A 144,179-nucleotide genomic window follows, 5' to 3' on the forward strand; every position below is an offset into this window, starting at 1 on the left:
CGGCGCCCCCCGCCCCTAAGAGCGCACGGGCGGGGCGCGCCAGGAGATACGGGGGTAAAAACGTCGAGGGGGGGGGGGGGGGGGCATAAACCAAGTTAAACAACTAAAAAAAAACCAAAGCGGGGACGGGGAGAAAGGCGGGAGGAGGGCGAGGCGCCCCGGTGCCCGCGGGCGGGTGCCCCGGCCGGAGCCGGAGCGGTGCCGGTGGGGCGGGGGCGGCCCCCCTGACCCCCCGCGGCGCCGCCGGGCAGGCCGGTGCCGGGGGCGGGGAGGCCGGGGCGCGGCGGCGGCGCCCCGCCGGCCCCCATTGGCGGGCGCGGCGGCGGCGGCGGGGCCGGGCCGGGCCGGGCCGGGTCCGGGGCGGAGGGGCCGGCCCTGCCCCCGCGGCCGGCGGCGGCCCAAGGTTTAAAGTGAGAACTTTCTGCGGGCGGGCCGAGCCGCACAGCCCGCCGCCGCGCCGCTCCTGCCCCGCGCCGCAGCCGCCGCCGCCGCCGCCTCCCCCGGGCGGGCCGTACAATCCTCGGCAGTGTCCTGAGACTGTACGCCCGCCTCGGGGGCGACCCGGCCGCACCGGACCCCGACCCCCGGCCGCCCGCTCGCCGCTGCCGCCCGGGGAGCCCCCGCGTCCCGCGGGCAGGTGCTGAGCCCGCCCCGGCCCGAGAGGCGGCGCAGGAGCCGGCGAGCCGCCGCGATGACAGCTGACAAGGAGAAGAAAAGGTGAGGGGTCCGCGGGCTGCTGGGGCCGCTTCGTCCTCCTCCGGCTCGCCCCTTCCCCCGCGGCAGCGCCCTCCCGCCTGGGGCCGCGGCGGGACTCCCCGCGGGCAGGGGCGGAGGGCGGCACTGCCGGCGGGACGGCGCGGCCTCGCCTCCCACCCCGCGGAGGGTCCGGACCCGGAGCCTTTGCGGAGACCAGCAGCGGCTGCCCTGGGCGGTAGTTCGCCCGGCTCAGGCGGGGGAGCCGCGCCGGGCTCCTCCGCCGGGGGAAGAGCGGCGCCCCTCCCGCCCCAGCCGCCGCCGAGCCGAGGCGGGGAGCGCCTGCCCGGGGAGCTGCCCCCGCCGGGCGGCACCGCGGCGAGCGGCGCTCGGGGGGCCGCCGCTGCGGGAAGCGGCCCCTGCCCCGGCCGGCACGTCCCGAGCGCCCGCCGCCACCCGGAGCGAAGGCGGCCGCCCGGCCGCGGCTGTGCCCGGCGGGGGCTGCGGGCGGGCAGGTGCACCTGGCGGGCGCGGCGGCGGCGGCGCCTCCGGGCAGCCCGCGGGCGCGGGTCCGCCGCTCTTGCGGGAGGGCTTAGTGCGCGTCCCGGCAGGGCTTGTTCGCTTAGTATCGGTTGGGACCTAGTTACGGGCAAATGAATTGTCAGTTGAGGAGGGGGCTTTTAAAGGTAGCACCCTTAGCAGCGCGTGATTCATAGTGAAAACCGTGGGGCTGTCGCTGACAGGCGACGTAAACGCGCGCGAGTGGAGTCAGAGTACCGCGTTCCCGCAGATCCTCGCTCCGGCCCGACTTGCCACTCGCGCCGTTGGTGAAGGTCCTCAGCTGTGGCGGGTTTTCCTAGAGGGCTGAGGGCTGGAGGAGCCCTGGCCGGGCGCTGGGCTGGGCCACTTACTGCGCTCTGAAGAGGATGTCAAGCTAGGCGGTTCCATACTGCCTAACGAACCTTCCAAAGGGAGTAAAAGTAACTCCGCAGGTTTTCCTATCAAAGAGTGTATTTTCCTGGTGGCTCTTGAGGTTGAACGTCAAAATAAAACACACGATCCCTAACACATAAGTTACAGGTGGCGATTAAGAAAAGAAGTATCTGGTCGTGGCTCCAAGCCGATAAACAGTTCCTGGGGATGAGTGAGGGCGCTGACATGGTGAAGGCGAAGCGAGTGAATAAAGGTCCACGAAGCCTCCTAGCAGGGTGTTCATTCACCCTGTTTTATACGGCAGGCAGTCACAAGGCTGAGTCTATTATTGGCTCAGGTTGCTGTTCTGACTATAGATTGTGTTCATAAACGATGTGATTTACAGACTAAGAATTTTATCTTGTTATTTGTCATGTGTACTTTCCAGTTGATGATGCAGTAAACTTTAAACACTGGTTTTTGGTTTGTGTAATAGCTCCTTTTTTATTGAGTCACTCTGTGACGATGTAATTGGGGAAGTATTGTAGTATAAACCATACATTTACCATATAGCTAGCCGCAGTTTATCAAACGCTAACGTATTAAGGTTAAACAATTGCCGCAAGTGTATTGTCTTCTAGGTATTCATCTTCTGTGCAGGGTATAAAATACGGGTACATTTTGTGTCCTCTTGTGTTGAAGAAGAGAGTAAAAAATTATAGTACAGTACAATGTAGTTATAAAAATGTGTTATCGTAGTTTATAGGAATGAGAAGAATGAAATAGCGTACATATTGAAAATACACTGCGTTCATTGTATCACCTCTTTTTAATGAGGCACTCAAGCTCTTCAGTTTTAACCTCTTACTTTCAAACACAGTGAGGGATTGAGCGCTGTCTAATCTTGCAGGACAGCACACTGAAGTGCTTTGTGGAAATATTCTCCAGATACAACATAGAAACTTCACAGGACTAAAGTTTGAATGCTAATCCTGACTCTGTCACTGATTTTACATAAATCTTGTGACATTCCAGTGACAATTTTCTGTCTCTCTCAGAAGTAGGCTAATTGTTATCTGGCTCATGGGATTGTTGTGTAAATTAATGTTTGTGGAAGAACTGGGAGAGTATCAGATGAGGGATTTAAGATAGCTTGCTTGTGCCTCCCTGTCTGTGCGCGTATGTATGTATGTATGGATGTCCCTACTGGGGACGCACCCTACGTAGCCTTCTGAAGCAAGATTTTTTTTTTTTTTTTTTAATTTTCCAATACTATTGTAGAACAGATTTATTGACTTGAGTTCAACACTTGTTGTATTATTTGCTTGAGCTCTATCCAGATGTGCAACTAGGAACTCTAACCTGACTCGCTAATAGCATTTATAAATCAATTTTGGGGAGAAAAGGTGGTGGGGGTAATATGGTTTACCAGATTTGCAGGCAGCTCTGGAACATATGTTTAGAGGAGCAGTTCTCTTACTGTTAAACAGAAGCTCTATGGAGGATAATCTTTGATTCTTTTAATGGTCCATTTAAGTTGAAGAGCATCCTCAGGTTCTCATTTGAAGCTCTGTCTGTCAATAGAAAAGAACCGTTGCTTCCTTTGGAACAAACGTTCTAACACTTTCAGTAGGCTGATTTCCCACATTTAAAGTTAGTCCAAGATACTGAGTTGAGATTAATATGATTATTATTTTAACTTAATAAAAAAAAAAAATCATTATCTACACAGTCTTAAACACAAAGTCTGATGTTTCCTAGAACGCTCGTAATTAGAAACTGGGAAAGGAGGAGTAAAAGGGTAAAACACATTTTAGCAAAGTAATAAAAGCTAAGGAAAAGACATCTGTGATCATTGTGCAGTACAATGACAACTAGTAGATAGATCCCGATTTAATTAGGGCAGAATTGCAGAATATCTTGGTGTGGTTTTGAATTATTTGAGGGACGTAGTTATTTTAATAGGAACGTATGGTATGTTAAATGGACTGTTTTGGATGGACAACAGCGTATATTTGAGAATAGTTTGAAACCTGGCTCAGGACAAATCAGGTATCACTGAGTAGGATGCGTCATTTGGCTTCACCTTTTCAGTTGTGGTGTTTGGGGATTTCTGTGTTTGTTTTCTGGTAGTATGAAAAATAACCCAATTTTGCAGCTTAGGGGGATTCTATACTAGTGGTCCCCGTATAATTACACAGTACTGTTTTGTCACCCTAAGGATGTAATGTTATATAAATCTGTTTAACTTCTTCTGGTGCAGATAGTAAACAAACGGGATTCCTCCCAGTTATTGACTAGGTAACTGACTGCTTTCAATTACTCTTTCACTTTGGGCTTTATTAGATGTTGAGCCCCTCTAATGAGACACTTTGTGCCTCAATTTCCACTGACCTTTACTTCAGGGGAGTGATTCTGCCAAGCTGAGGTCGCTCTTGGTGGCTCCTCCTCAGGATGAGGGAACTGTCCTGATGACACCACTCTCCAGCGCTCAGGTAGTCACTTGCTCTTAATGGATGTAATTTGGATGCCAGGAAATGTGAGCGATTGGATGTGCCAAGGTGTTTAACTGCAGATTTAAGGAAAAGTACTTTCTCGGTTTTGTTCTACCCGGTATGCTTTCTGTTTTAAGGTATGTCGCCATTGTCAGATACACTACCTCTTGCCTGTTATTCTGTGACGGTGATGAATTAGATGATCTTGTCCATCCACTTGCCAATGTAGGTTGTTTCTTCTATTCTTGTAAACATCACTTTATGTACTTCAGCTGATGGAGCTTTGAACGCTTTTCTTCGCAGGCTATTGCATAGATTACTTCACTTCATAGAAAAATTGTTGAAGTTTTGTTATTGCTCAGCATCTCCCCACGCATAGCCCGCTTATTTAATTTCCTTCAGTTTGCTTCTGTGTTAATGTCTCCCCTTACAATTTTTCTTATTTGATGTTATCAAAAGGAAATGTAATCTCCTGAATTCATGATGAACAATCTGTTGAAATTGGCTGGTTAGTACATGTTTATGGTATGTTAACATTAAGCAGCTTGGACTTGGGTTTCAGCACCAAAAATGCAGGCACTTCATAGCTTGTAGGTCTTCTTGAATGACTCTGGCCACTCGTACTCACGGTATTTTGCTTTTGCCCCTTCTGGTTTCTGCATTCACTGCCCTTTTTGTATTTCTACAGATGTAGAAAGAGTTTTTCTACCAGAGGGCAACCCAAGGGCACGTGAATGAGGAACGACAGGCTGCACGAGTGCCTCGATGTCTCCCTTTGCCTGCGGTGGCACGTAGCAGAGGTTGGGCTGAGCTCTGACTTGGCGTCCTGGCCTACCTGGGAAAGCTTGACTTCTGCTGCCCAACTGCTGTGGCTTCACCTCTACAGAGCCGAAGCATTTGAGCTTAATGAGGGCTGAATGGCTTTCACTGTGGGAGCGGTGTGCAATGCCAGTGCTTCCCGGTGTGTGCCATCCTCCGGGAATTACCTGGGCTTCTGAGGATTTCTGCTTTGTGGGGATGCCACAAGGGCTGGCTCTGCTCATGTTTAGCACTTAGCCCAAGAGCAAGTTAAAAATCTAACACCCCTTACTACACAGCACCTTTCTGTGTCATGTCCTTTTCCCTTCATCTTCTGATGTCGGTTGTCTTCCGTCATGTTTATGCTGTGTGGGTCATTGGGAATATCTTGCATATTGGAGGTACTCTGCTAACAGGAGTTTTGGGATTATTTTTGCAAATTTAGAGAGACCCATTATGAGTATCAAAAATGGATCTCTCTGCCTTTCTATAATGTTTTTTATTATGGTGGATTCATAAACATTACGTATTTTTATTTTCAGGTTCCAAGTAGGAGCTGCTGTTAGGTGGGGGGGGGGGGCAGAACTCTTCAAGTATTGAACTTCTTGCTATTATTTTCGAATGGATAACCTTTTTAAAGCTGAGAATTAGGTTAAACATTAGAGTAAGGAAATGAGCAATACAAAGGCAGGCTGTATTTAAAAATACTTTGGATATATGGAATGGTTTTATTCCTCTAAAGCTATTTGTGAAATGCTATTCTTTTAATTACTCCAATATTCATAGTGTCATGTATATCTTAATAGTGATAAATACCTTTACTCCTGGTAGCTGGCACAAGGTTGACAGAACACTTCTCTTAAATTAAGCGAAAGTTCAAGTATGGTTTTTATGCAGCTGGCATTTTTTTTCCCCTCATTTATCATTCTTGTGCTCCATTTGCTTAAAAGGCTATATAATAACGTAGTTATCTGCTGAGGATAAAATCTTGACTGCTTATATAAGAAAAAATAACTGCTTCCGTAAATTTAGACTCTTTTCTGAAGTATGTAAAATGGGAAACTATTTTACTGTGCATTTGGAAAGTAGATTAATGAAGTACAGTAGGCTAACTGGCTGATAAATAACTAGTGTTCCAAAGTAACTCTCATTTAATTATGCTCTTTACTTCTTGAGCTCAAATCTAATTACGGTTTTGGTTCTTTCCTCTGTGACTTTATTTAGGTCTAGAAAATTTAGCTGAAACAAAATCTACCGTAATAAATTTTGATTAAATGGGTGTATTTATGTCTTAAAACAGTTAAACTTGTAATTTAATTTACTTGACTGTTATTACAAAGAGTTTGGAGTTGGATAACATATCCATTATGTTTTTCTGTCCATTGCATTACATGACACAGCAAATATTCAATATTCCATTCTACATAAACTCATCAAATATTTTGCCAGACAAGAAGCTAAGTTGCTTTAGTTGAATTTTTAGGTCTGATCTTCAGTCACAGAGGTGCCCTGGTCTTGACCCTTCCTCTGTGTGTGAATATGTAGTATCAGCAGTTTTCTTTGATTAGGGGAATGTTTAGGGTGTCGCCTCCAAAAACATTGTTTGAAAAATTCAGAAACTTTACAAATGCTTTATGTTAGCCTGTGGGTGTGCGACTAATACTGGCTTATTGCAGCTTTATGAACAAGTTCTGTGCATCTGGGCAGGAGGAAAAAACACTTTCTTATTTTGTTTCTGCTCTCAAGTGGGACAAAACCAGGATAATACAGCTCCTTAGCATTTTTCATTCCTAATGCAAATATGTTGAACCGTCCCCCAAGTTACAAATGCTTCCTCATTCTGCTGTGTATATATTCATATAGTGATCTGTTTTCAAGCAAGCATTAAGTCGCATATGTTTTAATCTCAAGTATTTGTGGAGTATCTGTAGAACCAAACTGACTATTTTCCAAAAAGATCTCAACAACTTACTGGTGTTTCTAACAAGATACAGGAGAAGTAAACACATCTCTAAAAATGTATCTTGCCTGTGCTTGGCTACCCCTCCAGCCCCTACTTCTTGAGGCCTGTCCCTAAATCCCAGTTGTGACCTACATGAATGAAAACCCCAGGCTAGTATGCGGACAGGCTGTAAAGCAGGATTGTGATGGAGAGAACAACCGGGCTGTGGCCATTTATGGGATTTGGCTGGGATTTGTTTGTTTGTTTTTTTACTATATTGTCAGTAAGCTTAAGATTTATTGCCCTGCCGTGATCTTAAGATAACTCTCAGTCTCCTCAGCTAGTTTTCCCAACTAGGTGTAGTGGCGATTAGGTCACTGTTTGTGCTATAAACGCAGTGCTCATTTTATAGCGTACCAAGATGAAGGAAAGGTTAACAGAATGATGATTCCCCCACAAATATCTGCTTCAGTCCTTCAGATCTGTAAAATGAAGGATGTATTTATGAAATAGGTGGTGGGCAGATGATGCTGTTTCTTATTGATCTGGGCTGGTGTCAAAGCTACCATAAGTTTCTTTGAATTGGAAAAAAAAAAAAAGACTTTCTGATGGGCGTTCTCATGCTGGTGCGGCTGTTAGCTCTTTCCTGCTGTGGGGAAGGTTGCACCAATGGCCAATATATCCCATGAGACGCCGTTTCTCACCTTCCATGCTGCCATGCCCATGACCAGTTTAACGTCTTATCTGTCTTGTTGCTTTTGGCATGGGGCTGTCCCTGGAAGCTGGAGTCGTAGTGGTGGGAGACGTGGGGTGATGGTGCACTCCCAGCCTTGGGTCCCGTGCTCTAGTGGGTTGCCCTACTGTTTTTTTCTACAGAAAAGCCATGAGTGCCAAGTCCTACAGTGCACTCTGTGTCTGCCTCAATTTTTTTTCCAAAAATCACTTATTCCCTGTTGCTTTCACCTCCTTCTCTGCAGCCCTGGCAGAACAGAAAGCTGGAGCACTGCAGCATCCCTTTATATTTGGGTATGAATTGCTGCCTGTGTTCAACTCCTTTTACAAATAACATTTTGGAGCTAGAAGAGTGTGAGCAGTCTGACCCTCTCTTTTTGTTTCAGGAAATTGTGTTATCTAAGGAGAAGCTAAAATTAGAAGGGATATGGGGAGGGTTGTGTGTTTTGGTTTTTTTTTTTTTTAAACTGAACAACTCTCCTAATGGATGAATCATGTGGGTGTAACTTATGGCAAGCAGTGTGTCTGAAGATATATGTGTAATAAGATTACCAGGATCATTTAGAAGCTATTTTGAACTACTGAAACGTGAACCTAATCTATTGTAAATATTTGTTACTCATTATCTAATATATCAAAATACATTTGGTTAGAGTTAGGCAAATGAAGGTAAGATATAAGGTGCAAGTTTTTAACAATGGGTTACTAAGCATTGTAAGAGCTGCAGATGCAGTTGGTGGAGCAAATATTTTCTGTAAAAATAAATATTTTCTTGGAAAATAATTTTCCAGTGTACAGGGGGAAAAGCGCTAGCGTTAGACTAAAATGAAGGGATGGGATTGACAAATTGTCAAAACATTTGGAGAGTGCTTAAACATTTTAGATTTGGCTTCATTTTAATAAATTTTCTGAATCCCTGTGTTGCGCTACGTTTTTAATCTAAAACTGGATGTTTTAAATTTCATTTGAATGAGACCTCAGTAATTTTTGGCCTCTTTTTAATTTAAAGTTTTTTTTTTTTTTCCTTCTGTTTCTGGTGTTTGACTCAGTTGGGGTTTTTTCCAGATTTTCTTTGCTTTACTGAAAGCCGCAAGACACATACATGAATCTGGTTTGGTGGCTTGACCTGAATCAAGTTCCTGTCTTCCTTTCAGGAAGACTCTTTAAGTTTTCTGCTAAACCAAAATATTAGGTATTCCTTTTATACTACTCATTAACCCTCATCACTTGAGGCCTTGAACTTAAAACAGTCCCGTCTTTCAAAAACTGCAATTGTTTAAACAAGTTACCCGGTCTGATGAAAATATTGAGTCGTCTTTGGATAGGGTTAGGCAGGAAGTGTGACTCGGCGATGACAAAGGTCTTCTCTAGCTTTGGTTATGTGAACAGCTTTTTAAATACAGTAGTATAACTGACAACATAGCAATAAAGGCCCTCCCCACCCCCTGGCCCACATTACTGGCTCCTGATATGACAGACAAGAGAGCCAAAATGTGGGAGAGATGAAAACAGCATGTTGCAGAATTTCTAACTTGGTTGTTCTCGAAGGACTGATAATTTCAGAGTCATGTTCTTGAAAACCTGCCTACGTACGGTGAGAGATAGAAATGTTTGCCTTTCCCAGGAAAGCTATTGCTTTAAGTAACAGATATAATAATATCTTGAAATATAGTGATCCCAGGTGATATCCACCTTTGGCCTAGTACGTGCATTTTCTTTAGGTGCTCAGCTTCTGAGTCCCTTGGTATGTATTATTTAATACACAGAAGGTGATTTGCTGAATGACTTCAGTTTAAGAAGCCAATACAATGGCCTGAATAAGTTGCAGGAAATCTAAAAAATGTGCCCTATTGCTCTTCTTTTCTTAAAAGGGAAAGCTGTTGCTAATTTATAGTGTCAGAGGCCTTATGAACTTTTTAAAATCTTAGCACTGGGGAAAACCATTAAGAGCTGAAAAGTTTGGTGCAAGTCGTGTAATAGTGTTCACGTGCTTGTAAGATAAATATTTGCTTAGGTAGTAAGCTGAAGGAAGTATGAAGTGGGGTGGTTATTAGGCAGTTTTTATAAAGGTAGTGGAAGTAGGTGTTAAAGAACATTCCTTGTGTTTTGTTTCATCCATTAGCATATCTAAGGTCTTCACTGCCATAAAAAGGTACTTAAACTCTTGGTATCACAGTTGTCGTTTGCACTTGCATTTGTATGATAAACTACAAAGCAACCCTATTCAGTCATTGTGTTTGGGACATTCTCGTGGCTGGTGTTGGTCTTCGAGCCCTGTCCATTCATTCACAATTGTATCACCCTCTCTGCCAGTAAATTCTTGGTGTTATTGGGTACTTGCTGTCACAATACTTCAAAGATCTTTGTGACGTTAACAAATGCTAAAAAAAACCCCCCACCCCTCTCTGTATTCCTACTTTTGTAAATGGGGAATGTTTCTAGGAATGTGCCGAAACTTTCAGCTGTCATACTATTTGTATCCAAAACTTGTTGCAAATACCAGAATATCTTTTGAGATTGTATGCATTGTTGTGCCTGGTTAGATTTTTATATGCCATTATGATGAAATATCATACTCGTCAGCTGATGGCAATGACAGTGTCTTCAGACTCTTAGATAATTATGGAGAGTATTGGCTTAAAGCTGATATGAAGCTTGCTTAGAAGAAAAATGTTTTTTGAATGATCCATGAAATGGGAGCATCATACATACATGTGTGAGAAGAAATTCAACATTAAGTGGTTTTATTGTGCCATGACTCCTTGGCAGTATTTCTCTGGAATACAAACCCAGTGAACCAAGTATACCTATACTCCACTCCAGGATTTTTCCTAAGGACTCAGTTGCCTCCAGTGTGTTTCATAACCTGTGAGAGAAGATTGGAAATTGGTGGAAATGCTTCTGGTATTTCTCCTGTAGAGCTTTTGCCAGGTGATTCTTCTGGGAAGGCTGTGTTTGCTCGGTTCTTGGGAAGGGGAAAGTCTTTGGGAAGGGGTGAGCCTTTGGGAATGGCCTCTGCATGTTGCCCTCACCAGGAGGAAAGAGTTATCTTTGGAGGAGCAGCGGGGCTTTGCTTACCGTTTGCTGTCCCTGGGTTTTCCCATCCCTTCTTAAAGGGAACCTCTGTGACAAAGGAAATCCATGATGAATGTAGCTTTTGGTTTACTACTTCCACTGTATCCCCATATTGACCCAGGTGACCTGTTTCCCCTTGTCCTTTAAGCTGACTCATGTACATTGGGGAATGCAGGCAGTTGGAATTTGCCAACCTTTGCACATGAGATGGGTGACCTTCACTTGCAGAGGAGGAAGCCGATACCCCGTCTAGCCAAGATGATGATGCCTGGTCTTAACAAAACAGCATTACTTAAATTTTTAAGAAAAAATAGACATTTGGGGGGGTTGACCCCCTTTATTGCTTAATGCAGCACTTTTACACGCGTGATTTGGAGGAAGAGTTCTTGTTTGACTGATGGAACGTAGCTTGGTTCAGCTGCGGGTGGGCTGTTTATGTGTGACAGCTGTGAGATTATCAGTTACTGTTAATAACTCCAGTTCTTGGTATTTCCCCTGAAAATGATTTGAAGGATGTGTTTATTGCCATTACTAATCAGAGGACATTTTTATGGGAACATCCTTTCTGTGCCTAAGTTGTCTTAATGCTGCTACTGGCTTTTACATAACAGCAAAGCTGTATTTATGTTCTCAGTGATTCACAAAAGGGGACTATCCCGTTTGCTTAGGCATGTGCTGGCTTGAAAATGAAATAGAAGTAAGTGCAGATATCTTGAGGGAAACTTAATGCTGGTGTTTCGAAACACCCATTATTTCCCTTTTAAGAAAAACAACCCCCCCAACCCTACTTTTGTTTGTTAACCGTGCGGCTGGCCCGAATGAAACCTCTTTGGCATGGGGACCTGGGCCAAAGCGCAGCGAAGCTGAATAAAACCATTTCTTGGATTCTATCTCTTGAGCTTGTTTGCCACTCCCAGTAGAGCTGGCTGTAAAAGCCGCGTCTGGTTGCTGACTGGGCTGCTGAACAGCAGCTTCAGCAAGCGATTCTGCCTCTGCAGCTGCATCTCCCATCGCCTTTCTCCTCCACACCCTCTCTGAAGACCTTGCTTGCCCAGCCCCAGCTCTTTGTCCTCCTGGGGACTGGGGACGTTGGGTTGGTAACGTAGCCTGGATGGTGTGGCTGATCTCCGTCATTATCCTCGCTCCCCAGTCTGGAAAACTGGGATGGTAGTATATCCTTCCTTCCACCCTTTGTGTGTCTTATTTATTTAGACTGTAAACGTTTTAAAGTAGGGACTTTCTATTTCTATGCCTAACACAATGCTGTAGCGAGGTTGGCAAGAAGGTTGTGTGATAAACCTAACTTGAAAATGCTTAAATAGGGGGTTGTCAAATGGAAGGAGTTTGGGTCTCTCTTGCTTTTCTTACATCGCCTGGTTAATTGCTTTCTTTACTGCACCATTCCGTATTATCCCTCAATATGTAGGTTACACCCACGTGCTGATGGGTGACCTACGCCTTTGTTTGCTTCACCTTTGAATTTGGCCCCCGTCGTATAAGATCCACGTGCAATTTAGACACCCCAAGCAACTGAGGAGATGGGGTGGTGGTGGCAGGGGATTGCAACGCCCTGAAAGTGTCTGGGAGACTATAAAGCGCCCCTTTACTCTTTCAGATTTCATCACAAAGCAGGCAAGTGAGCAACCCATGGGGCAACAAGAACGAAAAGGAGGATTTGACCGTCACACCAAAACCAGTCTTTTCTGCAAATAGGTTGTTCAGCAGGGTTTCAGCCAGCAATCATTTGCGCTTGGTTTCTTTGAACTGAGAGCTGTAAGAAAGGAAAACAGTGCTGAATTACAAGGTTAACCTGACGTGAGTTTAGAGGTTAGCGTACGCAAGCTCCTTCACATAGACTGCGTAGACCGAAGCCTGTGGGTCTTCATTCATGTTGAAGTTTCTCCTGCATATGGGTGGCAGAGCAGGCCTGAAGAGGGAGCAGGCATGTTCTTCAGTGTAAAGAAAAGACATTGAGAAAAGCCTAACATCTTATACGGGCTTTTATTGGCAGCTTTGCATACTGTATATGTGCAGGCTCTGAAGAAGATAATGCAAGAGGCCATGTTATCTGTATAGCACCGCTCCTTTCTCTTTGCCTGCCAAATCCTAGGACAACATCCCCCACCCCCCAAACCGAAACGCCACCGTAAACACAGTGTAACTAAATTCTAGCTTCTCTAAAGGCAAGCATGAAGCAATGAACTACAGTGACCAGCACTATTGCTTTCTGACTTTTTTTTTCAAATGTATTTTAAAGGAGGTGGATGACAGCAAATGGTGCGTGTTCAAAAAGTAGTGACTTCTCAATGCTTTTCCAACCTGGGGAATAAAATGAGTGGGGAGCAAAGTCTGCATTGCAGGTCATGGTAAGGATTTCAGATGCAGTGATGGCTAATGTGGAGCAGAGGTCCGCCTAAAGACAGAGCTGAAAGAGGAAGGGTGTCTGCAGCCTGACCTGTTAAAAGCTTTAAGAACAAATCATCCCAACATGAAGTCATTACAGAGTGGAGGGAGTTGATGTGATGAATACAGTGCAAGCATAAAATGATTTCACATTCTATTGCATTTTGAGTAGGTTACAGCCATGGAATGAGCCTACCGAGTCATTTGTACATTGAACTGTGTGCTCCTGTTGGTCGGGTTTCTTAGTTTCTATTTGTACCTTACTTAACAGATTGGGTGCTCTGGCTTTTGTACCAAAATAACTCCAGCTCCAAAATCTTTGAAGTCTGATAATATGTCTAGAACTTTTACCAAAACGGGGTTCAGTTCCTGCCTGAGACCTCTGGGTACTGCTTTGAGAAAATACCTTTGATAAAAATATAATATAAACTGTGTGTAATGTGAACCTTTATCCCTCTTAAAAGGGAATTTCATGATCGTTCCACTTGGGTTCTACTTCTGTTAGCTGGTGGATTAAACAAATGAAATGGTCAAACACTCAGTAAGGTATGAGGAAAGCAGAGCAAGCATCTGTTCTTATACTGTTATTTGTGTAGGAAGTAAGTTTTGAATTACGAAGTTGTAAGAAGGAAATATTTGGTGGGCAAATCTATTTCAGTACACTCTGTTTTTGAAAGTATTTAGTTTGCTCACATACCAGGAGTTGTTGTAGGACATACAGTGAAGCTGTGGAATGAGAAATTAGTGAACTGAAGGAAAATATACCAATGCATGCAGCATGGGCAACAAACCGAAGGAGCTGGAAGCCATTGTCCAGCAGGAAAACTAAGATAATAGTGGTCATCACGGAAACGTGGTGGGATGACTCGCACAACGGGAGTGCTGCACCGGAAGGCTACGAACTCTTCAGAAGGGATAGGCAAGGAAGGCGAGGCAGTGGGGTAGCCCTGTATGTCAAGGAGTGTTTTGATTGTTAAGGATGGTGACGATAGGGTTGAGTGTCTGTGGGTAAGAATCAGGGGGAAGGCCAACAAGGGAGATATCATGGGGGGAGTGTGTTATAGACCACCAAACTAGGATGAAGAGGCAGATAAAATATTCTAAAAGCAGCTGGGAGAAGCCTCACAATCACTAGCCCTTGTTCTTGTGGGGGACTTCAACTTACCAGATGTCTGCTGGAAATACAATACAGCAGAGAGGAAACAGTCTAGGAGGTTCCTGGAGTGTGTGGAAGATAACTTTCTGGTGGGTGAGCCAACGAGGGAAGGTGCCCTGCTGGACCTGTTGTTTGTGAACGGAGAAGGGCTTGTGGGTGATGCGATGGTGGGAGCCTGTCTTGGGCACAATGATCATGAAACCACAGAGTTTTCGATTCTCAGAGAAGTAAGGAAAGGGGTCAGCAGAACTACTAACTTAGACTTCCAGAGGGCAGACTTTGGCCTGTTTAGGAGCCTGGTTGAGTCCATTGGGAGGCAGTCCTGAAGTGCAAAGGAGTCCAGGAAGGCTGGACGCTCTTCCAAAAGGAAATCTTAAAGGCACAGGAGCAGGCCATCCCCATGTGCCGGAAGACTAGCCGGCTGGGAAGGAGACCGGCCTGGCTGAACAGAGAGCTTTGGCTGGAACTCAGGTTAAAAAAGAGGGTTTATGACCTTTGGAAGAAGGGGCAGGCCACTCAGGAAGACTACAAGGATGTTGTGAGGTTTTGCAGGGAGAAAATTAGAAGAGCCAAAGCCCAACTAGACCCTAACCTGGCAACGGCCATAAAAGACAACAAAAAATGTTTCTATAAATACATTAGCAAAAAAAGGAGGGCTAAGGAGAATCTTCATCCCTTACTGGATGCAAGGGGAAACGTAGTGACAAAGGATGAGGAAAAGGGTGAGGTACTTAATGCTTTCTTTGCCTCAGTCTTTAATAGTAAGACCAGTTGTTCTCTGGGTACCCAGCCCCCTGAGCTGGAAGATAGGGACAGGGAGGAGAATGAAGCCCCCACAATCCAAGGGGAAATGGTTAGCGACCTGCTACACCACTTAGACACCCACAAGTCTATGGGACTGGATGGGATCCCCCCAAGGGTACTGAGGGAGCTGGCAGAAGTGCTCACCAAGCCACTTTCTGTCATCTAGCAGCAGTTATGGCTAAACCAGGGAGGTCCCAGTTGACTGGAGGTTAGCAAATGTGACACCCCTCTTCAAGAAGGGCCGGAAGGAGGATCTGGGGAACTAGAGGCCTGTCAGCCTGACCTTGGTGCCAGGGAAGATTATGGAGCAGGTCATCCTGAGTGCCATCACATGGCATGTACAGGACAACCAGGCAATCAGTCCCAGTCAGCATGGGTTTATGAAGGGCAGGTCCTGCCTGAATAACCTGATCTCCTTCTATGATGAGGTGACCCACTTAGTGGACAAGGGAAAGGCTGTGGATGTAGTCTACCTAGACTTTAGTGAAGCCTTTGACACCATTTCCCACAGCATTCTCCTGGAGAAACTGACTAATTATAGCTTGGACGGGTGCCGCCTTCTCAGGGTAACAAACTGGCTGGATGGTCGGGCCCAAAGGTTTGTGGTGAATGGAGTTAAATCCAGTTGGTGGCTGGTCACAGTGGTGTTCCCCAGGACTTGGTACTGGGGCTGGTGTTGTTTAATAACTTGATCGATCATCTGGGCAAGGGGATCGAGTGCACCCTCAGTAATTTTGAAGATTACACCAAGTTGGATGGGTGTGTTAATCTGCTTGAGGGTACGAAGGCTCTGCAGAGGGATTTGGACAGGCTGGATCGATGGGCTGAGACCAACTGTATGAGATTCAACAAGGTCCTACACTTGGGTCGCAACAACCCCATGCAACGCTACAGGCTTGGGGACAAGTGGCTGGAAAGCTGTCCTGCAGAAAAGGACCTGGGGCTGTTGGTTGACAGCTGGCTGAAGATGAGCCAGCAGTGTGCCCAGGTGGCCAAGAAGGCCAACGGCATCCTGGCCTGTGTCAGAAACACTGTGGCCATCAGGAGTAGGGAGGTGATCGTGCCCCTGTACTCAGCACTGGTGAGGCCACACCTCGAATACTGTGTTCAGTTCTGGGCCCCTCACTACAAGAAGGACATGGAGCGTGTCCAGAGAAGGAACAGAGAAGGGCGACGAAGCTGGTGAGGGGTCTAGAGCACAAGTCTGATGAGGAGCGGCTGAGGGAACTGGGGTTGTTCAGTCTGGAGAAGAGGAGGTTCAGGGGAGACCTCATCGCTCTCTGCAATTACCTGTAAAGAGGTTGTAGAGAGGTGGGTGCTGGTCTCTTCTCCCAGGTGACAAGTGATAGGGCAAGAGGGAATGGCCTCAAGTTGTGCCAGGAGAGCTTTAGATTGGATATTAGGAAAAACTTCTTCACCGAAAGGGTTGTCAAGCATTGGAACAGGCTGCCCAGGGAGGTGATTGAGTCACCATCCCTGGACGTATTTAAAAGATGTGTGGATGAAGCTCTTAGGGATATGGTTTAGTGGTGGACTTGGCAGTGTTAGGTTAAGGGTTGGATTTGATGATCTTAAAGGTCTTTTCCAACCTAAATGATTCTGTGATTCTGTGAAAATAAAGAGAAGGCCTCAACCTAGAGATATACTAGCTATCGAGAGTCAAAACATCTCCCCCTCCACCTCAGAGAAAGTAAATGCTTTCTTGCTTGTGGTTTGTTGTAGCTGACTATGAATTGTATACAGGAAGTTCAGAGAAGGATTTTGGCTGGGTGAGCTCCTGGGAAATGCAGTCGTCAAAAGAAATCTTAATAGAAGATTTAATAAGAAGATGAGACGGTGATTAGAAGAACTATCCTCTTCTAGCTGGTTTTCTTAAAGAATCAAGGCTTACACTGTTATAGTGTGTCTCTCTCCATTCCTGACAGAGCTGTAAAGATCTCAAGGATATTAAATTCCTGGGAGAGGTGTTCAGAAACAATGTTGTAATCGCTTCAGGGAAAGGCTGCAGCACAAGCGCATTCCCCTGTAGAGACCAGAGACTTCCTATGGCTGAAGAAGCCATAGGTGCCCCCTCAGGGGCAGCAACTCCAGCCAGCTCCATGCTTGCAGCTCCCTGTGCCACAGGTACTGGGGTCCAACAGGAGTCCGCAGAGCCTGGAGAAACGTGGTTTTGCTAGTGCCCTTGTTCGCACAACAGCTCGTTGCTTTTGTAGCATGGTTCACTAGTTAACCCTTGTGGTGTTTTAAAACTCACCGTGAGATACTTGCCTTGCTATTTGGTAGAAACAGATACAGAGAAAATGTTTTTCCTTACTCTGGGTGTTTGAGTGTTTCACTGTGCTTAGACCTTACTGGTTTTGGATGAAGAAACTGCTGCGCAACTATGGTTAATACTAACACTTAATACTGTGAGATGTTTTAGACTGGCCACGTTAAAACCACCAGTGTATGCTTGATTCAGGCCCCGAGAAGTGCAGCTGGACTTCTTTCTGCTGGACAGGAATTGCTGTCTTCAACTGGAGAAACAACTGCACTTCTGAAGAGCTGTAACTCTGGATCCGGCTGTAAAAAGGTCTGTTTTGGTTGGAGAGGTCCAACTGTGTGTGTGTTTGGTGTTGGTTGTCAGGTTCATGATTAATTTTAGGCATTGTTATATCGGTAGTAACAATGAAGGCATTGTCACTGCTAACATTTTCACTTTCCTGTGTTGCTGCCGTGCTCGTTTAATTATTTTTGCAAAAGTGGTAGGTTATGGGAACCTTTTCATGTGCGAATCGTGGGGAAGACGGGAATCTCTTTTTAAAAGTTGCGCAAGTTTGTCATTCCCATAAGCAATGGTAATGATGAAAACTTTTAAAATCAGTTCATTGGCACTGGCAGTCAGTATCTACTGGAGATCTATTATACTTCTCAGGATCGCTTCCTCCAGTCAAGGCGGTACTACTGTTTGGTTTTTGTTTGTATTGTGTGTTTGCTGGAAGGAGAGTGCTATTGTGTGTTTTTCGAGGGCGATTCCAAACATAAAATAGATTCTCTTGAGAATGCTTTGTCTACACTCATCACAATTAGTAATTGTTTTGTGTTGTGTAAGACTTTGCATGCTGCGCTTCTTATTTGGCAGCATGTGTGTGAACCTCAAAGTGGATTCCCACCTCCAACCTTTTATCATTGATGTTTTAAAGGTGAATCCTAGAACAAAGCATAAAACTTCTCTGAACTCATGTATTGCTAGATGATGAACTTTTGCCAGATTAAGGCCAATTTTTTCAGCCATTTTGGAAACAAAGTTTGCTGTATTTTAATGGATGTCTTCTCCAAGTAGGACCTGGATGAGGTAGCTCTCAAAAATGAAAAAAAACCCAATTACTTTCTGCATGGAAACAGATTAAAATAGTATAGTTGTCTGCGAGGTGGGTGTCATCTTTTTGCACCAAGTCTGCTTGCAGTGGTCATTCAAAAATGCCAATGAAACAGGAATCCATAACCCTTATATATCCTATTAGCAGAGTGCCTGGAGGTAGAGATGGGCAAGATGCGTGGAAAAAATGAGGCTTCTGCCAAACGTTTTCTTTGTAGGTCACTTATTGTAGTTGAAATTACAGGGGAGCGTAAGAACAAGCGGTCTATTAGCAAAGCCATGAAAACAAACTATTTGCCACTTCTAACAAATGTTGGACAAAAATATGCTCCAAATTTTAAAAATAAGCAAGGACTTGGCGAAAAATAAGACCCGGGTTTATCTTCATTTCATCAGGTACATGGCGTCCTGGAATGCAGCCCACTGGCAAAAACATGGGGAGTGTTGTCCTTTGCAGCACTGGGAATGTTCTCTGCTGAATTTGGCGCCAATGACCGAGCTTTGCTTGTTAGCTGAAGTTCACACAGACTCCTTGCCAGGCCTGCCCAGAATGCTGTCTCCTCTGACTTCCTGTGGTCTTGCATAATATTTCCTTGCTTCTTGTATAACTGCGGCTTGGTCTGGTCACTGCCTAGCTTACACGGTTGACTTTTTTTAAAAGGCCAGTCCTGCAAACGTGCGGCTGAGCCATGTCAGTGGCAGGAGGTGTCCCGGCGGTGACGCCGATGGAAGCGCCCTTCCACGGGGAAACCACTGGCAGCTGAGGCATATGGTGATGCCGACGTGTCTGAAGGCAATAAAGTTGACTGCTGCAGCCTTGTGACGAGATAAGCGCGAGGCATGACTTCGAATTGACTGTGCCTTTGAAATACGCACCACTGTTGCTCTTAATTTCTGTAGCAAATATAGGCATTAATTAAGAGGGGGGGAGGCAGCACTGCGAGCAGTGTATCGATGAATGAGCACGTTTTCAGAGCACTGTGAAATTCTCATTATTGCTAGTAGTCACTCAGTTAAAAGTCCTCACGTTTGCCTTGAAAATGTGTTCCAGGTATCCCAAGTATTAATTTTAAGACAAGGATAGCAAGTCAAGGTATTGAAGAAAATAGTCTTTTCATTCTGCTGGCTTTTTAATGCTTCAACACAAGTTGTTTCTGCAATTGTATGCTGTTAAAATATGCATTAATTTAGCATTACTGTTGAAGCAAATGTATTTATTAACGTTTACCATTTATTAGCCTGGATTATTTGTATATATGTTTTGGAAGTGAATTTCATAGCCGTTTGTGACATGTAACTCTGCATTTATACTGGTATCTTTTAAATATTTGTGTTTGCAGGTGTATTTATATATATAACACTGCGTGTAATTACAAAGCTTTGTCAGTAACTCATTTTCAGACTGACACTCACCTAACATGACACTTTCTAGGACCCCCTTTCCAAATGCAGTTTTCAAACTGTTATTCGTGTTCTGTGGCAACCCTGTTCCTGGCACGGTTTTGAAAAGCTGAAGAGCGAAGATTACAAAATAGTCACTTCAGTGTGTTTATAAACTTACTCAGTAGACTTTACCGATTTGTGTGTTACAGTTCTCAAATCTTGTATGATCTTCCAGTTAAATGCTATTTGCTGTGAAGAAACGGAAGAATCATTTTAAGGGAAAGCATTAGAACTGACGTGGTCATCACAGTCAAGCAAGATTTTGTTTAGATCGTCTCATGCGTCATCTCTTCCATGAATCCAGGTCATCCACTTGTCATAGTAACTGACATCAAAAAGTTCATGCTGCCTACACATGACTTCTTGCAACACTGTCTATTAACCTGATTAATTTAATGGAAAATACACTTTTACTGGTTAATGTGTGTTATGAGGCAGCTTTTCTGGTCATTTAAAAGTGGTTTATTACCTTGTATTCTTAGGATCACCATTTTAATCACTACAGTCTAGCTAATATAATGCTTGGAGAATTGTCAAAGTAATGCAGTGGTGATACTACTGACATCTAGCAGACCGTTGTTTAGTATTATGAATACCAACACTTCTGGGGGGTGTGTATTAAATACACTGCATTTTTGGCAGATGGATGCAAAGCCAGAGTTCCTAGTATGGCTTGACCATATAGCTCTAGCAGCATGGATGCCGAATAAACCAGGTTCACCTCAACATATTTTTGCCGATGATGGAGAAGCCACTTTATGTGCTAGCACCAAGCTTGCTTCTCACTGATGGATTTGGAGCCCTGGATAAGCCATACAAATATGAATTGCATGGTAAAAGTAGACTGATGCTGGGTCGGCCTTAAGATTAAGGAAGAAGCATAAGAATTACAAAAGGTGTGTTGGGTTGAGCATCACTTAGCCAGCTAGACAACATAGTTCACTGTCAATAAAGAGGGATTTCCCCTCTAAATTGAAGTGTTTGGAGAGAATTTTTAGGACCTGACAGTCTGTTTCTTTTAAAAAATACTTGCCCCTCCTGTAAATCATCTGAACAGTTTTAAAATATTACAGAAAAAATGTTTTGGCTTATAAAGTCACAAAGTTGGAATTTATTCAGCGTGTAGAATAAGGAGGTTTAAAAACTCTTGGTCAACATAGGTGGGCTCAACCACAGTAAAGAATTGCAAGCCTCAACTTCCAAGTAAGCGAGCTGTAGTACATGTATCGGCAATGTTAGAGAGTCACACATGCTCTCTGAATCCAAATGTAGCCAAGTGTCAGAGAGGTCCACAGTCTGATGGTCATATTCTCCCTGCTTTTCTTTTTTCTTTTTCTTTGATAATTTAGAAATGTGCAAATGGCCACTACAGAAGATGTAAGGGTTTAAACCTCAGCTGCACAGGCATACCTGCTGCGTTCAGTGGGAGTTTTGTCTGAATAAACAGCTCAGGATTGTGCACTTGTATACAGGTCTAAATATGGATCTCGGTCAAGTAAACAAGTGTGTAGCTGTACGCAGTAATCTACTTTCGAAGCTGGGGAACACCCTGTGTTACTTGTGTGGCTGAGTACATGGCCACGTCTGGAGCTTCATGTGAGCTCGTGTTAAGGACGCTGATCGCCAATCCACATGCGTCTCACCACAGGAGGGGAGCGATAGATATCTCTGGGGGTTATAGCAGCCTCCGTCACTCGGCTTTTGGTGCGGTGAGATACCACTCTCCTTTGAAGGACGTGTTAGGGCAGATAGGCACTTTCAAAATGCCTGTGCTCACGGATAAAGGCAGAAGGGAGCAGTTTGCCTAATGCTGAGTGTTTTCAGCCCTACATGCCTGCCCCTTCCTGAAGCTGAAGATCTTGCTCAGTGTTTCTCAGGCTGAACTTTTACAGGAGCAAGAATAAACTCCTTATCTAAGGAAGAGACTGTGGAAAGACTAACTGGAAACACCAGAAACAGGGTTATGCTTACAGTGCCAAAGAGCATTAGAGCGTTTTTCTTGAACTGCATTCTGCAGCTGGCAAAGCGGGTGACATCTGTAAACCTCTTCATAGGTGTTGTGCAGAGGGGAATGGGACATACTCCTGACTTTATTTAGATACACCTCATATGGGTGTCACAGTTGAGAAAGAGTTGCTGATATTTATTTTATTTTATTTTATTTTCTTCTTATCATTTTATTTTTTTAATGAACTTGCCCAGAGGCTGTAGTCTGTCAGCAGGGAAAGCCAAACTTGTGACGTCACCGCAAAATGCACCACATCTCATGCAATATTGTGACTTGTATGCTGTAATTAGGGAGCTGTGCACATGAGGGAATGCTGTAGGTGTGTAATAACAATTTTATTGTATACAATAAAATCCAGTCTTGCTAAGTACCGAGGACCTCAGGAGTTTTGGAACAGCTTCTCCTACTGTCTAAAGTAGTAACACAGTATAGTTAGCCTCTTAGAGGACAGGTCTTAATAACAACAATTACTACATTTGTATGTTTAAGTATGCTTAAAAAGCTTAAATGGATGCGGTTTGAAAAAGTGAAATGAAAGAACTGTAAAATTAACATTAAAACCCAGCATATGCTATGGTGAGGAAGTGTAGTCTTAGCCATACTACAAAAAATAGAGATCTGAAAAGCTCTCTGGTTGTCAGATCTGCCAGATCAAGCAGAACTGAATAGTAAACATTACTGTCACTTACGGTGCATTGGTTTTCGTTTGCATTTTTAAAAGCATTAGGGGATGATGCGGGAGAGGGGCAGATTAAAATTATGAAAATGCACCTTTTTGAAATGACAACAAAAAAGTCCCAGAAAGAGCAATGGCATTTTACACAGTTTTCACACTACAGTTTCTCTAAACAGCAAAAAAAAGGAGTTTCTGTTTCCTTTAATAAGTAAGGACGGGAACATTTTTGAACCAAAGGCAAAGAAAAGCTTAATGCCATGTGAGTTTTAACAGAGGACGAGAGGTACGCTTTTCTTTTTCTGTTGCTAGTGCTCCTGCAGGCTTGGTGAGGTTCTCTTTTGGGTGGAGGTAGCGTATGCAACACCAGTGCTGCCTGTGGGCTGGGAAGGGACAAGGGGACTCTGCCCTTCCTGTGGAGCCCTGTTCACCAGCATGAATTTCTCCTAATGAGACTGCTGTAGGTTACCTGCTACATGGGAGGGCTGGCAGGACAGGACCATGAGCTGTGAAGAAAGCTGATGAACCATTTCAGCTCAGAGTGTCATGCAGGCCTACCACAGCATGTAGTTTCAAAGAGTTTTGCTGAGGCTTGGATATATGCTAGACATCAGTCGTCAAAAGCACTAGAGGTTTCACTGAACTGACCTTCTTGGGGACAGTACCCAGGTGAGGGTCTACAGACAGGCGTGTGGAGGCTGGGAGAACGTTTTGGGGAAGCATCGCTCTGCTTTCTGTGTCCTTCTCTAGGCATCTGCTGATCAAAATGGGCTGATGGGAAAACGCTGGGCTACATCAATCTCTCACCTGACCCACCAGGGCTGTTCCTTTGTATTCCTCTGTAGACACGGATACCCCAAGAGGGTAGAAAAGGTTGAAGAGGCAGGGGCACAAATTACCTTAAGAGCCAAACCAGCTTTACTTTCACTCTATCCAAGTCGTCAGCAAAACCCCTTCCTACTGATTTCAGTGGCCATACATGCTTTTTGAGCAGATATCCTCATCATTGTATATCTAACATTAATATGTGTATGAATCAACTTTCAGTCTGAGGACTAATAAGGGCTTTTTATGAAATAGGTATTTTTGTTGCTTCTGCTTTGCTTGTTTTGCAGGAAAACAAACATTTGCTACTAGCAACCATAATTATTCCAAGAGTTATTCCGCCTTTTCTCCAAATGGCATGTATTTTTTTTCCACAGCAAAGCACATTTTACATACCCTTAGCACAACTCTAGCCTTGGCCTAACACTGGGGGATTACAGAGATAAGATACTAGCCATGGCTAGCATCAACTTGTCATAAACTGGAGCATCATTAGGGTGCAGAGTTATAGCTTTGGAAGGCAGAGAAAACAACATTTAGGGCTCTTTGAAATTCTTGTTTTAGGGATTGAATAAGAATCATGAACAAACAGATTTTTGTGAGGATTATGGGGACCCTGTTGTTAACTTTTGCAATAATTATTGAACTCCCTTCTTGCTTAAAAATTGCTGCTCTCATTTGTTACTGTTCAGGCAATGGAGTGAAATACTTGGTAACAAATTGCAGCATGGGGAAATAGTAACATAGTCTATTTCAAGCAACATTTGAATACTGGAAACAGGTGAAATGAAAGGTGAAGGTTAATGATTTAATAACAAGGTCCCCAGGACTGTGCCTTATGTATGGAAGGCAGTAATTTGCATTTGCTTCCTGTAGGGTGACTTTACTGAGGAACTGAGGGCATTTAGCATATGCCAATGCTGAGACTCTTCTGTGCATCTGTTGTTATTTGGCAAGTGTAATGTCTGTGATGGAGACTTGTAGGGTCTTGCAGGAGAAGGAATGAGGCACTGACAGACAGAAGAGTGCTGGTGTAGGCAGGGAACAATGAGGACAGGAGATGGGGATGTGCACTCCTAAAAGCTGGGGGTGCACCAGGGCAGCTAATGTGGGGAAATAAGGATGTTTATGTGCTAGATAGAATTGCATATACAGCAAATAGCCTTAAATATATTTTGTGGTTACCACTACTGATGTACAAAGCAAAACCATAATTACAATGCTGTTTGGCACACGATGATGTTTCGAAAACCAGAACAAGTTCTGGATATTTGTAGGGCACAGTAATGTGTGAAAAGGATAGGTTTATGGGTACCAGCTGAAGCTAAATTCTCATTCACATCTTATTGTGAAGACTTTAACCTTCAAGTGTTTGACAATGGCTTTGGCAGCACCTGCGTCCCTGCAGCAAGTGTCATGGGGGGGTGGGTGGCTGGAGACAGGGCGGCTGGTAGAGCAAGAGACTTGTGTCCTCAGGCCCTTCGACTCTTCCCTGATCCGGGTCGAGCTGTGCAGTACCATGCAACAGCACTGTTGATATCCCTTTGTTCTTCCCCAGTGCTGTACGAACAGCTTGGGGCAGAAAAATCTCCTTAAATTGAGTTCACTGATGATGACAATGTCTCATGAAACTCAATAGCTTCTCTTTGCCTTTTTGGTCATGCTGGTAGCTCTTTCTGGAACAATCTCCAGTATATTCGTTCTTTCATTTTTTTGAAGCGTTTCAAAAAGTTCAAGGAAAAGGGTTTTTTATTTTATTGGTTGACCGGAGATGGTTTTAGAAGAACAAGTCCTAACTGCAGTTGGAATGACGATTTCCTAGACAGTCCAGCACACTCATTCAACAGCCCTCCCTCTCCTACCAATGTCCCTCCTGTTTTAAGATAAATTATAGACATGGAATAGCATACAGGTCAGATGCCTGGCTTAAGAGCCGAAGGCTTCAGCTTTGGCAGAGAGGCCAAGCTCCCACCGACTGTTCGTCCCCAGGATTCCCCCAGGCTAGCCGTAGGGTATTGAACTTGCTCCTCCAGTCCAGCTTGCAGAGCTCACGATCTCAAATTACCCAAATTATTCATTGGACCTCTGCTCAAGACACACAAAAAATAAAAAAGTGAGCACCCCCAAGTCCCTTTGTAACACTTAATAATAGATCACTAATAATTTTAATACATTAGGAAAAAATACACTATTGATGACAAAATGTCTTTATAGTTTGCAGTAAAGGATTTGTTTTGTCATCCTTTCACAGCACGTTTTGAAGTGTAAGAAGCACTAACTTTTGCAGGCACGAGTAAAGAAACTGATTGAAAATGTGGAGATTTCATGCTTTTGCCTGCCCTGCTTGTGCCCTGTTCAATACTAATGGGACTGCATGGGATGTAAATGGCCACAGCACTTCTGCTGTTATATATAAACTAAATTTGGGGAACTTTTAGTGTTTGTTATGCACAGTGAACCTCTGGGAAAGCGTCAACCTTTAACCTCTGTAGTGGGTTATGACAGGGAAGAATCGCAAGAGCTTGATTTAGACCCATCTGTCAAAAGCTGGTTAAAAATATTCAACTACCACGTTCTTCCTCCTCCCCCCTCTCAGTAAAGGTCCTCCTAAAATACATTCTCTGTGACTTCATTTTTATCATTACTTTGGGAGCCCTGTAGCCAAGCCTGCTTGTAAGGAAATGATTAAATTATATTCATGTTTGTGCTTTGAAATTGCCTTGGTGGTAGTCCAAGAAGTATTTTCTTGCTCTTCCAAATTTCCATGTGCTTTAATATTAATCTATTTTCATCTGTGTGACCTGCCCCAGCAGTAATACTTGTTTGTAATTGGTCATGTAATGATTGCTGAAGGGACATAAAAACTAAACTAAATTTATCTGACGCTTTTAAAAAAACTTATTCTAAGAAAAATAAAGTTTTTATTAGAAAATGAAATGGCATTTGACAGTATCAGTGGGTAATTTGTCACAAAATTGAATAGTCATTAAAGAAATTGGTAGCAGAACTTTAATTTTGCTTTTACAAAGTAGAATATTCTTTCTTTGAAATACTTTGTCACTAGCTTTTAATTTTGCATTATATGTTAATAAATGTTTATGCTTGGGTTGTGGTGGCAATTTCAGACTGAACAACCAGTGATGACATTATTTGTTGCCTTTGAGAAAGTACCCTTTTATGTGGTCTGTATATCACGAATTAAAACTATCCCAAATATCTAGAATTAAAGATTTTTTTTTTTTATTTTTTTTTAACGATAGCACAGGCAGTCTTCAAAGCAAGCCAGAACATCTGGCTGTCAGTTCAGACTTTTAAATTCTGGTTTGCTAATACGGCTTCTTTGTTAAGTAAAAATGAAAGGATATTTCATACAAGACCAGAAGTGACTTTATTACTTAGGATAACAGCAATTACTAATGACTATTAGTTGCATTTTTAGCGCAGTCAATAATATTTTGTTGTTTTTCTTGCAAAATTGTTGGTAATCAAAGCCATTATACTATCGCTTAAATGGAAAGGCCACCATTTGCCTAGAACAGCTGTGTAGTTATATTAGCTTCTATAAATAAGTTTATTATTTTAGATGAAAGGTTTAAAGCAATCTATTTACCTCTGTTGAAGTAAGTAGAATAGCTGAAAACATGCCTAAAAAAAGGATGAAGCGCAGCATTGGAGCAACATAACATCTTTCAAGGGTTCTCTATGCATATTTAATATTTTAATCAAACACAACTTCTCTGTGGTTTTGTGGTCTTAAGAAAACTGGAAGGAAGGGAAGTGCTATTTCACTCTTAAGCTGACTGAAATGTAGTAATTTCTTTGTTTAAAATATTGATTCTCCCCAATTGCCCTGAGATGACGTTGGAGGCAGACAGGACTGAATGGGGGAAAAATATGAAAATACGAAAACTTCTGTTAACTATATGGAGAGAATAGAAGCATTAGCATGCACTCTGTTCTCCTCTAGAAACACATATTGGTTAGATACAGAGGTTTCAGTACCACGTATGCTGAAAACGTGGCCTAAGAGCTTTAATTTACCTTCATCTGTCAGTGTTAATGGACAGAGCAAGTGCTGGAGCTGCTGTAAAACAAATCTGTTTTCCTTTTGTCTGCTGTGCCAGATAATGAAATAAAAGCTAAATTATCACTGATAAAAGTAATTTGCAGAAAAGCAATGATAAAAATATAACAGCAGAGCTTGCCATTAGCAGTTTAAATGGATAATGTTTGCTAGCGCTTGTGACCTACTTCTGTCCTCTGTTTTTTTATTGTCTTCTCCCCCTTCCCATGCTGATGAGGGCCTTTTCAGTAGAGGCTTAGAGCAATAAAAGTATGGGTATGCTAAATCCTGGCAGGGGTGACCTTCTGAGGGATAAATACTATTTTTTTCCCTTTCTTTTCTCTGCTAAAATATGGCCAAGACAAAGCATGTAAACAGTTTGAAGTGCTGTTATCAGTATAATTTTATCCATCCTAACTTGAGGAATGTATCTGCTAATGACAAAAACTGAGAAAATGGTTTATCTCATTGCAGCGCTGGTAACTTTTGTAAACTTACCACAAGTAATATGATATTTACTGTGAAAGCCTTAATTCTTGGAGTCACGTATTTAGATGAGACTCATACTTTCCTTTCTGTCTGTCTTTTTGTCTGTCTAATTTTTTTTAAATTTTTTTTTTTTTTTTACTTTTAAGATAGAGAAGTTTGAAGTCATGTCCCAGTTGTTCACAAAAACTCAGAAATGGGAAGACTCCGGAGCCCTGCGTGTTTGTGTGTGTGCACAATGATTCTAATGTGTGCATATATAAATGTACAGACACAGGCATAAACATTTAAATCTTATGATTTCCCTGTAAACCAGCATTATCTCTCTTCAAATTGAGTCATCGTTTTTTAAATGCCTGGAATTCAGATTACTTTTATGACGGGAAGCCAGCGTCCACAGTAAAACATTAGCCATAGGGTACTTGAAGGATGATTGGTTTCTTAGAAGAGCTGGACATCCTCATTGGTACACTTGTAGTTCATAAAAGTATTTATTTAAAGACATTCAGTTGTGAATGACTAAATAGGGAACAACTGCTAAACTCGAGCTGGAGTACCTAGAACTATTCTATGTTTGCAGCCTGGACATTGCTGTACAGCGCTTGCCAGGTTGCAAATGTCAAGGACAGTTACCCTCTCACATTCCTAAATGGTTTGCCTCTGACCATCCTTCAAAAAAACTGTCTTTCTCCAGCACTCCTTCTCCAGCTATTGCTGCCAATTGCTGGTTTGCTGTGAGGCTGCAATGGCTGTAATCCTTGGGAAGCCTGGGCCTTGTTGGTTCAGGCAATCTGGGAAGGCGCATGAACTCCCTCTCCTTGCCCCAGAAAATAAGACAAAGGCTTGAAAGCTGGGGAAACTCTTTTCATGAGTGTGGCTGTGCAGAGTATCAGCTACAGCAGACAGTCTTGCTGCTGCTCGTCGGACAGTTCCTTATAGGCACAGGCTTATACAATGTCAAAGCTAGTACTGTTTTAATATTTTATTGCGCATTAATATCTTGATTTTTCATGTGTAACATAGGAGAAGATATCGCATGTATGAACTTTCTAAAGTACTTTTATCTGACAAAAACCTTTGTGTTAATCTTGTAAGTGATATGGGTCTGTATTGTTCTGAAGTGCTTTATTATTTATTGTAGCTGAACGCTGTTGTTATAAATTTATAATGTTATAATAGTTTGAGCTTTGCTTCTGTATTATTTCCATTCTGCGTGTCATGCTTTATTCCCTCTGCATCTTCAAAGTGTTTAGAAAAAAAAAAAAGTGTGCTGTTAAAAATATGTTTATAGCAGAACAGATAATTAAGTTCTTATTTTGCAATACTGTTCAGATAGGTGAAAGTTGCCTTCAAAGATGCATTTAGTGGCATAATAATTAGATATCAATATAATGGAATAATAGTAATGCCATATTGAAAGAAAATGTAAACGTTAGTTTACTGATGTAAACCCAAATTTATGGCAATAACCTGAAGCCATGGTGGCAGAGGTCTGCTTGCCGGTGTACAGTAACAGCTGTACTCTGGCTTTTAACAGGCAGGATGAGATGCACAAGCTAATTCTGTTCATGGTGTGTCAAACAACTTCAGTGAAGTAAAACTTCGATGAGTGACATCAAAGCTGTATCACCATAGCTGGAGAGCAAAGCAGTCTGATGCGTTGGCACCGTGTTTACATACCGGTTAACAAAAACGTCAGAGAACAAAATGGAGTGGCAAAACTGATGCTCATTTAGAGACAAAAGCCAGAGTGTGAACTCCAGTGTACAAGTAGAAATGGGGGTAGCTCTGCTGTTTTTCATGTCTGCATACGTATTTGTGATCTTTTAGGTACAAATGGATGTTGGACAAAAAAATTTTGCTGCAGAAAATGGTCCCCTATTCCCTGATGATAGAGAGAAATAGATGGGTAGACCACAAAACTACTGAAAACAGGAGCATGAAACATTGAGAGCTTTAGGAAAATGGTGTGTGTGCTGAAAACTTGGTGTAAAATACAAATGGAGATGCACAGTACTGCAGAATTACATCCTGTGAATGGCTGGTCTTAGACCAAGCTCTTGTACTTTCCATCCGTCTTTAGGGAGGAGGTTGCAAATGCTCAGCACCTCCTGGCCCGCAATGTGGTAGTTGGAGATAGAAGCACACGAGAAAATTAGCCATTTTAGGCAGTTTAGGTGAGCAGTCAGATCGGAGGTAACGTGTAAGACCTGAGCTGTTTGGATTGACAGCCACGAAAAGAAGTTTATTCAGGCCAGAAGTGGAAGAGACCATGCAAAAGGCTTTTCAGTAAATGAAATAGTTGCTGCTTGAAGGGAGAGATGTCCTCATCAGGAGAGCGTGTACCTTTCTGAGAAGGGCTAGGGGTTGTCTTGAATGTGCAAGTGTTAGCATGGGGCTCCGTGAGCAAATAGTCATGGGAGCTTGGCATGGGTGAGGACGGTGCAAGTTGGTGGGCAGCAGCATAGGGAGAAATATTTGAGCTAACAGAAAAGAGATCCTGATGTAAGATTTATTCTAGAGTTTTTTCAGGACTGAGTTGTATCTGCACAGTTTTATGTGTTTATATGAAGGTACTGCTTAATAGAGGGTGTATTTTTATCCTTCCTATGAAGTTTTTATGCAGTAACTCTTCTTTACAGTATCCTTGTGGGGATAAGAAGTGACACCTCCTTTAAGACCACTTCTGATCTACTAAGTCTTGATACATCAGGCTGATGAAGCTACTGGGCAGGCTGGGCCCTTTTGTTCTTAAAAGTGTTATTCATGGAGTTAAACAGAATTAATCGTTGTCCTTCTACCGTTCTCAAAGCTTGGTTAATTAAGATGATCAGTGCTTGCATAACTGGGACTTAACAGAGTCCAGATGTTCCTGTATTTCAGCCACACTTGCACCTTTTACCCTGGGTGAAGCAAGACACTTAGGGTGAAAAGTTCTCTACTTCTCTCTTTATCTCATTCTAGGTCTACACTTGGAAATACTTTCCAAGTTCTCGAAGTCTTTCTACACCCATGGGATTTCTTTTTTCAGTTGTCTGCTTTCCCTTTCCTCTCCCTAAATCTGCTGACGGCACTCCCAAATCTTTCTCCCATTTTCTGAATTGTGTTATCTACTTCCTCCAGAGATGGTTTGATAAAAATCTGGTTTCCAGTTCTCTCCATGCTTCAGGCCTCTGTGGTAGAGAACATCATTTAATGAAGGACTGTGAAATGGCCTTTCTTGTTTTCCTTAAAGCGGTATCCATTTCAAATAGTCCTCAATAATTTTATTATTTTTTCTATAGGGAAGTACAATTTTATTGAGACATTGAAAATTCTATATCATAAACTAGCTAGACATTCATTCTTTCTTGGCCTATGAAATTATGTGAAATTTTCATTGCTTTTTGTAATAGGCTTGTAGAAAGAGTTACATTTTCCATACAGACTCCTTGTTTTGTTTAAACTTCCCCCAAAACTGTTGTTTCTACCCACTTTCTTTTTTTAAAAATCTTTATCCTCCTCTCCTGGTAGCCAAGTAACAAAACTCATACGGAAATCTGGATGTTCCTTCCCATGCAAAAAAGTGACTGCCTACTAGTAGCTGGTCTGGTGTAAGGAATGTGAACGTGTCCCAGGACAATCTGTATTTCCTGTTTATTGGCATTACACAAGGCAAGAGAACATAAAATAAAACTTATTTTGAAAAGCTGTGTTCTGATCTCCCATCCATGCACGTCAGGATAACTCCATTTAAGTTAATGTGGTGAGGTGAGAATTGCTTCTGGGGACAGGCATGATGTGATCCCCTAGAGGAGGATTTGCGGAGAGGGGACTTTGCCTTTTGTTCAGATGGAGTTTCAGACGTTTTTTGCTGTCCTTCGTGTGCTTGGGTTCCCTGTCTGTGTGTGGAGGTGAGTGTTAATACTGGATCCCTGCTCCGAGTTGGTCTGATGGGGCAGGCATGGGACAACCCGCTCCCCACGTCAAAGATACCTTTCCCAGTCATTTTGCTGATGTTTTGGTTTTAATGCTGAAATGAGGAAGTGAGGAGTTTAACATTTCAAGGTGATCATTTAAATAGCTGCAGCTCTCAAAAACATGGGAAAGACATGTTTTGAGACTGGCTGTGCAAAGCTGGTTTGAGTCAACCCTAAAGCAGAGGGTATATGCTCCATGGTATTCGGTCCTTCCCATGGAACACTGGGGAGAGGTCACACAGCAACAGGCTTTGCAGCCGCTGCCTGTAGCCACCCTTCAGTTTGTAGTGTCTAGACCAACTTGTCCGTAGAAACCTTCATGCCACGTAAAGCTGTGTGAAGATGAATACTAGTGAACACTGTAATTCTAAAAAGCACCTAAGTAATGATTTGCTGTGGCTGGTACATACATAATGTAGAAGGAGAAATAGCATTCACCAGAGTAGACACAAACACCGTATTTTCTGGGAACTGAGCCGGGGGTGTGAGGGTGTTTCTGTGTGGGGGTTTTTTTCTCCCCAAACTCCATAGCTTATCTTGCTTGTTTCTCTGTCTTTCCTCTCCCCTCTGGCCAGACTCCAGTTTGTAATTCTGCATTCTTTCCTACTCAGCCTGAAGTTTTCGCATGATAAATGTTTGTTTTGAATTTGCACCATGTTTCTGCACAGAACATATCAGTGATGCAAGACCTGCTGGTTAGGAGATTTTTCAGCATGTAAAACAGAGGCTGAAAGTCAAGTGGTATTGGGTTGGCACACCTATGTGCCAAAAATATCTTCAGACCTATAAAAATAGGCAGTAAGAAATTAATTCATACAGAGGGAAAATAAAATCTGTGCAAATATTTTGATAGTGAAGGTGACTGACCAGTAGAGCAACCTAACTAAATGTTACAGTGGGTTGGTTCTCCATCCCTGAAAGTTGCTTAAGTTGACCAGATTGTTCTTTTAAAGACATGCTCAGATTCAAACTGTATTAATTCAAGCGAATCCTGCAACCTCTGATCTACAGGTTAGACAAGTTGTTGGCATTCTTCTTCCTTTCTGGGCTGATGAGGTTTGATGCTGTCATTCATCCTTCTCCCAGAGCTGTTAGTAAGCAAGAGCTTTGGGGAAACATGTCTTCCTTCAGGATTTTAATAATAATAAAACATGCTATAATCATAGTGAATAAAATCCCTGCATTTGCAGAAGCATGGGCCTCCACCCAGCTCCACTCCGATTTGAAGCTTAATTGAAAATACGGTAGATCCGTGGACTTTCCTATTTCTTGTCACACTGTGGGTCAGTTTTACCCACTGTGCTTTCAGAAGGGTTTTTTCCAGCTTTTGTTGTTTAAAGCTAAACAACCTCTTCTCAGCTGTGGTAAACATTTATCGGTAGGTAATTAAGTTTTATTTAGTATCATTGATGAAAATCACTTATTTGATTCTTAGTCAATGATCTGAGATAGTGGACCCCTCTAAGTGGAGAAACTGTGGTTGAAATATTCACCCATGTGGGTTTGTTCTGCTAAAGGCTATTGTTCTGCTAGAGCCCTCTGAGATTTTTTTCCAATGTTTTCTTTTCTTCGAAAGACTAGTGGGAGGGTCAACAGAAATTGGTGGAAGTCCATTACATGTATGAGGAAATGATAACAAGAATGAGGGGGAGAAGTTGATATTGGTGATTGTTACATATAGTCATGAATAAGATTTGTTTTAAAAATTGAGAATAAAAAGAATAGGATGTACAATAAAGTGTATTCCTCTAAGGCTTGTTAATTTTAGAAATGTGCCATTGACTAAAAACTATGTTAAATCAGGCTTAAATTATATTTGTACAATTTAAATTGACTCCATTAGGTGTGCTATGCCTTGCTCTTTAATTATTATTGTTGTTTTCCTTTTCCATATGCATTGCGTTATAAAGGTTTCTTAGTCTTTCATGTATTTCACAGCAGCATAGGGCTGTTCCAGTAAAAGAGTTGAATATTTATGTTCTTTAGTCTGTATGAAAGGACTTAATCTTTTTTTTTTTTTTCCTTCTGTCTGTGAAGGGATAAAAATCTTTTTAGAACTACTCTTGGCCATAGCAGCATGTTTTTTACAAATGTAGCTAACCATATTGGCATACAAATACAATTCAAAAGAGTACATTAACGCAAGAAGCAATGTTACCTTTTGGATTCAGCTTGTATCAACATGAGTACATGTTGAGTACACTCTGCACCTGCCTCATCCCTCTTCTGCACTAGCATTTGGAGTAGAGTTGTGGTATGACTGTTTCTCAGAGTACCTCATCTTTGGCCTCTGTACCATCCTAGTTGTGTGTTCTAATAAGAAAATCATCAGTTTTGGCAGTGAGTGCAGCTTCTTTTCTTTTTTTTCCTTCTTTTTTTCCTTTTCTTTCTGAGAAAGCAGTCATTTTTTGAACAATCGTTCAGTTCAGTTGATTAAGTTACTTAATTTAGGAAAGGCCAAGAAGAATAAAAACTGCATTTTCCCAGAACTGTTGTAAGGAGGCACCAGGTATGTTTACAAAACGCTGCTGGTAGTTATTGAGACTCAACTCAAAATGAATGAGAGCATCTTTGCCCCCTGCCTTGGGAGGTACCATCTGTTTTGGGTAACTCTTGTGACCCCTTATGCGTGTACTGATACAGTTGCATGCATTTCAGCATGCATATCTTGGGCTTTCTTATTAGAAATTTGACTGCTATACAGTTAGAATCAAAATAATGAACTGTCAAGGTAACACACCCCAACAGATGCAAAGTTCTGACAGATGTCCAAGACCTGCCTGGTTGTAATGTGTCTCTTACTAAGAGAATGCAAGGGAGCTTAATAGTAAGTAGACACTTGTGAATTATATCAAATTAAACAAAAAAAAAAATCTAGCTTCTTTTCTGGAAGGAAGGGAGTTTTATGTACCTTTACCTACCTTACTTTTGTCATAAATAGAATTTATTACTGTTCTTGGGCTTCTACCTCCTGCCCTCTTGGGGTGATGGGACTGTGATGGAGATGAGAATCAGGCCCAATATATGTATATGTGCCTCGTTTGCTTAACTTTTAGAAGAATAAAAGCTCCAGCAGGAATAACAGCAAAACACTGATGTGTTAATTCATAGTTCTCAAGTAAAAACCAGAAAATACAGAGAAATGCGGCCATGTGAACTTGCCTTTGTATACACACTGAATGCTTGCCAGTTTTGCTGCTTCCCATTTATCATCATCTTTTATTCTTGTCTAGAGTAACCATCCTTTGATTGTAGATACACAGAAGTTTAAGGAGTTAGTAGGCAGTAGTAGGAAATGAAACAAAGCAAGAAACGCCAAAAGAGAAAGACTGCATCCAGTTATTCACGTGGTATTACAACAGAGACTGCCCTTATATCAGTTCCCTTTGAAAGTATGTGTTTAGCAAGCAATTATTCAGGGCAATGCGTCAGGAGGGCTAGCGGCCGTTTCCCGACAGAACCAAGCCTTAATTTTTAAAATATTTGAAATACTGCAGTTGAGTGTGGAGAGGCCACAATTGTTTCCTCCTTAAGTACTAGAGTTTCTACATCCCTCTGGCTTCTGCCGCAAAGGTGGGTGCTGAGAGGCAGGTCAGCAGTGAGAGGGCTCCTCAGGGCTTTGCCAGCAGCCAAAGGAGTCTTTGCCAGGAGCTGAACGGGGGGATGAAGGGGGGGACAGAGAAGGCACTGATTGTCCCCAAGTTACATCACTCCAGCCTCTGATTTTATCTGTAAATTAGAAGAACTGCCCAACTTCGCTGAAGTGACTGCTGGTTTTCTGGCCAGGTAGCTGAAGTAGCCTGATGCTTTGGTTCAATCCTTTTCCCTTGTAGTAAGAGGAGAATACAGCCTACCCAGCTCAAGCTAGTAATCTTCAATTTTTATCAATTTAAACTAGTGACAGACTTGAATACTAATGAGAGATCAAAATTACAGTATGCAAAGTTATCACTATTCCAGTTTACCTAATGACTTAATTAGAGGAGACAGACAATTAAAGAGCTACTGTATAAAATAGCAGCCCCCCTGAAAAGAAAGCAGGAGCTAAGAATGAGCTGTGTCCCAGGATGTTTGTACAGACAAAACTCACACCCCAGAGGGCAAAAAATGTGGCCTGGCTCTCAGGATCTGCACTTGATCGTTGTTGCAGGAAGTGGAGGAAACTGTGTTACATGGAATGATCAAAATTTAGAGCATCTGTATTGTTATTCTCAAGAATTATTATTCCCTGCTTGCCAAAGAAATGGCTGTTTAATCTGTCTTTCTGGACATCCATCTTCTTACTGTGAATGGCTACAAGTTGCCAAGACACAGAGAGGGAGAAACTGTTAACTTCCACCATAACCAAGCACACATTAAAATGATTAAGGTCCAAAAAGTAAAGAAGAGTCGGCATTATTTCATAAAGATTTTATTGCAAGAGCTGTTTTCTTAATTTTATTGTTACAAGATTAGACACTTTGGAAGGATAAGGCATGGCTTATTAACAGGCAATGGTGCAAAGTAATTTTAATGACTGTTTCAAGCGTTCTCTAAAGAAGAGAAAATATTTTCACTTCGAGCTGGTGTGTGCCACCACTGCAGTCTTTAGAGCATCCAACACAGACCCTGCGCTTGAAACAAAGCGTCACGAAGTGGGTGAATTTCCTTTGTAGATGCTCTGCTGTCTTTATGTACTGAACTTGGAAGTAAGGGTGCTGTAGAGAGCATCATCACAGAGCAGCCCAAAGCCTTAGGAGAAGGAGGAGCTCTTTTTGCGTTCCCAAAGCTGAGGGGTTTACCTGCTCCATCTTTGCTGGTAACCTCGCTGACTGCAACGGAGACAAGCCTGTGTGAGAGCATGGCTTCCATACCTTCAAAGACTGGCCTATAGTCTTGGGCTATCTGCTGATTTCAGAGACCCATTTCATTACGGATTGGCTTTATTGATCCTTTTCTGTCTTGCAGCTGTTTTATCTTAAATATTTTGTTAGTTCTAGCTGCTGTTTTAATTGGCAGAATCAGCAACAAAAAAAAAAAATCATAGCTGAAATGCATTGTGGAGGGCTGTTCACTTATATAGCAATTTTTTAAATTGTGGCAATATATTTCCTTTATGGTCCCTATAAATGGTCACTATTGTTTATTTACCAGCCAATGCAGTTTTAAATTTTGATTACTTTACTCTGGAAATAAAGATGTCTGATTGAGTCAGCTTACAGAGATGGAGATGCATGAGAGAAGAAAGGTGGTGGGAGAGGTTTCGGTGGATGCTTGCAGACCTTTTACAGGGCTCTGTTCAGTGAAGGTTTCTGCGTCTTTATGGCTTGCTAATCTCTTTTCAGGGGTTGGAGAACCTACAACATATTGAAGGGTGGGCTGTTTATTTTCCCTGTGTTGTTTTTATGTACTGAAATATTGTAGTGAAAATAGCTGGGTGGGGTGTGATGAATGTTTTCAAAGACCTTCCTTTCAAAGAGACTTTTTTCCAGCCCTTGGTGGTCACCACCCATTTTCCTGTGCTCTGTGCGCCTCTCTCATTGTTCCTACCCACAAAGGCCCCTTGTGTGAACCTGTCAGCAAATGTGCCAGCACGATGAAATAAAATGTTGTGGGATATTGGTCTGAGCCTGCTGAAGAGCCAGGGTTTTCATGCAAATGTTGGTGGGTATTGCTCAAGGTGTAACACAGGATTAGATCGTAAAACTTGGTATTTGTCAACAATTTTCGGCGTGACTCTGTCAACTGTTTACGGTTGAGTGGGTTTGAGACTGAAGGGTAGGTATGCATACCACTGATAGTAAAGTCATGTGATAGCAATGTTTGTCCCTTAGGCTTGAAATAAAGCTTAATTGAAAAATTGTCCTCGTTTACCTGCAGTTGCACCATCTTGATAAATAATACTGGTTATGGTTTAGTATGGGCTGGGATGTGGTCAGTGCCCCATCTGAAAAATGAGGCTGGTTTTGAGTTTAACTTCTGGGGGCCTGCCCGGCCTGAGAATTGCACTTTGTTCACCTTTAGCTTTAACCCGCTGGTGAAAAGATAAAACACATCCTTTGGTATGTGTTTTTTAGAGTGGGTAAATAGTTGGGTTATCTGAAAACAGATCTTAGCAATACCTGCTGAGCTTCTGAGCAACAATATGTATGGACCTCTAGATTAGCTGTCAAAATTGACTGATTACTACGAGTGATGCCACAAGATAAGGATCTGTAATCTCTCGAACACAAATCATTGATAGACATCTCAGGTTGTGCATTGTCATAACCTTATCCCAGCTGCTGCGGTGCAATTCCAGCTCTAGATGTGCTGCAGGGACTTGTGAATATATAAGTGGAAACTATGGAGAAAAGCAGAGTGGTACATTATCATCCCCCCCAAATTTGATGATTTGAAAGCAAGTTCAGTTTTGCCAACGTTGAAACAGTCCTTTCTGTAGCATTGTTTAGTGGGTTTGGTGGTGGACTTTTTCAGTCTGCAGGTTATATCTGAAGCTTGCCATATCTTCGCTGGTATCATTGATTGCCACAGGGAAGGAATCCATGATCCCGTATCTTGATGGAGCAGAGCAGTGCAAAACTCAGTCTCGGGAGGGAAGACTGAGTTTAGATGACTTTGTGCTCCTCTGATTGAGATTTGACCGTGTGCTGGGCTGCTTGTTTCTCTCCAAATTTCCTTATTATTTCAGAAGGTGGAGGTGGTGTTTCACTGATCTGTTTTAAGTTTGGGCTGCAGCAGCTTTACACGGGTGATCCAGAGCTGTCCTGACCCTTTCTGTGACAGGCACTAGGCCTTGCTGAGCACAGAGTAACTTGGGAGCAGGAAACTGCTCTGCCTGAAAACTAAGCCACAAGAAAAGTCTCTCTGCCATCAAGCCCTAATCCAGGGAATGGGTAGAAAAGGCAAAAAGGCAATGCTGATCAAACACCACAGCAGCTTGGCATCTTCTCTGCATGGCATGGGTCTGGCACGGTTCCACGGGCTGTGCCTTCCCCCGTGAGCAACACGTTCAGCACATCCTCCGAGGTACCAGGCTCGTGCTGGTGTGGTAACTGCAGGATGGGCTGCACTCACAGCATTGTAAAATAATCCAGGACCAGATTAATGGCTGCTGAAATCGTAATACTTATCTTTCTGGTTCAAGGTACTCGTAAAACTAGAGAAAAAATGGTAGAACATAAATCCTGCAGACGTTGTTTTGCTTACCGTGATTAAATTTATCAGACTCTGGTAACATGTTGTGAACCTAAATGCTTTAAAAAAAAAGTAAGTGGTCCTGCAGCCTCACTAAGGTTTTCAACACTGAACTCCCAAAGTACTATTTAGTTGCTGTGACAACTTCAGTATTCACAATGATACTTTAAATTGCAGGTGCAAAGTGTTTTTCTTTTAGCAGCTGCATTAAATGCAGCTAGCAGTATAAAAAAGATGCTAGTGGTATAAGCATTTTAAAACTGTATAGGTGTAATGCTTTTTGTCTCAGCACCACCTTTTTTTCAGAAATAAACACCAGGACCGTTCATGAAGATAAATAAAATACAAATCTAGTACAGCTTCATTATTAAGACTAAAGATATCATCAGAGCTTCAGACTTTGGAGAAGTTGCAGTCTTACATGTGGGTTTAAAGTTCATATGGAATTTATCCTGTCTAAAGAGCTGATGTGTTCCCCATTGAAGAAAACATATTCCTGGCTGTGTTGCTGACAGCTGTAGTGGTCCTAGGGTGACATGGACTTAGTGAGTCATAAATATGCTCAAAGACACCAAAAGTTTGGTATTCACTGAGACCTCATCTCTTGATACTCTAATCGTACTAGCCAAGTCCCCTATGTTGTGCCAAGGATCGTTTGAAAAGGCCTAATGAGAATGGAAATGAGTTCTTTGCCCTTAACATGAACTCGTCTGTCCCAGAGACACTCATATGTCTCATTTTCCTGACTCTCATCTAGCCTTTCATTTTAAACTTGGAGGAAAGAATTGCATCTCATATTGATACAACAGTAGGTGCCAAGCTTTACTGAACTAGCAGTGATTTTTTATTTAATGGGTACGTACAGAAACACCAGAAATCTCCCAGTCAAACCAAGGAGTTGGTGGTGAGTTACTCTTAAGTTAGAGCAGCTCTAAAGGAAGGGTGGAAGGTATTTCATTTCCTTATTTTTGTAATAGCCCTGTCTGTCAGTAGCTTTTCTTGTTACCTTCGAGCTCTCATTTCCTCTATTAACTAATTCCCCATTTTGGCGTCGCTCATACTTGTTTTGTCTGTGTACTGGGTACCACATCCCAATGTACAGCAATGCTGCTTTAGCACTTGACCGCCATGAGCGCCCCACATATTTTCCAGCCTTTTTTTTTTTTTTCCCCCCTCTGTCCAAGAATAACTGCATGCTTTCCCTTCCTATTGCTCTTGCCTGGTGTGCCAAACCTGGGCATCTGGTGTCTTCTCAAACTTTAGAAATAATTATTTTCACTGGAAAGAGGTATAAGGAGGGACCTGTATGGCACTGTGTATGGGTTTCATTCACAGGTTTCATAGTTTGGCCTGAGTTCCTGGTGAGCGAGTAAATTGCTGTTTGTAGCACTTTTTATTTACTGGTGGCCACTTTTATTACTTTAACGGAGGGGGCTTTCAAAAGCACAGCATGCCATCCAGAATAAACTGCTTGTCAGGTAGAATGGTTACAAATACTTTTTAAAGGAATTTTAAGGCTAAGTAAGCATGACTGCTGGCTGCTTGGTGTCTGTGCAAGCACACCTCTGGGGCTGTCAAGTGGTGTGGTTCTGAGATAGCTATGGAGTGCCTCACAGTCAGGGAAACTCCTTTTTAGATATTATCGTGGTTCAAATCATCTAGGGATTTGCTGAGCAGAAGGTAAAGCAAAATATAAACACACAGTAAAAAATGGATTTGCTAGTTTGAAATAAATCTTTGTTGTTATCTAAGATAGTACTGCATGTTAAAATATTTTTACCTAGTTTTTACTGGTTTGAATTGGAAAATCTTTTTTCTGCGAAGCATCTGATAATTTTTTTCATTTATCTGTACTGTAAAATATTTTCTTATCTTTGCATCCTTAGAATGTATTTTTCTTGTTCTGCAAGTTCGCATTTGAAGCTTTAACTCGAAACCGTTCAAAATAAGCATTTACTATAGAAATTTCATGTGACAGCTTGCTTAACTGTGGATTCTTGACCTTTAAAGTGCTGGAGCTAGAAACATTTAATAACCAGCCATTGGATATAAAGTAATATGCTTGTTGTTTTACTAGCTTGCATACATGGCAGTTTGAAGCAAAGTCCAAGGGTCACCAAAATCATGAAGTAAACTCAAGCGAGTCAATCTGAACTATGTATTTCAAAGCGTTGTACGAATGTGTCACACAGTGTGCATGTACAAGTGAAGGCTGCCAGGTTACATACAAGATTTTTATGCAAGGTGCGGATTACAATTTCTCTAAAAGCTTCTGTCATCTGGACCTACAAGGTGGGAGTGCAATTCAGTGCAATTACTGTGCTGCCTAGTCTTAAACAAGCAACTGTGCGTACGCAACCAAAGTATCGACCCACATGGACTCGTGAGCAGCGAAACCCTGAGCGGAAGATTGCTATCTTGGCAAGTCCCCTCTGTCAGCTTAAAGGAGGCCACTGATGTCCTTGGCAGAAGGGAGGATCGCTGAAGCTGACCACCCGGCGCCGTCAGCTGAGTGGGTACCAAGGGCTTTGAGGGGCTAACCGTGTGTGGGAAGGACCAGGGAGATGCGTGAGTGGAGGTGGTGGGCAGGGATTGTTGGTAGAGATGAAGTACTGGTAGGATTGAGACTGCAGAGAGCGAGTACAGTCACAGTCAGTGGAAATGGGACCGAAACCTCAGATTAGTCCTTGTCTGCTGAGCTGAGGAGGGTTTTGTGGGTACCTAACCATACTTCAGACCAGCGAGTAATGCCGTTATGCCTGTGCGTAAGCTCCTGTGCGGAGGGTGATCTGTTTGCCCCAGTGTCTGTGGGGCTGATCCCTGCTGTGTCTGGGTCGCAGGTACCTTCTGCGGGTGCCTGGGCAGGGCAGTGGCAGCAGTAAAGCCCCCAGCCCTTGCTGGTTGCCCCACCATTTCTCCCGCTGCCGGAGCCTGGAGCTGTCACAGCAGTGAGCGCCCGGAAGACAATCCCTAAACTGACACGATAGTTCTGCAAGGTTATTTAAGCCAGATCGGTTACGTGAGGCTTCAGGTTTTGCCAATAAGTTGCCGTGCCTGGAGTTTCTAGTCCTGCAGTAGGAGAGGCTTCGGAAAGCCAGATTATGATCTTCACCCCGAACGAGCAAGACCTTTGTCTGCAGGCATTCCCGCGGATTTCAATGAAGCTGTGTCGCAAGGGGCTGACAGAGATGAGCAAGGTGATAGGAATCTGGCTCCCGGGATCTGTGCAGGGAATGCTTCATCCCTTCGGATGCTTCCGGTGGTTGGGATCGCACGCTCTGTTTCCGTGCGTGGGTGTAACCCTGGGACCAGTTTGTTTGGGTTCTTGGGAGAAGCATGGAGAGCTTTTGCTCCTGAAAATTCAGGAGCTTCACCTGAAAGGGCAAATACGTGGCAGTTATTTGTCATCTTTGCTCACACGTGTTGGTCTGTAAATTCTATTTTCAGAGCGCAAACTAAACACAGCTAGGAGGGAGTGGGAAATGATGTAAACAGCCATCCTGGGGGTACAGTGCCATACTTGTGTTCCTCAGGGAACTGCCTGCGCCGCCTTAACTCTTCCATTCCCTACGGTTTGTGCGCATGTAAGCGCTGTGGTCCCAGAGCATCGTCTCTCATCCCTGGGAGAGTCCTTGCTGGGAAGCAGCACCTTCCTTTTGCTTCTCAAGCCTCCCAACCACCCTTGGCATAGCCGAGTCCTGAGTGGAGTCTCCAGGCCCATTCCAGAGGTCTGTCACCCTGTTTCCAGCGGAGATTTGAGCTTCTCCATTCCTTTCTTGTCGTTTTATCAGGAACGGTCAGGCTGCGCTTGCAATGTGAGGGTGCGTGTGCGGCCAAGCGAGGCCTTATCCTGACGGATCCCGGGACTGCTGAAGGAACGAGCGTCGGGAAGCTCCCAGGAGGCTTCTCTTGCAGCAGCTCTGGGCCTTGCACCAGCGTATGGGTGGATTGATTTGGGGTGGCTTTTTCCTCTTTCTCCCTCTGCATTTTTAAAAATCTGACAGAGGTTCGGGTGAGTGAGGTTTCTGCTTCTGCTTGCGTCACTTTCTCCAAGCAGTGACGCACGCATGTGCTCTTTTTTTGCCACGTAAGTGGGTGGTTTATGCGCTGGGAGGGAATGATTCATAAATTAGCTAGAGTCTGGGCCTTTTCTCTATTGCCCTAATGATGTGTGAAGAGGTTTCCGCGTCAGCCTTTCTCCCTGGCCTTCAAACAGACAGATTGTAGCGTAGTTACATTTTCACTCTCTGGCTGTGGGCAGTCCAGCCTTGCCCCGGGGTAAAATGCTAATGCCACGCATAAAATGGGGGTAACTGCAGAGAGAGTTAGTGGCCTGCCGCCTGCACATGGAAACCGTGAAAATACTGCTTTTTGCAGAATTCTGTCCCTCGACTGCAATTTTTGGAGGCTTTTGCAACCAGGACGAGTAAGCACAGAATGACTGTCTTTGAGAGGAGTGTCCCTGGGAGGAAGAGCAAGCAAGCGTAGATGTCTGCTGTGGGGGGGAGCTGTGTGGGGCAAGCGGCATGGGGGTGTTCTGGGCCTCCCTGTGCTTAGGGCGGGCTGGCCACAATAACAGCGCAAGGTGCGGGTGTGCGAGTGAGGGGAAGAGGGGAGGAAAACTGAGGTGCAGGAAGCCACCGAGGGAAATGCTTAACAAGCAAATTGTTTGTTTATTCAAAATGATAATGGGTGAGCAGGAAAGTCTTCTGAAAGCAATCAGGCAAGCTGATTCCTCACCTTGTTTTCTGATGTGAGAAAGCTCTGTGCGGTGTGTAATGGATGACAATGTCTCTCTGCATAGAAACCGAGCAGCGTTGAGGGAAAGCATCTGCAGTACAGAGAAAAAAAAATCATTCTCTGCTCATAGCATTAGTTATTAGAAACCTTGAGAGCAACCCATGGTTAATGAAACCAGCTTGTCTTATTAGCCACACTTCAAATTATATTTACAGAGGTTAGCAAAACTAAATATTTTTCTTTGTGGCCGGAGTGGCGTCATGAGAGACCCTGTCTTATACAACCCGTTTTTACCGCATGCATTGCGACACGGCTTTGGCCTTGATTCCCAAAGTTTCGTATTCAAACAAGGAGCGACTGGATCCTGTTTTGCCCGAGTTGGTTCTAATGTGAAAACTGTGGGCTCTAGATTTAGAGCAGAGCTCAAACATTTATGGTTCAAGTTAAATTTTCTAAGCTACAATTGGAAATTCTCTCAAACGCTGCCATGTAGTTTTTGTTCTGTTTGGTTTTGGTTTGTTTCTACTCTTTATTTCGTTGGTAGAATTAGAAACTGAGAAGATTTGTTCCCAGTCTGGCATCTTTATAGGCATGGTGTAGACACGTTTTTCTTTAGCGAGCAAGATGTACCTCTGAAAGAAGCAGCATGGTGTAAGTAGTTCATATGGCTCTCCCATTCCCAGCACCTGCCCCAGGAGGACACAAGGCATCTTCTGTTTTACCTTCTTGGGCAGCTGTATGAGGGGACTTTTTTTTTTTACGTGGATGTAGTATGACTCTTACTTGGCAAGGATAAAAGTAAGGAGTTAGTGTCACCTTGTGAATATCTGATCCTTTAGATTCAAACTTGGGTGGATCAGTGTTCGCTCCAGCAATGTCGCTGAAGCCTTTATCAAAGTTGGATCCTGCCGTTATGTACTGAAATGTGTGCAGGTCTCATCCCGTGCATACCTTCTGTAACAGATGCCATGTTAGAAAATATCCACCTCAGGCAAAATAATTGTGAAAGAGGTTTGCCGAGGGCTGATCACGGATCTTCAGAAGATACCATAAGCATTTATGAGGCCCCTTGCCCTATTAGCACACCCCCTGGTGAGCACCTATCTGATCCCTAAGCGTATGCCCAGCTTCACGTGTTTTGCAGCATGAGGGCCCTACTGATGTGTTGTGAGCTTTGGATGATGATGTTGAATGCCCAGCCTTGCCTGGGCCCCAGCAAACACCTTATTGTAACTTTCCTCTTAGCATTTAACACGGACCCTGGCTATTTTTCCTTCTTTCTAATTTACGAAGCCACCTGTGGTTTCCATGCTAGAAAATTTTGCAGGCAGTCTCGCTCTTCCAGAAATGGTTGTCTTCTTTAGAATACATTACTATGTATTAATACTCTTTTCCTGTTTTATGCAGTTTTATATGAGACCAGCCATGATTGGAACAGTTTCTAGGATTAAGTGATGTGATTAATATTTTTTTCTTCGTCATCTTTACACAAGAGAATATATTTATTGAAATACCGTGTTTTGATAGCTTGTTGGGGTTTTTTTGGTTGATCCATTTTTACTTTATAGGCTCATTATTTTATACTGATGTTGGAAAAAAACGGTTATAAGATGCTTCATTTTTAGGCAGCCTTGCAAATGGAGAGCTGCCACTGGTGATTCTAGAAATGAATATGCAGCCGCAACAGCAAAACTGGTGGTGCTGATCTTTTCCACACCCTGTTCGGCTCATCCAAGCTGTGCTGTTTGCACTGGTACAATATTACAAAAGTCTGCCTGAAAAGAAATATATTCTGTGTTGGTGTGACTAAGGTGCAAAACCTCAACTCATGCAAGTGAAGGAAACTTGTAGTATCAGCAGAGCTACATGGGGTTGAAATAACTGATGGTTTTGAATGGATTCAGGTTCTTCATGTTCTGAAATAAGAATTGTACTTTATAAAAGAACCTTAGAGTCAGTGAAGTTCCCTCTTAAACGGTCCTATCCCAGATCCATTATAAATATAGCCCATGTGCTTCTCGCATGTTAAATTCAGCTTTATGTCCCTCGGTGGCTTAATTTTGCATACTTGCTTCATAAAATGTCTTCCCCTTTGTTATTTCCTGCTCTTCTGTTCCCTGCAGAGTTCCAAGGAGGCTGGCTCTATCGGTCATGTTACTTTACTCCAGAAGGAATCTATTTTCATAGACAAGGGAGAAATGGTGATTTAATTAGAATAGCTTCTATGAAGGAGGGGTTTCTTGCATGCAAGAGTATTTTCTTTCCCATTTTGTATCCTTCATGGTCAAGCAAAGGTGGTTTTCCAGAGTAGCATCGTGTTAAGAGCTGAGACAGTTGAATATACAAACACAGTTTGATACCCTATTGCTACTTTTATTTTAATGCGGGGAACAGCCATTGCAAGTCATTATATCTATGACACAGCCACATGCAATGTAATTGTTCCAGCTTTAAAATGGATTGTTACCTCATCCCAGAGTATTTTTCAAGTAAATTAATTTAGATTGAACAAATGAAACTCTTACTTCTTAATGTTTCCTGAATCCCAGGAATAATAGTTTGCTATTTCATTTTGAATCTGTCACCTAAGGCAGATCTTGATCCTGTTACACGCAATGGGGATTCAGGGGGTCCAAAGACTGACTTTTGTGGAATGGGAGCCCTTTCCAGTTATGGCAGTCCTCTCCTAATTCCCATTTTAAAAGGAGCAAATAGATATTAATGTCAGGTCAATTGATTTAAACCAGTTGACAGAATGGATTCATTGTTGAGAAGATTTACTTTGGTAAATGCCTCTCTCAAGTCATGAATTGCATTTGAAGAAATGCTTTTTCCTTTCCTCCCCTTTACCTACCAGGAGCAGTTCAGAACGGAGGAAGGAGAAATCAAGAGATGCAGCGAGATGCAGGAGAAGCAAAGAAACCGAAGTTTTCTATGAACTGGCACATGAGCTGCCCCTGCCCCACAACATCAGTTCCCACCTGGACAAGGCATCCATAATGCGCCTGGCAATCAGTTTCCTACGCACTCACAAGCTTCTGTCTTCAGGTAAGATCTGGCTAGAAGAAGTTGTCAGTGCTAGTTGATGGCAACTTGGTAAGATTGTACATGTTCTTCTCTGAGTACTGGGTCCTAAAGTGAGAACAGGACACAACTGCTTGTGTTGTGAGAATACAACTAGATTTAAAGATAGGTTGGTGGGTTTTTTCCTCAGACTTATGTATATTTTAACTGGGTTAGAAAATCTGAGTGATATTAGTCATATAAGTTCTTCATTACCAAAATAACAACTGGTGCAGTTTTGCCTCTCTAAAGAAACAACTCTCAAAACTCTTGAATGTGATTTATTAAGCTCAGTTACAATATTTTAAACTTTTAAGAGTTTAATCCAAATTCAAACATACATCTTAAGCTTCTGTGCTGAAACAAGTAAGTTTTGATTTGGCATGCCAAATGTTTGTGCCAGTGCATTCAAAAGGCAGCTGGGAAGTTCTGAAGGTCCAATACTTCATTCGAAAGGACTAATTGTGCTACACGCCCGTAATGAGTAGTAGGTAGATCGTTTATGACAAGGTAGACTAAGATAGCTAAAGCAAACAACTTTTAAATACTCAGCATGAATGGATTCTATGTAATCAGAATCTTGTTCATGTTGGACTAGTAGGAAATGTGAACCAGTATAATTTTCATAGCCTGTGAAAACTGGTAAAATTAACAATGTTCTTATTTTGCATCTGTATTTGAATAATCACTTTGATGGAAGTCTGTGGTTTGAGTAGCCTGTGAGATCAATGAAAACAACTGAGGTTTCTGGGGGAACATTCACACAGTGACCTGTAAGTGTCCAGAATACGTTAATAAAACAATGCCTGCATTGTTTGTGAAAGGTAAACCCAAAATTTCATGTTTTTCTTCATTAATGGCAAAACTCCCAATAAGGTCATGATTGCACTTCCTCTCTTTAGAAAAGTTGAGTCATACCATAACAATTACTTTAATAAATGTTATTAGGAAGTATCTCATTTTGTGGAAGAGTATGCTGTTGGTTTGTTGTTGGTTAATCTGAAAAATGACATATTCAATTCTGTTGCTGTGTGCTTTGTGATTTTTTTAGCTTTTTTAGGTTCTGCTAAGACTATTGTATAAAATGTGGGTATTTTCATCTTAGCTTATAGAAGCTTATATAACATTTATTTCTGTTCTATTTATTGCTGACCAGTATTTGTAAATCATCTCCGATTTCGTCATGTAATTAATACTTGAAGAAGTTGTGTAAATAGGTAAATGTTCTTAAACATGCCATACATCAAGACAATTTGTTATAACTTTCTCATAAAAACACAGCTTCAGCTTTTCAAATATTTATTTGGCATCAACTAGAGAGTGGCGAAGCATAGGAAAAGCAAACTTCTGAAGGGCTGTAACAGATAATATAAATAATGCATGTGTCTGTGAAACGTGACATGAAATAGTTTGATGCTGTCATCATCAGAAAACATTTGCTCACCTGGAAACTGCTAAGATTCAAGCAAAATTTTCAAATACATGTACATTTCTTGGTGAGGAAAAAATCTACAGATAAAACATTTATTTATTGCTTCTGTGGTGTTAAGGCTTAGGCTCATATAATTTGATAGTGATGAGAAGTCAATATATGTATATAATATTCATACACACACATACATATGACTTTTCTGTGACAGTGTTTGAAAAACACTGTGATTCATGTAGCTGATTTACATTTTCTTGAAGTACCACCAGGACCCAGCAGTTAGAAAGGAGTCTGGAAATGAAACGTTACAGCAGTGTGACAAGCTATGATTTAATATTTCAGGCTTTCTCTATGTTAGTTATTTGCTTAGCCTTAAATCTGATGCTCTTCCCCAGTCTAAATATTGACTTGGCCTAAGTCCTCTCATTAAAATTTGTGTTGTTAGTCAAATGCAGATTTGTCCATCACTACATCTTTAGACACTAGAGATGTAGAGAAAGGTTTTTAAAATCTTTAGTGCTTCTATTCTGAGGAATTGAACTTAAGGTACTTTAAAGCAACTGATTTTCTGGAAGAGCTGTGTATTATTTTCTGACAATGAGAATACACTGAAATGAAAGAACTCAAGCCAGAAAACCACTGTTTGGCTTGTAAAGGCCTCGTCTGCTACTTATATTCTTCTGAGTATAGCTAACATTTAAATTAGCCAAGCTAAACAAGAAGGCTGAAAATTTAAGCTCTGAACGTTTGAAAGATAAAATTTATCAGGCATTGGAATAAAGTGGCATCAGAGAGAGAACTTTCATTATCGTTATCAGAATAATGACTTCAGAGTATTATTTCTTCCTCATGCAATTGCCCAACAGTTTACACTTGCTGAGACTCCTGAGATTCACAGGTTTAGAGTACTGCTCTGGCCAAAGTAAATCTTTATCAGGTTGAGAACTGTTTCTTGCTCTCAGGAGACAAGGCTGTAAAATTGAATATAGGCATTTCTGGCAGGTGAGCTTTGTGGAAAAAATACTGCCTTTCAGGACTGAATAACACCATTGCCACACAATAGCTCCTTAATACAGCTAATATGCGGTGGGTGCTAGTTTTCTGATCTGTTCCTGTAAAAGCAGAATTTAAGTCTTTGGTGGGCTTCTGAATAATGTCAGTCTTTATAAGGACACTGGCTTTCGCTAGAAGGTCATCTGATTTAATGCAAAGTGGTAGGTTTTTGATACAGCTTTTGGCTCTCAGATGAAGAACGGACGCTGGGCTTGTGTGATGCCTGTCCACACTCTGTTCTCCCTTTTGGTCTAAACCCTTTCTGAGCCCCAAGGAAAGCTGCCCCCATTTCACATGCATGTGTAGCATACTAGAATTTGGCCATTCATTCTGCATTGCGTTTGAGGAGTCTGATTCGACTGACGGGGAGCCTGTACAGGGGTTACTGCATCGTCTCTGACAGGTGAACTGGGAAATGGGTAGGTGGAGAACAGCAGTGTGCATGAGAAGCAAACGCCTGCCCCCTCTCTCCCCCCCACATGTCCTGTCCCCCCCTTTGCTTTATGTTGTCTTCATGGAAATAGTTTTGATTATTTGGGCTAGACACTTAGTGTAAACTGGAGTTAAGTGGGAGTATTTGTTCTGTCATTAATTAGGACATTAAAATAACATTTACTGCATTTATATATACGTACACAATGTCACTAAAATAAGCTTGTAGGGAAGCTTGAAAAATGCTTCAAAAGGTAGTAAAGAAAAAAGTACTGCTTGATTAGCATTTGTTATTTATTATTTATTCTATCAAAAACTACTGGAACACCAGATTTTATTTTATATTTCTGGGCACGATTCTCATAGGCAAACACATCTCTTTGTTTCATGGCAGTTTTGCTGGGAGTGGAGAGAGCAAGGGCCTTCCCAGGACTACATCCTCATCTTTCTGCAAGCTGATGCTCCAGATGGGATTTCAGAGATGGCTGTAGGCAACTTGCCAGCCTCAGTCTGCTGGCATTGAGTGTCTCATGCCCCTTCCTATTATTCCCTGACTTGGAATAGGGCTTTTCACTTGTGTAACTCAGGCTGTTTTACTAGCGGTGTCTGCATAATGATTATTTATGTCGGGAAGCCGAGACCTAGGGAAATCTATGCCCGCATTCTCCCAGCAGGTGAATGGCAGAGCCCGCGAATCTGAGCCCTCATTGAGAGCTCTCCCGCTACGTGCCTTCGAAAATCTCAGCTTCTGGATTGCAGGGTGCACATCTCCTGCAGGCGTTGCGCGGCCCGAGCTTGGCCCTTGTATCCTATCATAATAGGAAATAGCTGGTTGTATATCTCAGAGTTCAAAAGGGTAAAAAATACCAGGTTTTGCTTTATAAAAGTTGCTGCTTTACTTAGTAACACATTTCCCTTTGATTTTCACAGTAGGCAATTCTGTGTGGGAATGTTGGAGAGGAAGCCTTTAACATTTAGAAATGCAGGCTGTTCGTCTGACGGCCTGATTGAGATTAGTATCACAGGAAGCAAACTGAAACAATAGCTTTATAATACTGTTTCCATGTTGCACACAGCACAGTACATGGTATAATTGGAATGTTAAGCAGAAACATCATTTAATTATGATCATCTTAAATATTTTTCAAGATGTCTCCTAGTTCTGTTGGCATAATACATTTTTGCCATCATCACATTCAAATGTTTGGGATAAATTTAGAATCAATGTTTGTTCATTTTTAAGTATAGGTTTTGATCCCATAAAGTTGCAGCTGAAAATAGACTGTTCGATGCTTATCAGTAGTGAAGCTTTTGGATTTGTGATCTTAAGTCCTTCAGTATAGTCAGAAAAATTGATAACAGTACTTGTCCTCTGTTATTCTCTAGTATAGCTAGTAAATCAGCCTGATGCTTTTTGGGGGATTAATAAATGGCAAAAGAGAAATAACTGTCTTTTGCTAAAGAATGACTGTCTTGGTTAACAGCTAACATCGTGATAATTGCCAACGCTACCTCAGACAGTCTCTTTTTGTCGGAGTATGAGGAAGAGAATCCACTTTAGGCGGCCTGTATGGGCAGTATTGGCATGTGATGCCAATAATTTTAAGTGTTTATTTGGACTGTGCTGATGCTAAAGGCATTACAGGAACCAGAACTCTCTGGTACCAGTGAGTTTCTGTGTGTCGGGGCTGGAGACTTTTTAGTGAGACTAATCAGGCAAACAACACAATTTTATCAGCTTTCTTTAATCCCATCCCAATTGTGTGGTCACCCTGGTGTCTTTTCTGTGCAGAGATCCAGCAAAGGAAACTGGATGGGAGTTGCTCCTGTGCAGGCAGACAGTAGCAGAAATGGGGAGGGAACAGGGAAGCAGACGGGAAGTTGGTTGGGAGAAGGGAGGCCACGAGGAAGCCAGTGTGAAGTTGTTTCAAGGGAGGGAGACAACAGAGCCGGAAAGCCAGCAGGGAGCAGAAGGGAAAAAATAGCTTTTCTCTAGGCTTTTAAGGGAGAGGACAAACTGTAGGGAGAAGTGATGTGGGCATTGTTTTTGAATGTCTGGACAAGCTGCATCTAATCTCAGACCATTGTGGCATAAAACAGTGCTTTAAAAATAGCATGTCTACTTGTTGCTCTTATTAAATTGGAAAAATAGTTTTGTGCCAACCGTGCTGCTAGGAATGAGAGTGGAGCTGGGTGCTGAGTGCTTCAGCTGCTTGAAGTGACGTCCCTTTTCTGGGAAGGTGCACCAGAAGGTCCCAAGGGGCTTGGGAAGCCTGGTCTGATGGGGTGCTGCATCCCACTTTTCAACACCAACGGCTGCAAGACTCGAAGCAGCTTCCGGGGAGCAGCATCTGAATGATTTGGCTAGATACAAACTCTGCAATCATAACAATACTAACATAAGTGTTTTCTTTATCAAAGTTGCTTGTGCACTTAGAGATAAGAGCCCTTCAGGAAGCTTCAAGTTTAAGAGTAGCTTTTTCTTGATGTATCTAAATTGAAAGCTTTTATTGAACACATTGAAAATATCCCCTTGAACAGGATGTACTGCCCTGTCAAAACAGAAAAAAAGAAAAAGGAAAAAAAAAATTAATTGCTTTTCTTTGATGCAAAACAAGAAACCAGGAAGGGACAAGTCTGTCTCAAAGCTGCTCTCTCTGATGTAGGATGGAGCTGCTGTCAGATCTTCCCTACTTCTGCCTGCCGACATCAGGCTGTTTTTACAACCCTCTTCAGGAGTGGCAGCTATAGCCTGGTGTCTGTTATGCATAATATCCAAGCAACTTTCTGGTACTTGTAGGATGTAGAATTAGAGACAAAGCCATGAAAATTCTGTGGAGGTGACAATGTGACCTCCGGTAAAAACCCTTTTTATCACTCTCTACCTCTGAACTGACCAAAAAGGCTCCTTTGAGTTAGATCAAAGGTGTTGAGAGGAGTGTAGGTTGTTTGCTAGGAGGTTGTTTATACCCGAGTAGTTATTTCTTGTAAGGAGAGCCTGATTTTTGAGCCTTCAGACTCGTTCCAAGAGGTTGGACTGAAGGAAATGAGCAAGCATCTACGGAAAAAGTGTTCTTAAACTTGGGAACAGTGCACATCCTGACAGTGGGAATTAATCAAAGCTTGTTTACAAGAGCTATTTTTAGCATAAAAGGTTATCATAAACACTGCAATAAGCATTTGCCATTACAGTTCAAAGTTTCTTGTTAATGAATAAATTCTAGTTTGGTGGTTAGAAAATTTTTCAAAAAGAGCTGATTAAAAATATTTATCAAAATTTGATGAAGACTGAGACATGGACTGAAAAATACTGTATCAAAATTTCATGCAGACCAAGAAATACTGCCTTGGGGCAGTATGAACAGTGGATGACCCATCAAACTGGGACATGGGACATGGTTGCTCTGTTGCTGGTTCTGCTGTAGCTCTGACAGTCGCCCCACAGAGGCCAGTGCACTTTTCTGTGGCTCTCTGACGTGTTTCAGGATCTCTCAATCTCAGCTGCACAGGGATTCTCCCTCCTTTGTAGGCTTCCCAGTGCTACATGAGCACAATCTTGGCTGGGATCCATAAATGTAACTATAATATGAACAACAATATTACAGTACTTCATTCTGCTGAATGTGCTATTAATTTATAGTTAAACTGGCATATTTGCAGTACAGTCTCCCTCCTATACTGTCATGGTGCCTGAACTGAGATACTCCCATTAGTAGAGATGGAAAAAGGTGCAGGAAAAAATAAGAAATGCATCCTTATTTCAAAATTTAGTTACCGGCTATTTTGAAAAGCAATGCTGACGATAAAACCTCTACCTAAAAATCAGAGTAAACTGAGTTCATGGTTACCTTTCTTTAAGACCGGAAAATTCTGGCGAGTCTATATGGGGTGCTGCTACCTGGATAAAGTTACCTCAGACCTACTGGAAACCACGTTCTAACCCCACCTCCTCGTGCTAACCTCCTCCTTTCATTTGGTCACAGCTTTCTCAAGTGTTTTCCATCTGAAGCTGAAATGTCTTATGCCAAAGTGAAAGACAATAGGGATTTCTGGAAGCAGCTTGCAGTAGCAATGGCTTTATTTGTTTTTCTTCTGCAAAATAGATTCTTTCTAAAGCAAACCAGATTTTTGTTAGTGGCAATAACTGAATTGCTTCTGATGTATCAGTCTCCTAATGTGTGTATATCCTCTGTGTATTAGTAGCTAGTGATTTTCACAGGAGAAAGGGAGCAAGTTGTAATGCTGTAACTGCAGCCGTATGGGGGACTGTAATTTATTATTTATATTACTATAATTATACTAAGTTACCTGATACAGGGCATACTAGGGCCACCACAGTGATGCCCAGCACATTTCTTAGCTGTGTTCTAAGGATCTTAAGGTAGTTAATATGCTTCAGGTGTTTAGCACAGATGACACCTTCTGGGACTGTGTGTTTGCAACCACCATAAAGAACCTGGACACAGCAGAAGATGTGAGTGAGCACCTTTGGTGCAGCCCCCAGTGCCTGGTCTCCTGTGGGCAGGCTGCTGGGGATGCCCATGGGGGACAGGCAAGGAAGAGATGGCTGCAAGCAGCACAGTGGCCCCTGGAGGTACTTGTCACCTGCCTGATGGTGCCCATGGTTTCCTCGCTCCATCTTTGAAGTGTGAGCATGCCCTGTTAAGTACTACAAGAAACCTGTATATGCCAGGTCCCCTTGCCTGCTGTGGCCAGGGCTGCTAAGGGGGAAGACCGGCATGCAATGGGCTTTATTGGGTTATCAGTTAAGCTGGAGGGTGTCTGCAAAACACCTTAGTTGTGCTTTTGGGTTATGTGGGGGGGTGCACAGCAGCACAAACCCTCTTCCCCTCCCTCCTCCCAGTCCACATCACAGATGCCTCCAGCTGGATGAAGGTAATTTTAATTAAATAGTTGAACTCTGATCCAACAAAACCCTGTAACTGCGTGCTTTAATGCTGACTATATCTTTAAGTGCTGTGCTCAGCTAGGTTGTTAAGTGTTTGAACCTGAAGCCCTGATGTGAGTGATCCTATGTCCTCTGTGTGTGTTTGTATAAGTAATATAATTTATATACATGGAAAAGCAAACATAATCATCTGATAATACAAGTAAAGTGTTTGTCTTTCACTGTTGGAGGCATTTAAGAATACAAATGCTTTGAATAGCCTTCCTGCCTTTGAATGGTGATGTTTTGTTAATGCAAACTTAATGAGCTGGGAAAAAAAAATGGAAAGGAGGGTCTGGGGATAGAGCTGAAAAGTAATTTTTTTCTCTGAACCCACACTTGGCTGATTGTCTTGGGCTATAGCTGTGATCCCTGCTGAATAAACCATTTGTTTGCTTCCGGAAAAGTAAAAAAAGACCGTTGACATTCTTTACACAGCAGAAACAAGCTTGGGAGCAGATGGTCACTTACCTTCCCCCCCACCACCCCCCCCCCGTCTCTAAATGTCATTATGGTCAAAGTGCATACTATTCAAATATATTATTGTGTATTTTCTGTATTTTAAATGCCAGCCCTGATGTAATTTCCTGAAGGTCAGTTGCTTTGTACTGAGGAGGAACTGGCCCCTACGTGTGAAGTTAGAATTGCAGTGCAGGGACACAAAATGGTAAATGCCCAGGCTGTGCTGGCCATCCCCAGAGAGTGTCATCTTTTCCCTGCTACCAAACGCTCATGTTGAGAAGCAAAGTGTGAATAAACCAGGTGCTCCCAATGGCTCTGGGGCTGAGTCTGTTTGTCCTCTTTCCAAAAACTGTAAGATGCACTGGGCTTATGAATCTGCGTAGGCAAACATAAGGGATGTAAGTGGGGTCTGAGGCTCTCCTCCTTGTGGGACAGAAGGACCATAGGTGGGTGATGAAGCTTGTCAGAGTTTGGTGGAGTGGCACGTAGGGAGTTTTGACATCTTCAGATGAAAAAGCAGCTATTGGTGGGATGGATCTGTGTTTTCCCCAAGAATACTGAGGTTTATGGGTTGAAAGAGAGATTCCCCTGAAAGGGCTTCAAGGAAGTGTTTTTTCTGCTTTTTCTACCAATGGTAGTGTTAATAGACCTTTCCATACTGAATGGAGAGGTCTATTTAGGCATGCTTCGTAGGAAAAGTACTTGAACTTCTTAGAAAACTTGACCTGATGGAAATGTCTTTTCTTAGACTTTTGTTAGGAATGCACAAATTTACTTACCTTCTGTAAGATTTGCTCTATACTTTGTGCCTGTTAGGAGATATAAAGGTTGCATGTGGCCAAAAGAATGTGCACAAAGAAGATGTGCTTCAGTGTCTGGGTATATAGGTGTTATGTACTGAAAACACATCTTGCAGAAACGCACTAAAGGTGAATAGAGGCTCTGTTGCATTTGCCAAAAAGCTTAGAAAAATATCTTTCTAGTGATAAGGACATCCCTTTCATACACTGTGCAGACAGCTTTCTTCTGAAGGAAGGCCCCACCAGAAGGGGTTTGTGGAAAGGAAATTCTAACAGCAGAAAAATATTTTGTTGCCTTGTAACTGGATGTGCTTGCGTTGAAAAAGGCTGGCTAGGGTGCTGAAGACTTTAGATGCTTTTTTCTTTTTTTTTCTCAGTATGTGCTGACAATGAGAATGAACTAGAGGCAGACCAGCAGATGGACAACTTGTACCTGAAAGCTTTGGAGGGATTTATTGCCGTGGTGACACAGGATGGAGACATGATCTTTTTGTCAGAGAATGTCAACAAATACATGGGTCTTACCCAGGTAACTTGTTCCCTACCACTTTCTGTAATACAATTCCTAGAAATGAGTGCTATGCCTAAACGCAGAAAAACAGCTGCGTGTCACTGCAAAAAAGACTGGAAATAAAATGTCTTATTTGTCAGGCAGATACCCTGCACACCAGACAACAGTGGGGGGTTATCCCTCTCCCTTTCTATCAGAGTTGTAATGTCTTTGGTGACTGCAAATGTGGAGAGGAGAACAGGCATTTATTGAACTTGTGCCTTAGACTACAGGACAGAGGGGATAGAGCTGTTCTTTTGGGTCCCCCTTTTTCTGCTTTGTGGATTGGGGATTTTCTCCTTCTGTGTTGACAGTAACTAGTGGTGTTGACTGTTAACTGCACCATGAAAATCCAAACATAGGGTATTGTTCTGCCGAGAAAATGAGAAGTTACGCACAGGATAAACAAAGGGAGGGTCACAGGATTTGTGTCTGTGAGCATCCTGTCCATGTACTTAATTCTAGTGACCAGTTTCATCTGAATAGGTGGTATTTAAAAACTGATAAATACTATCAGTTGCTTTTATTTGGCTGAATATAGTTCTTACTTCTGCACAGGTGGAATTAACTGGACACAGCATTTTTGACTTCACTCATCCATGTGACCACGAAGAAATTCGAGAGAATCTGAGTCTGAAAAATGGTAATAATGAAAATAGAAAAGAGTCACTGTTTGCTTTTTAAATAACCAAATGAAGTAATTGGCTGACAGTAGAGATCTGTTAGTTGTGGTAAAGGGAATTTTCATTCCTAGACTAATCATTAACTGTTATTCAATACTCTGCAGATTTGTTTTGTTTTGCCAAATATTGCTTATATATGATAGCACTAAGAACTGTTTGTTTAGTGTTTCCCTTTCATCAAGTTAAGACAGGCATAATGTTTTCACTTGTAACACTTTGCAAAGATTTATGTTCTGCAAGCTAAAATATAGGTTTAAATGCACAAAGTCCCATTTAAGTTCCACTTAAGTTCTAGCTCTGAGCTCTACAAACTGCTCTTCAATGATCCATGCATCTTTGATGGTCTCTGCAGGTAAATTATCTGAGAATTAGTCTGTTATAAGCATGAAGGATTCAGTAGAAATAAATAGAAGAAATCAAGAAGCAAAACTGAGAAAACTAATTTGCCCTTTTCCTTATACAGGTCCAGGCTTTGGAAAGAAAAGCAAAGAGATGTCAACTGAGCGTGACTTCTTCATGAGGATGAAATGCACTGTTACCAACAGAGGCAGAACTGTTAACCTCAAGTCTGCGACATGGAAGGTACCGTGTTTTAGCCATAAGTGTTTTTGATGTAAAAAGACATTTTGGCATGTAGAAAAAGTACATTCTAAGTTTGTTTCTCATTCAAAAATCGCTATTTCAGGTTTTGCACTGCACTGGACAAGTTAAAGTGTATAACACTTGCCCTCCTCACACTCTGTGTGGGTACAAAGAGCCTCTTCTCACCTGCCTTATAATAATGTGTGAGCCTATTCAGCATCCTTCAAACATCGATATCCCCCTGGACAGCAAGACCTTCCTGAGTCGCCATAGCATGGACATGAAATTTACCTACTGTGATGACAGGTAAACTACTGATTTTTCCTTTCCATGGGTGTTTCTGTCGTCTTGAACAAAACAAGCAGTCCTTCCAGATGTCCTCCTGTGTGGACCTGGTAAAGCAAGGATGAGAAGCACAGTCTGTTACCAAGACAGCTATTCAGTCACTCACTTAATCCATCTCAATTTAGGCAAAATGGTACTCCTGCTGTATTTCCTCCTCCTGCTGAGTGAGGAATTCAAGTTCACTGGGAGAAGATGAGGCAACTTCGAGCCATAAGCACTAGCTTCTTGGGTTTTAACAAACTGAAGAGTACACAGGATTTCTGTTCTTGTTTTTTAGAGAACATCTCAAATGACATGCCTTACGGACCTTAGTCAAGGACTGTTTTACTTTACTGTTGGTTTGGCCCAGGATGCTATTATCGGTTAGCTGGAAAGTACTGTATGCTCTAGGTTAACTGAGAATTGCTTAAGGCATCCAGAGCATCCGCAGCTCTGAAATGGGGTTGCAGCCTCTTGCTCAATGAAAAGCAAACAACCTTTGCTGGTTATCTATCTGCTCCTTTTAGTGGCGAAATGAAGGGCAAGGGAAGATCTTGGGTCAAGCAAGGGGGGCTGTGTCCTCCACTCCCCACACTTCCCTCTTGAGTGGAAAAAATGGAGATCCCTCTAGTCTTCACCTGCCTGATTTCCCCTGGGATCTCCATGGCATTTCATACCATCTGCCTCTTCTCCCTGTCTACGTCTTGTGGTAACCATCTTCCCTGTGTGTGAGTGAGCCAGAGATCCCTTCCCATGAAGTGTCCTCCTGTTCCCCGTTTCCCCAGAAAGTCCTGTCTGTACTGCTATGGGTTTGGTGTTTGTTTTGAGGTTTTTTAAGTTTATGAGGTCATCCCTGAATTTAATATGAAGCTTTCTGTCTAATGAAACTGGTCTTCTGAAATTCAGAGATGCTAAAAACCGCTGAGGTCTGTAGGGTTATCAATGGGATTATACATATGCTTGCATCTCATGCAAAAACTCACAGGACTGAGATCTCGGTTGGTTTTTTTTTTCATTCTTTGAAGAAGGTTTTTTTAAAACTTGTGCTAAGCAAGACTATTATTTTAAACAATGTGATGAGGCAACTGTATAAAACTAGCAGTGTTAGCAGCTGTGGATGAAAGCAAGATTACAAGTGTGAAACTCGTGACTGACCTTCTTCTGACCTCTGAGAATTTAGCAGCAAGTGTGCTGTAACTAGAAATGTCCTCAGATATAACCACGATAACACAGATATTTTTTTTTCTTGTTAATACTTTCAGGATGAAAATACTGAGATATCAGTAGTATTGTGCTATTGGGGCAAGGGAAGCAACAATAGGGTAGTGACTCATTATTAAAAGCAATGCACCTCTGAATTACTGGGGCCATTCAGTGGCAGGCTAGAGGAGAGTAACAGAGAATTTTGCTGTATTGCAGCATTCACATGTCTCTGCCAGACTTAATGCATAAGCAATTATAAATGAGAATTAGAGGGACTGATATTATCCCATTAAAGATACACATGCTTATTTTAAAAAGAATGACATATTATGCCCTGTCTTAAAGGAGTTTATTTACAGGGGAAACTTTTCACATGGCAGTGAAATACAACAGCTTCCTCTGGAGGAGATTTTTCTTTAAAACCAGGCAACAAAACAGCACGTCTTTTACTAGATAGTTTTGGTTGGAGGTTTCATTCATGTTTTATTGAGATGATGATAAAGCTGTAAAAAGCCAGCCAGGCCAGAGAAGGAAGAGACCTCGCAAACCTTTCAGGTTCTTCCCAGCAGATCCTCCTGGCTCTTGCTTCCCTCCCAGAGGGATGTTGATTTCTCTCCAACAGGCGACACATCACTAGACACATAAAAATGCAAAACACTCAGCTGTTCATATCAAATCCAGTGCTGCTAGACAAATTGCATTGAAGGAGCAGCTTATGCCAAGAATGTAAATCCAGGCTGAGGAGCGGAGGAGGAAAAGCAGCATGTGCCAGTCAGATGCCTAAACGCTTTTCAACATACTCTGGACTTCCTGCAGTGATGCAGCAGGGCTGACACCGCTCATTTTTCCGTAAGAGACTCTGTCTTTCCAGTTCAGGGCTGATACCATTGAGGGCAGTGTGCCTCCTCTAGCAGGCTTCTGCAGCAATCCGAGTATCCCCTTTGCAGTTCATCTAGTGTGGGCAGGTCTGCTTCCAGGGAGCATTAAGTTTGTATTTTTGAAGCATTCAGTTAAAGAAACTCTTGAGATTTCTGAGGAAGTATCTTAATGAACAGCAGCCATATTGGACCTTACTAATGGAAGCATCTACCTTCAGTGTGAAGCTTAAGTGGGTACAAAAGAGAGCTGCACTTGTACATGAAGCTGAAATTTATCCTTGTGGAAGATGAGAATCACATCTGTCATCTCCTTAGGAAAGCTCATAGTCTCTGTCTGTGACAAAGGAAAATATAGGCTGGCTACCTTTCAACACTTTGTAACAAAAACTAGTTGGCTGACATGAAGTGCCTTGGTTCTTTTGGCTTTTCCTCAGGAGGGCACACAACAGATGCGATATGAAGTAGGCAAGACTGGCCTTACCTCATTTAAAATGTGTGAGAACTCTAGCCCATATATTTTTGCCTTCCAAAAATAATTCTTATATGTGAGCCTATGACTTGCCAGTGGTTAGGTGGGATATATTTGTATTCTTAAAAAAACTTTTGCAAGGTGATGAGCCTGTAAAGAAAGGTTTGTGAGATATAAAAACTAAAAATAGGTTGTTCTGTTAAATGCCTGCTTCAGCCATTCCTGGAGAGCAATCTAAAAATGTTCCCTTGCTCCACTTATCTTGGCTAAGTGGTTTATAGGAAGGATTATTTTACCTGTAATACAGAAATGCTGATCAGTGGTACAAGTCAATAATCCAAGTGAGGATTTAGTTCAGCTGCACAGTGCTTTTGTGTCAGGGAAGATCTCCAGTGAGGGTGTTTTAGTCAGAAAAGAAGGCCAGTCTTTGTACAAAGGCAGTTCTGTTACCTTGGTGGCATAGCTGATGCTCAGTGTTACCTTCCTGTGTGGGGCCACGGGGACTATGGGTACATAGAAACAGCGGCAATATGTTTCTTTGGCAAAAAAAAAATCCCAAAACGAAAGTGAAAACTGTATCTGAATTTGCTGGAAAACCCCAAAACTACCTCAGATGCCCCAGCACATGCAGTTTCAGCCTTTTTGTTTTATGTATAATAAAAGAAAACCATACACTGTGTTTTGGAGGGGACCAGGGTTTTGAAAGCAGGGAAGGTAACATGGCATTGTAGGTGGTGTTGGCTTTTCACCTTCATCCCTGCGACCTCTCTGGAGTGCTGGGGAGGGGAGGGGGAAGCGCTCTTTGCCTGTAAATTGCTGTGGGCAGCATGCATGAGAGGAGAGAAGGCTAAGAAAACAAATCTATTCTGCACGGGGCGAGATGTGCAGGCAGCGGCTCCAGAGGCTGCATCACAAACCAGTTCCCTGGCACCGGCACGCTGAAAAGCGTATGTTCTCCATTACTTTGAAGGCATGGCTTCCTTTGGGGGAATTGTATGTTCCTGGTTACAAGAAACCCAATTAGTTATAGTCTTTTTTTACGTTTTCTTGATTGGAACATTTTAATGGAAGAGTTGAAGGAAAAAAAAGGAGCGACAGAGGATATATGGTGATTCAGAATAGGATGGTGCAGGAAGATGCAATGCCAATTATGTTGGTCCCAGTTAGGTTTCTCCTAACATGAGTGTACATGTGGGATTCAGGCTGTGCCCAACAGAGGAAACTGACTTGTATTGTGCTTCCAGTTACGTCCCTGTAAAACAGAAATATGCAGGCACAGGAGCTCATATTAGGGTTTAAGTCAGTTTGCCATTTGACCTATATTTGGGGAATATTTTTGAATTATGTGAGAATGCAAACAAGCATTTGAAAGGATCTCCTGTCCCTCCATCCCTGCTCAGGGGGAAAATGCATTATGGAGACAACAGTAAAGTGCTGATATCTGAAGCCAAAGATCCTCATTTTGCAAAACTGGCTCTTAGTATTTGCCATATTTTAGAAAAAACATGATCAACTTTTGCTAATAATGAAACTTAGATTTAGGTAGACCAAATGAGTAGGACAAGCAGAGTCCGGGTGAAGTTTGTAATGCACCCATCTAGTTTTTTTGCTTAGCAGGGCAGATACACCTGACCAGGCCAGCTGTCCCTCTAAGGAATGGACAGGGGTCCCAGGATTTTGCATTTTATTTTTTTATTTGGCCTGGGTTAGAGTAGAAGGAGCCATTAATATTTTCAAGAGGAAATGTGGGTACTTGGCAGGACTGCCATGCTGCCTGCTCTAGCAGGCTGGCAGAGTGCTTTACCTCAGGCATAGTGGCTGTGTTGGGCTTTATTTTTTCTTTTTTTTTTTTTTTTTAAACTCATTCTGCTTTAAGTATAACTTTTGTTTGTTTGTTTGTTCCCGTCAAGACCAATTTAACTTCAATAACTTGGTAACAGTTTGAATACAGAAAGACTTTGTTAAGAGATCCACACCCTTACACACACAGTCCACACACAGCCAGATGAATATACACCCAGCTCTTTTTTTATGAGCAGTAAACATTACAGCAGTCTTTCACAAAGAGCCTGCCTTCTCAGTCCTGATGGTTCTTATGATACTATTTTAACTCAAGAAATAGTATACAATAAAAAGCTTTGTGTTCCTATAAAGAGACAGAAAAGCACAATTTTAAGAAAAACCAAACCACTTGAAATAGCTCATCTCTTAGAAGATGCAGCCTTTGAAGCAGTGGGCTTTGTTTGCTTTCCTATGTCTCAAAGAGATAAAGTAGGGCAAAGTTGTACAAATCTAGAAGTAGGATTCAGATCGCTTGTTTCTCCGTTGGGTACCCTAAGCATATTACTTGTCCTTACTCCACATCCCAAGAAATAGGTATATTAAAAGAAACTGAAGTAGTGCTCAAAAAGCATTTAAGTAGCAGTAGTTGGGACAGATCCGCTACTGCAGAGGGCTACTGCCCACCTCTTTACTGTGTTTTCTGAGATTTTGACTTCAGTACATCATGGTGACAAGTTTAGCTCAGAAAGCTGAATTGCCAGTCTGGCAAAATTAAGATTCCTCCAAAGGTATTTGTGTTTTCAGAAATGAGTGGTTAACGGGAGAATAAACAGCCTCTCAGCCCACCTGTCTTCTTCAACAAAAATTATTATTATCCTTCTAATTAGCACCAGTTTAGCTTTTACAAATGCAAACGAAACACAAAGCCTACCACGGCAGGAATGCCATCCAAAACCACCAGTTTGTTTTCCAATTTTGTCATTCCCTGGCTTGCACAAAGAGCAATTTTCTGTCTGGTGTCTAAGCAAAAGTAGAAGTCTTGTGTTCTGGACTCAGTTTTGTAAATGACCCTTTGGTCCCATGGGGCATATACATTTCTGTGACTCTCTTAGTTATGTACTACTCCTCCTCATAGCTCCGCAGGATGCTTATGCTTTTTCCTTTGCACTTAGTCATTTGTGTATTCACTTGGCATTTCGTATTGCTAAGAGGCCCCCATGGAAAGCACAGAGTTTGAACGGTGCACCTCACTGGCGAACCTCAAAGCGATGCTCAAGTGAGGTCAGTGCAGAGACCTTTGCTGAAGCACTCGCTGCATCCTGGCCCAGGTGCTGTTTGGGCTATCAGCTGTGGCCAGTCTTCTTCCATGAACGTCTCAGAAGACTCACCGGACGGGTGTGATGGAGACGGGGGTAGCTGCCCGCCTCGGCCCCGGTGCGTAATGCGGTGTGGAACTGGCTGATCTGCTTTCCAGCCCTGCACTGCCTGCAGCCCGTGAGATTTTTTTAAGCTTTTCAGAGCCAGCAGCACCAAAGGAGGAATAAAGGAGGGTGTGATCTGCCAATTCATGCACCCAAAACCAATACTGCTAACAATTCTTGGAGAGAGGGTGTTTGTTATAAAATTAGGGGTATTTAAAAGTGTATCTAGGAAACATTGTCAGCCAGTTTTAGGTGGTTTTTGGGATGGGAGAAAGAAACATTCCATAATTCTTTTAAAAAACATTTCACTCCCAGGAGTGTTTAAAGTGAAATGTAATGAATCTGAATTATGGTAACAGATTAACAGATCAATTAACAAGGGCATAGAGCCTCTTTAGCCTTTTTTTTTTAAAAAAAAAAAAACAAACCCAAAACTATTTTAAAACAATACTTGATTAGTATTTCACTGTTACCAGGCGTGGGCTTAGAATTGGGCCGTGTTGTGGGGTTTGTGGGTAATTCTTTGATATCTTATTTTTATCTTTCTGTATATTTTTTAGGTGGTTGTAGTAAAAAGATATCAACCCACCACTTGCTAACTTTCTTCCAAGTTTACATTAGATCTAATTAAATTTGACATTGTCACAGCAGGATCACACCACAAGTCGTTCTGTGCCATGGAATGAGAAGAATAATTTTATAGTGAGGATGCTTGTTATAAACAGTGGGGAGCAATTTGAGAGGGGAATTACAGGATTGCAATAGACAATTTGGCATAGAGATTGCAATTCCTATACGATAAGAATCCCTCAGCCTGCTGTAACGCATACTTTTTGCTTGCTACCTCAGTTCTACTGCTGACACCCATGAAGGCTGTAACGTGGTTTTGGATTTGCATTGGTGCTGCTAGGTACATGATGATTCTTTATTTGCCATTATCTTTATTTCCTTCTCTCCACTGAACCCCCTCTTGGCTCTCACCTCCCAATGACTGGATTAAGAGTAAATCCTCAACTTCCTGAATTTTAAAAGCCTTCCCTTTGTGATGAGCTCCAAACTAACTGGGATGGTTTTATGATACTATGCCATTATATAACCAAAGGCCATAGTTTCTGTTTTTAAAGACTGTATATTTACACTGGTCCTGGTAAAAGCCTCTGGCCACTTACACCAATGTGTCCCAGCTGACTGTGTAAAGGCAAGCAGCAACTGTATTTTGGGAGATTTACTTTTATTAGGGCTCCCTCTGTATTTGTTGTTTTCTCCTGATGGATCAGCTCTGATGACCACCTGCTTTTATTAAAAAAGAAAAAGCAATTGTGGTTTCAGAGAAAAGTTAAATTTGACTGGGGCGCAATTTAGAAGCTCTGAAGCTTGTCAGTGAAGAGAGTCAAAAAAGCAACTCTTCTTGAAACCTGATTCAAGAATTTCCCCTTCATCGGTCTAACTGTAAGTGTAAATAAAACTGTAAACATAAACAGAAGAGTAAGTCTTTGGGGGAACCCAATAAAACCAACTACAGTCTTTGCTCAACTAAACCATTATAAATCCAGGTTTGTTCCATGGAAATCAGGATAGAGAGTAGTTTTCAGAGTGACAAAACCAAGGTATCCCGGGGGTATGAGCTATACAGTTCTGTGGAGGCGAGGGAAAAGCTGACTCAATGCCTTGGTGTTCAAACCATACACAAAATAGCTCCATCTTATGCGTCTTCCTTGCTGGAGGGGGATCTGGGAGATGAATGCCATGCTCTTGCTGTGTTTGTTTTACAGTATTTACATGTCTGTCTTGTAAAGACATGCTTGTGTCTGGAGGGCTGGGCCAAGGCTGTCCTTCCAGGGAGTACACAAACCTGAGGATATGTCTCTTAAAAGTAGCAATGACACTAATCAAATGTGGTGGTGGCAGATAAAGCCGTTCCAAGGGAGTTAGTTACGAGGCATAAAACTTGGGCACGACCATTGACAGCAGTGATGTACTGCAAGATGTGACCATTCCTTGCAAACTTCCTGGCTTTTCAAGGCTTATGACAGCTTAGCAGTCGGTTTGTAGTCATTTCTGCTACTACTCTGTGCTACGTTACAGGTTGTTATTGCAGTTTAAAAGCTAGGAAAAGGAATCCAAGAGTGTTGTTGACTTGGAAAACAGCAATGTTTCCTTATTTTCCCAGAAAATATGGTGTCTTTGCTTTTGAATTATTTTTTTTTACTAACTGTGTTTCCTGTAAAGTTGTGTGTGATGGTATTTCAAATTGAATTTAGGAAAAAAGAACCCTTTTCCTCCATCCTCTCATTAGAGAAAATAATCTGCAGAGTTTGATGACCTATTTTCATGTATTCAGGAACCTGTGAGAAATCCTGCCTTGCCTGAGTACTCAGAAATGCTCTGAAAGAAGTCTAATTTTTGAGATCATAGCTTTCTTTGTGTAAAATCCTACTTAGTTTGTGGATTAGTCACCCAAGTAACCTAATCCACATGCTAAAGTTCTCATATAATTGACAAACACTAAGTAGAAGAGATGGTTTTTTTTCTTTAACTGCCCTTAATTTCTCACCTTGCGTTTTTATTTTATTAAATGCAATACCCAAAGTAGTGATTTAACCCTTTTATGTATGTTTTTTTAAATGTACACATACTTTTAAATCTGATGGTGCCAACCACTACACCCCTCACATGCATTTGATTTTGAATGATGGTAGTTGGGAGTTTTCTGCATGTAGTAGACATGCAGAACTTGAGAGCTTTGTCAGCAATGGTTTTCCAGTTGAGACTTTCTGTAAGAGATACTGGGCAGTAGGCCTGGGAAAATTTGCAACACACATGATGACATCCCTAGGAATTTTTATTCCAATAGTAGTAAAGGCAGTTTATACTGAAGATGGAAATATTTCAGAATCTGATCAGAAGTCCTCTATAGCTCCTAAATGTGTTTGGAAGTTCAGAATTTCTCATATTGTGGTTTTAATTCTGTTAGTCTAAGGACTAGAGGTGATAGCTGCCCTGCACATGTAAGCATAAGGCTAAGCAATCTGAATTTTAAATATTTGGTTTTTTCTTAACCAAGAATAACAGAGTTGATTGGATATCATCCAGAGGAGCTGCTGGGCCGTTCAGCATACGAGTTCTACCATGCCTTGGACTCGGAGAGTATGACCAAGAGTCACCAGAACTGTAAGTCACATCCTTTATTTTTCTTCATAGTTTGCACATAAAGCACAGCTTGTATTTGACAATATAAATGCACCTTGTGTGCAGATATTTTCTGAGAACAGTAGTTACACTTTGCAAGAAAGCTTACAGGTTACCATGCTTGTCTAGCTGAAACCTGCTGCTGATCTTTGCAGAGGGTCTGATTTTTGCCATAATTAAAACTAAACTTGGATGGTAGAGAGAAGAATCACTGTCTCTCTAAGGGATAATACAAGGATCAGCTGAAAATTTGAAAAGCTGAGTTAGGCAGTACTAGCCTGGTGAGAAGTGCATTTACTGGTGGTATTATCCTTCTGGTGTGCCACTGGGCTCAGCAGGAAGAGCAGGTGTAAAGGGTAATAGGAAGAGCTTATTGCAGTGTATTTTTGAATGTCTGTCTTCTGCTACCAAATAACAACTATCTTCCCCACCCAAAACAGATGTGCGAGGAGACTCTCTAAAATGGATATTCATTATACAAGTAACATATACTGCCAGGACAGCTTCTTCTTGTTATTCTTATGCCTATGTGAACTGCCAGTTTTAGCTGTTTTTAATGTAAAGTACCCAAATTATTCTGGGAGCAGAGATCAGATCCAAGATCTGCTCCCTCTCTTCAGCAGGCCACACAGTTACGCTTCCTCTCTCTCACATAAGGTGTCTTAAAATTATTGGATTTAAATCTTCAGTCTCTGTCCTTAGAGTTGGCACTATGGCTGAAGACAGCATGGTGCACTAACGTACAAATGACATTTCCCACCCTTGGCTGTGACAGCCACTGAAGTAGTGTATGGGAGAGCACTTGGCCACACATCACTAAAACGTCTGCTGCTCTTCTTTTTATAAAAACAAAGCAAAGCTCCTAGACTGGAATCCACAAGCTAAAAAACAAACCCTACTTTGTAATTACTATGATCAAGGTCCCTGTCCTCAGAAGAAGCCCATGACTTAGGTCATGTATGTAGGGAATTGCCCACCAAATAGACTTACCGAAAGTATTTCTGTACTTCCCAGAGAAAAGTAGCTGCAAAGAATCACTGTCTGACCTTAAGGGGAAAAGGGAAAATGTGTTAGCTCTAATGGCAAGGATTCAGGACGGCTTGTGAGTTGAAATGTTACTTGAAAGAATGTTTGGCAGTGATTAAAGTTGTGTGCTGTAAGACAGTGTTGGTATGAATCATCCTGTTTCCAGAGCTGCTTTAAAAAAAAAAAAAAAAATCACACTATACTTGCAGAAAGCTGTCTGGGAATGTATTTGTTAAAATTATTTCTTAGGTCATGTGTTCATGCTTTTAACAGTGAAAAGGAATTGGTGGTAGTCATAGACAGGATGTCCGTACCCTATGCTGGGCTATCGAGAGTCATCCTGAGAAATCAGTGGATATGCTGCACTGTTGCTTTTGAATTGTTGTGTTGCATTTCTAAGAATGGGACAACACCAGGGAGGGAATGAAATGAGAGCTGGCTGTCTCTTTGGTAACAAGAGTGAGAAAGCGAGCCCTTGTTGGTTATCCCTGTCTCGTTAATTAAATGAGACCACTCAGTTGCGACTTGTCCATGTAAAGATTCTGGAGAGTTTCTAGTACCCATCTTGACCGCGAATTCATGGAGGTTGCTCCTCACTCAAGCAATTCAATTCACCTCATGTAGTGCAGAGTTTATGTCTAGATGCCATTTGTGCTTACTGAAAAGGGCCATGTCCTACAAGCTTTTGCTGTTGGGCATGAGGACTGATCAAGAAGCAGAATGAAGCTAAGGGAAAGTCTAGAAGGGTGAGCTACACCAGTAAAAGTGCTCAAGGCACTGTGCACTGCACAGGTTATAAATAAATATTTAGGATCAAACTGTTCCATAGTGTTTATGATAGCACAGGATCAGCGTGGATATCTTTACTGTTGGAAGCACAGGACCAGAGTCTGTGCTGTGATAAATGCTGTTGCCCACAACAGAACCATCAGTTTACATTGCCAGCAAATTTGACCCCTTTAGCTTTTCTAAGATAAAGATAAATACTTCCCGTGTCTTCTGGGGCAGTCAGGCTTCTTACCAACTCAGAGAACAACCACAAAGGCGAAGTGACAGCAAGCTGTGACTTAGGAAAATGCACATAAGCCCTCCGAATAGGAAATCCCTGGGTTTCATAATGTGTGCCACTGAGATGTTGTCTAATGCACAGGATAACCAAGCAGGTATAGAGCTTATACACAACTTACTAGTTCTTCCTGGCCATGTTCATTTATACATGGAAATATCCACCGCAAAATTAACATTCAGCACACTTGTATGTATTAAACAGTATTTTTTATTAGAAATATGCTATATAGAGAGTATATATTCATGCAATAATATAGTCATCAATTCTGACAGTGCCAACCATTTAGTGTTGTAAAGATGCATAGGAAATAGAGGAAGGAGACTGCAGTTTGAAGAGAGAGGGAGCAAAACCTCAAATGAGTCTCTTGGATAGAAGCAGAAGTCCTTCCCTTTCCTCCCTTCTAATTTAATGATAAATCACGCTTATTGCAGTGTTACTGTACTGCAGTTGGTTGGTTTTCTTTTCTTGAGATGAAATAACAACCTCACATTCAAGCAAGCGACAACAGTGTTTGTGTTCTTGGCTGGAAGTATAGTTGCATATAAAGTACGAAAGTCTTAATTAGTCACCATCAAATGGAAGATTAGAATGTGTTTGGCAGTGTTTAGCATACGCAGTTTTTCACATGTTATGCAAGCAAGGTGAAAATCTCTGTCTTGTTACATATATCTATACAAAAGATTGACTGCAGAGCTGTATTTTCCAATTCAGCGATTAATAATCTATAATCGCTTCCATTTAGAGTCTGGTCTTGTTGCCATTAAAGCCAATGGGGATTTTGCTATTGACTTCAGTGGAGAGCTGAATGTCACCATCTGGGACCTGCCACTTGGTAGTATGTAGCAGAAGTTCGACAAGCCTTCCAAGTGAATCCTATTTCTCAAGTGTCTCTTGGCAATTAAAAAAACAAATTTTGTGTTCAATTAAATTCATCCCTGCCTTCCCCCTTTTTCCACTCAAAGTTAAGGAATATAACTGGACCCTATTTCATTGAGATGTTACTAGTTCTGTAAAGATACAGGTAATATATACTTAAAAAAAAAAAACAGTTCACTCTGAAGACAGAATCGTAAATGTAGCGTTGATAACAAAGTCAGTAGTTACGAGTGTATTAGTAATTTATGAGATTACCCCACGGAGGGATTCTGCTGTACTTTATTATATCAGAACATGACATGCTTTGAATAATAATAATAAAAAAGATTAAAGCAGTAAAAAGCTTCTTTGTAATGTAGCAGGCGCCTACGCTGTGACTCTTATTGATGAGCTGATGATTAGGAAGCAGTGTAATTATGTTTCACAAGCAGAGCAGAACAGTCCAGTCACTAAAGCACTTTGAAATGAAAGCCTTTTATTTTGTTCCACCAGAAGTATTTAATCAATAAAAGTAATGTTCTACTTTGTCTAAATAAATTAAATGAAGGATGATTAAATACTCCTAGGAAGAAAACAAACAAACTTCAGAGATAGAAGGATAAACACAGCAACAATTATCTGCAAAACAGTTGTTGTATTTCTCAGGCCTGGATTTGTACATTTGTATGCTGGCAATGTAGGAGAGACTGACAATAAATAGCTTCTGTTATTGGCCACATTCACAAGGAATTTTTCTGTACAAAGACTGCAGAATGAAGTTTCCAGCCTTACTGAGTCAAATTGCATTATTTTTAGGGCATTAGTTTGATGGCGTACTGTCTTCAGGCATAAAAGCTGTTTAAAAGGAAAGATTGCCACTGTGGTCAAAGGTTTAGTTGAGCCAGTTCCCACTCTTGCTACTCAGTGTGACTACATCTGCTTACAAATACAAACTCTTATTAGTACAAGTACTGCTTGCATACCCTAATTTTATTGCCATTGATTGTCAATATTTTTCCTCAGCTGACAACTGTGAATTGCAGGACAATATTCATTGCTTTTAGCAAAGGATTTACAACAGGCAGGACATCATAAAACTTTACATCTCAGAAGTCCAAAGCTCCATATTGAAAACTCATTCTCTTCAAATATTACAAAATACTGGGGGGGGTGGGGGGTGAGGTAGGTAGGTGTTCAGCCTTCAAACATCTAGATTGAAGCTTTAAACTTGAGTTGTACTGTTGTCAGTTTATTTCTTGAGAAACACAGGCCAGTTCAAAAAACCATTTCAAGTTAAATAATAAACATTATTTGATTTGTCACGTTGGGTCTTGGTTCCTTCTAGGAACCTTGCTAATTTCCAGCTATTGCAGAGGAACAACACTGTTCAAGCAGACAGAGAAATACAGTAGTTCAGCTTTATTTTTATTTTTTCTCTTAGGCAAAACAGCCCCATTTACTGTTCTTAATTTTGATACTTTAAGAGTGATATTACTTCTTCAGCCTCCTAAGACCAAGGCTATGCTAGTGACACCTTCACTTTATTTGACGTGTTGATATCTCCAGCTCCTAACGCTAAGGTATAAAAAGAGATAGGTAGAGATTTAAACCATGAGATTTTTCTGAATTTTCTGTGAGTATAGCTTTTAAGTCATCTGACTCTTGGGCTTATCCATCACTTAAATTCACTTTTCTACAGATCAATTTGGAATCCTAAAAAGAGGCACTTCTAAAACAGGGACTTTCAAGAAACATGCAGTCAGCAGGCATTATTTTGGGGGGCAATTAGGATCTTAAATTAAATGCAAAAAAAAAAAAAATAATATCCCATGCTCTGATCTGAATACTCAGACCATCTAAAGAACTCAAATGCCAGGTATCTTCAGACCTCAAATTAACAGCCCATTTTATATTTTAAATGGCCAAATTTTCCCAAAATTAAGCATCCTTGCTAACAAATGTCTTTAGTGTAGTTTTGCATAATGAAAACTCAGAAGTGGGTTTACTTAAAACAAGTGTTACATATTGTGCATTCCTGTCCTGCTGCATTATTTATATCTCTCTGCCCCCTTTTCTCAGTGTGTACAAAAGGTCAAGTAGTGACGGGCCAGTACCGTATGCTTGCCAAGCACGGTGGATACGTATGGCTGGAGACTCAAGGAACGGTGATTTACAATACTCGCAACCTACAGCCTCAATGTATCGTCTGTGTCAACTATGTGCTGAGGTAAGTTGTACAGGACAGAAAAACCATGTATGGACTCATGTGCTGGAAGAAGTACAATAATCAGAGGAATTTTTGAAGGGTCTATTTATTCAGTGTTGTTATTCTGAAATCAGTTTAGTCATGTTTGTTCAGTCTTGTTTACTGATGTTAGACATCGATGAAAAATGTGGCATGCCTGTTCCCATACACGCTGTTGAAATACACCACAGCCTTTCTCTTCTGCAGAGTGGCTGCTGTGCTGATACAACAGAGTAGAAAGCTTGCCCTGAACATTTTATTGTGTAACACAACTGCTAATGTGTTTTGTTTTTCTAATGCTGTGACAGAGAGATAAAATTAAGTAGTAACTATATCTTATGTTGCTAGGAGAAGCTGTTTATCGCCTCAAAGAATCAGGACCAATCAGGAGTTTTGCCTCTGTTTGGCAAAACTCAAGTATTTTTGGTCCTTGATGGGGCCAAAGTAGGAAATACTTATTTGAGTGATAGTCTGGGTCATTATAGCCTTGACTACATTCCTTTAAAAAGCAGAGCAACAAAGCCCCGAGTATTCCCACAGAAGTCCTGACCACACCATCTGCGTCATCTGAGATGGTGGTGCTCAGCAACGCTGGAACTGTGCCTCGCCTGTTGAGAGCCTGGCATGCAACCGAGAGAGGCCAAAACGCTTATACGGGCCCCAGCTTTAGAGAGTTTGTACTGCCTACATTACCCGCATCTTTTTTTTTTTAGAGTGCAAAATGCCTAAAACCTATTTTCTTGTTAGTGAAATTGAGAAGAATGATGTTGTGTTCTCCATGGACCAAACGGAATCACTCTTCAAGCCTCACCTGCTGACGATGAGCACTGCCTACGAGAGCGGCATCCCTGGGCCGGAGAAGAGCGACTTCTTGTTTACCAAGTTAAAGGAGGAACCAGAGGAACTTGCTCAGCTGGCACCAACACCAGGCGATGCCATTATTTCCCTGGATTTTGGTTAGTATTTGTATAAATAACTTTTGTGCAACAAAGAACCATGTATGAGCCTACATTTAGAAACTTAATAGACAAGGTCTGTTTGCTCTGTGTATAAATCAGGAGTAATGGCTATAAAAGTCCACGTGCTCACACCAGTGGAAAATTTCTGTGAATGAGAGCAGAATCAGGCTTTCTTGCTGACTAAACAACATGCCTTAAGTCTATGCCAACTTACTGTCATGGCAACTAGGAGCAGTGTTTACTTTCAATGAATAGCTGCAATTATATCATAACACAGCACAACCTAAAAGGATCCATTAATATTGTTAAAACTCCATACAGGGACACAGAAGTTTGAGGAAGCCCCTCCCTTCACCAGTGCTGTTTTGACACCAAACAAAACATGGCCAGTGGAAGTGAAAAGCCATGCTGCTCAAGGTGAAACACTGACGATACCATCCTTTACAATGCCTCAGATCGCACCTGGCAGCAGTACTCCAAGTGCAAGCAGCAACAGTAGCTGTTCCACGGTAAGAAGAGCTTTTAAAAAAAAAAATGTTTTGTATGTAAGTCACATCAATATATGTAGATGACGTTTGCATCAATAGCAAAAGCATCAAATGGGAACAATATCCTGCCTTTACATTGCAGTCCTCATTTTTTCCAGGCTGTCCCTCAGTAATTACTATAACCTGTAAAACAACTAGTAGAAGAACGTGCTACCACCTTTCATGGAGTTAGCCTTGAATAAAAAGCCAATGTAAAATGGTGTGGTCACTAGCAACATTGCCCCAGACCCATATGGCCTCTTTCTGTTTGTTAACAGTCTCTAGTGCAAAAACTCTACACAACTCAGGCTTTTGAGAGCAGCTCCATGGAGTTCCTCACTGAAAGAACGAATGTGCTTTCAGGGCATTGCCCCCAAGAGCTGGAACCACTCTCAGCCAGCCTTTACTAGAGGATGTCCAATTTTAATAAAGACAGACATTGAGGTAGTGCTAAGCATCTCCCTTCTTGACACACATATTTAATAGTGTACATCTCATGTTGCTGGTCTGAGTTGCCAAAAACACATTTAAACTAAGACGACAATTAGGTTCCTGTATTGGGTGCCTTTGTTAATCAGTATAGCTCTCAAATTTTGTAGTGACAAGTAATCTTGTGTTGGAGAAAAGCATATGATAGAAGCAGACAGTTTTGGGTTCTGAGGACACTGTATATACAGCCTGGTATCATAGGAAGGATCTGTTACTGAATAGCACAGTTTAAACTGCATGATGCTAAGTAAGCCACTACTGTGGTTGTCTTGCTGCTTATAGCAAATTCTTATTTCTGTGCAGCCAAGCAGCCCGGGAGATTATTACAGTTCTGTGGATGAAGATCTTAAGATTGAGGTGATTGAAAAACTCTTTGCCATGGACACAGAATCAAAAAGCCAGTGCAACTCCCAGGTAAGGAACTAGTATCTATTCCAAAAGCCGTAAAAATCAGTCCCCTGCTAGCAGATAGTACAGATGCATGCTGTATGTGCAGATACAGTAACAAACTGCATTTGCATATGTACACCAAAACTTTGATGGACAACACTAACAAAAATACACACTTGCAAAAGCTGGGGTGTAAATTTCTGTCCCTGCTCTCCGAAGCAAGTGCTTTAGGGTGTTAACTGCGGTTGCACTGCAAAGAAGAAAGCAGCAGCAGAGAGCTTTCAGAATTTGGAGGCTTCTATAGACCAAATAAGGAATATAAGCAGCAGCTTTTTCTTTTTTTTTTAAAATCTGGCCTAATGACTAGCGAGTAAACATCCTTTCTAGAACAAAATATAAATAATTCTTGCAAAACCTCGAAGTGAGAAAGGAATGCCCCTCATAGCACACGCCCCCTTTAACTACACAATGAAAACTGTCATTTTGGATATATTCCTCTTGTCTTACCTCTTGGAGGATTTCTGAGAGATGTGACAATTACTTGCACATAAAGTAACACACAGTATCGGTCTCCTGCATTCTAATCAGAGTGTAAGTGTAGAAATTCCATCTATAATTCCTTCCACTATTATAACATTACATCAAGTGAATAAAAGGTGTAGGCCTGATTCAGCCTACCTAACTTTAGGTATATAATTGAAATAATAGTTAAGAAATATAAGCTCTTAACAAAGGTATTTCAATTATGTACCTTTGTAAAGAGCTTGTATTTCTTAACTATTAAGAGAAAGGAACAGGCATTGTTGGCTGGCAGCTCAGACCTTACACTCATCCTCTTCTATTAATCCTATGGAAAGTTTGGGGTGATTTGGGCCCAAATGAGGTGCCTCAATTTGCCAGTACAATTTGCACACTTAGTAAGATACAGGTAGGCTGTAGTCCGTATCCTGAAGAAATTTCATCTAAGTAAGTTTGGAGATAGAAATAAATAGCAGTGAAAGCAATAGAACGAGTGGACAGATAGGAGGAAAATGTGGATCAGGATCAAACTCAGTGCAAGACTTGACATGTGCAAACTTCAGTTTTGTCGGACTCAGCATCTGCTTTCACAGGTGTGTCCCACCACATCAGCAGGTTTGTCTGGTGGGAAAAAATGAGTGTTAGAAAAGTGCCCTTGTCATGAGCTGACTGGTGGGCCAACATTCACTTCTGTCTTTGTTCAGCTCTGGTCAAACGCCAAGAGAAATGAATTTAGATACGACTAGTTATCCAAGGGGAAAAAAAAAAATACAGATTTAAGTGCAGTAGCGTCCTTCCAACTACATTTTTTAAAACTTTTGTGTTTTTAGATGCATGTTTTTCATGTAGCTCGATTATGAGAAAGCTGTGTTTTCTATTGTAGCACGAAAAAGCCTGAGGTTGAACTACGTGCCACATGTTGTAGAGCCTTGGCAGAGAAGTTATTCAAAGTGTAATGAAACACAAGATCTAGTTCAGATCACAGTAAGGTTGCAGGCTGCGTGCAAGGTGTATTTGCAAATATATGTATTTTTGATATATATATATACACACACTATACTGCTTAAGCAGTATTTGCTAATCTGGAAGTTTTTTCCTCAGTTTGCTGTCTTTGATGATGATGATATGATGAACATGTATGCTAGTTATGAAAATAAGACATCTTTAAATAGGGGCTGGCCAGTTCCATGTAGATAAATTTGGCATACAGTGATTTTTCAGCTTCACATCTACTAGTATATTATATCACACTAACTGCCACAACTATTACTAACTTGTAATTTGTTTTTGTGCAGACTGACTTCAATGAACTGGACCTTGAAACCTTGGCTCCTTACATTCCTATGGATGGAGAAGATTTCCAGCTCAGCCCAATCTGCCAAGAAGAACGTCCTCTCTCTGATAGTGCACAAAATACCCAGCAGAGTCTAAGTAGCATGAGTACCATCTTCCAACCCCTTGCTTCTGTTTCACAGAATCAGTTCCTCCCAGAGAAATATTGCCCACAGCTATCAAATAAAAACATAAACCCTGGTCATAGGTCCCTGTCATCGGTATTCTTCAACAATGTGAGTAGGTCATCACTGCCTCCATACCATGACCAAGCCAGCACTCCCCTGTCTTCGATGGGAGGAAGACCAAACACCCAGTGGCCACCTGATCCTCCATTAGAATATGTTCCTGCTAAATGGAGACTCATGGATAAATACTCAGGATCCCTATCAAGTTCCCCTTCAGAGCCACCAGTACATTCTCCCAGCTTGCCCATATATAAAAAAAGGTAAGAGTTTTTGGGGGATAACTATGTATTTTACTCAGAAAATATTCTGGGGATTGGCAGGGGTCATAATATTGAAAAATTCTTTTTTCTCAATGGAATAGTTGTTTTGATAGGCATCAGACTGCACTTTTTGGGGAAATCAGTGTGGTGCTCTCCCAGCAGCAGTCAGTCTAGGGGAATCAGAAGTAGGCTATTTTTTTGGTGCCTGTAAGGATGCATGAATGGATTTCCTGATGGATGGGTAAAGATTACCCAAGTAATTTTGCAAAGCCTGCTTGACTTTATGCAGTTATAAAAAAATTGTGAAAAAGTTTACTGGTCTAGCAGTAAGCTGGGACCCATGCATACTTTCTTATTTTGCACATATTTTTTGCACAACAAAAAAATAGGGGAGAGGGAGGGATGATGGTACATTTATTGTTGTCATACGTAAATATTACAACTAAGATTTGAAATTACAGGGGTTTTTTCTACAGCCCTTCTTTGCCTTGATCACTTTCTTACACATGTGAATGGTATGGGATGAGATGTATATCAGAGGCTACAGTCCTAAAAGTTTCTTAGCATAGCTAGAAGTTTCTCTGTAGCTCTTGGGTAGCTTGCAGAGTGTGGGTCTTTGGTGTTGGTCATGCTAAAACATTCTGGAAGTACATAAAATAGCAACGGTCATTTTAAAACATGAAGCTGTGCAGTTTACCTGCACTTTGTTTTCTGGGATTTCTTCTTGTTGGCAGAAATACCAATGTCTGAATACGCATCTGGAAAGAGAGGGTTTGTCCCCAAACAGCAACCCATGTGTTCATATCTATATGCAAAGCAAGGGGACAGGTGTGGCTGTCAAAAATCCTATCCTTAAAAATCACATTACTTTCTTTTCCACAGCATTTTTATGTCTGCCTGGAGATTCCTAGAGGCTGTTTATGCTAGACTTTCATTAGTCTTTGATCCCAAAAGTCAAAAGTTTCCAAAGCTTGTGGGATGACTAACAAAAGGAAATAAAAAACATTTGATGTTTGAGGTCTGTCCACTGTACCTTAAATGTCTTTAAATGAAAGAAAAATCTGTATAAATGAACATGATCGTTTAGATTTGCCTCCCTGCTCACTCACCCAGAGATCTTTTCTCAACAGGCCTCTGGATGCTTTTGGGCAACGAGGCATAGATATAAACCCGGCAAGAATTGCTCTGTCTAACAGTTTGAAACTGAAGCGACAACTGGATTATGAAGAACAAGCGTTGCAACAGCTGAATGGGGTAATTATAAGAAATGCATCCCCTTCACAACTTTGGACTCACCACGGTCATTGGTGTAATTACTTGTTTTACTTTTCTTCACATTCTAGGGAGATCCATCTGTCATTAACCCATCTCACCTAATGTGGAAGAGAATGAAATTTCTCAAAGGGGAAAACTGTTCCTTGGTTACAGAAAAAAAGTCTCTCAGCACAAGTGTTCTTACTGGTAAGAGAAAAGAAAGTGGTTTTGCAATATTAAGTATTGAAGCACAATTTTAAGACAGGTTGAATAGAAACAAAAAGTCTTTCAAAAGGAAATGTAAATAAGCTCTGTAAATACTACACTAAACTAAAATTAAAGATCAGCTGAACAATTTAAGGTACATTTGGTAACTACCAGGTAGGTAGCTTCATGTATGTTCACACCCTTACTTTGGAGGTAACGGAGATCAGCTTAATGGAGATGAGTTTACATCGTGCTGATCCAAGGTGCGGACATCTCAGAGCTAGAACTGATACTGTCTCTCTACAACATTGTGTTTCCTTACACAATGAGCTAGTGCTGTTTCTGGACTTCCTTTGTGACAAACTGTAGGTATGCCTATGCCGTGTGACTGTCACGCCGAGTATCACTTTGCTTTGAGTTAGTATTATCTACTATAATTACTACACTGGCTTAATTTAACTTTTTTTTTTCCCTCTTACTGTGTAAATCAGATGAATTTGTCTGTAACTCGAGAGGTCTGAGCCAACCGATGAATCAACTGCAGCAGCAGCAACAGCAGCAACAACAACCCACCTGTGGCAGTCCTGGTGAGAATGTGAAAGCGGGAGCGTTTCCCCCTCCGTTTTACAGTTCCCATTATCAGGACTATACTGTCCAGCCAGCTCACAAAGCGTCAGGTAAGAGCTGTTAAATACAGAAATGGGAAAGTGTTGGTATTCAGTTCCAGTACCGATTCCATGACAGAAAACACTTCAAGAAAGTATGGAGGCGGATGATAAAACAAGAACCAAATATGAATTGCTTCAAAGAATGAAAATTAGTTCTGTTGTTTACTGTGAAACTTTAATGTTTACATTTATAATATATGAGGAAAAATTATTTTTGCCCTTCATTTCAATTAAACTTAATAGATTTTTAGCTTGGAGGTCCAGACATCCTCCATCCATACTCTTGTCTTGTGATGGAATTGATTAAATTGTACTAAAATGCAGCACTGATACGGGACGTTTGTACGTTAGAGCCTTCTAAAAGTTAAAATAAGTAAGTAATTAAAGGGGACATATATATGTCCCTTTTAATATATAAGGGGAGTGGGTGTCAATTTAGAAACTGTTGTTTACTACAGCTTTTCTTATCTGCACCAGTACAATTTTTCTCAGAACAATCTAAATTGGGGGTCGAGGTGAAAAACTGCACCTGTCCATGTGACACTTGCAACAGTTTAAGGCAGAGCAATGCACTGGTTTGCTCTGAAACCTGTAACTGCTGGTGGTTTGCGGCATATTGACATAAACGCAAAATGAAATTATAACTGGTATAAACAGAAGAGAAAAAAGAAAGAAGTCGTCTCTCTGTCTCTGTGGTCTCAGCACCATGACTTACTTCACGAATCTCTTCCAGGTATGACCAGTCGTCTGCTGGGACCTTCCTTTGAACCCTACTTGTTGCCCGAGTTGACAAGATATGACTGTGAGGTGAATGTCCCTGTTTTGGGCAGCTCTACGCTTCTGCAGGGCAGTGAACTGCTCAGAGCACTGGACCAGGCAACCTGAGCGATCCTGCAATATTCCGTGGCCTATACTGTTCAAAACAGCTTCAGTTTTTACATATATTTTTGCAAGTAGACAATTTCTAATACCAATACACTTTTACAGGATTTTACTTAGATACTGAACCTGTCCACGTTACCAAATAGTGGCCTTTTGAAGTTACTCACTTTATTATTCATATTAAAGAAATACATCTACTGTATTTTCTCTATTGCAATTAAAGTGTTGTTTAGAGAGTTTGATTACCTTCCCCCTTATCTCATTACTTGTAATTTATACTCTGAAATTTTCTTCAAATTTCATGCTAATAAAAAGCTGTGGTATAAATGCCTCATCATGTGATACTTTGGCTGCAGTACTGCAAAGATTTATTTTTATTGCCAAAGATGAATGAAACAAATTTGATCTCCAACCACAGTTTTTTGTTGATCTGCCAAATTGAAATCCTTTGAGTCTTTCTGTTGTTTTCCAGCATTTGTTGTATTGTAACTTTCATAACTTTTGGAAAAGCATACTAAAGGAAAATCCCAGCCTTCTGCCTCCCCCCTCCCCCCTTCATTTTTTATACACTTTGTTGAAAGAAATGTGAATGGTGAACTGCAATGTTTGTGGGTATCTGTGAAAGTTGCACATTGTAAGCTTTTTTCCTCAGAAGCAAGCCACCTTCTCAGCTGCCTTAACCTGGCTTAGCTCTACAGCCAAGGGAGTCCTACAGATTTACCCTAGTGGAGGATTTAGACCTGTGTTTTCATTTGTGTTGGGGTTTCTTGTTTTGTTCTTTGTTGTTTCCTTTATTTTTTACACAAAACAGATTTTTTTTTTTTTTTTTTTTTTAATTTCCCTCTGGGTCAGTTGTTAATCATCTCTTGGTACTTTTGCTATATCTAGGACACAACAACTTTAAGAGCTACTTCTACTAGAACTAGTAGTATTTGTTATGGTGTTGCTGATTAATCTAACCAGCGGCCAGTACTAACACCTCTGATTAATGTTAGCCTTTTTCATTTTACATGCTAGTTAACAATTCAATTTTGCAATTATATTGCTAAAACTAAAAGTTAAAGTAGTATTTCCCAGCGTATTAGGCTAACTCAGTTATAAGCAGACAAAAAGAATTAAGGATGGTGCAGTGAGATGAATAGCTGGCAGGCATTCTTACTTGCCTTACATTAATCAGTAGCTGAAATGTCATCAAAAGGCAGCCAGACTTTTTCAGAGCTCCTTTCCAACTATCATTAGTTGTCATGCACATACTTTAAAAAATAAAGCTTTGAATGCTTTCAAAGGCAAAGGGATTTGAAAGTTTAAATTACAACATATTTAAACAGCAAAAATATTAAAGTAATAAAAGGCAGGTGAGCAGTTCTGACTTCAAAATACATACAGATCTAGATATATGTTGGGATATATCATCTTGTTTCCTCCACTGGTATAAATCATTGTAGCTTCACTGAAGAAAATGGAACAGTGGCAATGTACAAAAAGTAAAAACCTGGGCCAGAAACTTAGAGCCAGGATAGATACATTCTTTTGAGACTTCTGATTCCACTGAAGCCTGGTTTATAAAACTGCTTTATATCATGCACTGACACTTGGAGAGAGGGAGCCTTGGGTTCACAGAGCACTTCACTTCAGAGTTTGCTGTGTTAAGTGAGTCTTAACCACACACACTTAGAAAAGTGGAAGATCTTTTGTTATTGGTACATAATGTAAAAAATTATGATCGTCACTGTTGTAGGCAATCTTTCAAGAGTTTATTACCAAAAATAATCTAAAGTGAAGTTATTACCGCGTGGAAAAAATATAGTGTAAGCATCAAAATCGGATGAAAATCAGCAAGCCTGATTTGACAAATTTGCAGTGGCAAGGACTTAAAGGCTTCAAGGATTAAAGACACTTGAATACTGCTCTTCTGTTTCTTATTTGTGTAGTTTCAGCATTAAAAAATGTTATACCCTAACAGTTTACTAAAACACTCTGAAAAAATATTCCATGTCTTAAAAAGTATGATTAATATTATCATAATTATTTCATAATTATATTGCTGAATTCTTATTGACAATATTATAACTGTATGGGAACTTTAACTTGATAAGGAAATGTATTTTGACACTGATACCTTATTAAAGTATACTGATCCTAAATTCTTTGTGACTCGTTTGCTATGAATTTGTTATTTGTTGTATCATTGTAAACAAAAGTATTTATTAAATTATTTATAGAAAATAAAGGTTTGCATTGATCTTTGAAGAATGAAAGAACAAACAAAAGTTACCCATCAATGAGAGCTGGGAGGTAGCCTGCCAAAGGTCTGTACCACCAACCTTTTTGTAGAGTTTCCCCAGCTTTCCCCAAATGAAGGATTAATGCCCTGCAGACGGCCCTTCTGAAACACATCCTATGGTTCAGACTGCTGCTTCTGTTTCGAAGGTGTGTTTCTCTCTGAGGAGCTGGGCGGGCCTCTTGTAATGCTAACCTTGGGGAAAAAAAAAAGAAAAAAATTAAGAAAGTTGACAAAATTACTTTGGGAGTCTGAATTGCCACAGCTCCCCATGGTTTTCTGTGGCAGTAACTTAAGCCAATGTATTCTGGCAGTCCTGGCAAGCCCATGAATAACAGGCTTTGCCCCATCCAAGCCTCACCTTCACCCACCCAGTCCTTTATCCCAATGCTGTTGTTAAAGTGCCAGTCCTTACCCATATAGAACTTGCCAGTCTTGCCTGGGTAATAACACTGATCGCGCTGTAGGAGAACAGAAACTCATTTCCCAACATGCACTTAAATTCAGAGTGGACTGCGGAAGCTGTTGGTGCTTGACCCTTCCGATAACTGTCTTTGAAACATGCAGTGCCCATACAGACGTGAATCTTCTGAATAATCTGCATAAGTAAGTGGGCTATCATTGCCGCCTTTTCTAGCCGGGATGCTCAGCAGGCATAAAAAGTAACTCCTTACTTCTAAACCTGTTGCAATTAATGGTAATCACACAACACCTAGCAGTGAGGAGGGAATGGTGGTGTGCCTGTTGTTACCCTCCCTGTTGAAGCATCCCATTGATGGTCAGGGCACTTTGACAAAGACTACCTCAGCATGGCAGATCCTTATCCAACTGAGGGTTAAAAAAAGCCAATCTCTTAAATTGTTCAGATCAGTTTCTGACTTCCAAAGGTTGTAATCACTAACGGCTACTGTAAAGTAGTGCTGCCAGGCGCTGTTTGGTGGGGTAGCCCGCTCTCATGCGGAAGAGCTTCAAGCATTCACCACTCCCATATTCGAGTAGCTTAAGGAACATACTAGTAGTGCCTTCAGCCCCCCCTTCCTACTACAGCTAAACACTTCTCATGTTTGTTAGTGAGTTTTAGGTGGTTTTTCCCTTATGCATATGAATGTCGTGCATAGCTAGGCTCTGACATTGCAATTTATGTACCCAAAAGAACCATATCCTGGCTAGAAACATAATACCTAGATTGTACAATAGCTGAGCTTTGTGCTGCTGAACAGGGGTTTACTACAACTTTTTAAATATGTTGATTTTCCCCCCCCACTAGACCAGCAGAAGTGCTTAAAAGTAAGTGTACATCATCTTTCACTGCCTAAAAGAACCATTTCTTGACATCAGATCTTGCATCTCCAACAGCATAGACAGAACTGATCACAACGAGGTTGTTCAACACTATGTTCTCCTGAAAATCAGGCAGTTTTGCCAAATGCTCGTGACAGGCTGGTCTCAGTCTCCAGCTGATTTTCAAGTCTATCATCTTTCTAAAATGATCAAGCCAACCTAGACCACAGGTTTCATGCAGGTAAGAAAGATTCACACTGTTTATCAACCAAAAGGCTACAACAAAATACTATAGGAAATTCTCAACGTCCTGGTGTGTGTATATATATATTATGATTACTAATAAAACTGCAAAAAAAGCCCAGATAACTTGGAGTCCGGCTATCTTTCCAGCTGAGACACCCGCTCCTAAGCAGTACTGTGATCTGTGGACAGTAAGTGATTCATCGCACTTGCTTGCAACAGTAGGCAGAGCTCAGGAAAGCACTCAGTCTAACACACAGCTGCTCCAGTTCTAGATGGTGAAGGTTTCATGTGTTACTTCTCCCTGAGAACCTTTATAAAGCTATTCATAGACATGCCAGATTGTTTGGTTTGGTTTGGTTTTTGGTTTTTTTTAAGGTCTACAGTACAGAAATGGAAATATTCACCTACATTTAAATAACCAGCATGATTTTCTTTCTCTGCGCCCCCCCCCCCCCCCCCCCAACTCTCTTATTATAGGCTCCCCATGAGAGGAAGAAACAATTTTCAAGAAAAAGAAAATTCTTAACAATATTTACTTCGGACACCAAAATCTGTCGCACGTCCCTGTTCTGCTCCCTTGGTGCAAGCAAAGGCAGCACAACAGCTGCCTTTGGGTTATCTGGGACTGCATGCGAGCTCACCTTCGCCCGCAGGGAAGGCAGGCGTGGATTCCCACTCCCTCGGGCTCTGTTCGTTGTTGTTGCTTTCCTTAGTCAACTGAAGCTACAAAAGCACCGTAGGAAGGCTCTAGCAATTGGTATGTACCCCATTTTCAGGTGTTCACGTTAAAAATGGCTTCAAATAAAAAAAAAGTGAGAAAAACCTTAGCTACCCCGTTTGGAAGCATCACCGACATTTCTTTTGTCTGAAAGCCAGCCTGCAGTTTTGGCAGCTTGTGGTGTGCCTCAGGTCTCACATGGAACATTTTCCTTGAAGAAGTCCTGAATTCCTGTAATCAAGGAGTTACTTAATTCTCTTCAGTCACGCCTCAATTAGTAATGTGACACGTGGTTAAGATGTCTCATCAGGGAACGTAAGCACAAGCATGAACCTGGCTTGCAAAGACTACCTGCAAGCCAGCTGGTACCTGCTACTTCTGCCTTTGGCATGGGACAGTAACAGGCAGCTTCAGGCAACAGCAGCTGTGTGACCCCCTCCTGTGCTACCTGCTATGGAAATTGCTGCATCTTAACCACTGTGGCTGGAAGGACTGCTTAGACTCGCGTTGCATCTCAAAATCCCATCTCCCCTCTCCCCTTAGCTTCATTAAAAAAAGAAAACCCCCCAAAATCCCCACTTGAAAAGTCTGTGTTTAGGTCTTGGAATTACAGACAAAGTTGGCAAGCTAAATTCTCAAAGGCACCAGGCACCAGAAAACAAAAGTGAATCCCCTCAGGTGTACTTTTAAAAATTACACTATTTTTAAGCTAATGATTTGGGGTCTGACTGTTGGTCTTAGAAGGACTGGCACTGGCTGGATTTTGCAAGAAAAAGCATTATACCGACAGCTTTAGCGATTGAAGCTCTGTCTCCTCACAGTACTGGCAAAAGCAAACTGACAGTGAAGTCTCTTGTGGCAGAGACTTCCTACCTCAAGCATTCCCTCCTCTGGGCATATCGGTGTCACTCTCCAACACGTAGTTCCAGAAAGACCAAAGGTCCTAGATAAACCACAGCAACACAGAACCAGCAGCTTGATGGCTTGTTCATCCATCAGGCATGTGAAGTCCGCCAGTCTCCCAACAGCTGAACGTGCTTCTTGGCTGCAACAAGCAACGTTTATTGCTTAGTCTTGATTCCTGGCCTTTCCTCTAACCCCGATTCCATTTCTCCTCCTGGCTCCCAGTCCTTACCTAGGTCCGTGGTTTCATCATTCTTGGTTTCTGCCTCATGCTGCCTTCCCCTTCCCCAGCTCTCCTTCCCCTCCTGACAAGCCTGCTCCAACCCGCCTCATCTCTGCATGCCCCTCGTTGCAGGCAAGTTTTTAGCATGGATTTGGGGACTTCCAGTATAGGCTTTCTCTGGTCATGCCCTTGCTTTGGCCATCTGTTTGATACAGCTATCAGCCAGATGCCCAGTCCTTTTTGCCCAAACCCTCAGCTTCTGCGTTTCTTGATCTGAGCCGATGTTGAAAATGTCCAAACTCCATTCCCTCTCTAGCTGCTGGGCATGACAGATGACAATCCTTGCCCTGAAATGGAAGCGGATTTAATGCTCCGAGTCACAGGAGGCTAGCGCATCCCCCCGAGAGCTGCAACACCACCACCAATTCATTTCAGACCTTTTCCTCAGCTATTACATGGCTGTTTCCATTTGCCACTCAAGCAAGCGATGGTGGGGTATGGATGAAAAAGGTTCTGCTGGCTCACAGTATCTCCTTCATCATCCCCTTGACACTGTTCTTTGAGCAAAATCCTAACAAATTTCAGACGTACAGGTAGTTTCTCCTGCGATTTTGGAAATGAGAGCAGAGTCGAGCAATTTCCCCAGATGGCTGAACTCTGGCCGTAAAGCCAGAACAACTCCCCAGCCATAAGAGGAGCAGTATGGTTTTGCTCTTTTTTAAGCACCATAGAGCTAACACTAGTGGGAAGAGAATCCGTATTTGCGGTTCCCCAAACCTTCTCCCCATACAAATAATTTTGTGTTCAGGGCAAAAATTAAGCCTGAGATGGAGAGAGACACATACACTTCTTAGAGCACTTCCAGACACTGCTACATGCTCGACAGACACTAACAAGCTCAGTTAGGGTGTTATTTTAGAGTCCAGCTGTATCCCCTGGTATTTTCAGCTTTGCGCAGTCCTTATGGACTCACTCCAGAGTTTGGACATTCAGAACTTGGAGAACTCCAGGGTGCCCTGGAGGAGAGTGATCCATGAGGATCTCTCTGTCCGGTTATAACCCCTAAGTCAGGAAAATCAAAGGTTAATGCTCCCGCAGGCAAACTAAAACCCACTCATATGTCCACCGGAAAGAGTGACAGTAAAGTGATCACATCACCACTTCAGGAGAGTTTTCCAGAATAATGCTCTTCTAAAGACATCGACAGGGATGCATTTTCCCAGTTACAGTTACAACTGTTTATGCAATTGAATTTTATTTTAGATTCTCTAGTGAAAAAACAGCAGCTTGAAAGTCTTACTTTCTTCTTCACCAAAGCCTACAGCTCCCTGGCATTATTTTGTAGCAGAAGTTGCATGAACTTCTAAGTGGCAAACCACAAAAGTTGCATCATACGATGAGCCTTATGATCAATACAAATATATATATAGTTTTAATTCAGCCCCTCCTCCACACAGCAGCACCACAATAGTATTACACTGGATCAAACGGACCATAAAATGGATGTCATCAGTGTCCATTTTTAGATATGTTGCATGACATCTATTGACTTTTTTCCTGGAAGAGCACGCAATAAATACTGTGTCTATCACCTTACTGCTAACACAGATAGTGCTGTCCTTAACTGTAACCCCCAAAACACACTGGAGTTAACAGAAAGCAAACCAATGGAAGTTTACTGGGAAAACAGGTTACTCTCAACTATTTTAACTTCAGCTGCAAACATCAAGACGAGCTTTCCTGTGCCTTGCTCAACTACAGAAATGCTTGTACTTAGCATATTTACACCTTCTAACACAGCTTGCGGTTCACATTTCAATTTGTTTAAACTTTAGTCAGTTTTTGGAGTGCACAGTATCATCTCGTTTAGGGCCAGTCTGATCACTGCAGAAATCTCAAAGGTAAAGGAGACACCAACACTGAACACTTCGATTTTTAGTCAACCTCCCTCTCCCCTCTCAAAACCTCTCTTCTGCAGAAGACATTCTGTTTAATGATAGGCAACACCTTGAACAACCATGCCTTCCCCTGATCCAGAGCAAGCAAAGTGTGTGCAAAGCCACCCAAATATTCTGAAAAGTGGACAAAAACTTGGCTTTTGCAACCATCAATTGTATCTTAATATACTGAATAAACACTTGAACTTGTGCTTTCATTTTTAGAGTCACTTCTCCAACCTCCCCCCTTACATGTTCTCCATCCCCCCATGCAAAACCAAGAAGAAAGCATCTTTAGAAAAAATGAAATTCTAAAAAATAAAATACTCATCTGGGTAACAGCAGAGGAACCAGGAACCAATGAAATATCTGGAACTCATTTAAGATAATTTGAAAGACAGGGAATGTTCAAGTCAACAGTGCTCTCATTCTTCTTTCTACAAGACAGTCCCTGCCGGACAGGGTTTGTTTGCACTGAGGTTTTGTATTAGAAACACACACGCTTAGCTAAATATGAGTTTGTTTATCCAGGATTTCTTCCATCCTGTTCAGTGCATAAATTCCACAAACCTGTGCTGAAAATAATAAACAGGGTGAAAAGTGCCTGTGCCCAGTGTTCAAGAACCAACAGGTGAATGGCAGACGGCCATGCTGGGCATACTCAAAAGACTTGTCCTGAAACCTGCTCAAAGCAAGTCCTCTTCAAAACCTACCAGGAGAATGCTTTCCCTGGTGGGTATGCTTCGAGTCACCTGGGAGAGCAGGAAATGCTCCTGCCATCTCCTGCTGAGCCATTCATTCCCCAGGACATTTCCAAGAAAATAGAAGCGATCCTCCTTCCTCCCCTTCCCTTTTCCCCGCATCACACCTCCTTTCCATGGAAATCTCTCAAAGAGTATTTTGAGTCGTATGGGCAAAGTTATGTCCTGACTCGTACCAAGGAAATGAATCCCACGCGTCTGCAAAGCCTATGCTACAAACTGGGTGCTGAGGGGTGACCATTTCCAAGCCCCTGAAAACTGGGTCTTCTGCAGCCTATGGCAGGAACTCGTGCTGTCCACAGGGCACTCCTGACCCCGACACGGGAGCGCCCGGCGTGCTGCAGGACGTGCCGCAGCTGTGCCCAGAGGACATTGAGTCATGGGCCAGAAGTGCAGTGGCTGAACAAACTGTTCATTTCATGTGCTGCCCCCAACGTAGGTCACCTATATGAAACCCATTTACTTGGGTTTAATGTAGATAATGCACAATCCACTTATATATGGAGCAAGAGGGTAAATAAGGCTGGCAATGCATCACTTCTATGCTTCACGGGAATACTTTGTGGCTGTGCGTTACAGAGCAATATCATGCATGGCAAAAGCTGCCTAATAGGAAATCACCCCAGGAAGCTTTCAAAAAACCGTACTTTCCTCTTTCACACTAGACCCCCAAGCTTCACTGCCCAAAGGACAAAAGCATAGAGCACCCACTATGCTACAGCTCATGTCCTACCCTGCTCTTCCCAGTGAGCCAAACCATAATGGCAGCAGCTCGCTAGGACCAGAAGTGGCATTGCAGGGTCCCCCAAGCACACTTGTGCTCAGCAACAACACCTGATTTCACAGCAATCAGACACTTCCCAATCTGCGGCACCCCACAGCCATACCCTCCCTTTCCTAACTACCAAGATGCCAAAGTCTTCTCCTGAGCAAATATCTCCATCTTACTTTTCACAACATCCAACAGCATTTAGAAATCCTTTTCCAGATGCTGTTATTGGAAATGCAGACCACACAATTGCAAAAGGAGTTCTGGGATCTTATCTGTATCAGTGTGACTCATCTTTGAAAGCAGCATTGCAGCACTGAAACGTACATTCAAATTATTTGTTGAGGTTTTTGGTGTGGGGTTTTTTTTGTTGTTTTTTTTGGGGTTGGGGTTTTTTTTTGTTTTTTGTTTTTTTTTTTTTACAGTGAGCTACAGAAGAAAAAGGACATGGACAGTCACGCAGTCCCGTGTGGCACACTGCCTACTGACAGTAGGAGATGTATGTAGAACCAGATCAGTCCATACGCAAAAAGATACGGGCTTGTGTGACTAAGCTCTGTTAAGAAAACTGGGCATTCAAAACAGAATTTTAAAGATAATATTTGTAGCTGTACAGCTAACACTAGGTATAGGAGATGGTGTTGCACCTGCACCACTCGGTGCAAGTAACTGAACTTATACTGAAAGACTAAACTGGCTCTCCTTCAGGATCTCCAGTCAGAATCCAACCAAACAGGTATTTTTGCAATAACCAAGGAAACAGGACAGCGTGCATTTGAAGGCAGGAGTCAGCAGGATACAAAGAGACCTTTTTGAGAATAATGCTGACTATTCTCTCCATTTTTAAAACGGAAACAAGTAAACTGTCATCCATTTCTACCCAATCATAATGTGTCCCTGCCCAACATTTCTTTTTACTGATAATTTATAACACTTTCAAATTTTTCTGCTCTATTTAAAAAATAACTGAATAACTAAAAATCACCTGACTGACTTGAATTTTTAAGCTTCTTAGTGTCTCCCCTGAGCAGCTACAGAACTGTAATTTACAGGTTCCAAAAAACAAGCTACTTTGAAAACTTAACTTTTTAAACAGCTCAGAGAAGATGGCTATCATCCTTTCATTTCCAAGCAGCAGTTTGTGTAGATTTTAGTACAATCAATTCATGTCCATGTCATGTTTCATTTTCATGCTTCATTTTACAAGCCCACTAATCAGACTAATGAGGTTGAATGTGAAGAAATCCCTTTGTTTCAAGCTGAACAGCCTCTGAAACCACAGTTATAATGGTCTTTCTTTGCTTCTTCAATTCCTGTTTGCAAGTAATAGCAAAAAAAAAAAAAAAAGGCATTACAGAATTTTTCTGCCAAACCTTAAAGGCAGAAAGCCATCTTATTACAACATCCCCTGTAATTTACAGGAGCTTGAGCTGTATATTGACATAAGGGAGTCACAGTGCCTTCCACTTTGTGAACATGCTTAAATGAAAATAAAACCTTATTAGCTGCCTTGGTAGGGTCACAAATATGTTCCATATATTCCAAATCAGTGGCTTAAGATGGTCCAGTGACTAAATGCCTGTCTGCAGGCAGCAGGGAGTTTATGCTGTGCTGACCACGCTCCGGCATGGAGGAGTCGATCCCCCCTGCGTACAACGTGTCTAGGACCTGGGTGTGGACCGGGACCTTCCTGGTTTCTTCAACCCATCTAAACCGTGAGCCACACATATATACATAATCCACAGCAGGAGGCAGATGCTAGAAGCGGTGATGGAAATTCCCACTCGGGGATTCATTACAGAGCCATCCCAGGCTGCAATACAAACCCGCCAGTGCGCCTCAGAGCTTTTTGTCACGAGTCAATAGAGTACAGAGAGATGCACAAAGAGACTTCCAAGGGAATACACACAATTACAGGACGGTGCCACAAAAGGCGACACTGTCAACCCCCACACAACTCCGATAAACTTGAAATCGTAACTCAAAACAGTCTTGTCTTGAATTTACTCATTCTTGAGTATTTTTTTTTGTTTAGTATCACATACAAATCGCCATCCCACCTTTGCTTTGGAAAGCAAAGTAGTAGTCACAGCGTATAACAGTAATCAGAGAAAAGCTTGTTTCTGATCCTCTAAATGCCTAAGTAGCTGCCCAGACCATCTGTTGAACAAGTGACAAGTACACTGCAGGTTTAGGAGGCCACAGGGCACTCCACCTTTACCATCAAGGTTACTATGGGTGTCACTAGACCTGCTCAGTGTGAGTACATAAGGTTCAGCCGTGGTTCAGAGTTGTCTGAAAGATGCTGGATATACCTGTAAAAGGGCATGGAGATGGGGAGGGGGCTAGGTTATCTTTTTAGATTGTAGCAGGATGATACCACGACAAGCACAGTGCCATGGTTTAAATCCTGGAGAAGGATGGCTCCCATTCAAAGCATCATGCATCTATAGACAAAACCCAGGCAACCCACTTCCTCCTAAACCCATAAGCCAAACAGGAGAAATATGCTCCTGCTACAATACATCCCAGGCTATGACAGAAGCTTTAAGTCCTTCACACATCACCTATAACATCCTGAGCTGAGAGTCAGTGGGGCTTTAGAGCATTAAAAGTACCAAGTCACTAAACCTCCTGTCCCCAACCAGCCCATGCAGATGGGGTGAGATTTATCATCCCACCGCAGAGGCCAACACTACCTCCGTACAGCCTCTGCCTGGTTAACCTTCAGCAATTTCCTAGGGGAAAGGAGGAGCATCACTGGTGAGAAGACAGAAGGCGGCTGTTCACCTCCTGCCCTTTCCCACTCCTCGAGCAAAGACACCCACAGCGCAGCAGCACCCTCCGTATCAGGCGGAGCCTGGCCTGGCCGTGGAGACAGATGTGGGGGGACCAGGGCAGAGCACACGGAGGGGCACAGGACCAGTCTGACGGCTACCACCACAGCACATGTACATGAGTATTAGCCAGTGCCTACATCGACCCAGAGACCAGGCATTTGAGAGGGCTTTTGTTTTTCTCCTTCATAGGAGACAAACCTGAGCCACTCATCAGCAGTACCATGGCAGGTAAAGAACTGAGAGCTGATGGATCTGAAGACTTCTGTGCAGAAAAAGCATTTTAGCTTTCAACTGTCTCCAGTGATCCTCTGATGTTTAATTAGGAATAATTAAAGAACAAACAAAAAACCTTAATCCTTTCATGAATACTTCATAGGAATATGCTAGTTATTTCAAAGGGGAGCTTGGTTCCAGGGTGGCAGACTCCCTTCGCACAGGAGCCGTGGAAAAGCAAACTAATCTGTTAAAGAAATAGAGTAAAAAGGTGTCAGATTTCTTCCAAAACAGAGGTATTTTTGACAACAAACTGGTTAGTAAGCTTAAACAAGATGACCGACTAATGACAGACAGCGATCCCCCACAATCAGCCTCAAGACACAGGTGTTATTAAAAATCAACATGTAGCTTTACTGAAGTCTTTAAACATTGTACTGCCTCCCAGCCATGGGAAAAGAATAAAACTGCCTGAACAGCTTGGGTTTGGCATAGAAAGAGAGAGTTAATTAAGGAATTGTGTTATTCCCAAACTGTGCCGTTTAAGAAGCCCCATTATACCTGCTGCACAATAGGTGGGATCCATTTTCTTTCAGCAATGCTTATGTCAGATGTTAATTCAAGACTGTATCACGTTTAACGAATACTCCCCTAAGACAAACTACCTTCTGCCGAAAAAGAGGTAAGTCATGTCTCCGGGAGTACTGCAAGGGGAAGCTCGTGAACTAGAGCGTGTGGGTGAAAAGCAGGTGACGTGGCAACGCGCGTTCAAACAAGTTTAAAGGTAGAAGATAGAATATCATTTAAAGTCATCAGAGATATGGGAGGAACAATGGAGAAGAATGATGGCGCTCCTCAAAGCGAGGGAGCACAGCCTTTACCATCCTACTACAGCTCCCGACCTCTCCGTCGTTTTCGGCGCAATCTGTGTTTCGCCCCTCCGGAGGCGCGTGGCCCGACCCGAAGAATGCCCCCTCTGTGCTGCCGGCCGCAGCTCCCGCGCTCGGCGGAGCAGGGGGTAGTCACCACCTCGTGAGCATCCCCCGGGCACGCTCATCTTCCTGCGGGGGCCACGGGGGGAGGATGGGACAGAGTGCCACGGGTTTCGCGCAGCTGTAAGGGCAGCGAGCCACACGCGACTGGTAAATCGGCAGACACGTCGCCTCTCCGGCAGATGTGGAAACAGCCTGCGGAGGCCTTCCTGTGTGAGGGTGCAGCTGGTACGGGGGCTGCCCCTGCCTCCTGCCCCCGCCACACCAGCTGCACGGCCCAGCTGGGCACTCCTCCGGCCGCGGGGACCGGCACGCGCTGGCACGGGAGGGCGGGCGGGCACAGCAGAGAGGGCCAAAAAGCAGCACGGAGAGAGCTGAGAAACGAAAAACAGCTTCACCACCACAACATCGCACCTCTTCTTAGAAAGCCCGTGCCCCAGGAAGCCACAGGGACTCGCCTTCCCCCTCCGCAGCCACAGGAGCCTGCTGGGTGCACCAAAGGGTACCGGAGCAAGAGGCGAGAGCATCAGTTTCAGCAGGAGGACTAAGAAACGGTGACCATGCCAGCCAACCCCCAAGGGCAGCTTTTGCCTCGTTTTAGCACCAGAGGTCCGCAGACCTTCTGAGGGTGCTCAGGAAGGTCCTGAAGGTTAGCCTTGAAGCTACATTTGGAAACTGAGACGGTGCGTTGCGTGGGGTACAGCAGGTTCCCGACCGCTGACCGCAGGAAAGGAGGAGGCTCTGCAGCCACACAGGGAAGAAACAAAGGTGTGGAAGGAGGATGCGGGTAGCACCCCTTTCTTCCTTGCCTCACTGGTCCATTTAGATTTGAAGCTCTCTGATGCAGGGATTTTCTCTCCCTGCTGGTTTTCAAAGTACCTGCAAGGATGGCACCTTGAAGCCATTTGTGGCTCTACAGAAATTTCTATAGATACAAATAATACGAAGCAAGCAAGAGGGATTTTAGTCACTAGATGACAATGTAGAGGAGGTATTTAAATCAGCTTCTATCTCTAAGCACTTACCACTCACCAGTTATTCTTTCACACTACTGCTGTACGCTTCTTTTCAGCTTAGCAACGCGTTACATCAGCGTTATATATCAATCCTCTAGGCAATTTTTGGTCACCTCTTCATGCCCAGCCCATCTTCCCTTCCATCAACAAAAACAGCATTTCACACAAAATAATCAATAGGCCTTCTGATTGGAGCACTTCCTAACTAGAGACAAAGCATCACAGCTTCATGACACCCCTTTTCCCCTGCATGCCCAAGGGCAGGGCGTAGCGCTCTCCCTATTTGATAGAGCAACACTTTCTGTCTTCAGCATTTGTGTCACAGCAGCTAAGCGATCACTAATAGCTAAGCTCCCAAATTCTAATCATAAATAGCGGCAGGGGTGAGTCCGTGAGCATCAGTTAATATGTATTAATTTAAACCACACAGACTACAGCCTGATGGACTGACCACCCTAGACACAATGAGATCCAGGGCAGTTGGCAGACCCCCCTCATAGCAAGCTAACAGACCTGCCCCAGTGAAGTTAAAATGCTAAATTTCATCTAGAGCTCTAGTCTTGCACATGTTCCTTCACCATCTCCTGGCCCAGCTTCTATTTTTGCAGTTTTTAAATACTCTGGAGGAACCACCATATCTTTCTGAAGGAAGTTCAGCTGCACAAAGTGAGCAAAGACAAACAAAACTAAGAAACAGTGCCTCAATTCCATTTCAAAACTAACAACCACACATTGCTTGGACAAGCAAAACCATTTGCAGAACAAATGATAGTCTATAGCCCACCAGCAGGAAAGGCCACATTATTGTTATGGTTATTTTTCATGCTTAACCCTTCCCATCTCATTTGCTCTTCTCTTCCATGTCCTCAGATAGTGCAGTCTGATCTTAGCATGGAGACTTTCTGAATTCAACAGAAACATGTGAAAGAGCGGGAGCCTATTTCACTGATCTAAACGTAGGACAGGAACCTTAAAACTGTCCTGAATTGTAAGGGGCCCAGTTGTTAACAGCCTTAGGAAAGCAAGAAATAAGAGATACTGTACTATTCCAGGATTTTGAGCTACAGCTGTTTAATAAAGTTTTAAAGTTTATTCCACAATTTTTTCAAAATTTTCTGCAAAGAAATTGTCAAGAAATACTACAGACTATCATGAAGGGCACACTTTTAGACATATAAGAAAAAATAAACAGTGAAACTCCCAAAGTACCATCTCCCCCCACAATTGCTTTAGTTCTAAAGGATGGGCTTAAAGGCAGAATACTTATGCAGCAGGAAATATATAGGGTTATACACTTGGGGGGGGGAACATGTGTTCCCCCCCACATATATTTCAGGCAAGATTTCAGACCTGAAGAAGGGTTTACACATCCCAAAGCTAGCTAGCTGTTGGGGAGTAGATCTTAACGCAAATACAGTTATGAAACAGAACAATATAGTTTTACAACAACAATAAAAAAGGAATATCACAATATTATCTCATTTATGCTTGGAGCTTTTTTTACATTTTCTCACCCATCCACCCTTCATACTTATTCCAGTGAAACACACAGCAATAATTTGTGTACTCTACAATCTTTCTTCAATATAAAAACATTTTTTCTTGAGGTGTTCTTATTAGTTCCTAAAGGAAACATTAACATCAGCAGATCTGATCACAGACAAAGCCTCCCCAATGGTTAGACAATGTTTATGCTTATAACAAAAAAAACCATAACAGACTAAGCCCTCTGGGATGAGTAAGCAGAAAAGAACATCTAGACCAGCGCAAGCATTGTGCCATATGTTTGTTCATTAAAACAACTGTGCAACACTCAGTAGAAAAGCTGAACTTTCTTTATGCTTCTCCAGTAAGTGATGGGTAAAATGACCTTATTTTTTCTACACAGCTTGCCCTTTAGCAATATTCTTTTGAAGGACAGCAAACCACGGCAAACGAACTCTATCATCCCCCCAGGATCCCTGAAACAGTTTGGCCCTGATAAGAAGTTTTTAGCGTCTCTTCCCAGATACATGCATATTTTCTCATAAGTATTTACCTAAGAAAAATGAAGCAATGAAGCACACAAATGTCTGTTTATGTAAGCTGATTCATGTGCAAACATGTGCATGAATACCGAAGGCTGAGACTTGGGATCTCATTCGAAGGTACTTAGAGTCAAAATGTCATGACTTAATGCAAACAAGATCTTAAAACCAGAGGTTCTGGGTGCTGGAATTTAAAACTTTCATGGTGAGAAATCGGTCTTGGTCATGGTGACACCCAGTCGGGTCCACATTGGGCTTCTGAAGGCCGATAACCTGGTATCAAGTCTTTTCCATATATAAATGCTAACAATTCAGTTAAGTAAACCTCAGACATACATAAATCTAAATTATTTTGAATTTAATTACAGATACACCACACAGTGTGTGAAGTCTTGTCCACTTTTAGTTTTATATTTGGAAAGAACATAAATACATATTTTCTTCTCCTCTGTGCTACTCAGTTTTCCTATAGACGTCACAGAAAAGATGCATTTCATGGACAGAGTGAATTGTTTACCCTTCTCAGGGATGACAAAACACAAATGAACTCTGGCCTAAAACCTGAATTATCTGTGCAAATACATGATTAAGACAATACTGCCCGTTTAAGCATACTTAGAGATGCAAAACCATCCCATTCAGAACATTTTCAACCACGGTATAAAGGGCAAAGAAAACAAAAACTCATTACATTTTCCTGTCCATAAAGACAAGGTTTTAAAATTGGCTTCTGAATCCATTAGAGAGAACAGAGAACTAAAGCTCATTCAAAACATTTCCCTGCACGGTCCACTTATCTACGGGAAACTCAAAATCCTCATTGTGATAGCAAGTGATCACAACTGCAACTGCTCCCGCAATCGCCAAGATGCCTTCGGGACTCTTTACGAAGGAGGGTCAGAGGAATTACACAAGTACCTGAGGGTTGAAGAAATGTTAGACCCACGATTATCATGCATTTCGCCCCCACTGTGCCAGCGGTAAAGTACTTATGACCTTCCACTGTAACCTTTTATTTCCTTTCCTTATAAAACTTGCTAGCAAAGAAATCCCAAGTGCCTGAATTTTGAGTACCTGTGATGGAAGAAAAGCCTCTAGCTCGTATTCCCACAATCCAGAGCTACACTACTTGAAACACCACTCCTAATGGCCCTTTTTGATGAACAGAAGTTACTGACTAATGATACCCAGGAGGTATTTTTCTACCCTCTGCAGAGCTGCCATCATTTTCAAGATTCTCCATTCTCAACCACTGATGTACATTTCTATCATCATAGCATATTATTACACCTTACATTCAATGTAATTTCCCCTCACTTTTAAGCCCTCTTTCCCTAGAAGGATGCCAGGAATCACTTCATCACACCAGAAAACAACTAAGTTTGCCAACAGGTCAATAGCAGTTGCTCCTTAACATCTGGCTTAACCTGTTGCCAGGAGCATAATTATCACTTACAATGCTCAACTGCCTAAGATGTTGGCAAGAGTCACAATTTCTGGTATGCTCCTTTTTTTATCCATATAATGGACAGCAATTATCAGAGATAAACTAGAGACTAGAAAAATCCCTCCCTTCTAGACCCAAGGAGTAAGAGCTGTCTTCTCAAGAGATGACTTTATGCATTTTGGACACATTATTCATTAAAAACACCCCAGACTTTAGTTTTGAATGCCAGTCTTTCTCCTGGTTCACTCTATTGGCAATGACAAGAGGGAGATTATTACACAGGGCTACTCAGAACCGCCACTGAACTGCCCTAGTGAAGAGCCTGCCTTTGATCTTGGTGGTATGTACAAAGGCCTGATAAAACACACACTGTCATAATGAAAGAAGATGAAAGATCTTTGGGCTAGCTAATTTATTGCTAATTTTGCCTATTTGGTTTCATGCTCTCATCTTTTGCATACCAGACAAAACTCAGACTAGACCTCCCTGATACCTCAAATTTTGTGTGTCCCACACAGGGTTGACTTTGACAGTCCCATTGTTACAGAACATCTATCTTGGTTACGATTTTCAGTAACACCATGGGTTTTGAGAGCATACTAGGACTGATATTCCTCCCAAAATAAGAATCAGGGTTTCTTCTCTCTGGAGTATGAGTGTGTGAACTGCTCCCAGGGTAACATCTGATATGGTTTAGATCATCTCCTGAGCTGAAAGTAACTTTATAACAGAGAAAGAAGCCAAAAAGGGAAGGTGGTAAGTGGACTTCTAATATTACTAAGAAACTGCTGGACAGGCAATAATCTTGTGTTACAGAGTTTAACATTTATTGGCAAATAAGCAAGCTGGAAATTATTTCCCTCTTTCACATGGCTTCCTGACCCATAAGCAGCTTTCTATCCAAGTTCTTCACAGCTTTTCTGAACATGAGCTCTTCGTTGTCAAAAGTGATCCTATCACCCAGGCTCAAACATCAATCACAGTTCACGGCCAAAGACATAGCCGTCTTGTATGGGATTCATGGGTACCTTGTCTCTATAAACTGTCTTTGTTTTTATTCATTAGATCATCTACATAACCTTGTTAAATATGTAAAAGCATTGGCAGGGCTATTCCTTTACCTCTTTCCCACCAAATCAATTATCTCCTATATATCCTGTGAAAAATAAGCTCTAATGCAGCGTTGAGACCTACTAGCCCAATTTTAAAACTATGTTCTTTCTTATCAAGTATGAACATGAACTTCCTTTTTTACACTGAGGGGATTTTGCAAGGTTGAAGTATTCACCTCCTGGGTTTTTGGTTCTGTTCAAGATTTTTCAGGCTTGAATTCACAGACTGTAACCATGGTTTGCTAGGAATGGAGAGAGATCATGCCTGAGAGTGATCTCGTTCACTCCTATACCCACAGCAGATTCTCATATCTTACAAGGTATTTCAACACTATAAACCACTTGAATTAGTCTAGCTGTTGTTCTTTTTTTTACTGATCCTAGACTGTCTTTATGTGCAATGTCTTTTTGTAAGTATAAACGTCGCCAAACCATTGTGGAGACTTTGTTAGTAATCATATCTGCTCTGCCATAAGCATGGGAAAAATCAAGCAAAAAATATGCAGTTCTGGTCAGAGAAGCATTCAAGCAAATTTTTATTATATTTAGTTCACAGCTGAAATATAAGCTTAAATATAAAATGTAGTAATGCAGACTTCCACTTGCGAGACTGAAATTTATCCCTTACACCAGCATGAAGCTCCAAGGTAGCTCAGAGAGGAAATTGCACAGGCTCTTTTTGCCTTAGTTTCCCTGGGAGTACAGTGAAAATAAGCATTGGTCATTACTGAATATGACAAAGTATTTAGACACTAATAAAATGCTCTATCTAATATTCCTCATTATAAAGTGTTCTTCCATCTTTGATATTCACAGTGAGCGTTAAAGGCCACGAACTTGAAGATCACATTATTAAACTCTTCTCCTGAATGCAGCTGTCAGGGTGAAATAAGAAAAAAGACTTCTCAAGCTCTTTTTATTCCGCGTATCTACAGGATATGGGTGAATACCTATGTGACCTGCTATTGCTTGAAACACAAAAGAAGTGTGGATGCGAGAACCACACCCAGATTCCAGTTCACACGCAGCTCCTGTAACCTCTTTCCAAGTCAGGTATTTCAGAATGCTCTGTCTCTTTACCTATTTAGTATTTTTCTAATTGTTTCCAAACATATAGCCCATCTCATGGAAGTACAGTATTTTAGACAAGAAATGAAAAAAAAATTCCAGAAGATAAATACTTTACTGGGCAATGCCAACAAAATAGCAGCTCAACAGGACCAAGGACATCAGATACTGATCTTGTAAATCTATGGCTTTCAATTCTGCCTCTAATTGTGGAATAGCGTGGATTCAGTAGAGCACAGAGGTATTTTCTTGTGTCAACAGAATAATAGCAATGTTCAAATACTTTTTGTACTTTGGCTTTAGTATCTCATGATACATCTGTTGCTTTTAGTAGTCATGTCTCAATTCTGATTCACATTCAGTGAACCAAGTGAACTTGATTCATGCCTGTGCAGATGGCCGCATTTGGGCTCACTGGCTATCCATACACCTATGAGATCACCTGTCCCAAGCCTCTTGGCTCACATATGTTGCTTAATCAAGCTGCATTGTGCACCTTATAACAAAATATCTTCCCTCTTCCAGGAGGCCAAATACATTGTCAGCCCTTTCACTGTTTATATTGACTTTTCTACATCAGCACGGTGCCTGTTAGCAAGAGTAACAGGGACCTCAGCTCAGGGCAATTCAGACTTTCTGCACTACGTTCAGGCAGGCAAGAGCACGAAGAGTGTGCTGGTTTTTAGCCTCCGATCTGCCTCCAGGGTCCTGCAGTCATTGCAGACAGAGTGCTGCCTACACATCTCCAAATGCCTTTTGTTTGCATTGCAGAGGACAGAACCACAGCTGCATCTGTCCCTTCTCCACCCTCCAAGGGCTTCCTTTTCTCAAGAACAAAGACTAATGCCAGTAGTGGAATGACCCAAGCTGGGAAAAGAGCTACAGAACCTGTATTTTCATAAAATGCTGTTCAGTGCTCAGGAACTTGGTGAGAAGGGCAGGAATGACAGATTCCATGATACTAAGGGAGGAGAGAGTGGAAAAGGGAATGTGGTGAGTGATAAGGAGTGCTGGGGTCTGCTACATCACTGCGGTGTGCTCCAATCCCACATGAAAAATATAGTCTCTTTTCTTTTCAGTCAGTCAAGTCCTGGATTCCTATTATGCTTGCTGGCAACCTGCATGCAAACTCCAGAAATTTGTACTAGGTACCGCATTTGATAGAGATCTGTACTGGAGAGATGGGAATAGATGATCAAAAGCATCAACAGGATATACGAGCGCGTCTGGGAAAACACAGCACAGATACTAACTCAGCAATAACAGCTCTGCATAGGCTTCCTGTGAATCCTTGTAAGACAGACAGGTATTTAGTCCTCTGCAACTGACACACGCATGCTCTTCAATTTTCATAGTTTACATCAACAGGTCTTTTGGTAAAGCTGCCTTGAGATAGGTGCAGCGCGATTGCCACAGATTAGTGTTTTCTGGTATGGCCAACCTCAAAGCCTTCCTCAAGCTGTTGACAAGAACTTCATATCTCTAGGGTATAAGTAAGGGCTCTGCTACCCTTATACCCAAAAGAGTTCCAGAAGAGGTGCCCAACATTCAAACTCCATCCCACACATATTTCTGTAGTGGACAAAGCAGTATGACTCTTTGGGCAAAGTTTAATACTGTGCCAATTCTTCCCCTCCTCGTGCTAGTGTTGACCTGGAAGGGTCACCCACCTTGCTCCACATTTGAGTCAGCATGTGAGCAGTGGGGACAACCATGACATTTAGACTGAAGCACCAGGCTCAGGTAGCAAAATACCATTGACAGAAGTTTTGAGAAGGCTGTTTCCTCACTTACGCAAGGAATACCATGAGGCTACGCAAGGTAAGCAACAGTGATGTCTACCTCCTCTCCAAATTCTCTCCTGAAGGAAGCTGTTTCAAAGTCAATATAACAACAAAAGACAGTGTTGAAATGCAGACAAATGAAGTCTTTTTGCTCCCTCCAAGACCTGTCACCAACTAGAGAAGGTGGCTTCCTCCTCTCTGGGGAACAGATTTGATGTCGCTGCATCTGTTGTGGCTTTATTCAATAGTGTGCTGAGCAGCAGAGAACTGTGCAGCCTTTTGCAATGCAAATACCTTTTTTTTCCCCACCTCTCTCATTTGCTTGGATTCGCCCTTTTTCCATCTCATGATATCATATTCTGATAGTCTTCTTCCACCCTTACTTTCCGCTAACAAAAATAACATCTGCTGTCATTGGTGTAAATATGGCACAAAACATAGTTTCTTTTTGCCTTTACTAAAATGTAGAGCCCATACCTTCCAGAATACTTTCTCCAATCAACTATGGTAACAGACTTGCGATACGCGAGACTACAGCAGAACAAACTATCATAGTATTAAGTCATCCTTCTGCCCCCTTCTCTACAGTCTCTCCTACAGCTATACAATTAAAAATATGTAATCAGGAGTGGTCAGATCTGGGTGGGTGCTTTGCAACTTCAAGCAAAGACCACATGTAGGGTATGGAGAATCCAGAGAAGCAAAGTCTCCAGGGAATATACTTACCTTAGGCTTGTTTTCCATGTTAGTTAAGTAACAAGTATCAGATTGGAAAAGTGCTTAAATATACTGCAATCTTTAAAGTAATCAGGTAAGCAAACCAAGTTTATAAAAATCAGAATTTTTAAACAACATAAGGAAGGAATAGTTGAGAATAAAAATGATTACTTACTAAAATAGTAATAGAAAACTTTATATTTGCGACAGCAGTTGTATAATAACGGGTTATCCTACACACAGATGAATTCATGGGATGTCAGTGGGTGACAAGTCAGGTAGAAAGAACCACAGACTACTCAACTATGAGGTAGGAGTTTCTCCTATCATCCTTATCTCTTAAGATAGTTTGCCAGCCAAGGATGATGTGCTCTAAAGCCACAGCATCTAAGCAAAATGCTGAAGGCTAAGAAGTAATTTGTGCCAGAATAAAATTAACTCAATCCGTTAATCACTGGATTATCACTCCTTACCAACATAAAGGTTAAAGACTTGCAATTTAAAAATCCTTATATGACAGCTTAAAGGAGAAAAACAGTTACTGTATGAACAGAGATGAGGTGTCTACCACGGTGCTACTGCGCTTAGGTTTTTACACCAAGGGAAATGGTTTATAATGAAAGATTGCAAGAGTTTTGTTACATGTCTCTGGAACATTACAGAACTGCTGTTCATGTGCTCCCACCTTGCAAGTAAGAGGCGCCAGGGAGAAGCATCAAAATCTACAGATTTGGCACTGAAGTCTAGCTGTCTTATTTTCTAATTTTGCCTCACCGTTAAGTTCCCACCGTAATACCGAAAGGAGTAGGACAGTTACAATCGTAAGGGAAAAGCCCACCAACCTCTATCTACTATACAGTTTCAAAGGTGTGGACAGTAGCACAAGCTCACTAAGCTAGATGTTTGAACCACAGATGTAGGTTTAGGCACTGAGATCCGAGGGTGCACTGCAGGCCAGTTTAGTCATTAGCAGGCAGAGGCCAGACAAGGAGAATCAGAAAGGCATCAGTTGCCATATCAGCAGGCATCTTGGAAAATAAAATCTTGCTCTTCATGTCGCCTTGCCCTGCTGCGGGTGAAGGAAGATGAGAACAGTAAGAAGCCTTCTAACCAGATGAGTCACTTATCTTTTTCCATTGGCAGGACAGAATCATGTATCTCTTGTTTGCTGCTGAAAGACTGGCCCTACTACACAGGCACAGTGGACCTAACCTCCAAGAAGCACTAGCTTTGCTGTAGATGGGCACATGTGCTTCTTGCCCTGGAAAGGATGACACTGGAGAAGGCTGGCTGGGATTTTTCCCTAAACATCCTCAGGAAGTAGATTTCAAACAGAAATGTCACTGTGCTCAGTCCCAGTTGTGGTTACATGCTCCATAAACGTGTTTTGATGATTCAGAATTAGGCACTGCGGCAGGATGGCACCAACAAATTTTCAGGTAATCGATACCATCTAGAAGTCATGACTGGAGAGGGGAAAAAAAAAAAGGTAAGAGTAAAACGGTACCCTGTGCATCAAACCCTCAACCAGCAAGCACATCAGTATCAAGGCAGTGAAATGCTTTGGATCACAGCTAAGAATGAATCACCACAGTTCCCCTGCCTACAGAATCTGTGATGCAGAAAGCCAACGTTCTTTTACTCAGCTGCTAGAGAGCTTTGAGATGGGCTATATACACACTTACATGCTCAGACTATAAGCCTCATAGAATAGGTAGTATAGAAGAGGAGCCCTCCTTATTAAAGTTGAAATCTACTTCAAAGATTATGGGGTTTGCGTAGGCTCTCTCCTTATAACAAGGAAGAAAAGTCCTAGCCCTAAAAAAACCAAACCCAAACAGTGCCTTACATAAGGCCTCTAGAGCCAAAGGCAATCTGAGCAGTGGGACAGTAAGTTTAGATTTTTCACAATATGTTTTCAGGGGCTTTATTTGAGTGGCATGTAGAAAGTATTTGGAAGCTGTGACCTGAAACCTGAAAGAGCACAGAAGTTCATAATGAATGCTGACATCTGCTTAACCTCACACCTCTATTTCTGTTCCTACTACAGCTATGACTGTCACTGATTTTAATCAGTGTCACAACCTTTCATACTAACTCTAGAACATAGAAAACTTCAACTTTCAGCTGTAAGCATGGGCAGTAGCATGAAAAACTGATGGGGAAAAAAAGAAAGAAAAAGATATAGTAATAGTAAAAAATTTTACTTTCTGTATTTAATTATCAGCATGACCTGTCTTTAACCCAAACACTATGGTTAATAGGTTTCCTGTAGCCATCATGTGATTAGACAGCTCTTGCACCTGTTAGCATATTTAGGCATATATTTTGTGTTAACGGCCAGGGTCTCTTTCTAAATAAGCCACGACTACATTTTAAATTGCTTAAGTCAACTTCCTCAAGCAACCACAAAGTGAGAGGTTCTCGTGGGAAAAAAAGAAAAGAAAAAAGTGCTAGGCATCGGTTTTCAGTTCAGAAAACCTCAATTAAACCTACAAATTATTTTATCAGAAGAGGGGAAAAGAAATTAGAAACTACCTCATAAAAATACAGAATAATAAATATAGAGTGGAATAATAGGGTCACAGGTGGAAAAATATTTTTATCTATGTTTTATCTTCGCTTTGAAAAGCTGTTGCTTTATACCCAGATTATCACAGATAACAAGTTCTCCAGGGGTAAACATTGTAGTATTATTCTACAACTGCTCAGAACAATGAACTGATTCCCATTTGGGGAGAGGACAGAAGGCTTCTGGCACAAGGCAACTCACAGAGTAGCTCTAACTGCTCCCTTACATGTTTGCACCTGGAAAATATTCTCAGTAAAAAAAAGTATTATTTTTTTTTCTTTAAGAAACAGCAAAGCTGTTTACCCTATTCCTCCTTTCCGCTGCACCTCAAAGCGTTACCATTGATAGCTTTCTCCTTCCAGATTGTGTTTCAGGGCCAAATTTTGTGACCCTAACTTACACTGCTCCCCAAGTAACCCATTTTGACCCAATCCTCATCTGCACTCATCCCTTTTCCAGAGCTCCTTGAAGGCGCAGACTCCCTGCCTGTACAGCACACCTAGCTCCTTTCCACCCAAGGCACAGGGTGATGACTGTGTCTCGGGTGGGTTTCACTTAAAGACTCCCGTCTGTTATCAGTCACGTAAAGGTCTATTGACTGCAGTTAAGCTTTGTACGTACTGATGCACACACGCGTGCAAAGTGCCCTCACACAAGGTCCTCCCTGGTTACCAGGGAGTCACTGTGACAAAGAGAAAGTGTGTTTGAGACCATTGGTACAGTGACATGGAAACAGTTTTATTTAACTGCCTTCTACCAGTATCATTCATGGTCTCATATACAGGAATGAGTGGGAAAGATACTGCAATATAAAATACCATAACACCAGCAGTACTAGTTCAACTGTATTTGTGGGTCACATAAAACAGTTCTCTGGAATCGTTAAGGCTGTACAAATTTTTTTAGCATGGACAAGACCCGAGATACTATCTTATTATCTGATTCTGGCTTGCAGTCAACTAATCCCTTTGTATTTTCACACTGAGCTCTCGCACAAGCTCTGACGAGCCACAGCCTTGTGCTCAGCCTGCTCAAATTGGAGCAAGCGCGTCTCCATGAAAAGCTGCTCTGTGCTAAACACGCAACCACCGCCCAGCACTGCACGGAAGACTCACGATTTGTACCTTTCTTCCAGCTTGCTTTTTTAATTTGGAAAAGAAGCCATTTCTGCAAAAGCTGAGGGTGGAGAGCAGACTTGTTTTCAGGTCTGACATTTGCCCAGGCTGACGTGAAGGTTGGTAGGTTGTAGAAGAATTTGGTAACTAGGTGATGCGGGAGTGGAAGAGGGAAGCTGCTAGCTTTCACCTTGCTACAGAGCACAGCCCAACAAATAACTAGCAGGGTAAGCAACCTAACCCACTACAAGGACAAAACCAGGAGTTTGTTACCAACAACATCATCAGATAAAGCCCTTCAATTTTTGTGCAGAAATTGTGTTAACCTTCATAAATGCCTCCTATCTCATCTTCCCATGAAGCCATTCACTTCTGTATATCATTATTGCCTCTGTAACACGGTAGTGACAACCAAGATGTGGTTATGTTGCCTCAGGGTTTATTGCTTGATTTCTGTTTTTGAAGTTGCTGTATCTGCTCTGCGTACTAATTACGGTTTTGTACTTACGGTTTGAAGAATTATGTTAAAAAAAACCAGCAAGCAAGAGATGAATCGCTAATACGGAAAAGTAGCTATGTTGTTCTGCCTTAGGTTTCACTATATGCCTTTGACAAGGCTGATGCGTGCGTTTCTCAGGCATTAAGCATATCAGGTGGCCAGGAATAGCCAGCTACAGAGTTGGGTTTTCCTACTTACTCACATTTTCCCTAGCCATTTATGATGTTAAAAAGAAAGCTTGAGGAGTGTTAGGTTATGTGATAAAAAATAAATCCATCTACACATGCCCAAATGAGCACAGAGAGATAGTTGGCAGGAGGGGAACCCCAAATAATACCCTGCCCTGGCTATTCCCAAGCCCATCACAAGAGCCATCAGCCCACCACAGCCCAATCTCCACCAGCCCAGAGATGCACAAAGGCACAAGGGCAAGTGGGAACCCAAATTAAGGACTCATAAGAAGGGACACTCTACTTGGGCCCCTCCCAGGGCTGTCCCAGCAGGGCCTCAGCCCCAGGGTCCAGGCATGAAACCCATCAAGATAGGTCAATACTAGACCACCTTTTGTATGGAGAGGGGATGCTGTCCAGGGGTATGGGATGCATTATGGGATGTGGGGGAAGACCATTTTGGGATTGCACAAGACTTACTACGGGATGTTTAGGGAAGACACCAGAGGTGGGAGAAGGGATGGATTTAGGTGATTTGGGGATGAATAAGTGTGGGGAAAATAGAGAAGGTAAGAGGAAATAAAGAGTTGTTCACATGTAACCAGTTGGCTGTTTAGTACACTCCTCTGGCTGCACCCTGCCCTATCTTCTTATTAAATTTTATCTCTTTTTCTGGGTGAGGGGCTCTCTATTCATTATGCGTGTGTGTATATGGGGGTCTGAGTGCAGCTACTGGAGTCAGACCATGGGTGGGATGGCCCATGTGTCCATGGAGTGAGTGCAGGTGTGCGAGCAAGTGTGGGCAAAAAGGGAGCTGAACTAGCTGGTGAGGAGATGAACCAGCCTGGGAGCCAGGGCTGTCTTTGGGAGCAAGAACGCAGGGGAGTTGGCTATTGGAGACCAGGGCCCAAAAAAAATAATTTTGTATCTATATCTATGTTTTCCCCCACACGTCACTAGAGGACCTCTGTCCTGCTCAGCCAGAGAGGGGAGTGGGATGCTGCCTTTGGTACTGTCTGGGAATACATAATCAGCCTCACTGCTGGTTGGACCTGGGGATGCAGCAGCTTCACCCATCTCAGGCCACTGGTGATGTATTTTCCCCTAACAAAGTACTCTTTCCTAGTTATTATTACTTGCATATAAGTGTTGTCACTACTCCATACCACAAGTATGGTTCATGATGTACTCTCATTGTCAGGAGAAGTCTATAGGCAACAAATTATTGTTTCAGCACCCTATCTTCAAGTCCATTCTGACCTTTAAAAACAATAATGCAGTGACTACTATATTAATAATTATGTGGAACTTGGATCAAGGCAATTTAACTGGGGAAAAAGTAACATAACAGTCATGACAGAAAGAACCATCTATTTTTCACAGGAAAAAGCAGATGTGTTTGCTGCTCACAGGCAAATCCCTGACTGGGATCATGATGGATCTTCCCATCTCTTAATTTATCCACCATCGGCTGTTAAAGGGCCATAGCCGTTCAGAGATGAGAAGTAGACATTCAACACCAAACACAGTCAGAGAAAACTCTGCCTGAAGAGTGTGTAGGCTATATAAACAGGAAAGGAAACACCGGCAGGGAGAGGCAAAGTGCCTTTCCCCAGGTCCTTGACAAAGCCAGAAATAGAGCTCTGGCTTCCTGAGCCCTCTCCATCCCGCAGCACACCTGGTCTCCCACGTGGTTAGGCTGCAGACTTCTCTCATGTAGAGACACCCTTTACAGACATCAGTGCATCTGGAGAACAGAGCGGCAGCAACCTCACAGGAGCGGCACCTTTACTCTTTTCAGGAACCAAAGTTTCAGCAGAAAGAATTGGGCCAGGAGGTATTACACAGCAATGATGATATTTTAATATTCTTCACTCCAAATCAGTTGCCTATCCTTTTCTGGATAGCATTTAAGGGATTTGTTTTGCACTATAAATTCATAGTTCCTCCTCCCATGTAAGAGACTATTTTTATCACCGGACAACATCCCCGCAGAGTCTAGTTATATGGCTGCTAAGAGAAACTCCTATTTTAATCACTAATAAGACAAAAAACATAACACAAGAAGAAATCACTCTACTAAACAACCATCAAACCAAATATACAGCACTATTGCATCCCCTTACCTCCGAACAGTGGAGGCATTTCACCCTGGAAGTGACTCTTAGTTAAGCAACTTATTCAGAGTACAGAAATAATCATTCTCTACATATTCAGTGTGATGACAACTGCAGTGTCTGACATGAATGCTGGCGTCCCAAGCCTGTTGGCCCACAAGCAAATTTCATCAGGCGAGAATCAGATCTGATTTTGCTCTTCTGGGCCCTTTTCTACCCGATGTAGGGCAGCGCTTGGATTTGTTAAGTAACTCACAAAATCAGAGTTGCAGATGATGGCGTCTCATTCAGAAACAGCATCTGCGTCATTCCCACTCAGCAGCATACGTACTCAGTGCTCTACTTCATACCCCCAGGCCTGTTTGGCCATGTTAATGCAATAATAAGTAGGTGGTTTTGTTTCAGTTTTCTTATTTTTACTATAGCAGAAGGATTTGGAGGAGGGTTTGAATTGTAACCTAAGGAAATTATATACACAGTTTGTTCTTAAGCCTCTGGGCTTCTTGGTTTTCCAGAAGGAGCATACCTCAGCAAAACAAAATCCCATCCCTCTCTCCCAGGTTTGAGCTAATTACATGTTATTCAGCAGTCGTATGTTGTTCCCTCTCTTTGCAGTAAGAACAATCATTCACATACCAGAAGGTTTAACATTTGTGAGTGCACACTGCCTCAGTATACACAGACGTAGAGCACAACCACATCGGTGTCACTAGGAGTGTCCCCTACCTTGTGCAGTCCTGTGCCACTCTGCTTCTGCCCCTGCCTCCACCCCTGCTCACTCCCACCCACAGCTGAAGTGAATCCACCTGTAAAGCCTCCAAGCCAGGGAGAAAGGAGGCTTGGGAGCAGACTGTGCTCCCGCCTGCTTCCCATGGCCTTTCAGCCCCTTCATCCTCGGGGTTTAATCGTCAAAGTCGAAGCTTTCGCAAGGCATGCGGCAGAAGCGGCACAGCCCGATCTACCACCTGCTCAGGAGAGCGGGGCAGGGGAAGAGGACAGCAAAGCCGAACTCTGCCCAGCCGCAGCCCCGCATCAGGCGAGGGAGCGTGGCACCAGGCGCGCTGCTGCCCTGGGAGTAGGGGGGAGGCTCCTCTCTCCCCATCTCCGCTCCTGCCCCTGCTGCGGGACGCAGCTCCCTGCACACCACAAGGTAACGCATTAGAAAAAGTCCCTATTTCGAGATGCGTTAAGTTTATTTGGCAAAATCTTGCCATTCTCCTCAAACACTGGGCTACGCTGCAGCTGAAGAACGAAGGGCCGAATGTTTCGGTGATGCACATCCAGCCTGGTGTAAACCAAGGTGAATTAATAACGCTACACCTGGGCAGTTAGTGCACACGCTGCCTATTACCAGGAGGCTGTGAGCCAAGTGCCATTAACCTCCAAGGCAGATCGTTATTAGGCCATAACACCCAACCTGTCATGTCTCATTGTTTCATTAACACAGTTCTGGAAAGCCTCTAATAAAGTCAGGGAAACTGTTGCCTCAAAATTAGCAGAGATTACAAGATTTTCCACGTGGATGCTGAAGAGAAGAAAAGGAAGTTTATTACAATAATTTTAAGGGCATTAGAGATAACTGTGATAATTTTGCTTCTGATCTAAAGCCCACTGAAGGCAGTAAACAGGCTCCTACTCTTTTCTTCTGAAACAGTGATTTTATTATTATAAATATGATTCTCCCCCACTCATTTATTAAATTAAATTAGAAGTTGCCCAGCCCAGAAGAAACCTGTAATGCATGTACCAAAATATTTGCATGGCTGACAAGCTCTGTCTTTGAATCTTCATGAAAGGCATATAATTGTGTTTAATGCAATTTATTTGTCATTAAAGAAATAAGCTTTGATCCAAACATCTTTGCAACAGACATCCAAAGAAACTAAACCACCAGGTCTATTTTAAAGCAATGTGCATTTAACATTCATTCCTTTCCTTATCGGATTAGGAAATTTATTCCCTCATAGATTACAGAAATAAAACAAAGAAAAAAGTTATACTTATGTAACTTCATTAATGCCTCATAACTTATAGCTGGGCTAGTTTGTTGTTGGATTTTTTTTTTTTAGAAAGGGACATTCTCATCTAATTGAAACCAAAAATCTTTGGGACAAAGATTATTGATCACTCCACCACCCTGGAAAGCTTAGATAGCATCTAACCAAGTAGGTTTCCAGTGTTTCAGTGGGTCTCGAATGCCAGCTGACAAAAATAAACAGAAATTTAACTGGGAAAGAAAGAAGAGGAGAGTTTTCAAAAACTTTAATGGAAACACGGTCATGAATTATTTTAATGACAGTGGCAGCTTGTCTGCATTTAAGTAGCTCTCTGCAATATGTGCATAGCCAACAGGGACATTGTACACAAGGGAGGAACCAGCTAGCTGGTTTTTCTTTTTTTGTGTGTGTGTGTTTGTTTTGTTTTTTTCTTTTTTCTCTTCTTTGGTTTAATCAAGACATGAGCAAAACAAATGCTCCAGAATGTGAGCAGTTAAAAAAAAAGTAAGAAAGAAAACAAAAAAACAAAGAAAAACCCTCTCCAATAGAAAAAAAAAAAATGTGTTTTTTCCTCTGCCAAATGCCTCTAGGAAACTTTCTGTGGGAGTTGGGACATTCATCTCCCAGAATCTGGCCCCTAGTGAGGAATTGCAGTGTGCCAAGCCAAGAAGAGGGGGGAGGGTAAAAAAAAGGGAAGCAAATTCTACACTGATTGTGAAATAATCCAGATCATCTAATTTCCTATTTGCATGCGAAATATTTCTTTAAAAGGAGGAAAGTTACTTAGAAGTCATGATTGCTTAAAAAGAAAGAAAACCTTTAAGGACTGTACTAATTTGACTTTCAAACTGGTTCTTATCCACATGAAAATTAGTTATTATGGCATTTAAAAATCACAACACCCATAGTCAATGGGACCATCTTTCGGCCAGCTCAGTCTCTGCAGCCTAGGTTAGCCTGTTTCTGACACTGGCAAATACCAGATGCTTGGGGAAAAACGTAAGACTAGTGCAAGCATGTGGTAACACCTCACCAGATGACTCTGCCGGGGTCAACACAACTCACAGGTCTCCTATGAGACTCCTTAAACCCAGAACTCATGAACCCATGTGAAGTTCTAGCACCTTTAGCCTCTGCTCAACAGCTTAGATGACGTTACAAACCACCACTCCTTGCTTTAAACCCCAAACCCACTAAAATTTTTCACATCCCCTGGATCTCATATTATAAGCCGCAGCAAACAACTAATTCCTTTTCATCTTCTCCTTCCCTGTGGCATCAAAAGACTTTCGTCCATCCTTTCTCAGTGGCTTCTTTCCAAGAAAGGAAGTCCCAAGCCTATCTGCTGCTGTACAGAAGATGTTCAGTGCCTTTGACAATTACTGCTGCTCTGATCTGAACCTTCTCTAGCTCTAATGTACCTTCTCTGATGTGGAGCTGCCCTTAGCCCTTTTCTGTGCTGTTGGCTTTTGAGTACTTAACCCATTGTGTGAAGCCCCAATGCAGGCAACAGTGGAACCAAAGGCTCTTCCAACAATGAGTAGTGAGGCAAGCATCTCTATTTTGCACTCATCAATTCCTCAGGAACTGGCAGACAAATGCATTCACAAAAAACAACCCCAAAAAACACAAAAACCCCAAACCCTCCCCCCAACCAAAACAGCCCACCACCCCTCATCAAACAGAAATCCACGTTTTCATTCTGTCATATAATTTTTGAGTGAAGGTAAGTCAGATTTGTTAACCAATGAATATTTAAAAAAAAGACTCAGTGATATAAACAGCTTAATTAAATGAAATTTCTAATGGTACCATGCTAGTTTGAATTATTATTCCTATGAAGATCCTTTTATTCCAACCAGACTGACATGGAAATTGTCATGCTGTAAAGACAAAGCGACTTTAGAGCGCCTGCACACTAGAAACAGCTCAGTCCCAGTGAATTTGTCTCTAGAATACCCTTGTTAATTTCGCTCTATCTCAAAAAGGGCCTGAAATATAATTGTCAGACTCCTAAGTGCAAAAGATCCATTCCGGAAAGTCTGTTTTTCCATTTGTTTTTAAGCAACAACCAGCACATGCCTTTGAGAGTGTCCCAAGAGGTAAACTTGGGTTTCTGTCCCCAAATGGAAGGACAGAATTAGCTGCTTCTTCAGACATTTTCCACTCCTTTCCTTAGATTCATTGAGCTCTCCAGGGAGAAGACTACAGAAGCAGATGAGGAAATCGTGTGTATAAGGATGTGATGGGGAGGGGGGTGCGGAGTGTGTGGAAACATCAGGGTATGAACTGCATTCCCTCTCATCCTGCGAGGACCACTGGCCGGATCTTGCAGGAGGATCCACGGCTTGTTGCTGCAGTCGGACCCAACATTGGCTCAGGAATAACTCTGCCTGTGGAGCTGTAGAGTCCAGGCAGGGAAGTAAAACACAGCTCCGCCAGAACAACATCGGTAACCAGAGAGTGCCAGCTCTGCAGGGTCTGAAGTATGACACAGGGACAGCTTCGAGTCCTTCAAATCTGACCCAAAACCGATTGAACACTGGAGAAGTCAGAAAGCTTTGCTTATAACTGGAGAGTACAGGTCCAGGCCTTTGGCACGATCTTTAGGGAACAACATTTTAAAATGCTGTGGAAGCCCAGCCACAGATGCAGAAATGAAGCATTCATAGCATGCATTCTAATAATTTCTGTTTATACAGCTTAGGGAAAAAAACTAACTAAAACTAATTCCTTTTTGTGTGGGAATCTGCTCTGGTTTAACTCAAAGGTCATTTTTAAGTCTGTGTGCATTTACAGTGCTAGACAAATATTTGTCAAATATACAGGCTGCTGGTCTTGTTTGAAAGATAAAGGTTATGGGGGAGGAGGGGAGGGAAAAACACCCCAACCAAGGCGGAACACAAAACTGAATGAACCTTAATGAAAAGCATCCATCTGGCAGAGAGTGAGGCATTCCTGCTAGCAGAGACTGCCACCTTTTGGGGAACGGCTTCAGAGGCCGAGCAGAAAGGAGGATGCTCCTCCACCTTTCCCATAAATTTCCAGTCTTGGTTTTGTATATCCTGTATGTCAAGGGAGCCAAACGGGTTCAATTTCTCAGCTAATTTCCAGTCTAGGAAAAGAATATTTACAATAGGATCCCTGAACTCTGCTAGGTTTTTCCTCCGTTTCGTAAAAAGCAAGGTATATTTTTACAGTCTGTTCATCTCATCTGCTGCTATTTTTGAATCTGTTATCCAATTTCAATAAAGTTTTACACAGAGGAAATCTCTCCGATAACAACATCCCAACTCACTTCCTGAGAATTAGCAGCTGAGAAGATGAGCTATGTTCAAATTTATACCTCACAGAGGGAGAGTGAAGGAGGAACTTGGCTATGACACTTCGTGGCTGGTAGCAGCCAGTCAACCAGCTTGGATGTGTCTCTCCACTAGTCACTGCAAATAGTCTTTCTTGCCCCAGACCCCCACGCCGAACCCAGACACATGAGGACAGGACAAAGGAAGCTCACTGTGGTAGGTAAACCAGAAGGGAAATGGATCACGGGTCAATTGGATTCAGACATCATGTCTCTGCTCTCTTTTGGTGGCTTGTCTTGCCAATACACAGGGACAGAGCCTACAATGTGGGAGAAAACTGAATACTTTCCACTCTTTGGAAGTGTTTTCCTTATATCACGTGTGAAACATGATTGTAAAAGATACTGGTTTAGGATTTTCCAATGTGTTTTACCTGAAGTCTGACATCAAAACAGGTCATCAGATTTCAAAAAAAAAAAGAAAGCTCAATAATGCAAAAAACTGAGCTGTTGTAAAAAAGTAAAATCTTACCATATCTGTTAAGGTAAAAGCAGCAGATTCAGTCATTCCTGCTGTCCTTCTTGCCTGTCTTATCAGAGGGGGTTTTGGTTTTATTCTCCCTTTTTAAACCTAGCTGCCCAATTTCAATCCTATTTTGACATAGACCGGGATGTTAGGTTCTTGTAAGAGCCCTGACAATGGGTAGGGAAAGACAGCCTCAATACCTCATGGAAGGACAGGCTGCAGCCAGAGCTCAGTCACACCATCAGACACGAGGAGCTGTGCAGGAAGCCAGACTTCTGTCAGTAGCTACAAGAACCTGCAGTTGCACACTGCTGCCCGCTCCGACTGGTGAGCGTTTTATCTTGCAGCACAATTTGTAGCTGCACCCCACAGTAAAAATCCCTCTCCTGACCTGCCTTTTCCTGTTTTCATAAAAAATGGTCTTTGTACTGACACTGGATCTCCCACACTTGCTCTCTTGGACAGGGAACGCTGCAGTTTCAAACCACAGCAGAAGCCTTCTGTACAGCCCCTGGGGGCAGTGATGCCAAGGGGTACGTTTCACAGGAGCCTGAGCCTGCCCATCGCTGGCCAACTAAACTACCTTCTGACACTGTAAGATTCTCTCTTCTGTCACTATAAAGAAGACTGCAAGGACATTGCCCTTCAGGAGGTCAAAAGCACCTACATGTTGCCCTTGTACTGCAAAAGGGAATAAGGCAAAAGACTCATTTGATGCTTCTCCCACAGCAATCTTTCCCAGCAAGCCTTCCACTCCACCCAGTTGCTGTCCCTACTAGGCTGGTACCTCCTCATCCTCTCCCTCTTGCTCCTTGTCCCCATCTGCATTTATGTAAAACCGGATCTTGATGTGGAGCAAGAGTGGAGACCGAGATGTTAATAACCCCAAAGAGAGTTACTGGGGCTGTGAATGAAAAATGACACTAAGAGGGAGGAGCAATGAATGTCACACAAGAGGTTCAGTGCTGGAAGGGCAAGAGTAAAAAAGTTATTTGGACAGTATGAGAAATTTTGTTTGCCAGGGCCATGCCTCCTTCTTCCTTCCTTCTCAGCTTATTTGAAAAGCAGGATCAGCAGCATGTCAAGCTGCAGAGGGCACTGGAGAAAGAAGGACTTTGACACAGCCATATCAGACCCAGCACCTCAGTGGGGCAGATGCTAGAAGACACCCTAGTCTTCCTGTGCTGCTGATTTTCCTCTCCAGCAAGAAAGGGGAGACAAGAGAACAAGTTTAGCCCCGTGCCTTACCTGAAAAAGGCTGAGACCTCACTGGTTAGAAGCCACAACCCTAGGATCTGAAAACATCAGGAGAACACCAGACATCTCTGTAAATCACTACAGGCTGTCCTAGTCTTTAAAATGCAGTGAGGTGTGTTAAACACTGCAGATAACCAACTAGCTAGTTATTTCCATTTTCTATGCTGAAATACCACGGTAGCTACAAGTAACTGAAGCTCACATATAAATTCAAAACCCAAGGCAAATCTTGCAGCAGCTATTCTAGATTGGATCCAATCAGAACAGCACTTGTTACAATTCTAATGGTAGCCAGGGGTCAGCAAAACAACTGATCTGAAATGATTTATTCCACTTTAGCTTAAAGTCTAAAGCATCTTAAGAGCATCCTTCCCTAAAACTCCTGCTATTAGAGCGCCTACATATTCAGCACCTCTGAATTAAGGCTTGAGGCCAAAATAATTTCTGTCCCCTGCAGGCTCCGGAACCAACATGCTCCCACCACCACAGGGAACATTCTCAAACATCAGCTTGTGCAAAGAGAACAAAAGCTGGGCATTTTCTAGTCTTAATAGACAGAGGGATTGTTCATCACACAGCAAGAACAAAGATAAGTTATTTCACCCTTGAAAAGCTAGTCTTGTCAGAAACAGAAATTCAGAATACCCTTTTTTTAGTTGGACATCTTTGAAGGATGCTACAACTTTGGTGACCCAATAAGAGTTAATAAATTAATTTCCTTGTTGTCCTAGGGAAAGAAAAAGCATTTTCTCCATAGGAATTGCTGTAGCACAACCAACAACAGATACCGATTCAGTGAACTGAAGAACACCCTTGGGAATACGAGACAGCTAAAGGCTTGTCTGAATCCTGCTCCAGCCCAGACACTGACAGAAGATGTGCTGGGGTGATCCCAAGTTTCCTGTATTCCCTTAAGAAGCAACAAATAACACGACTCCAGTCAAGCCAAAAAGTAATTTAGCCCTTTGCAGCTTTCAGCCCGAAGGTAGGTAGGCTCACTGTGAGAAGATGCCCCTGAAAACAAGTTAAGTGGAAACTTTTTAAGCTGTCACAGTCTTACTGAGCTGCCTACAGCACTGTTCTGGATTGTGCTCTTCTGCGAGCCTTGGTATCTTCCATCTGTTGGCTTACTCTCAATGTCAAAAGCATATGTGCCTTGGCCAGGAATATGGATCAGGACAAGAATCTCTCCTCTGGCCTCAGGATATCCCATGAAATGGGGGGGGGGGGGGGGGGGGGGGGGGGGGGGGGCGGGAATCAGGCTCCATGGGAGCATTCTGGTAAAATAAAATGGATAAGCTCCTTGGCCAGCAGAAATTTTCAAATATGTTTTCTCCTCAAAACAAATAATAAGCTACTCACCAAAATCTATCAAGACAGGCTTTAACAGCAAGATAGGAGAGTGTTCTGTGAACCAATGACACCAGGTTTCTGTCACCTTAAATCACCTGGGAGAATTTATTTTTTCTTTTTAAACTTTGACAGATGAATAAACATTTTCTGTTCTAGGCACCAGAATGAGGCTGGATAAGTGGGTCTACCAGTCTAATTTGCCAGTCTAGCTAAATCTAAACAAACATTTCAGCATTACTTCAGCCAAAAGGCAACTTGTAGTCCATATACCTTCTTGTTGCCCTGGTCAGATTACTAAAAAGGTGTTACTTGAAACATTTAAGTAGAATACAATTCAAAATGATAAATGATCAGCTAGGAGATTTAGGACACTGCATACTAACACAGGGCAAGATTTCTTACGGCATTGAGGTACTTTAATGTTGAAATCCCTCCAAAAAGTCAGCTTTTGGTCATCTACAACCCTTTGGTGCCTTGGAACTCTACCCTCGCTACATTTAAGCAAATGTTTTGAAAGGTTGTTTTATATCTAATCTTCCATAAGCCTCCCTCGTTTCTAAAAAAAGGCAGGGGGGCAGGGAGAAGAAAAATTCACCTAGATAACAGTTGTCTGCCCTGGGATGAACATAGCAGCAAGTGTCTTGAATTATTTTGAAACTTTCTAGCGTTTCCTCCAAAACGGCAACCATCATCATTTAAAAAAAAAAAAGTAAAAGCACGGGTCAGTTACAAAGCAAGGATGACTTTAGCTGGAACCCCCCCTGCGCCCAGTGCAGCAGCTGATGATCTCCAAGAGAGGGCAGTCTTAGACTAGGGATGAGTCACAGAGGAATTTATTGTTACACCCCTTTTCTGCCCCATTTGACCGTAGGTACTTAAGATGTTTGGTGTTTAAATAGCGCTGTCCATCAAAAAAAAGCCTGGATACGTGTCAAAACTTACAAGTTAGCCTCCTGCAAGCTTCAAAGGGGAGGGAAATATTATTTCCCTTTTACAAATGATATAACATAAGGGACAGCATTCTGCATGTGGCTCTAGTCCAACAAAAACAGTATAGTTAAGCACATTCTCATCTTTAAATACACCATCAATCTACAGCAGTCAACGCCACTTCTCTTTGCTTCTGAGTTCACCAGCAGTAAGATCAAGGTGAGAGGCAATCACACAGATTCTGCAAGACCAAATACTAGCACAGCAAATATAATAATTAAAAAATTTGCAATTTGTGTAGCATTTTCCCTCAAAGGTTCTTATGGTTTTTTTAAAAAAACAAAAAAAAAAACCAAAAACTATCTGCCTAGACTATGCCAGTCCTGCTGTCTGCTTTTCCTTCTGAGCAGAGGTTTTACTACCTAAACAATTAGGGATAGAAAACTCTACCAGACCAGAGTCTTCTCTACTTTTCTTCAGATCCTTAATGAAGGCCGTTTGGAAAAGTCAGCCCCAAAATACAGTCCAGTACCTTCTTTCTTGCCAGTGAGCAGCCTAGCTTCTAGAAAGACGCAAAACTTTCCACTATTTTCCACTGCTTCCAACCCCTGCATGGTTTAGACTCATCATTTTCATACTGGTACTTCCAGCCTAAGCACCAGCTGATTGATGGTGGTCCCCAGGCCCTGGAGAGACACCACATTTTGGTTGGTTACCCTCACCATTCAGAAGACAACCTGGTTGGAAATAACTCAAGTCCTATAAGCCATTTATCTCTATTTAAACCAATGCTGAAGGCAGAGCCATCAGCTGACGTGCAGGAAGCAGCACCCAGAGCTCTGGGGACCAGGGGCAGCAGTGCTTGTCTTGGAGTCAGACAGAGCAGCAGTACACTGGGGACAGACACAGGCTGTCCTTCAGGAGCACTAGAGAAATGCTTACTAAACTAGGGATAGAGGAACAGCTGTGAGTATGGTACTACTTCAAATCATCTAAATGACAAGAGCCTGATTCATATACATGAATGTCCTGCTAAGGCCCTTAGTCCAGCTGCACACCATCACACTCAACACCTGTGAGATTCATCTGCTCTCACCTTACAGGTAGCAAAGCCCACAGACATGTTCACCCCAGTTGGAGGAACTGGAGCCCAGTGAATTCTGTTCCATCAGCTAGAATCACCCTTGGCATCTTAGAGATGCACATCATCCTTTTTCCCCATCTCTCTCTCCCAAGCATTCACATTAAGCCATCTTTGTTAATGAAATTGGTCACCAGCATAAAAGTCTAATTTCATTAATTTCACTAAGCTGGTGAAAGAGTTCACACACTCAATGTTTTTCTCCAGTAAGGTTAACCCACATGGGTATCAGGAGTTTCACAACAGTCATGAGACTTTAGGGGGCAGAACACACACAATAAAAGGATGTGGAGCGAGAGATTTTTAATGGAAATTAAAGTTCTTCACTGTGATTTTAAGGCTGCAGAAGAAAGCAAACAAGGATCTACATTCTTGCTTCCCTCACTGAAGTACTCAAAAATCCCCCAAACAAAGAAACACTCCACCAGCTTCTGCTGCCAACAGAAGAGCACCATAGGTAACACCAAACAACTTGGATCAAAGTTGCTGCCCAGTGTACATACCTGGAAAGTTTTGTGGCTGTAATGAGACTTTTACAGCTGCACTATCCCATCAGCCTGTACAGTGGTAATACTCCTGAGTACTTCTGCAAGCCAGAACAGCTAACCCAGCTACCACTGAGGTTATGGAATGATTTTCACTGGTTTCAGTGAAAGTTGGACCAGGCTGTAGCAGAGAGGCTATCTACATGGTAAGGTCCTTGGATGAAAGCACCAAGGCAAACTTTTAAAATTATCTTCACAACAATAAAGCAACAACATATCTCAAGAGACCATGGCTTTTAAGAAGCTAAATGACTATTTCAGTAACACCCATCCAAGGTTGGGTATTTCAAGTAGTTTGAAAGAAGCTGAGTCCATGAAGTGCTAAGCAGCTACAGTTCCGAAGCTCCAAACAAGAAAAATGGAATCTCAACAGCGCAGAGTTAGTTAACCTAACCACAGCACTACAAACACCTTATTCTTTAAGGAAAGGCCAATAACGGAACTGTTTATGCAGACACAGTGCATCTCTGCAGAGAGGTAAAATGTATTGTACATTTAAAAGCAAGACATGCTAAAGCTAGTCCTTATACAACTAAAGCACAAACAAAACAGTAATTCAAGAACATTACTGTAATTTAGGCCAAATGGTTTGGGTCTTTGGAAATAAGATGAAAGATGATAAAGAACACTGGGATTCAGGGTGTGAGGGTCCTCTAAGGAGGCTGAGCCCACACCTGGCTGAGATTAGTGGCATCCCAGCTGCAAGCACTTACCCAGTCAGGCCTCACCTCCCACCACCGAGAGAGAGGACCAGCCACTTGCATACACAAACACACTTTACACCCTAGTTTTGTACAATGGGGAGTCATTCCCATAACAGTAATGCAACTGGGAGCCCATCTCATTCCACAAGACCTACAAAACAGTTTATAAAGCTGAAGGCAGCAGGCAGGACCTAAAACATTTTTCTCCAGCAGAGCTTATGTTAATCTAAAAAAAGGGGGGTAGCAAAAGACCTGAAAAGCTCTTCTCCCCGCTTCCCCCAAGCCCTGAGTACATACAGTATACACAGATGTTGGCTGCTCATGACTGCTAACAAGTGTAGTACTGGACTTTAAACCAGTCCCAAAAAGACTTGGAGCAAAAGCATCCAATCTAGAGCAACAACAAACCCTTAACTACTAGCAGAACTGCACCCAACTCTTTGCCACAGACAAATTGTTCCAGAAAACTAGGGGTGCAGGAGTCCCACCATCTGCCTTTACTGACACCCTCTTCCCCCACTCATGCCTGCCAGGCTCGGGGTGGCAGGGAGCACATCTGAGCACACAGGTACTGCTGAGCAGCCAGGACACGACTGCAGTTCAGCAAAGGCGCTTTTCTTTTTCTCCTCCTATCCCACCTCACCCCTCATAACTGCGATTTGTAAATAATTTTTCTCCAATTATTACAGGTTTCTTACCTGAGCAACACTTCTTATGGGATTGCACAGCTGGAAATAAAGTAAAATTAACTTCACACTCTTCAGAGCATGAAAAAGCACGCACAGCACCCCCTCCCCTCAAACAGAAGGGCTCATATCACTCACCCCTGCCTTGACCTGAAGCTCTCCAAGGTTTCTTTGTCCCACGCTCCCAGGGACGGGCAGTGAATGCCCTTCGGCTGCCACTCCCCACGCTCTCAACCTGCCCCTAAGAGCAGCCTGTCCTGCCCTGCCCTGCCCTGCCCTGCCCTGCGGCGCCCGGGGCGGGGCGGGGCGGGGCCCCCGCGCCGTCGCTGCGGTGGTGCCGCGCCGCTGCTCCGCGGGCGGCCGCGGCTGTGCTGGGGCACCCGGGGCTCGCTGGCAAGCCGAGGGAGCAGCTGAATCGGAGGCAGGTTGAAAACGGCGTGCTGTCCGGCTTCCCTGCCCGGGCTGCAGCAACGCCGAGAGGCGGACGGCTCCTGCAGCTTCTCGGTTGTGGCTGGGTGGAGTTTTGCTCAGCTGGCACGGTGGAAGCAAACCATCTCACTGCCGCGCTTAGCCGCTTTCAGCTGGCGCTCGTGTGACCTGCGGAGCTTTGCAGCGTTGGGATTGAAAACAGTGAATGATCTTCTGGCAAGATCTTCCCGCAAGATCTTCCTTTCTGCCGCACTGCCCTTTTCCTCGTCCCCGCTCCTTAGCCTTCCACTGAAAAAAAAAACCAAAAAAAAAAAAAAAGGAAGGTTTTGATCAGGTTTGTTAAGCCTGCATACAGGTAGGAGCTCATCTTGGGCGCAAAATGTAAATCTGAGGTCTTAAGTCACCAATTAACTGAAAAGACCCTGTGCAAACTTTTTGCAACAAAGCTGACCTTGCAGCCTTCTAAAAAACCCCAGCTTCGAGTTCAGAAAAATTGCAGGCTAGAGGGCCCCAGAATTAAGTTGCTGAATATGAAACAAGTTTCAGTTATGTACTGGGTTGGTGCCTTCTTTGCACTTCCAAGTTTGCCCTTTGATTTGGTGCAGTCAGCCTCATAGGAGAATGATAAATAAATGCTGTGAAATGTAGTCTTCGCTAGTAGGTGAATTAGCAAACATTTTGTCAAGATCAGTAATGTCCAACTCAGGTACTGACAAATCACAAGTTAGCAGCCAAAACCCATGGGAATTATGACTATTATTTTAAACCGTTAATTTGGGTCTCTTCATAGTGGCTTCTGAAACTTTAGAATAGCTTTATGCTACAACCCTGAGCTCTTTTTACTTGCTGTGGTTCTCTTGAAATTAAACCAGCTGTAAAATACTGCCGACTTTTAGGCTTAAAATAGCTGAAACCACCAAATTTCCTGTGGTTTCACATGAAGCCATACACTTTGTGATGAGTGTGCCTACTGTTGTAAAATAAGGGTGTAGGGCACAGCCAGACAACTCTAAGGGTATATTTGTCACCCCAGTGAAGGGCAAGAGCTGATCAAAGCTCAGAAGGACCTGAAGCAGTTAGGGAGGAACTTGGATTTTTCTGTTCTTTTCTGTATTGCTACTTCTCATGACTTTATCAATGGATTCATGGTATTTCAACAATTTTTTGAGCTGCAGCTCCCAGAAGCTAGGCAGCCACGCAGAAATTGCCACTTAAAAAATCTAGCTCTCATCTATGTGGGAATAAGTTTAAAAGTGTAGCACGGGTACACACAATGGCTTAGAGAGCACCTATTGGGAAAGGCTAACCTCTCTTTCGCCTTGATTTTATGATGTGGGGATATGTGTGGGTTTGGAATATGTGTGTACGGTGAGGCAGCTGTCTTAAGACTACCTCCTGTGTGCAATAAATAAAATGCAAAAGACTACCAACACCTTCTGCCCCTCCCCAAAAGTTAGCATTAAATGAGTATTAAAAATAATGCTTCTGTGCAGACTCTGTGTTTTGGACCTTCCAGTGGTCTCACATCTCTGACTAGTTCTAGTTGTCATTTGAATTAATAATATCAAATGCAGATTGATATCATCTCTCCTGTTGATTAAAACCCAAGAGTTACCAACAATGAAGAGAAGCATTCCAAGTCACTTGCGCTATTGCAAACCGTATTTATATAGAGGTTATCTACATGAAGCGTTTTCAGATTCAGCAGAAAACAAAGGACAGGCTTCTCTCAGCTGTCTGGGTAACGTTCTTATGATTTCAGTAAGAGAAAAACACAGATTTGAAAGCAGCTAATTCACAGGTCTTACTCTCAGGTCATTTACAAAAATGAAGTTGAATCACTGCCTTCTACAGAAATCCTAAAGCGGTGAGGGAGCCCAGGATTTCAGTGAGAGCTAATGGTCACTTATGCGGGAAAAAGAGAAACTGTAGCTGGGATAAAGCTTTTATTCACTTACTTATTTTTGATTGGTCTAGTTCTCTAAATCTGCATATGTATGTCATACCCATAGGAAGCAACCTCACTTTGCCTGGTTAAATTTTCTTTCAGGAACGTTGTGTCATGGTTCATTTCAATCTTCTGCAGATTTTTCTGTATATGTAAAGTGGACCCTCCTTGTAAACTTCCACAGCTTCAGAAATGCAGAGGCTGTGGAAATGCGACAAGACGCTGCATTCTGCACTCATTCTGCACTGTCAGGAAACGACCCAGTCATGACACCTGGATCTGAGATACTCTTTTTCTTTACTGCCTTGATTCAGACAGCCTTGTACTTAGCATTGGTTTTGTAAACACATTGCCCCTAGCATGCCCAAAGAATACCATCTTGGCTGAGGTCAAACTTAGTATGGATACATGATAACCTGCGTAGGATTAGACTACACCTATTTCACCCTGACCTGAAAGGTTTTTTGCATATCCAGCCTGATTATCAAATACTATTTAGGTTTTTTTCCTGTTAAGAACGCAATGTGAAGAGAATGCAGACTGAGACAAGACTTATTTAAATAAAACAGACTAAGGCATGTGCATGGGGATATATGAGCAAATTATGCTCTGATTCTAACAACACTAGAAGGTTGGTAAGATTGTACTTACTCTAACCTGACATACCATATGGTAGATGACTTCACCTTTTCTCTGCTGGAAATATTCTCTATTGCATGACTGAAATAGTATTAAAAGGGTCTAGTCACATTCTCACTAGACAAAATGCCTTTTTATTGGGGCTACATTTGATACCTTTCCTTAGCAGTGTGGATACTTCAGAAATCACGATACCTGGATTATAAAGAATGTATATGCTTGCCAGTGCTTGCTGGTCTATTGCTGATAGAAACTGTGTGTGACTACAGAGGATGGCACAGCACAGAGGGGAGTGCTTCTATCCCAGAGGTAGAGACAGCCCTAATCCAAAGTGAGGTGTCTGCCTAGCGCGTGGTAGTGAACACGTAACAGAATATTAAATTCTCCTGAGCACCTCCCTTCATGCTAATGAATCCACCTCTGAAACCTCTCTGTGCTAATTTAAGTAAGCCCAAGTCACTGTGCTAATCCAAGGAGGTGAGATAAAATAGAAAGAACACATTTCAAAATTATTTCTTATTGCATATAACTTTATTTGTAGAGATTAGTGCCCCTGAATGATGCCAAACACATTGGTGAGACAGCATGAAGTCAAATGATGTCATTCAGTCACAGTTTTCTTGAGGAAATCAGTTTTCCATAATTAGGCTACTGTGCATATAACAATAGCTGAAATCCTGCATGTATAGTGTAGTGTAGGAAAAGATAACAAAACGCAGTGAAAACAGGGGCAAAAAGTGTACAATATGCTGCCTTTAAGAAAATTTTTTCTTATTTTTGTAATCCTTGAAAATCTTTTTGAGAATGATAAAGAGCACAATAGCAAAACAGAATGGGTAATGGGTTTGGAAAAAGTAGAAGGCCAGCTCCTTTACTGTATAAATAACATGAATAACGATGAAGCAGTACAGGAACAAGGCATACTGGTTTGGGGGCTGGAGTAGGTCTTGGAGTCCTTGGCTAAACTGTGGAAAAAGGAAAAGATACACATTATGCCACACGACTATGTTCTACTCATGCCCAGTCCATGTGCTTCTCTGAGCACACCTGGCCCTCTGGAACACTAAGTTGATAAGTTGCTGTGAGATAAACCACCATGTGAACTGAGAGCAAATCGGCTACGCTGTGTTAGGTGATGGGTGTCACATTCCCACCCATATCCATAACACTGGCTAGGTTTTCTCTCTCTGAAATGAAGGTAAGTGACCTCATATTTACTGCAATAATGAGTGTGCAGGTACACAAAGCAGTTTGTGTGAAGTAAGTGCACAGCCATGGTAAGGCTTTTGTGTGTCCATCTCTACATCTGTGGCACAAACTGTTGCCTGTGTTTTTTCACTGCACGGTCATTTTCATATATTTACACATGCTCATGGGCAAACTTTCAGGTCTTAATTTAATAGAAGAATTCAGTAGTTAATTTCCTTAGTCCAGATACATGTCAGTCATTTTGCCAAATGCATATTGGACCTGATCCTCATCTGTTTTTCTCTGATATAACTTCGTTGATTTCATTGGACCTGCATTTACTTCACATAATTGTGAGATCCTATCCAGGCCTATGGATTAGCTATATGGAAAAAAAAAAAAAAAAATACGCATATGGAAAACTTCAGGGCTTCTGTGGTGCTTAGCTGACTGCCATTATTATGCATGATCTGAGCTCCTATGTACAACCACAATACAAATGCTACAAATACTGTGGAAAAGACATCCTTCTATTCTGTCCTGATTTAGAGCACAGAACATGCAAGAGAAGACAAACGTGCAAGTACCTCTGAAACACTGATGATTCAGATTCAGATACTCTGCTTACTCTCTAACTCAGTCCAATGACAAATTGCGTTAAATCAGAGGAGAGTCAGACCCACAGACAGGCAATGGGATCAGGAAGAGCCCAGACAACCAAGATTTGCAGCTGTCCCATTTGCTAAATTCTGCCAAATAGAACGGTCTCTTCTGTGCTGGACTACTGTTAACAGCAGACTCGTATGCCTGAATGTATGATAACTTCAGCTACTTCCGTAAAAAACAGGCTTGCAAAATCTGACTAATTGTCTAGAAAATTTGCAGTACTTCGGTAGATTCTGTCATCCACTCATTTATTGATGCATTTATTATCTGAGTCATCTAACTGATCAATTTCCAAGCCAGGGAATTGATCCCACTGTAGAAGCAGGAAACTGATCAAAGTGGTGTTCAGAGCAATTCCTCTGGTGTTCGGGGCGGGGGGGGAAGATAAGGAAAAAAAAAAGAGTTCTTGGATCCTTACGTCAGAAACTTAATTTGTGAGTTAACTGTTCTTTAATATATTATATAGCAATGAATGTTACCATAGTTCCTGTTGTAGGGAGTAGAACCACTCCATTCTCCTTTAGTATGTGTACAAGCTGTAAAGATCACCTAATCGAGTCTAACTTTAAAAGAAGTCACAGTACTACTCAGCACACAAAAGAATAAAACCTTATAAATTGCTTAACATAGAATGTCAATGTTTCAGTCTCTATTGTGTTCAACACTTTTTCCTTTCCCTACTTACTGATCTTTTTACTGCCTCTTGATGAATCTGCTCCATTCTCTCTTCATGAAGCCTTTGCTTTTCATTATCCTCATGTTCATGTTTCAGTTTAGCCAGCACAAAATCCCACCTCATCCTCTCAAGCTCAATATCAGCTGCTGTGACCTGCTTGCCACACAGCTGTTCCAGCTCCTCTGCATTGGTGGATACTTCTGACTGCAAAGCACTGGTTCCTCCCTTCACATCCAAATGTGCCATATGACACTTAGCATCCATGCTCACTGTTTTACTGTCTGAGATGAAAGATGATGTCATGTCTCTGATGGCTCCCTGCTATAAATTGGAGAGAGGGAGGATAAATTCGTATGTAAGCTGATAGATGAAAATAGGGTATGTTCATCTAAAACCTGAATATTTGTTCAAGTGATTATTCACACATTTGTATAAAGACTCACTAGTTCTCTAATATCCATTGTTTCCCTTAAAAAAGTTTGTTCCTAGAGTTGGAAAAGAACTATTCCACTGAATGTTGTCTTACAAAATATGAAATATCCATCATATAAAAATTTTCTGACTTGAAAATGTAAAGAAAATTCTAAAAATATTTAATTAGGGCCTGGTTGATCTAAACCAAACCCTATGGCTCTTTTGACCAAATGGAAGGATTTCACATCTTGTGAATTTGATGTTAACCCATGAAAATGGGAGCCACTGAGGTTCTTTACCTCTGAGAAGTAACTCAAATGTCTCATGATCCTCACTTTCCTTTGCACATTCAATTTCCTGGCTGATCTACATGTTCCACGACACACTGTAGTTTTTAATCTCAAGAATTGTACCTTCCACTTACTATCTTTTCATGCTGCTGCTTCTTGTTATCATTATCCTGGGGTTCCTGTAAAGTAAGTTGAATATCTTTCTGATTTTCTTGAAGCTCTTCCATAGTTGTTTGGAATGAATATTCTGATGCCTTTAGATCGCTGAGCTCTTCCAAATCTCCTTCTATTTCCTGGTCTTTAGCAAACTGAGTTCCTGTCTCAACATGGGAGACCTCCACTGATGTTAAAGCATCTCCAGGCATGTTCTGGAACAGAATGGGGGTATCTATGTGCTGACAATGAAGCAGGTGACCCATATGTAAGAAAAGGAGTGACTCTGAGAATAATGTAGGCACATACACATAGGGCACACTGGACCCTATACGAAAGTGGCTAGAGGCTTAACTCTCATTTACATTCCATCATGTTCCTTGCCTAGATAGAAATGAAAAAAAAAAAAAAATCACTGGATATAGGCCTGTAGGTAGATCTTCTGAAAATCTCACTTGTAGGTTTTTTAGATGAGAATTTGTCAGCAATTCCCTTTACAGTAACCCGTGGAGCTGGCTAGGGGCCTCCAGGAAGTAAGAATAGGATGTCACACTTCTTTAAAATGTAACATAATCAATATCCTTCTGCAGCTCAAAGAAGGATGGATTTTCTTTCATGGAAATAAAACATGACTGAAAATCTACCTTAGACTGGGGAATTTCTTACTGCCTCCATCATAGTCAGATCACAACTTGTAGGGTATGTCTAGTCATTAGCTAGAAGTCAATGCTGTCCTGGAGCTAGGTAGACATTTCAGCATGTGAACTAAGAGTTCAGCCTCTTGTTTCCAGATTCATAGTACTTGCTGCATTTTATAAAAGTGATATAAGACATAGAGTTCACATCTGAGAAAAGATTTAGGCAAGTAAGAAAATTATTTGTTATTGAGTTTGAGGAAGAGGAGCACAAGAGGAAGAAAGTAAAGCAAGCTGATTACCATGGGTAACTGATGTCCAAAGACAGGGCAGGTAGCAGGCTAAACATAAAGCAACAATCTCCTCTTCACAGGGTTTCCACACAGAAAATGTGAAAGCAGCTGTCCCAGTTCAAAGGCCAGGACACAATGACCGCAGAGATTCCACCCTTGGCTTACTTCGTAACTACCCGGTCGCCACAACAAACCAATGCTTGTTGTTGGCAAGGTCACATTCTGTCACATTCCTGGGGCAGTATCCAGGTTCTTCAAGGGGGACGGAGATTACCTCCTCCTCTGTCACAGACTTGGTCACTGTTTTCTCCCTTGTAAATACATCTATACGTCTCAGTGAAGCTTTCTGCCAGAATTTGTGGACTCCCAGAATGTCCCTGTGCCCAAGCCGATTAGCTCTTTCTGGGAGGCAGGTTTATTGGATCAGATAAAGGACCATAATAGCTATGCCATTTCGGTGTTCCTGGGTAGTTTCTCTTCAAGGTGCTGCACTGAATCTCATGGATGTAATTAGCCTAGGAGTCTCTGCACTGTCCTCTATTCCGTACTGTAGATATGCCAGCATTTCAGTTTCCCATCTATAAACTGGAATCCCTTTCAGGGACTGGTCACAAGCTCACAGTGACTTTGTGATACAGTAAAGGATATCCCTGTAGTAAGGTAATGTGAGCTGTTTAAGAATCTTAAAGAAAGCTTTCTTCTTCTCTGTTATTCAGGAGTAGGGAGTGTATTTTCTACGAAGACACTGACATGGAGCTGTGGCAATCTTTCTGCTTTTATTGCCATTAAGCTTCCTGAATTCCTGGTGGACAATGCAGATATCATAATGCCTTAAATGCTTACTAATGATGTATTTGTTCAGACAGTCTCAAGACATCCTCATGAATGTATATCCCTATAAATCTTAAAGAACTATAAAAAGGGTTTTTATCTCTGTCCCAGGATCAAACATTGTGGTGCAGTTAGGAAACCAATCTGGTTTTGCTGAATGACTTAACTGGCAAGTGGGAGGCATAGGATACTGTTTGGTAGGCACGAAATAGACAGTAAACCTCCTACAGTAAATAGGTACTTGCAAAATCATTCATTCTCCATGTACCAAACACCTTTCAGTCTTTTTCAGCCAGACTCACTACAAGGTACTTCAGAGAGTTGTGAAGTTGTCAGCATCTCACACGCTCTTGTCCTTGATTTATTGTATTAAAGTATTTGCTTTCAATTCAAACCAGAGAGGAAGCTAATGTAATTTCTTGCTGCACCCAAAGAAGTAGAGGCTGCTACTTCCATTTTCAAATTATGATCTCTTTTGGTCTGTTTTGCTTTCCTCTTATCTCTCCAAACTTGCTGTCACTTTGCCAGCAGAGCTGAAGTTAACGCATAGCAGGAAGGTATAGTGTTGCCATCATTTGTGCTGCAGTTATTGCCATATATTGCAAAACTTTACTTTCATTTCCTTCTTGATATGATTTTTCCATAGTTGTAAGGACACAGTACGGTATATAACAGTTGGGATAACTGTATATATTTAAAGAATGAGGAACGTTCATGCCTGAGTAGGAAGTCTCAGGCTTCCTGTCTCACAATTATTTCAATGTCTGAAGATAATTTCTCTATAAAGCCTACTGCATCTCATATGGGCATCTATGTTGGAGGCTAAATTTAGAGCAGGATGTTAGTAATAAGGGATTGTGAACAGGTGCAAAGAATTCCAAAGAAATTCCAAAGGTGGTCTTTTTTGGTACTCAGGCACTCAAGTTCCTACATAATATTTAATAAATGGGAATGTCAGCAAATAGAGTTGTACATAGACACTTACCAGCTGTTTCAGTCCCCTCAGGTTAGATGACCTTCCAATATACTGGATCACAGTGCTGTTGTTTGGAAAAACAGGAGAGGGCTCGCAAAATAGTTCCTTAGACTGCATCTTTTAGGCTGTCAAAGTAGTCAGACAGTCCTCCTTAGATGCCTCTTAGGAAATAAATTAGTACTTGCTTTGTGGCACACACACTATTGCTACAGATATTTATGCACTTGGGTTAATTTGTGAATTAATGGCATGGTAAGAGGAGTTATCTCCTCTTTACATACAAGGAATTGAGTCACCAGCTAAAACAAATGACATACCCACACGTGATCTTTAGTCTTATGCCTTATCTGTGCAACCATCCTTCTTTGCTCATATTTTCTCCTTCCAAATAGTGCAGCAGTAGACAAGATAAAATTCTTAGAAAGGAATCAAATATCACATTTCTCCTACATACATTGCCTTTTGAAAACAGACATAGTTATAAAGTTACTGATGTACAGAGGTATTCACACCAGAAAGAACAGCATGCATAGGAAAATCCCGAGTAGATACAACAACCAACATTTCCACAATCATTCTCATGTTGTGATCACGCTGGAGGTCTTGTGCATGCACTGGATAGTCAATCTGTGTATAGTGGCAACATTACTAGGACTTCCAGGATGCCAAACGTTTAGAAATTCCAGACAAATGGCCAAATTCCTCTTTTTCTGGTTGGACAAAACTTACATGCAAGAAAAGAGTACACGTTTCAGTGAAATTAAAATACACGTAGCCCTCATCAAATATAATGGCGAAAAAATTTATGATCACCAACATTCCCAAGCCCTTTAAAGGCTAAGTTGCCTCCTGTATGTATTTTTTGATCAATTCCAATGAATCTTTTCAAATTATCCAAGCTAATTGTGCTTCACTGTTCCTTTTAGTGAATTTTGATGACCACTCAGAATATACATTTGAATTTCCTGAAGGTAAGCACAAAACACATGGGCTGTAGATACTGGATAACAAAGACAATACTACTTAAGCTGTACTGAGAGAAAATGGTCTAATTTTACTGTAAAACTCATTCTTTTGCTTTTTCTACAGGTTGCCTAATAAACTCAGGATCTGTTCCTGTGTCAGCACTGGGATATTTCATTTTCATGGGGTGATTTATCATGGTTTCTCTGTGCACCAAGAAAAGACTGCTTCCATTTTGTTAAAACAGTGCAAAACTATTTGCTGGTAAGATTTAATTACCACACACAAACATACGTGCATACATACGTATCTACATACATGATTATTTTAAGATACTTCTATGTCATGAAGGACAGAACAGGAAATACGAGTATTTCAGTGACCCATTAGGGCAAATTAAATTTCTGAGTGATGGTTTATTTGAAGTATATGGGTGTTATAGTAATTTATGATGATATGAAAAACCCTCCAGGGATCAGATTATCATCTAGAATAGGTTAGCAAACCTCATTTTCTTCCATGACATTCTGCTATTTTTCATTATTTGAAAATTAGGCCTAGAATATTTCACAACAATTCTGAGGCACTAGAGATGAAGTTGTGTTCTTTTACCTGACAAATAATACTGAGACCCCCAAATCCAGGTCACTTCTTACATTAGTATTTCATGGAACACCGACAGATCTGTTTCATTAGGCCTATATTTGGAGCTTCCTTAATTTCAGACTTTACTCTGTACTCATTAAAATTCTAACTATATTCCAGCAAAGATAATTTCTTGAAGCCTGGGTCCAACTCCACTTGCTCTGGTGAAAAGGTGCAGCCTGGCTTATCCCAGGGCAGGTATTAGAACAATGCTGTCAAGCTGTCTAAGCTTGAAAGATAGTTGAAAGATGGGAGTAGAAAGCTGTGCATGTTGTGTCTGATTTCTCTGAGTAAGCCAAGAAAGCCAGTAAGTACCAACAACCAGCGCAAAAGCACCACCACTTTGATTTTCCTGAAATTGTATACTAATTTTGCACAGCTGTAATTGACATCACAAGATTCAAGACAGCACAGTATTGCTGTCATGCTACCTAAAATCAGCTTTTAGTTAGAAATAATTATATGGGACTTCAACAATATCCAGAGTTTCAGTAAGGAGTTGGTGGTTGTGTTTTGGTATAGGACTTTTAAGAACCATGAATGCATTTAAAATGGGAAAAGGCTTTTTCGAACATCTGACAGGAACTTCTGTGGTTTTTCCAGGTATTAGAAATAAGCTCTGAATAAAAATAAAATTATTTGCAAAACTTGAGCTACTTTTGCTGCTGGTTTCACTGCTGTCACCACATCAATCACTGAAGAATTCATGAAATTTTTGCTTCCAAGTTAATTGCTCCACGTTCTAAACCCCTTGGTTAGGTTCTGGATCGTCGATGGAGTCTGAGCCAAGGAAAGGCCAGTCCTGAAAGATGAATACAGTCTTTCTTCTGTTGGCTTTGGGCCATCACTATAGAAGATGGTTTCTGCCATTGCTTACGCCTACATGAGTTTCACAACTGCCTGCAGATCGGTTGGAATATAGGATGCCTTCAGAGAATGACAATCAACTGACAAAATGTCATTTCTTCCTATGTAGATGTTGGTTGGGTGGTGTCTCACGTTCGAGGTAGTTCTGCTTTCCTCTTTATAACCACGGTTTACTGCATTCATTGCAGGGATAGGAGCACTTTCAATAGCTGGCAAATCTCATTTTTTTGAATATTCAGGATATCTGTGTTCAGATGAGTCGATTCACTAAAATTAGAGTGTACTGTATCTCTGCTTAGAAAACTTAGCATATACACTGAGAAAGGAAGGAGTTGGAAACATAGCTATTTGAGAAGTCATCTCCAGTGTTCTGAGAACAGAGAGGTACCAGGCATGCTGTTAGCAATCAGACCTGTGCTCAAGCCCGAGAGGCCATCACTATGATTTATTTGGATACCTGCTCTTATTCGTCTCCTACCCTGGGGACCAGCTCACGATGACAGCCCTACTTAGAAGTACCCCCACACTAATAGCACTCACATTAAATGTTAGCATAGTTACTCAGCCTGCTCCATCTCACACTATGTGGTCAGAACTGTCTCAGTATGACATTAGCATTTGAAATGTTTCTCAGTTATCAGCAATCCTCCTCCGAAAAAACATAGTTATTACTTCAAAGAGAAAAAATCAGTTCTCAAGCCATGAAGACTATATTTCTTCTTTTTTTTTTAAATAAACATCTGACATTTCTATAAACTTTTTGGGGTGGTGCTTTCTTTTTTTTCTTTATGACTAACTTCACTGAAGACTAATAATATGTCTATCTTGATATACATATGTAGATGAGTCCCTTCTCCCAGGACATTACTGTATAAACCAAGGTCAGATGATTCAGTTAAAAGCCCAAGTTGTTCCTGGCACAGCTCTACTTCTGTAAGTGGAACACATTACTTATTTACACTAGCTGACTTTTTTTTTCCTCAAAAAGGAAGTACAATTACAGTAAGAGCAATGGAAGCACAACAGTGCTTCTTAGTCTGGTGGGTGGAAGTTGATAATTCGGGACACACATAGAAAGAGCAATTTGGGAGATGACGCTTGGTGGTTTAGAGAAGCAAGGCAAAAAAGAAGGCATTAAAATCCTTACAGGACAAAGATACAAAAGAAGAAACAAGTCACATACATGGACTGAATAAAGAAAGGAAGCTAACAAATAGCTTTAAATGGCAATTGCTCCTGAAAAACAAAGCAAATTAATATCACCAAGACTGAACTCCCTCATGGAGAAGCTCTAGGAACAAAGAACAATAGATGACTCAGAGAGGAGCAAAAGAGCAAAGAAATATTAACTGAACATAGACACTCTTGATGTGAAAGGCAGTCTCTGTCTTCAATCTGCATTTGTGTGCATTGCATGGAGAGGAAGCCAACATTGCACCATCCCAGGGCACGCACCCTCTTGGCAGAGTATAACCCTGCTAACACCATGTCTCTCAGCTCCCGTCACATTCTCCCAGCAAGTTAGACGAGTTCTAGACAACATTTCCCTTTTGGGGATTTGCACTTACTGAAAAACTCAAAAAGCAACACAAGAATATCCATCCAGCCTTCCCAGCTGGCTCCAGGTCTTCATACTTAGTCCTTAATATAGCTCCTGATGAAGTTTTCTACCAGTACGACTCATCTTTATCATCCAGGCTATCTGCCTCCTGTTCCCTGAAGGCAAATACTTACAGATGCTCTGCCAGCTAAAAGCTCTAGAGAAACTGTCTAAGCACACCCTTTTTCCAAGAAGCAACTGCCAGAGTTTCCCCTCCAACACTTCTCTGAGGCACCTGACAGCTGTTCTTCTAATGTTAACTGGGAGGTCTCTAGCTGGTAAGGACTTGGCCCCATTCTCCAGCTTCTCTGCTACTGCTCCAAGCACCTATCTCTTCAAATGGCAACATCAAGCAGGAAGCGGAAGAGGGGAAGGTCACATCATAGCCTATACAGCACAACTCAGGAACGATGCTGACCATCATAACACAGGCAAGCCTCCTTTACCCCCCAGTTTTAAAGACAATACTATAAGGAACTACAGTCTTATATAATTAAGAAGAAAAGTGCTGTACCACCCTAAAGTGACCTGCTGTAGTTGTCATTCTTGCTGCCAGATAAACTACTGTGGCAACATAATAACGGCAAAGAAAACGTATTCTGACATAAGGCTTGGCAAACTATTCCGGAGTGAGTCCAGGAATGGCCAATGGGTTTGAACAGCCAGATGTAACAGCATGAAGAGATTGGGCGATACAGACAAAGACATAACAAACTTCAGGGAAGTGTCTATCACCAATACAGTTACAAATATTTGTAGTATTGGGAGATGGAGCACACACAACACTGAATAGTCTCATGCTCTGTGTCGCCAGTTAAATAGCAATTAGACTGCTCTGGAGTGGATATGTAACTGGACAGGAACAGCCTATAGGAGACTTTTCTCCATTACTGAGCTTTCTGCAAAAGCACTCTACATTCAAAAGGCAGAGACACGGTGTTAGCAGGGTTACACTCTGCCAAGAGGGTGCGTGCCCTGGGATGGTGCAATGTTGGCTTCCTCTCCATGCAATGCACACAAATGTCTGAGGCTCTGTGTGTGTGTGAATACTATGCCTAATTATAGCCTATATTGTCTAGGTGGCCACATAATATATTATCAGTCTCCAGAACCAGGCAACAGCATCACTAGATGTGGGAAGTTCATAAACTTACTCTTAAACACAATTTACTCTCCCTCGCCTCACCCCCAATGGAGATGCTAAAGGAGCAGTATTTCATCTAGAGCACGAAAAGGAAATGCAAACCCAGAAAAACCAGTCTCAGTGAGACAGCAGAGAACATCTGCTGCAGCACTGGGCTGCATGGCCGCCAACTCACCAGGTGAACAGGATATTTGGTGTTTGCAGAGAAGTTGAACATGAGTCAGCAATACACCTTAATGGGGGGTGAGGGTCAACGGCATACTAGGCTGCATTAGCAAAAGTTTAGACAGCAGGTCAAGGGAAGTGCTTGTTCTCTCTGTTCAGCACTTTTGAGACGACATCTGGAGTACTGTACCCAGTTTGAGCTCCCTGATACACAAAAAACACTGTCAAACTGAAGGAAGTCCAGCAGAGGTATCCAAACATGACTAGCGGGCTACAATACACAAATGAGAGACCTGGGTTTGCTCAGCCCACAGAAGAAAAGTCTATGGGGGGATCTACCTCCTGTATTAACTACCTAATGGGCAGTGGTAAAAAAGTCCGAGCCAGATCCTCCTCAGAGGCAAACAGGGAAAGGCTGAGAGGCAATGAGCACAGATCACAGCCAGGGAAATTCTGATCAGATACTAGCAAATCTTCCCCACAGTAAGAATGTCCAGCACTGAAGCTGGTGCCCAGAGAGGCCAAATGACCCTTGTTGATCATGGGCTCAGAGTCACTTTCAGGTGTGAAGAGCAATTTCCAGCTCCTTGTGTGGGGAAGCATTTAGCTTAGCTGAGCTTTAACCATCACTCTACGAAGGGAGTTACCTTCAGCCCACCAATTAATAACAGCTTGTTTCTGTGTGTGCCAGTGGCTCCATGCTGACCGGCTGCTTCACTTGCACTACTTGCTGCAAGAACTCAGTCTGTGCTGGGAGCTGCACTTCTGGCTCAGGATGTGGGAGGATGTGGGTTGCTGATGTGTGAATGAGAGCAACAGAGAGGTGTGAGATTTGAAGGTGGTGCAGGTTCGCATAGCAAGCTGAGATGCCAATTTGTAGGAGTGAAGAAATACAGTAGGAGGCTATAAAAAAGGGCTGTATTTTTCTGTGTATATGCATTTTCTCTCACAGGTGGAGTCAAACATACCCTGTGTCTCATAAGTCAGATTTGAAAATCTCATGTTTTTCAATTACCTACCATGGAGAAAGGGGAAGAAGAAAGTACATTTAGGTTATTGTGAAAATCAGAGAACCCAAGGACTATTTTGTAAATGTTAGAAAAATGTCTTTATCAATAGTACTGTGGCCATCAATGATATGCACTTCCTTTTATGGAAATCATGGTATTCCCCAGAAATCAACTAACGGGGAATGAGAATAAATCTTTTGCACCCATAACGGCTCTTGATTTTAGCGCCAATTTGGTGATAAGTGCCAGTTCAGATCATAGACATATGAAGTGTTAGCATTATGCTTGAGTTTTCAGAAAGTAGAGATGAGGTTAAAGGTTTCAAGTCAATACATACCAGAACAATGAGATATAATAGCTACTAGTATATGGCCAGCAGGTAACAGGAGATAAAAAAGAAAATAGAAGGTGTATTGGGTTTGCATGGCAAATTGTGTTTTGCTAGCGGTGGGGGCTACAGGGGTGGCTTCTGTGAGAAGCTGGTAGAAACTTCCCCTATGTCTGATAGAGCCAATGCCAGCCGGCTCCAAGGGGGACCCACCACTGGCCAAGGCCGAGCTAATCAGCAACAGTGGTAGCGCCTCTGTGATAACAGATTTAAGAAGGGGGGGGAAAACTGGGAAACGGCAGCCGGAGAAAAAAGGAGTGAGAATATGTGAGAGAAACAACTCTGCAGACACCAAGGTCAGTGAAGAAGGAGGGGGAGGAGGTGCTCCAGGCGCCGGAGCAGAGGTTCCCCTGCAGCCCGTGGTGAAGACCATGGTGAAGCAGGCTGTCCTCCTGCAGCCCATGGACGTCCACGGTGGAGCAGATATTCCCCTGCAGCCCATGGAGGACCCCATGCCGGAGCAGGTGGATTCCAAAGGAGGCTGTGACCCCGTGGGAAGCCCATGCTGGAGCAGGCTCCTGGCAGGACCTGTTGACCCGTGGAGAGAGGAGCCCACGCTGGAGCAGGTTTGCTGGCAGGACTTGTGATCCTGTGGGGGACCCACATTGGAGCAGTCTGTTCCTGAAGGACTGCACCCCATGGAAGGGACCCACGCTGGAGCAGTTCATGAAGAACTGCAGCCTGTGGGAAGGACCCACGTTGGAGAAGTTTGTGGAGGACTGTCTCCCATGGGAGGGACCCCACGCTGGAGCAGGGCAAGAGTGTGAGGAGGAAGGAGCGGCAGAGACAATGTGTGATGAACTGACCGCAACCCCCATTCCCCTAAACCATGACAAAGGGAAGAGATTTTGAAACAGAGTCACTGTTTCATACTCAATATCTGAAGGAAGTTGAAATAGAAAAGAAATGATGCTCAGAAGGAAATACCTGTCAAAGAGAAAGGAACCTGTGCCAGCACATGAGAATGGATGATGGGTTCTCTATTACCTCAGATAAGTTTGTTGCTATGAACAGTGTCAGAGGCCTTTCAGTCTTTATCTGTATAGTCTGATGTTTTCCAAAAAGGGGAAAAAGCAATGTGACTAGGTCATTGGATTTACCTGTAAGTAACCCATTAGGATAATGTATAGAAAAATATGTCTTAAATGAACATTTGCCAATGCTGATTAGAGCTTTCACTGCCAAACAATCTGGAAGACCTAGAATGTCTTTGAAGCATGAAGATCACAGATGATTATATACAGCTGGCAAGGATGTGGTGGGATTCAGAAACAAACAAAAAAAATATAACTAAATATAAAAGGTGTTCGAGGAGGAAAGGGAGAAGGTATGTCAATACTCAACCCACAAATCAGTAAGCAAGGATGGGAAAAGCAAGGTTGTGCAGGACACAGAAGGAAGTATCATACTCGGCTCAGTTGTTAAATGCTTCTGCATTTTGCTAACGTCTCCTTCCTACAGAAAATACTCTTCAGAAATCCTCTTAGCCTGTTTTAAATTAGATCAGGGAATATGCCAATAGTGCAAATGTATTCAAAGACAAAGCCAAAACACTCCTTCTTGGGAAGCTCAAGTAGATGAGGTAGGTTATTAAAGTATGACAAGTTCTGCCCTGAAGAAGGAAGGTTAAAAGTTCAGAAGAAAAAGAAATTAAAACTGAAAAATTATATTCAGACTGCTGAGAATAATTCACTTGACAGATTACTTCAGTGCTTTTACCTACCTCCTAAGGAAAGTTAGGTCACCAAAGTGATAACCTGACAGGGACTGCTCAAGGCCTTACACTATCAGGTCCTCAGGTTCTCATTCCCCCTTGCCTGAGAGAGCATCCAAACTCTAACGCTTGTTGACATGGGCCTATTACATCTTTTGTCTATTTTGCACAGAATAGAGCCATGACAGCTTCCTCCCACTTTGACAATCCTAATATCTACTAAACCAGCAATTAGACTGCTCACCTGGAGAGATGTGGAGATCTAAATTCACATCTCCACTCCAAATCAGATGAAGGATTCAAACAAATCCAAATTCTACATTTCAATTTTCTGAAAAATGTCACAGCTTGAAGCCCTCATCTCCAGCAAATGTGAATCCTAAAGGGAGAGCAAAAAGCTACCTCTGAAGAAACATAAGACAAAGTCTATTTCTCCCCTTAGTGTTTCCAGATGGCTATCTTGAAGTGTCAGGATACCGATCAGCAACTTTTAAATTCCATTGAGTTACTGTTGAATGCTATAGTTCCTAAGTCCCTCTCTGCATTTTGTCCTTCATGTATCTGCCTCAGAAATTTAGGGGGCAGGTTTCTAAAAGTCTCGGGGCAGCTAATGACATCTCCATGATGATGTGAAGGTTTAGTCAGTATAGTTTTTTAAGAACAAATAACCAGCTTAGGTGTTTGGCTATCATTAGCTAAAAAAATAGAGGTGCCAAAGTCATTAATTGGGTATTTGCATCAGTACAGCTAAAGATGACAAAACCCATGGATCCTGTAGAGCTAATGGGCAAGATGAAGAAGAAATACTATTAACTCAGTGTTTAACGGATGAGGATCTGACACAAAGCTCTCAGAATTCAATTGATTTTTGTGGGTTGTTAGGGTTCACCTTAGGTTGTCCAAGCTGAAGAGAAAGTCTGTAGAGGTCTGGACAATGAAACCAGAACAACTAAGTCTATTCTGTTTTTTAGCCACATGATCATCTAATGAGATCCACAACTGAACTGACACTTAGTTCAGTTTTAAAAAAGTTTAAAAAACCCCCCAAAATACCACTGCTGTATTTAGCAGCCCTATGTAATTTACTGTCAGTCAAAAATGTAACACATGGTGGAGAGACAAATAAGATTTATTTTTAAATCTTTTGGGAATAATTCAGTTACATTAGGTCATTCCCCCCACAAAAGGCTACATTCTTCTTTTTCCATAGCGAATTATGTAGAAACTTCTTTGAAATGCTTTAATAAAATTTATCAGATTGTCTTCAGGTACTGAAGGTTATTGGGCATTTTCTTGCTCTTCCAATACAGTATTGCATGACTCTAATATACATACATTTTGAGAAATTTTATCTAGGCTTTCTTTTATCATTGCTCATCATATCAGCTGATGTCTACAAGGATGTCATCAGTTCTGGTAAGATTTCACATTCTCATTCTGGCATAGGTCTAATGTAGGTGATAGATCAATGAGACATTCCCTGGAAACACTGTTTTCCATCTGAGTCCTGAAAACAGACTCTTTGTCCCGCTTGGGACAGCAGTCATCTACACTGAGCATCTGGCACCTGCTGTGTACAGTGTGCAAACCAATGTCATCCAAACTGGGTGGGTAGCAGCAACCCCACCTGATTGTTTCTGTCTGCTGTTCTGGACACCTGCCACACACAGGCTTTTCTAGTACCTGCTTCTTATAATAAACTGACAATAAATGACCTCTTCCTTTTAATTTCATTTGACTCCATTAAGCCTGGCCTACAGCTTTCACCTATGGATAAAAGGGTTGGCCTATTTTGCCCTGCAATGATTCCTCCACCTTTTCTTTCATTCTCAAATATGCCAGATGCTGTAATTTTTACTTCCTTAGGTTTCTTCCTCAATAGTGATTACTTCAGTGTATGCATGGCAAGCTCTGCATTTAGAGATTTGAGTCATGCAATGTCACAGGAGATACACTTCCAGAAACATTAAGGGAATGTTCCAAAAATGTCTTCCACTGCGCGATCCTCTGAATGACTCCACTGTCGTTGGGACCTAACCAGCTTTACAGACTCAAGGCCTTTCAGTACCATGCTTTTTGCTAGTGCACATTCATTACATAGAAACCTGGGTTTTGGTGGTTTTATCTTTGCATACCCCAGCTATACGGAATAGATATATTCTGTATCCTGTGAGTCTTGCTGATACCAGTAATGTTAATGTTTTAGAATGGGCCATGCTTTCTTACAGGCTATCTCACTTTATTTGTGCCTTACTATGGTACTTCTTCTGCATCCATTAAAAGAATTCCACATACTTTGTCACTGTTGGATAAAAACATGACAGTATCACCGTTGCTGAGAGTCTATCCCTTGAACTGTTCTTGAGTTATATACACTCTATATCATGTGTTTTTCTGCATACTTGTGAGGTGCATTTGTGAAACAGTGAAAACCATTTTGCACTCCATACATATTTTCCATATTTTCTCACGTACATGACACTCCTGTTGCTGTGCATAAGGCAACTCACATCTACTGTAAGCCATCTGTCTCTATGCCCTTACATGATTTTTATCTTATAATGATGGATATGGCTGGCACCTACCAATTGTTTCCTTATCCCTTTCATAGAATCATGGAATCATAGAATCATAGAATTGTTTAGGTTGGAAAAGACCTTAAAGATCATCAAGTCCAACCGTTAACCTAACACTGCGAAGTCCACCACTAAACCATGTCCCTAAGCGCCTCATCCACACATCTTTTAAACACCTCCAGGGATGGTGACTCAATCACCTGCCTAGGCAGCCTGTTCCAATGCCTGGCAACCCTTTCAGTGAAGAAGTTTTTCCTAATATCCAATCTAAACCTCCCCTGGTGCAACTTGAGGCCATTTCCTCTTGTCCTATCACTTGTCACTTAGAAGAGACCAGCACCCAGCACCAGCACCCAGCACCAGCACCCTTTCTTCATGGTGAGTCTGAGTGCTGGTTATATTAACATTTCTGTTATATGTACATTGTGACAGTGCTACTGAGTACTTTCACCTGCTCTTCTGAAATGGCTTTGACACTATTTTTGTTCCCCTTTTAATGTTTTTTATGTATTTCTTTCGGACGTCCATGAAGTTATCCAACAACAACTACATCCGTCAAAGTCCAAGCTTTTATAGCTTTCCCTGTGGAAAACAACAGGCTTTGAGTCGTTTGAGCACCCTCATCAGTTCTTTCTATCTGCTTCTGTGCGCTTACCAGTGTAGAGTCATGATATTCCAGGATTTCTTTTTGCCCAATGTCTACTACAAAAGAAAGTTGCCTGCCTGTCAGATATTTTCCTGCCTCAGTTCCTGTGAAGATCAGTTCTCATAATTACTTCCTCTTTGTTCAGTTCTCAAAGTCTATTTCACTTCATACTCTGCAAAAGGGAGCACAGGTCATCTTTTCTTCTTTTGACGTTCTCTGTTCTCTTGATTAAAAATGTTCATAAGAAATGGAGACTCTAGAATGGGGCAGAATAACCAGATATTTCAAAAGTACGTTCGTGCTTAGCTGTTCAGTTCACAGGGAGGAGAGAAATGGCATAAAGGAATCAATACTTTACAAACACTTTATGAAACTCACTTAAAAACATTCACTATCTATCTAACTGTGACAACACTTTGGTGTTCGCTGCAGATCAGTTATTTCAATCTGACTAAGACTCGAACTTCTTCCCATTTTCCCTTCTCTCTCCCTCGCCCTCTCATCAGGGGTGACAGCATCATCTTCCTACTCATTAAGCATAAGCAGGGCACCATCTTTCCTCATCCCCCCTCCCAGATTGCCTTATATCTTGGCTCCGTTTAAATCTTATCACTCCATCCTCCACAGCTTTGCAAAGACCATCATGTTTTGCCTGACAAACTGCCAAATTCGTTGTCGATGGGATGATAATCTTGTTGCTTGACTACTGTCACCTCCACTTTTCCAGCTCTGTTGCCTCCAGTCCTTTTGCCACTCACACCTATGCCAAACACTACTGCTATTTTCTACTTTGCCTTTTGCTTATGTCTCCAGCTCCACCTTGCTTTCTTTTTACCATCTTACTACTTTAAACATAAGCTTCTTTCTTAAGGCTTCAGACTGCTACAAGGTAACATCACTATGATAATATGATCTCCTTTGATACAAAAATGACAATGCCAGTCCATGTTATTCTGCTAACAAACACATCTGTGAATAACTTTCCTGATCTCTCATGATTGATATGTGACATGATATGAAAATCCCTATCAGAACCCAGGAAAACTTCACCAGCACATTCTTCAAGTTCCTTCTTAAGTCTTTTCTTCTCCAGTTCTTTTGGTTAATCATGAGTGTTTTGGAGGGTGAACTAAGACACAGAATCTGTAGCACGCAGAATCACATGGATGAAACTGCATCTCCTCCACCACAGAAGCCAGGAAACAGGAGGCAGGCAGGAGAGAAAATAGGAAAGGTGGCTTAGTAATCACAGCTTTAAATCAGGTCTCAGGTAAACTGTATCCTGACCTGGGTCTACTCCAGACTGCATCTATCAGGGAAAATCAACGTCATCCAATTTTCCAGGCTGGAGAGACAAAGGGCTCTGCAACCTCGCGGGGACAACCCCGGTGCAGCGGGCGGGCAGCGAGGGCAGCAGAAGGGCCAGTGAGGTCAGCATGGCTGCTCCCTACGCCTGGCGCTAGACTTGGACACGGGGTGCTGACCTGACCTCAGAGAGGCTTCATAGAGTCCTCTGCAGGGAGAATGGGAGGCTTGAGAGACAGAGGCTACTATTTATAAGCCCAGCATTAGTTTCTCTGATTTTGTATCTAACTTTTCAATGGTAAGAGTAATACTGTCTAGTTTCATGTTTACTCACTCTTTTTTATGTAGACTTTGAATTATGACAGAATTTAACACCTGTGACAGGGTGTTTCTGTTGGATCATCTTTTAATGAAAGCTCTTGTCCAGGTTTCCTGCACTTACTTGCTAACTAAACAGACCTTCAGACAACATCCATCAGCTTACCTCAACTGACATCACTTTGAAAGGGCACAGAATTATGCAAATTTGCACATGATGAAAGTACCCAACAGTCCTTTCTTTAAAACTTCATACGCAGCTCTAACTAGGTATCCTCAGTTATAGTCAGCATGAAATCGTTCTCTTCCAAAAACAACAAGAAAGACTTTAAAGGTTTAGTCATGAGCATACAGGGCCTGGAAGACAGAAGAATGTCCAAAGCAGAAGAGTCCATGTGATATAACAGGACTCAGAAGTGAGATAAGCTTCTAAAAACTAGGTGGGAGGGAAAACAGTCTAGTTTTCTCTAGCTTTTTTTCTGCTTATAAGCACAAATGACCTTCAATTTGAGAAAAGGAAGGTAAGCATGCCATAGTCATCCTGCCAGATGTTTGTACCATCACTTAGAGCTC

The 144,179-nt window shown here is 42.1% G+C and overlaps 1 protein-coding gene across 2 annotated transcripts; it reads left to right on the forward strand.

Annotated features, from left to right (window-relative positions):
* Positions 1 to 656: 656 nt before the first annotated feature.
* EPAS1 (endothelial PAS domain protein 1) lies at positions 657 to 80,541 on the forward strand. 2 transcript variants are annotated; one of them, XM_059829923.1, is made up of 16 exons: positions 657 to 717; positions 46,599 to 46,789; positions 56,306 to 56,457; positions 57,037 to 57,121; positions 57,625 to 57,743; positions 57,847 to 58,049; positions 66,885 to 66,991; positions 72,039 to 72,186; positions 72,952 to 73,160; positions 73,485 to 73,672; positions 74,483 to 74,593; positions 76,384 to 76,868; positions 77,999 to 78,122; positions 78,212 to 78,329; positions 78,821 to 79,006; positions 79,731 to 80,541. In XM_059829923.1, the coding sequence occupies exons 1-16, from the start codon at positions 692 to 694 to the stop codon at positions 79,880 to 79,882; spliced, it is 2,604 nt and encodes an 867-aa protein (XP_059685906.1). In that variant the 5' UTR covers positions 657 to 691; the 3' UTR covers positions 79,883 to 80,541. The 2 variants fall into 2 exon arrangements, with proteins under 2 accessions (XP_059685906.1, XP_059685897.1); XM_059829914.1 differs by lacking the exon at positions 657 to 717 and adding an exon at positions 41,458 to 41,513.
* The last annotated feature ends 63,638 nt before the right edge of the window (positions 80,542 to 144,179 follow it).

This window comes from Gavia stellata, chromosome 2 (assembly GCF_030936135.1).
Source record: "Gavia stellata isolate bGavSte3 chromosome 2, bGavSte3.hap2, whole genome shotgun sequence".
Classification (NCBI taxonomy): domain Eukaryota; kingdom Metazoa; phylum Chordata; class Aves; order Gaviiformes; family Gaviidae; genus Gavia; species Gavia stellata.

What these genes read in the sequence shown, in the direction of transcription:
- EPAS1 (XM_059829914.1), top strand. Translation starts at nt 41,458, where the DNA reads ATGTCCTTGGCAGAAGGGAGGATCGCTGAAGCTGACCACCCGGCGCCG. An exon ending in TTGCCCATATATAAAAAAAG is followed by an intron (nt 76,869 to 77,998) that starts GTAAGAGTTTTT and finishes TTTTCTCAACAG; the next exon opens with GCCTCTGGATGCTTTTGGGC. An exon ending in GCCAGCTCACAAAGCGTCAG is followed by an intron (nt 79,007 to 79,730) that starts GTAAGAGCTGTT and finishes AATCTCTTCCAG; the next exon opens with GTATGACCAGTCGTCTGCTG.